General features: G+C 39.3%; 2 protein-coding genes, 3 non-coding genes and 1 pseudogene across 7 annotated transcripts; 3 read left to right on the forward strand and 3 right to left on the reverse strand.

The window, feature by feature from the left end:
- The first annotated feature begins 2,443 nt into the window (after positions 1-2,443).
- Positions 2,444-2,550, forward strand: LOC138379228 (U6 spliceosomal RNA). Its single transcript, XR_011232011.1, has one exon. It is a non-coding gene; the product is annotated as a U6 spliceosomal RNA (small nuclear RNA).
- A 22,432-nt stretch (positions 2,551-24,982) lies between these two features.
- Positions 24,983-103,395, forward strand: ACSL4 (acyl-CoA synthetase long chain family member 4). 3 transcript variants are annotated; one of them, XM_069463970.1, is made up of 16 exons: positions 24,983-25,158; positions 58,090-58,142; positions 68,611-68,850; positions 69,093-69,270; positions 70,620-70,729; positions 70,852-70,990; positions 73,988-74,138; positions 74,293-74,416; positions 78,665-78,736; positions 80,105-80,244; positions 81,417-81,589; positions 87,054-87,128; positions 89,272-89,463; positions 91,120-91,234; positions 93,222-93,379; positions 101,162-103,395. In XM_069463970.1, the coding sequence occupies exons 3-16, from the start codon at positions 68,623-68,625 to the stop codon at positions 101,317-101,319; spliced, it is 2,013 nt and encodes a 670-aa protein (XP_069320071.1). In that variant the 5' UTR covers positions 24,983-25,158; positions 58,090-58,142; positions 68,611-68,622; the 3' UTR covers positions 101,320-103,395. The 3 variants fall into 3 exon arrangements, with proteins under 3 accessions (XP_069320071.1, XP_069320072.1, XP_069320070.1); XM_069463971.1 differs by having other exon boundaries at positions 68,614-68,850; XM_069463969.1 differs by lacking the exons at positions 24,983-25,158; positions 58,090-58,142 and having other exon boundaries at positions 68,343-68,850.
- Positions 44,599-44,660, reverse strand: LOC138379324 (U7 small nuclear RNA). The gene has a single exon (XR_011232093.1). It is a non-coding gene; the product is annotated as a U7 small nuclear RNA (small nuclear RNA).
- Positions 82,377-82,501, reverse strand: LOC138379360 (U4atac minor spliceosomal RNA). The gene has a single exon (XR_011232124.1). It is a non-coding gene; the product is annotated as a U4atac minor spliceosomal RNA (small nuclear RNA).
- Positions 83,475-87,040, reverse strand: LOC138378620 (heterogeneous nuclear ribonucleoprotein F-like; annotated as a pseudogene).
- A 17,115-nt stretch (positions 103,396-120,510) lies between the features above and the next one.
- On the forward strand, positions 120,511-121,969 carry KCNE5 (potassium voltage-gated channel subfamily E regulatory subunit 5). Its single transcript, XM_069464072.1, has one exon. The coding sequence runs from the start codon at positions 120,659-120,661 to the stop codon at positions 121,085-121,087; it is 429 nt and encodes a 142-aa protein (XP_069320173.1). The 5' UTR covers positions 120,511-120,658; the 3' UTR covers positions 121,088-121,969.
- Positions 121,970-144,179: the final 22,210 nt, after the last annotated feature.

The following is a 144,179-nucleotide window of genomic DNA, read 5'->3' on the forward strand; positions in this document are numbered from 1 at the left end:
CAATTTTCTCACTCCCTTTATTCTTCTCCCCAGTTGATTTGCTTTCTGTAGTTACTCAACTGAAGTAGCCATTACAACCCAAATAGGCTAGGATAATTATTTGGAGCAGGGGTAGGCAAATTATGACCCATGGGCCAGCCCACAGCCTGGTTTTGTAAATAAAGTTTTAGTGGAACATAGCTATGTTCATTCATTTACACATTACTGATGACTGCTTTCTCCCTGCAGCAGCAGAGTTGAGTAGTTGCAACAAAAAGTGGCCTGTAAGGCCTAAAATATCTCTCACTTGGGCCTTTACAGAAAAAGCTTGCCAACCCCTGATTTACAGAAATGTATGGTTTTCTCAAAATCCCTGTATCTGTGTTTAATTTCCAATATATTGCTGGATTTCCTAGTTGCACACTTATAACTTACAATGGTCACTGTGTATGAGGGCTTGACACAAAATGATACTGAATAACTGACAGTCTTTTCAGCATCTACACAAAAGATGTTCTTTGATCTGTAGCCAGAATTGCCCCTTATAAAACCTGAAAATTTTGAGTCCCTTGTGCAATATACCTAACATTTATTGAGCATTTTCAACGTACCAGGTTCAGGTCTAAGTATTTCATGTGGATTCTTTGATTTACACTTCACAACAACTCTGTGGTGTACAGATTATTATCATTCCTCCTTTACAGATGAAAATAGTAAGGCACAGAGAGGCTACACAGCATGCCAATGTCACACAGCTTGTGGAAGTAGTTGTACAGGAATTTGATTTGGGCACTCTGACTCTATATAGGATACGTGCTCTAACAGTCTGTTATCCTGTTTGAGGCCTTTACTTCAAAAGAGCCACCCTATTTCTGATTTCTAAATACAAAGACAGTTTATGTGCTATTGTTTCCAAGTGGGACCACTTAGAGTTTTGAGGTTTGGAGGTAAGATGTAGAAAAGTTTTTAAAAATCCTAATGCTTGGCAGAGTGTCAGACACAAAAATTCAATCAATAAATGTCTTTATTGTTGAAAGTGAGATGACATAGAGGGGGAAGAGGATGAAGAAAAAGAATACTAGGAGTTTTACCTCATCCCAGGTCATTGCCAATAAGTGAGGAAATAGTTCCAGGTATTGGCTTCACTTCTTAGGGATCTGGCTACCCTTGAGCATGTACAGGGAAGTAGAAATATCTCAATACTCTGGTCTGGGCATAGTGGCTCACACCTGTAATCCTAGCACTTTGGGAGGCCAAGGCAGGAGGATTGCTTGAGGTCAGGAGTTCAAGACCAGCCTGAATACGAGCAAGACCCTGTCTCTACCAAAAGTAGAAAAATTAGCTGGGCCTGGTGGTACACACCTGTAATCCCACCTCCTGGGGAGGCTGAGGCAGGAGTGAGCTATTATGACGCCACTGATCTCTATTTGGGGCACCAGAGTTAGACTTTCTCTCTCTCTCTCTTACAAAAAAAAAAAAAAAAAAAAAAACTTTAATTACTTCTTTCTTATAAACAAAGTGGAAGATAGAAGCAAGCAGTAATTAATTAACTGTAGAACTAAATCAATAAGCCATGCCCTATAAAATTTAAAAATAATAAGAAAACATTTCATTTAATGAAATGTAACTGAAAGTCTAACCTATTTCATTCAGTTTTCTGATATGATTTAACAGACTTCATCAGAACAGTTCTATCATGACTACATCTACAACCAACAGTTAGCTCTGTTTTTTTCTTTCTATATTTTATTCGTTGTTCTTATGGCCTCTGGTTAGTTCAGTGGTATACTCTGACAGACTAATTCCTCCTCCCATAAAGTAGTCATATGATCTCAGACATAGGATCATTAAAAGAAACAAATGCCCAAATTTCAACAAAATTAAGAATCCCCCCACCAACAGATAAGCCATGTTGTGTTTCAGTTTGTACACAACATTTTGCTTCTGCCTTCTGTGATGATAACTGCGCCATTTGTGGTCACAATTGGTAGCAAGCAGTAAGTTTCAGTGACCTCTATTCTCTGGTTTGTGTTGCAATGAATTAATTGTTTCAATGCCAGTAGTCTGATTATATTCCAGGATTTAGTTATTAGTGAATCTATCCTGACAATTAATGCTAATTATAGCTTGTAGCTGACCCTAACACGCTTAATTTGGTGACACCAAGATGAGATATGCAATTCCCGCCAACAGCCCCATATTGTTTTAATGATATGGGAACTTGTGAACCTGCAGGAATTTTCAAGGTAGCCAGATTTATTTAAAAGTGCCATAGCCCAGTTCTGTTGATGGCATTAAGGGCTTTTGTTAGGTCAAAATACCATGTACAATCTTGATGTTACTGCCCGCATTTTTTTCAAAATCTGCCAAATGATCATATACACAGAAGCATCTTGCTGTTTAGTGTCCCACCTTAATTCCTTAGGTTCATGATTGCGAAGTGCTGTGTTAGAAAGGATTTTCTGTGCTCGCTTCAGCAGCACATATGCTAAAATTGGAACAATACAGAGAAGATTAGCATGGCCCCTGCGCAAGGATGACACGCAAATTTGTGAAGCATTCCATATTTTAAAAGATAAAAAATTAAAAAAAAAAGAAAAAAGAAAGGATTTTGCTAGCTAGAGGAGCGGTAAGAATACGTTCCTTCATTCTTTCATTCAACACCTATTTATCATGTGCCTACCATTGTTACAGCACGTGTTACAGCGAGTGGTCCCGAGGACAAACCCAGCGGCACACGGAGAGTCGGAGAATCAAGGTTTATTCACCGGCGGGCTCAGAGGGGTCTCACCACCAAATTCTGAGCCCCGTCTACCCAATTTTTCCCATTTTTATTAAGCTGGGGTGATCCAAGGGGAGGGGTCTCAGGTGACTAATGCCCGCCAGGTAACAGGTTACGTTAGTTTCTGCACCAGGTAATAGGTTTAGTGTTATGCTGATGCGCCAGGTAATAGGTTAGTTGATGTGCCAGGTGTTAGTTAGTATTATGCTGATGCGGGTCTTCCATGAGGGGTGGGGGTCTCAGGTGGCTGCTGTGCTAAGTAATAGATGGGAGTTTTCATTATCACCATATGCCAGGTTATATTCTAAGCGCTAAATATACAGCAGTGGAACAAACCAGACAAAAGTATCCTGCTTTCATAGAGCTTACATTCCTGTTGAAAGGAAAACAGAAAACCAAATATAGGATGTCAAGTGGTCGTAAGTTCTATGCAGAATTATAAAGCAAGCCTAAGAGGAGGAAGACAGACACAAGGGTGGCAAGTGTGAGGGGTATGTGCTACTTTAGGTAGGGTGTTCAGATTAGTTATATAGGGCAGTTAGGAAAGGCCTGTGCATCACATCTGCTGAGACCTGAATGAAGTGAAGGATATCAGGAGGAATGAATTGCATTCCAAGTGAATAGCAGCAACACAAAGGTCTTTGGCTAAGACAGTGCTTGGGTTATTCAAGGAACAGCAGGGAGGCTAAAAGGGCTAAAGCAGAGTGAGGGAAGCAGGGTGGGGGTAGGGACGGTATAAGATGAGGTCAAAGCGCTAGTTGGGAACAAGATACTATAGGGCCCCGTGGGCTAAGTAAGGCCCTTTTATTCATATTATGGTAAAAACTAATCTTGGTTTTACTTTTTTGTTGTTTTAGAAATTCCATTTGTAAACTGGACTGTTGATTAATATAACAATGTTTTATTTAGATATTTTGATATTTAGTTGTGGTTGTAGAAACAGCTAGTGTATATCTCAACAGCGCAGAAGCATTTATTTTCAGAGGAGACATGATTTGGAAATAAGAAAATTAGAACAGGAATTGATACATGTATGATGTAACGAAATTATAATCAAGACAGACTAGCTCTCAGTGGATGGCTTACTTCTTGGCATGATAATGTCTGATGTTTAAAAAATGCTTCCAGATCTGTGATCTCATCAGACTCATGTAACAACCCCAAGAGATACAGGGTACATGTGGTATTATGGATGTTGAAATGGAGAAAGTTTGCATGATTTAACCCAAGGTCACTCAGCACATGAGTCATTATCAGAGGCACAGACCCTGACTCTGAATATGCTAGCCTCCTCATCGCCAGCTAAAAGGATCGTTGAGTAACTTTTTGACTCAGAGGTCAGAATATTTAATCAACCGAATTATTAGCTCATTCCCCCCTTCCACCTCCCAAGGCCATAAAAATATGCACTACATAGAATTGAGCAAAAAAGGCGGGGGAGAAGCCCTTGCTTGTTATCTTTTTTGTTTCTCTCTCTTTCTCCCAGAGCCAGGGTCATTGACCATGAAGAACAGGAATTGATAGTAGGAAAATGTGTGCTCTCTTTGATTCTAACTGATGCTATTCGCTTCTGTGACTGTGCTTGCTTTTAGTTGTTTGATAAATATAGTTAATCAGAATGAAAAACAGGGATAAGAGCAAAGGTAACTCCATGATAGGCTAGGCTTCCTGGATGTGAGATGCTAACAGCCTAGTTCTGCTTCTGTATATATGGCTTGCTGGCTTGGTGCTTAGCGTAAGTGGAGCCATGGCAGGCTTCACTAAAGTAAAGGAAAACAAAGCCCTGGGGAGGTAACCGCAAGTTACTTCCTGATAAAGGGCTGGAGAGTCCAGGGGCCCTCCAGCCAACTAGGTAGATAAGAAGAGCAAGACATGATCAGCGCATGAACGGCTTGTGCAGGGCATGTGTTCCCAGTATCGCTTGTAACCAAAAACCAGAAGGTATGCAACAACAGCCCCCCTCCCCCGTCGGAGACCCTCCTCTTCCCCTAAATGACGTTAACTACAACTGGCGCCAGCACAAAAAGCCCGAAGCTTAGAGTCAACCAATCAGGAGCCAACGCCATCAGCCACTTCTAAAAGAACAAATAAACTAAAGGGGGATGGAGTGCAGACCAGTATGTCGTGTGCAGACTAGTGTGTCGTGTGCAGACTAGTGTGTCGTGTGCAGACTAACGTGTCTTGTGCAGACTAACATGTCGTGTGAAAACTAGCATACAGAAAAGTATAAAAGCTTAACCTTTACCCCAGGGCGGGGTCCTGGTTCATGGAGAGGCCACTGCGTTGGCGCTCTGGGACTTGGACCCTAGCTCAAGCTAGCCAATAAACTCCTTTGCCTTTTGCAGCCTCGGTGACTCTGTCTCTCTGTTCCTGGGGCCGAGGGGAACCGGCTCTAACAACCAGAAGCCTGTATACTTGAAAGCATAGCTCTGTTCTCAGAGAATGGAGAGGCATGTAAGACCTTGACCACCTTGAAGATCACAATAGTCAAGGGGCCATTTTTTCCTACTATGGCAGAAACCACTCCAGAAGAGTACAGTAGCTCTCTCTTAGTTCAACATTTTTTGCTCAATATTCTACAAATTAAACTTCTCCTGCCATATTCTCAATTTAGTGTATATTTGCTACCATTTTCCTAACAATATTTTGTAAAAAGTAAAAGTACCCCCCCCAAAAAATGACACAGCCCCCTTCAACAAATGAACTGTTGATTTAAACAGGGGAGAGTTGGTTTTCTAATGGTACCAAGTAATTGGGTAGCAAAACAAAAGACAGAATTCAGGAATTCCGAATTCCAGAAGTGGAGAAATAATCTATGTATTGTCACAATTTCTTTTCCAATATAAATGCTGGCTTTTCCTGAGGCCCAGACCTCAGTTCTCTCCCATCTCGCTGTGTACTCTCCCCCTAGGCAAGCCGGCTCATATCCATAGCTATGTCACCACTTGCACACAGATAAACTCCCCAATCTATATTTTCATCTCAGAACTGTCATCTGACCTTCAGAACAGTGTACCCAACTGCCTGCTTGACCTTGTTTATAGGATGTCTCAAAGGCCCCTCAGATTCAACTTGCTCCCCAAACCCGGTCCTCTTCCAGCCTTCCCTATCTTAATGGCTTGCCTTACCATTCTCTCCAGTTGTACTCAGGGGTCTTTTGATACCTCCCTGTTCCCCCTCCCCCACCAAAACCTGCGTTTTGTCAAATGCTGCTTATTTTACTTCCTAAAAATATTCACAATCTATCCACTTCTTTCCATCTCCTTTATCACCGTTGTACCATCACCTCTCTCCTAGAACCGTGTAGTACTCCTAATCTACCCAAATCTACTCTGGCTACCCTCCAATCTATTCTGACTGTAGGCAGAATGGTATTTTCATAAGGAACGCCATATCATCCTCATGCTTAAAACCTTTATGGCTTCCCATTACTCTTAAATTAAATCAACACCAAGCTCCTTAATGTGCCTACAAGGCCTTGCATGATCTGACATTTGTTTATGTTCAAGGCTCAGCTTGAACCTCCTCACTCTTCTCGACACTTATAGCCACATTTGTCTTTAAGTCCTTCATGTCACCACGCTCCCTCCTGATACAGGGCCTTTGCATATTTTGACTTCTCGGTTTGGAGGGAACACTTTTTCCTTCCTTTCTCACCGAACTCATTCCTCCTTCAGATCACATTCTGAGTAATCCCTTCAGAATAGCCTTCCTTGATCCCCCTGACTAGGTCAATGCAGCTGTTATAAGGTGTCATAGCACTCGTCACAATTCCTTTTTACATTTTTTAGTGTGATTACTTGATTACTTTTTTCATTCAAAAATATTTATTTATCAACACCAGGGAGTGGCAGCAGCATGGGAAGAGCCCTAGCCCTCTTCCTCCTTGTCAAGGGCTGCAACACTGACTCCTTAGCAAAGCCCTTCTTTCTACGTGGCCTTGCATCTCCTCTTTGGCAACAGCTAGCCTAGCTTCCTGCCCTGTCAAGGAGCAGGGCAATGGGGTTCCTCTGTTTTGAGGACTCTCTGCAGGCCCTCCAGCCTGCCTACCACCCAGGGCTCCTTGACTATGAACTGCCAGCCTTCTTCCAGGAAGGCTGCCCTGCCAAGGGTATACCAAGGGGCAGCTGATCTCAGAGACTGGCATCTCAGGTCCTGATTACTTTATTATTGTGTGCTTCTCCTCACTAGATTGGGAGTTTTTGAGAGCAAGAACTTACCATGGTATTCCTAGTGTTTACCATAGAGCCCAGCACATAGTACACTCTTAATATATATTAATACTTGTTGAATAAATGACTGAATATATTTAAGTACATTGGGTCAGTACATTTTTTCTCTGGGGACAAAGTACTGGGCCTTTTCAATTTTTTTTACCTTCATTAAATCACTGACTGGATTCTATGCCCAAGTTTCGTAACAGTATGTTCTATGATGGCAAAAAAGAAAGAAATAGACCTAGTCATGGCTTCAATAAATTTAAATACCAGTGTAATAAGGGGAAAAAATAGGGTTTTGCAACCAGAATTTTTGATATTAATCATTGAAAAGAATGTCACTTTATAGTGCCATTAGAATAAGTTAATTTTTAACATTTTTTCCATTGTAGTTGTTGCCCTAGAGCTTGTGATACACTTTTACAATTAGTTCAAGTCATTTTCAAATAACACTCTACTGCTTCACATGCAGTCCAAGTACCTTATAATAACAAAATGTTCCTTATTTTTCCCTCCTGTCCCTTGTATCATTACTGTCATTTATCTCACTTATGCATAAGCATACATATATGTGCATATGTCATCTAACACTTTTTGCTATTATTATTTTGAACAGTTATCTGTTAGCTCAATTAAGAATAAGTCAATAAAAGTTTTTGTTTACTTTTATTTATTCCTTCTCTAATGCTTTCCTTGATGTAGTTTATGATCTATGTCATTTACTCTCCCTCTGAAGAACCTCTTTTAACATTTTTCATAAAGCAGGTCACTGTCAACAAATTTTCTCAATGTTTTCTTCTCTAAGAAAGTCACTATTTCTCCTTCACCTTTGAAGGAAAATTTTGCAGGATACAAAATTCTAGGTTGGTGGTTGTTTTCTCTCAACACTTTCAATATCCTCTTGAATATTTCACTCCACTTTCTTTTTGCTGACATGATTTTTTTGGAAATTAAATGTCATTGTTATCTTTGCTCTTCTATAAGTAAGCTGTTTTTCCCTCTTTTTTCAAGACTTTTCCTTATCTTTGATTTTCTGATAACATATGCGTAGGTGTAGTTTTTTCTTTATTTATTTATCCTGCCTGGTGTTCTCTGAGCTTTTTGGGTCTGTGGTTGGGTGTCTGACATCAATGTGGAGAAATTCTTGGTCATTATTGCTTCAGATAATTTCTGTTCTTTTCTCTTTTTCTTCTCCTGGTATTCCTATTATGCATCTTTTGTAGTTGTCCCACAGTTCTTGGATATTCTGTTTCATTTTTTTTCAGTCTTTTTTCTCTTTTCCAGTTCTGGAAGTTTCTATTAAGATAGTCTCAAACTGAGAGATTCTTTTCTTAGCTGTGTCCAGTCTACTAATGAGTGCCTCAAAAATACTTTTCATTTGTGTTACACTGTTTTGGTGTCTAGCATTTCTTTTTGATTCTTTCTCAGAATTTCCATTGCTCTGCTTGCATTAGTCATCTGTTCTTGTGTATTGTCTACTTTTTTCATCATAGCCCATCGCATATTAATCATCGTTGTTTTAAAGTCACCATCTGATAATTCCAACATTCCTGTCATATATGAGTCTAGTTCTGATGCTTGCTCTTTCAAACTGTGTTTTTTTGTGTGTGTGTCTTTTACTATGTACTTGTACTTATAATTACTATGTACTTGTACTTACTATGTACTCTTACTTGTGATTTTTTGTTGAAACCCAGCCATGATGTACAGGTACTGGGTCAAAGGAACACTATTAAAAAGGCCTTTAGCAATCTGGTGGTAAGGTATGGGGGAGAGTAAGTATTCTATAGTCTTATGATTAGGTCTCGGTCTTTTAGTGATGCTGTTTCCCTGGGCTGTAAACTTCATAAGTGACTCTCAGTGTCCTACCTTCCCCCATCTTAGGTGGCACAGATGACTGGAGGGGACTGGAGTTAGAGTTGGGTATTATCCTGCCCCTTCCCCAGGTCAGTTAGGCTCTGATAAAACCCCAATAGTTTAGGCTCTGGTAAAATAGATTCTCTTGAAGGCAGGTCTTATTAAGAAGAACAGAATGTTCTGGCATATTTCAAAATGATTACTTTCCCCCTCCCCCTACTAGAAGCCCACGGGGTTTTTCTTTGATCTTCCCTGTGAGAACCTAGTGGAACTCTAAGAAGTAAAACTCACAAAGGACTTTTAGGTCACAGCTTTTTCCACACCGAGCCTCCAGAAATTCACCAATTGCAGCTTAGGTTTTCCTACCCTGTACTGGTTTCTGTGGAGGTTTCTGCTCAGGTCATTTGTAATTCTCTGGATCTACCTGTCTGTCCCTCCAATTTTGGGGGCTGCCGTTTGCCCTGTGACCCTACTTCTTTAACAGATCTAAGAAGAGTTGTTGATTTTTCAGTTTGCTCAGTTTTTACTTGTTGTTAGGATGGAGTGGCAATTTCCAAGTTCCTTACGTACTGGACAGGAAACCAGAAATATCTATTGTGGTTTAATGCTACCTTTCAATGTAGATGTTATCTTTGTAACTCTTAGATACAAATAAAAAAAAAGAACATAATCTGATCTGTGTTGAAGAGGAAATTGCTTATTTAAGTATTGGCAGGCTAGAAAGGTAGGCACTCCATTGTGTATTAACTGTACAAATGATCAAATAGCTATTATTCTACCCAGGCAAAGGTTAAGTTTTCTGTAAGAAAAGAACTTCAGCTTCAATGGGTGGGGCAATGGTGGTTTGCTTTCAGAATACAGAGACTATGCCCCCAATCTATTCTTTTTTATATTTACTTTGCTCAGTTTCTGCATCATCTCCTCTCCTTGTGATATTAAAAGATGACACTGTTGGCAGAATCATCCACATGTGAAAGAGTGACTAAAGAGCCTCATTTAGTGATGCAGTCCTCTCCACACTGGTGTATATAAAGAAATCTAATGACCATTTCTGTGGCTTTTCACAGCTTACAGCTCTAAAGTTCTATTCTAAGTTTCAGACTGTTTCTCCCAAAAGTCCTTCTCACTTTTCGCCAACAAGAGTCTTTCTGCTGCAGTTTCTGGACTCTTCCCGACATGCCCTGTTCATTCCTAGTGTCTACCCTTGCTCATATTGTCTCTTGTTCCAAGGAAGCGCTGTCATAGTCTCTGCCATCCACCTCAAATCCATACTTCTCCGTGAAACCCTTCACTATTCTGGCCTTTTTGGACTTGTTCTGACACTTCTAGCCTGCCCACAGGATTTAGCCTGTTTGTTTTGTTGTATAGCTTCCTCTGCTTTTTGTCATCAAGTCTTATTTCCTCAGTAAGAGATTATATCTTATGTCTCTTTCATATGCCCTGCAGCACTTAGTTCAGTGGAAGGCACGTGACAGCTTCTACTTGTTTATGACTTGCTTATTGTTGTCTGACACATTGGAGTGTTTACTGCTATGGGTGTGTGAAATTCTATAGTTATAGGAAAATCCTCAAAGTTTTGCTTTTCTTTGACTTTATGGCATTTTCTTGGGAAAGGGGGCTACTTAATTATATTAATAGTTACCCAACTTGTGCTTGCTATGTGGAAACTGGTGGAATGTGCATCAAATATAGTATAATTCAACTTACCTTCATTCAAAGACTTCTTTTTTAGTGATCCTGGTTTGTCATTCCATTTTAAGGATTTCTTAAAGGCAATGGTGATGTTTCTTATTGTTACCAAAAATTCAGCACTTGTCCCCAAGGAAGCATCAGAACAAGGACAAGTGGTTTGAGGAGAAGGAAAGAGAAGTTTATTAATTTGCTAGCAAATGAGGAGGTTGGCAGACTCCTGTCTCAAAGTACCAATGTCCCTGCTTCTGAGCAGAAGTACGGAGTTTTAAAGGTTCTGATTCATCTCATCTTCAGCTAAGACAATCTCATGCACTCCACCTGGGCAATTCCCCCAAGCCATCTCCTGTGGCACAAAGAACAAAGGACACTCTCTGGTTCCTCCCAACTGCTGGCCTGAAGCAGGTATGTAGGTTTTAGTTTTCAAAAAGGGTAAGGGGGGTTTTGAAGAGACAGAAAACATTTTTACCCTTTTTCAGGGCATTTTTTCTGTTACATTATTAAAGAAACTTGAGCCCCAACTTGGATGACCTTTAGATTGATGTTGCTTTAACACTATTTCTGCTAACTTGAATCTCCTGAGGCATTAATTTTATAACTTTGGTTTTCTGTTTTGTCTATATAGTTAAGATTTGGCAATAGTGTTGAGTTGCCTATCTCCATGAATATCTTAGGATGTTATGTTAAAGTTCCATGTTATAAACATATAGACTGATATATGAGCTCAGTTGTAGTCATACTTATTTTCTTGATTTTTTGTACATCATCTTGGGAATATTTTCCATAACACACACTCAATCTACAAGAGTGCTTGGATCTTGTATGAATTACATGTTGATTAAGAAGCAGATTGGAAGTTTAGTCTAAAGACCAATTTTCAAGTTTCTTTTTTTCTTTCTTTCTTTTAGAGATGGGTTCTTGCACTTTTACCCAGCCTGGAGTGCAGTGGCATTATCATAGCTCACTGTGGCCTTGAACTCCTGGGCTCAAAGGATCCTCCTGCCTCAGTCTTCCAAGTAACTGGGATTACCACCAGCAGCTTAATTTCTAAGTTTCTTGTTGGGTTATTAGCCCTGGCTGACAAAAATAAAAATCAATCTACCATACAAACTTCTTTCATCTCTTTGGCAATAGAAGGGAATGGTCAAGATACCAGTATCCTACATAATAACTGATCATATTATTATGGATTAGTAAATGGATCTCATATGAATCTTTAAATTCTCAAGCAACAAGGCATGTGGCTAGAGTCCAAGGAATTTGTGTTTGTAAATCTTTTGTCAGTTGAATGTAGACTAAAAAGTCTTGGTGTTCACTGAATTTTTTTCTGTATTTTGCCACATGCAAACAGCATGAGTGCTTATTTTTCCATATTGACTAAACAATTCAAAGAAAATGAGACAAGGAGCAAGATAATGATTGTAGTTACCCAAGAGTTACAAAAGTCTGGATTTTCAATAAAGCAATGGTCTGAAAAGACCTACTTTCATTAAAAGAAACACTAGTCAATGGGCACACTTATAAGTTTGACTCAAATGGTACAAAAGCAATTTATGTAACCAGCACATTTGTACCCCCATAATATTCTGAAATTTAAAAAAAAAGTTGTAGGAGTGATGGTTACCACAATACCCCATTCATCATAACAGTATGGCTGATGAAAAAGATAGATGTATCATGGTGATGATAATAATTTATTATTTAAAAAAAGAAACACTGGTCATTGAAAGAAGTAAGTGGCTCCCTGTGGGAAGTATTTATAAAAGTATATTTAGAGGTTACCAAGGGGGAAAAAGTAAAAATAGGCTAGACAACTCTTCTGAAGGAGAAATGTTCTTGCTGATGTAGGAGACTGTCTGAGGAAGACTAATTCTAGGGAACTTGCAGAGAATGAGAGCTATAGCCAGTTACTATGATGTTAGACCAGATAGCTCAAAGGACTATCAATGAAAACTGTAATAGTGTTTCTTCAGACCTGGGAAGTGAATGATGGCTCATGTATGAAGAAATATTCTTCTAAGGTGAACGCATGTTTAAGAAATCTCAGTCCTTATTAGAATTGAATCATAGAAAATAAGAATTATATAACCCAAACATCCCGGATTTTTCCAGCTGGTGAAATGAAATCACATGAATACTAGTCTCCAAATTTCATCAGCTGCAAGCCCTCATCTGCTCACAGAGGAATTTAACCCCCTTCCAAAGACTCTCTAGTTATTTCTGGCTGTCCTCAGCAGGGTGGTTTACCACATGTGCTTGTAAAAGTTCACTCACATTCTTATACTACACCCTACTAGTCAAGGCACGTTATCACTGCATCTGCTGCAGATGCCCTTTACACAAACATCATTGTCCATATCAAGGCAACTGGCTCCCAAATATCCCAAAGTTTCCAGTTCTTGAGGTACTGGGATCTAGGCCCCTCACCAAAGTCTATGAAAATTTTGTCACCTTGGCCCTGAACAGCATTATTTGATCAGAATTATAGAAAGTCCTTCATGAATACAGTTCCCTCAGCTTTTGACTATATACTCTCCTCTCCACCAGGTCTCAAATCCAAAGGGCCAGCCAGAGCATCAACATTCTACTGTACCTTCTATTCTTTCCAGCTTTCTCTCTCATCTTCTGTGTGCTCCAGTGAAAAACAACAAACTTATCACTCCTCCCTCAGCCCAAACCCCAAAGTCTCCATGTATGTAGACTTATGCAAATGGGTAAAGGAAGAGATGGGAGAAGTGTCACCTAATTTCTCTCAGACAAGGTTCTAGCACTAACTTCAGCCCAGCCAAGACACTCTGTTACACATGTAATAAAACATAGGTTATGTTTCCATTAGAGCTGGATGGGAATAGGAATAGCAAATCAAAGGAAGGAAACAGGAAACAGTGGTATAAAAGGAATCATCAGGCTGGGCATGGTGGTTTGCACCTGTAATTCTAGCACTCTGGGAGGCCAAGGCAGGAGGATCACTTGACCTCAGGAGTTTGAAACCAGCCTGAGCAGGAGCAAGATCCTGTCTCTACTAAAAATAGAAAACATCAGCCAGGAGTGGTGGCACATGCTTGTAGTCCCAGCTAATCGAGGCAGGAGAATCACTTGAACCCAGGAGTTTGAGGTTGCTGTGAACTATGATGATTCCACTGCACTCTACCCAGGGCATTCTAAAAAAAAAAAAAAAAAAAAAAAAAAAAAGGAACCATCACTTTGGAAAGAGGATCAAACCTTGAAAGAGTCAGTGATCCCACTTGTCTTTCTTCCTTACTGCTATTTTTCATTTTTTCAGGTTTAATTTCAATATTGGCTCAAACTCTTTTGTTCCTTCATATTTAGATGCAGAAGAAGACAGAAATTAGTATTCATGGCTGAACAACTACTAGTTAAGATTTTCATAAATCACAAAATGCTATAAAAAGTGATTAATAATGTTGGGTTTGGCAGATCTCTTTGCCTTAAAATAATTCCATTTCACATCTGTAGTTGAAGCCTTCTGTTACATAAATCAGTGGAATATCTGTTCAGGGCAAAGCAGCCTTAATATTAAGACAGTATCACTCTCAAACTATGGTTATTGCAACAGTGATGAAGGGCAAAGAGCGCTTTTTATTGCCATCTCAGTATGAAGATTTTCAAACTGAAAAAAAAAAAAAACCAAGTTGTTGAACTATTACCCCATGCCTTGAAGTAGAAGAATTTACAGACTTGATTTGTTGGACAGGGTTACCTATGAGGGAAATGACATTGAACCTCACTTCAACTGGTATGTTGTGAATAGACAGACAAAAGTGGAGAGGAGGAAAGCTCTAGAAGTTGTGGGTCAGGAAAAAGGAGAACTTAAAGTTGTAAGAAGAATTCTTGAACATTAAGAGTTGCTCACTCTGGGAGGCCGAGGTGGGTGGATCGCTCGAGGTCAGGAGTTCAAGACCAGCCTGAGCAAGAGTGAGACCCCCATCTCTACTAAAAATAGAAAGAAATTATCTGGCCAACTAAAAATATATATATAAGAAAAAAAATCAGCCAGGCATGGTGGCACATGCCTGTAGTCCCAGCTACTCGGGAGGCTGAGGCGGAAGGATCGCTTAAGCCCAGGAGTTTGAGGTTGCTGTGAGCTAGGCTGATGCCACGGCAGTCACTCTAGCCCAGGCAACAGAGCAAGACTCTGTCTCAAAAAAAAAAAAAAAAAAAAGAGTTGCTGACAACATGGAGGAGAACCTGGAGTTGGCAAAAATATTGTAAAGGGTAGAAAGTGCTATAATGAGAAAGCAAATGGCTAGAATGACTTAGAACAATGATTCTGAACTGAGAGAAATTTTGCCCTCTAGGGGACATTTGGCAATATCTGAAGACATTTTTCTAAAATAAACTTTTAAAAATTTTAGAGTTATAAAAAAGTTGCAACATAGTACAAAGATTTCCCTATACTTCCACTCAGTTTCCTCTATTGTTAACATCTTAACAATTAGTAAGATATATTGTTACAAAGAACAAATATTGACACATCATTATTAATTAAAGTTTATACTTTATTCAGATTTCCTTAGTGGATACCTAGTGCCCTTTTTCTGTTTCAGGAACCTATCCAGAAAACTGTATTACATTTAGTTGTCGTGTCTCCTTAGACTTCTCTTGGCCATGATGGTTTCTCAGACTTTCTTTGCTTTTGATGACCTTGACAGTTTTGAGGAGTACTGATTAGGTATTCCATAGAATGTCCCTCAGTTAGGATTTGCCTGATGTTATTCTCATGATTAGATGGGGGTTATGGGATTTGGGGGGAAACACCATAGAGGAGAAGTGCCATTCTCATCATGTCGTACCTAGGGCTATCAACATGACATTGCTGATAATATTAACCTTTTGTCCAAGATAGTGTTTGTGGGGCTTCTCCATTGTAAAGTTATCTTGCTGCCTTTCCATACTCTACTCTTTGGAAGCAAGTCACTATGTGCTGCCATCACTTGAAGGATCAGAACTTATACTCTGCCTCCTTTAGGGGGGTTATCTACAAATCACTTAGAATTCTTCTGTGTGGGAGACTTGTCTCCTCTCCTGTATGTATAATATTTATTTACCCATCATTTCTTTACATCAGTATGGACTCCTAGATATTTATTATAGACTTTTTTTTTATTTTTGCAAGAGTGTGTTTACAGAAAAACTTCTCAAAACATGTTTCCTCTGCTCTCAAACCACAACAATCAACAGAGAAGACTTACTTCTGTGACCAAACATGGGGATTTTTTTCCCCACACACCAAACAGCAGACACCAGTTGGGTGTCCTTTAATTTAATTCCGACACTACCTACCTGGAGATAGTGTCGGATCTCACAGGGTAAGAGTTCAGCCCCCAAAACTGCCACCCATGCACCCACCTTTAGACATGAGTCACAAGTCTGGGAGTCTGGAACTTCTAACCAACATGTTTCAAGTTGGTATTCCTATGACCTCCTTTTTAAGTTCGATTAATGGGCTGGAGCAGATCACTGAACTCAGGGAAACACATGCTTATCAGTTTATTGTAAAGGATATTACAAAGGATACACAAGAAGAGATGCTTAGGGCGAGGTATGGGTAAGGGGTGTGGCACCCTACAGGAACATTCACGTGCTCAGCTATCCAGAAGTTCCCCAAACCCAGTTCTCTTGTTTTTTTATTTTTCTCTTTTTTTCCCAGTTCCCTTGAGTCTTTTATGGACAACAATGTGGAAATGTGCGGCCGGGCGCGGTGGCTCACGCCTGTAATCCTCGCACTCTGGGAGGCCGAGGCGGGTGGATTGCTCAAGGTGAGGCGTTCGAGACCAGCCTGAGCGAGACCCCGTCTCTACTAAAAATGGAAAGACATTATATGGACAACTAAAAATCTATATAGAAAAAATTAGCCGGGCATAGTGGCGCATGCCTGTAGTCCCAGCTACTCGGGAGGCTGAGGCAGTAGGATCGCTTAAGCCGAGGAGTCTGAGGTTGCTGTGAGCTAAGCTGACGCCACGGCACTCACTCTAGCCTGGGCAACAAAGTGAGACTCTGTCTCAACAAAAAAAAAAAAAAAAAGAAATGTGATTAGCCTTCAGGGTATAGCGTGGGACCCTCTCTGGAATGAGTGTCTTATGACCCACAATCAGAAAAGTTAGGGTGGGATTAGAGTTCTGCCTTGGGGCCAGTGAAAAAAGGGAAGGAGAAGGTCAGAGAGATTTTTTTTCCTGAGGCCTGTTCCTGAGGGCTAACACACCCAACATTATAACAAAAGACTAACAAGCGCTATTCAGAGATGTGAGCCAGGAACAGTGGTTGCAAATATATATATATATATATATATATATGCATACACACACACATATATATATACATACACACACATACATATATATCTCATAACACCTCAGCTGGGGAGGGCACTTCTGGCATCCAGTGGGCAGAAACCAGGGACGCTGTTCAATATCCTATAGCTGGAATTCTGGTAAATTGATGCCTCCTGATTTGTTCTTTTTGCATAAGGTTGCTTTGGCTATACGGGGAAAATGTGAAATATTTTTAAATAATCATTTATGGTTTTAATGCTACATCATTTAGGAATACACTATATAGTATACAAATGTTGTTAGATCATAAAATGATTATTTGTGTTATACCACATGTAAATGAATAATTTATTCAAGTAATTATGAATTTAGTGTTTATTTTTTTAAAAAATAATTAAAATTTTATTCCTAGTCTTTGCCTATTTAAGAGAAACAGAAAAACCCTTGAGGAAAGATAAAACCATTGATGCTATAGTAAAACAAATGAAGCTGTTAGGTTTTAGGACTTAGGGGCTCAAGCAGATATAGAAGACATTTATTCTTAGAAAATAAGCCAAGATAGATGAGCAAGAAAAACACCTCATAACTCATCAAACACAAAGTTCACCCTAAAGGCACTTGGTCTACTCAGTTTTATTTTCTAAGATTAATGTTATTATTTGTAGTATCTTTTCTGATGCTCCATTACATGAATTTTTGGAAAAATTGAAAGTTTACAATCTTCTCCTTCATTCTTTCAATGCAGATTATTTTTTATAATGATTTATTGAAGTGGAATTCAAATAAGTAAAATTATTCATTTATAAGCAAACAATTTAGTGATATTTAGTAGAGTCACAATGTTGTGCAACCATCACCTCTATCTAGTTGTAAAACATTTCCATCTCTCCAATGTGAAACTCCTTACCCATTAAGTAATATCTTCCCTCTCCTTATCTCCTGGCATCTATCGTTGTGCATTCTGTCTGTATGAATTTATTGTAGAGATTTCATATAAATGGAATAATACAGTAAGTGATCTTTTGTGTCTGGCTTCTTTCACTTGGAATACTATTTTCAAGGTTGATCCATGTTGTAGCATGCATCAATACTTCAGTCCTTTTTATGGATGAAAAACATTCCATTGTATGGATATACTAAATTTGTTTGTCCAGTTATCTGCTAATGGACTCTTTCCACCTTTTGGCTCTTGTGAATAGTGCTGCTATGGAACGTGTGTACACATGTATTTATCTGAGTACCTGTTTTTAATTGTTTGGGGCATATATTTAGGAGTGGAATTGTTGGGTTATATGGTAACACTATGTTTAACTTTTTGAGGAACTACTGAACTATTTTCCATAGCAGTTGCACCATTTTGCATTCCTGCCAGCAATGTAGGAGGATTACAATTTTTCCATATCCTTGCCAACACTTGTTATTTTCCGGTGGGTTATTATTATTATAGCCATTGTAGTGGGTGTGAAGTGGTACCTCATTGTGGATTTGATTTGCATTTTCCTAATGACTAGTGATGCTTAGCATCTTTTCACATGTTTTTTGGTCATTTTCCATGTAGATTATTTCTTACTTTGAGAGTATATCTGAACTTTCACAGTTTCTTTCATATGATGCAGAAGATGGAAATATCAGGAGCAAACAAGAATGAGAATGCTAGTGTTACAAAATTATATTTGGCAGATGCCCTAAATGTCTTCCTGGCCCCAGCCCCTGAGAGTATCACATTTTCCACAACACTGAGAAGTTCCTTTCTGATAACAAGTCTACAGGCCTGGAATATTTGCTGATATAGTTAAATGAAATAGCAAGAATGTCATAAAAATGGCAGACAAGAAATTAAAAAAACAATGGTAGGCCGGGCGCGGTGGCTCACGCCTGTAATCCTAGCACTCTGGGAGGCCGAGGTGGGCGGATCGTTTGAGCTCAGGAGTTCGAGACCAGCCTGAGCAAGAGCGAGACCCCATCTCTACTAAAAATAGAAAGAAATTATATGGACAGCTAAAAAATATATATAGAAAAAATTAGCTGGGCATGGTGGTGCATGCCTGTAGTCCCAGCTACTCGGGAGGCTGAGACAGGAGGATCGCTTAAGCCGAGGAGTCTGAGGTTGCTGTGAGCTAAGCTGACGCCACGGCACTCACTCTAGCCTGGGCAACAGAGTGAGACTCTGTCTCAAAAAAAAAAAAAAAAAAAAAAAAAAAAAAAAAACAATGGTAGATGGGGCAAGCTGACTATCAATTCCATGAACTCATTGGGTACAGAGGAGCTTGCAACCCGGAGTGGACCTCTGTAGAGAGGCAGACCGATCACATGCAGATAATGGCAAATGTGTTGGAGAAGTGTGAGTTTTCCTTAAATTATGTTAAAAAGAAGAAACTATCTTTCCCTTTAAAAATTCCACTTGCTTCCTCAGGCATGTTCCACAAAAATTGAACAGATCATATTTTCCTGTTCTCCTTAGATATTCCTGATGGTTTTGTATCCAAGCACCTCAAGGCACTTTAATAAACATGGCTATGATAATTTTGTTATGGTTAGATTATAAAAAAAGCTCTATGAAATTGGTATCAGGTAGGCAACGTGGCAAAGTGGAATGAGCATTGAACAGAGAGTCAGGAGATCTGTGTTTCTGTACTCAGTTTGGAAATAACTAGTTTTGTAACCTTGGATAAATTACTTAACCTCTTGTAACCCCAGTTCCCTCATTTGTAAATAAATAATTGACTGGACTCTAGATGATCTTTAAAGTCCTTTAGAGCTCTAAAATTCTATTTGAGAAGTTCATGTGTTAGGTACTTTAAATTTCATAGGTAAATGCATATTCTTTCTATGTTTACATGTACAGAAAGTAAAACTTTTGTCTCAGTCAAACTTCTATCAACTAAGAAGAAGGCCCAAGGACATAGCCTTCGAAGTACCGAAGCCATTCTCCCTTTTATGTACTAGCCAAGTGCCTGGGTACACTTGTATGTGAGATGATCTGCCCTCTGCCCAAAGGTTTCTTAATCTATGTTTTGTAATGTGTGTCATAGATGTTTGTTTATCAAACATTATGCAACTGGCTCAGACAGGACATAACACTGCTTCCTACTCAGTGGCTAAAACATTTCTCATCTTTAGAATTTTTCCAGTCTTTCATTCTGTAACTTCCGTGATCTCAAATAAGGACATCTTGACTTTTACTTAATTTGATGATGCATTTTATTTTCTATGGGAAGGTACTGGGTTTTGAAACTTCCCTTTTTTTTACACTTGTAGGAAAACTCATAATAAATGGTGAGGTGATTTTACTCTGCCACCATTGGGGTCTTCTTCCAGATCTTCTATCACATGTAAATGAATAATTTATTCAAGTAATTATGAATTTAGTGTTTATTTTTCAAAAATAATTAAAATTTTATTCGTAGACAGCTCTGGGTCATCTGATTGACAGGAGAGTACATCTGGCAACTTTAGTCTCTTATGAAGAGTCAGGAGCATAAGATCTACTTGGGAAGGGTTATGTTACATTTAAGTACAGCACAACATGAGCTTTTTCATAATCTTGGGATTAAAATAAAAAGCCAATGCACAGGGAAAAGCTGGTCATCTCAGATAAGTGTAGCTGAAATGGTCTTTTTGTTGTTGTTGTTGTTGTTTTTGGGACAAAGTCTCGCTTTGTTGCTTGGACTAGGGTGAGTGCCATGGCGTCAGCCTAGCTCACAGCAACCTGAAACTCCTGGGCTCAAGGGATCCTCCTGCCTTAGCCTCCTGAGTAAGTTGGGACTACAGGTCTGCACCACCACACCCAGCTAATTTTTGTATTTTTTTTTTTTTTTGAGACAGCGTCTCACTCTGTTGCCCGGGCTAGAGTGCCATGGCGTCAGCCTCGCTCACAGCAACCTCCAACTCCTGGGCTCAAGCGATCCTCCTGCCTCAGCCTCCCGAGTAGCTGGGACTACAGGCATGCACCACCATGCCCGGCTAATTTTTTCTGTATATATTTTTAGTTGTCCATATAATTTCTTTCTATTTTTAGTAGAGACGGGGTTTTGCTCTTGCTCAGGCTGGTCTTGAACTCCTGAGCTCAAACGATCCACCCGCCTCGGCCTCCCAGAGTGCTAGGATTACAGGCGTGAGCCACCGCGCCCGGCCAATTTTTGTATTTTTTATAGAGACAGGGTCTTGCTCTTGCTCAGGCTGGTCTTGAAGTCTAACTTCTCTCCACATTTGCCATAAATCAGGCATTTTATGAGCATGATTTCATTTAATCTTCCCTCAGAAGAGCCTTATGAGTGAGGTACCATTATTATCCCCAATTTACAGATACAGAGGCTGAGGCTCAGAAAGAGGTTATGTAAGATGGTCTAGGGTGATTGACCTAAATCCAAAGTCTATATGGCTTCCATCCTGCTACCCTGCCTTTAAGTGGCCTCTGCAGTTGTAATAGTCAATTCTGAGTAAGGGGCATTTTAAAATTTTATTATTTTACTGATCTTTTAAGAATAGGACATATTGGAATCTTTTTGTATGTAAAAGGGAAAGGGTAACAAAGAAAGATTTAAGGCGAGTTATGATGTTGACAACCTATCCTTTTTCCTAACATTACTGGCCAGAATCACTACAGAGAATGGGCAAAAATATACCATAGGTAACTTTCTTACACATTTGATGACAATCACAGTGTATTTTACTTGCTCCTGGCCTTATGGATAATAGGAATATTTTGGTCTTTTTTTTTTTCCTTTTTGGGACGATTGCTAAGGCAATTTTCAAGGATAACTGATGAGTTTCATGGGAGAAACTGAAATTAAGTTTCATTAAAACCCTGTTGGGATTTTGATTTGGACTACACTGACCTGATAGATTAATTTGGGAAGACCTGACTCTTTACAATGCTGTGTTTTCCTATCTGGGTGCAGTAGACTTCTTCCCATTTGTTTTGGTTTTTCAATTAATTAAAAAACCTGCATAATGTACCAGAATGAAAAGAAAAGGTTATTTTGAAAAGATGAATCACTTCTCAAAAACAGTATTTAGATCTAGTTACTGTGCCTTTGACCATTTTTGAAAGGAGTAGCTTAGGTTATTTTTTATGTTCACAGTGAGATCATCTTCTAAGGTTTCTGATTTCACCAGTTGTTTCACACAAGCCACTAAAGACAATATTTGGCCTGGTTATTGGGTCTGCAAAAAATAAGGTTTGTTAATGACGAAGCCTAACACAACTTGTCTATGCAAATATTATTATGGAGTCCTGCTGCTTGTATTGTAGTTGGACTGCAGGAAAAAAGTATTATTCTACAAACCTGTGAAGTTTAACATGCAAAGGCTTGTGACGAAGTCAATGAAGAACAGTTGTTTTCTGCCCTTCCATAAATAACTAATGCCAAGAGCGGCCTGGCTATCCGTTTCAGCTTCTTGTTACAGAAGAGTAAAAGGGGTACAGTCTAAATATCAGTGCCTGTTAACAGAGCCGTCCTGCTAAATTCTATTTTGCTTCTAATGGTTTAATTTTCATGCTTTCAGTGCATTTTATGTTGTATTTTGAGTCTGTCAATTGCACTGTACATTTCCCTAACTCTTCCATTTTCGTATGTTTATTCCATTTCTCATTAGATTGGTAGTTCTGGGTAGCATTCGTTCCCGAGGGAGCCTGATGTAGTGGCAAGCACTCTGGTCTAAGAATTATGACAAGTGTGGTAGGAAATCCAGGCTCTGTTACTATAAATAGTTGTGTGACTGGACAAGTCATTTAACCTGTATCTGTTTATCTGTAAAAGAGGGATAATAATACCCCGTCTTCCTAACTAGTAAACGACGGTGCAAATGTTCTCTCTAAAATGTCAGATAGCTGCTTGGGACATGTTTTGCTCAGGGCAATAGTTCTTGGAAGGTTTTTGATGACAAGAAATTAAACAAGGTTTGTTTTGACCCTGAAAAAGTGAAAAAGGAAAAGCTGGAAATAGTGTGGATACACTTGGTTTCCTTTTTGGAGATGTAGTTCTTCTTTCCTCTTCATCCTGGGTGTGGTTAAATGTGGAGGAAAAGGTGAGCTATGGTAGGTAATAAAGATAGCCCTAACTGTGTGCACTAAGGAATAGCTTAAGTGATAAAGATCTTGAAAAATTCAAGTGGTTTCTTGGTCTGATAAATATATCGTGCACACATGTACATATGTATGTGTGTATATAGATACATACATACAAACAAAAACTGGTAGTTTCAGGCTCTAGTGAGTTCTTTCCTTTATATACTACAGAGTTGGAGGAACTTCAGTAAGCTGAGAACTCAATGTTCAGAAGAAATTACTTAATTGAAAATGTCTGAGCCAAGAGACTGATAATAAAGGAGACTGGCAAAAGTACTCTTTAATTACAAGTTCTTTTTCATCTTGGTCCAACAGATTGATTTATGTGCTACACTGGATCTGTATTGTGTCTGTATTTTAATTCCACAACTAGACACTAAGTAGGTTGAGGGCAGGGATGATCATTTCTTCAATTTCTTTTGTGTTAAGCCTACTTTAGATGACAGTGCTCAGTATACCATGGGTACGCAGTGAATTACATAGCTGACAAATGATTGCTTATTTGTGGTATTACAACAATATTTCGTAAAAGGAAGATGACAATTTAATTCCTTGTTTGAAGTCCTGAGCTTTCTAGGACAATCTTGAAAAAGGAAGCTACATGACTGCCTTAGCAATATTTATAGGTATGTTATAATATATGTAAGTGGGTGGGTATGTTAGAGTAGTAACACACAAAAAGCTGTAGCTTTGTGCTCTCAGCCAGCCACCTATAGTGTCATCTGGGATGCTTATTAAAAATTCAAATTTCTCAGGCCCACCCAGATCTTATTATTATTTTTTTTTTTTTGAGACAGAGTCTCACTCTGTTGCCCAGGCTAGATGCCGTGGCATCAGCCTAGCTCACAGCAACCTCAAAGTCCTGGGCTCAAGGGATCCTCCTGCCTCAGCCTCCCCAGTAGCTGGGACTACAGGCACACACCACAACGCCTGGCTAATTTTCTATTTTTAGTAGAGACGGGTCTCTCTTGCTCAGGCTGGCCCAACCAGATCTGAATCAAAATATCTGGAGGTTGTAGCTCCAGGTACCCACATTTAAACAAGCACCCCAGATTACTCTGATGAACACTGAAGTTTTAAGAATTACTTTAGCCTGTAATCTGAGGTGGTGAGGTATATATGTGTGTATATACACACATACACAGACAACTGGTAATTCTATGGGAAAATGGAAAATAGCAAGTGAAGTGAAATGTCCATTACTGACAGGAAGAGGAAGCTAGTCCACCATTATGTATCAGGGAACTGGAAGATTACTTGAGATTTATTTCTTCTGGTGATATATTCTTGGCAGTTTGTCGTGGCTCATTTTCAATTATGGCACGAACCTTTTGACGTTCTGAGACAGTTCACTGGAATTTTATTTTTAACAGAGATTTCTTGAATCTCTTGGGAACAGTATTTGTAGGACTGGCTTATAAGCAACGATGAGGGCAAGATGTTGAAGTGCTGCGGTGACTTTTATCAGTCGGGGGCTCCTTTGCCTTTACACTGTGGTGGAAATGGAAGTCATAGCGTGAAAACCCTGCATTCTTGTGATATTTTATGAGTGGGAGGGAACGGGTATCTTAACGCAGTGAGAAGCAAGATAAACGGATGAGAGGCATAAGCTCGGGCTTACAAGAGCCGGATGCCTTTAGTCAGAGTGTTAAGATATCTCTCCCTCTCTAAAGGAAGAGCAGATAAGTCCAAAGATGAGTATCTTTAAAGGGCAGCTGGAAGATGACCCTAGGGAAAGTTTTATCCTCAGGTGGAGTCCTTGGGAGCGACTGCAGGTGCGGGCGTGATCCCGTTCAGCACCTCTCTGCAATTAGGAACAAGGACCTTCAGAAACACATTCGCCAGCAAGCCCTGCAGCAGCAAATCGCAAGCGGGAGCAACAACCTGCCGTTAGCCGCCTCAGCGTCCCCGCAGCACCCCTCCCTAGCTTCTGGAAGCCCGCTCGGCCCCGCCTTTTCGGCTGACGTCCCCGGCGAGCGGGGGCGGGCGCGTGGGTGGGCTGAGTAGTCTGCCGCCCGCGATTCGGCTGCCTCAGCCACACCACCGCGCGCCCCCGCTCCGCCCGCCCCTCCGGGCGCGTCTTTTCCGGGCTCGCGCCGCGCCCCGCCTCCGCTGGCCATCCGGGTGCGCGCGCGCCGCTGCGGCTTTTTCTCCGGCCTCGGCGGCGCGCCCTTCCTCGCCTCAGCGCTAGCGGGCACGCGGCTCCTTTCTGTGAGCTTCCCGAGTGTCAGGCGCTGGCCGGCTGCGAAGACGCCAGGGGCAGCGCCACCGGTGAGTAACCCTGGCCCGGTAGGCTGAGGCCCCGGCACCCCTTCCCTGTCAGTATCGGGGCCCCATCTCCAGCGGGGCTAGCGTACCTCACCTGAGCCCTGAGGAGACTGGGTGGGCATTCCGGTTCCCGGAGTCGGCTCGCTTTCTTCTTGAGCCTGGGCAGTCTATCCGCCTGCCTTCCCTGGGATCGAGGAGATTCCCGAGGTCACTGTATCTGTTCCTTTCCTGGAGTCTGGGGTCCTCGGGACCCTGGGCTGCTTCTTCCTGCCGCTCACCGTACCCCGGGGGCCAGAAGTCATCTTCCCGATCGGGGTGCTGGGCTTTGCCGCGACCCTTTCGAGAGGAGCCCATCAAGTGCTTGCTAGACCTCCAAACGACCTTTAGGGCTCCCCTAGACCTCAGCTCCATTTTGTCCCCTCCCAGTTGTTCTATCACTGAGGGCCGGGGAATCTCTGGCCCTAGAAGCATCCGCCTTCTCGAATTTGAGGGATGCCCTTGTTTCCGACATCTTCCTACCTTCTGTACCTTTGGGTATGTTAGAAAACAGCTGGATTCTGGCGAAGCATGCTCTCCTTAACCCCCGGTCTTTCTCTCTACATCCCTGCTTTCAGGGGAGGGGGGGTGGTATTTAGTATTAGCTTTATTCGCTTCCTCTTCTGATTCGAGTACCCAAAAGAACTGTGGCTGATATCTATAGACAGAAAAATCTAGGAGAATATGATTCATTGCCTAACCCCATCAAGGGGTTACATATTTTAAATAAGACGTCATTTCTCTTCACTCTAGCATCTCCTCCTTCAAAGGCAGTTTTTTCACCCTCTTGTAATTAATTTGCTTTTTTCACCTTAAAAAAAAGGTCAATTGTTGCCCTGAGATACGACAGGGAGATGCAAAATAAGGGTAAATAGCATTGACATGAATCCCATTGAAAAAGTAAGCGGTTTGCTTTATTGGTTAGTGGTTTAATCAATGCCTCAGTTTTTTCTTTTGCAAAAATAAGGATGTTGGACTAGACCATAACTAAGGTTCCTTCTGGTGTTTTGATTCTAGGACCTCTAAATTCATGCTTAGTAACATGTTGGCTGCATAATGCAGATTTAACGTAATTAAAGCCTTATTTCCCATAGTTGTTGTCACTTTGGTTTTTCTTTTATTTTGTCTCTAACAAGAGTTTTAAATGTTCTTGATACATAAAGCAGCAAGTGGAGATTCAATTACAGTACTGCCGATGAACATATCAATCAAGATTTTAACCGTAAGGGCCTTCCTTAAATTGTAAAATAGCTCATCTTTTCCATTGAAGCTGCTAAAGTTTAAGACATGTAAGACTCCTGTTAGAATTAACACTCTCTCTGCCTTTAGTTGGGGGATGAAACTTGAAACTGTCAGGATACTTGTACCTTAGAATAAAGTACCTTATTGTCTTGTTATAAGAACTAATTTGACACCTAAAAATCCATGGAAAGTGTAATACAACAATTAAAAGCTTGAGTAAATTTAGTTTTGTGGGGTTTTTTTTTTTTTAAAAAAAACAAGCAATTCAGATTAAGATTTTTTTTCTTTTTTTTTTTTTCATTTCTTTCTTCCCTCCTTCCCTCTGAGATTAAGATTTTTGTCTTGAGTATTTTGGGTAGTAATGAATGGATGGCGAAATAAGAGTCTTACCCAATTCAGTGAGAAGAGAATTGCATTGGGACTCTTGAAAGGCTCAGGTTCCATTCCTAGCTCTACGTAGATGTATGATCTTGAATAAGTCACTTTACCTATCTTAGTTTTGCATCTGTAAAGTAAGTGTCTTCATGGTTGGCAGAATGATCCATAGGTCCCCCAATTTGAATTCTGTATTTTGACATTGAATATATATGATGAATATATGTATATGAAATGCGATTTGCATTAAGGCTGTGTCATTAAATCCTTTTATACAAGTTGTTTAGGACTTTTTTCTCAAATTAAGAACTAAGTATCTCTAGCACCAATCTAGATAATACTTAGTTCTTAATTCATCCTGATTAAATGAGTTACTATATGTAAAAATCTGTAAATTAGGGAGCATTTTACAAAAGTCAGGTATTATTGTTAATTTCTGTTTACAAGTGAAATGTGTGTTATACCACACTTTTAAAAACACTTATGGTTTTTAAAAATTTGTAAGTGAATGTGTATGTACTGCCTTTTAACTGTATTCAGCTAGGAACTTTAAAAGAATAGGCAGCCATCTCATTCATTTATTCATTAATTCATTCAACTATCTTGTTCCTTCATCTGTCACTTATTTTGTGCCAGGCTCTCAGGATATGATGGTTAAGAAGACAACCCCTACTGTACAGGTTTATAGTCTGGGATGGTGATGGTGGTGGTGAGGGTTGTGAAAAGACAGATGCACACACGGTTTATTTTTATTAAAAACAACAGTCAAATCAGTGACATAAAATCCTGGGGAAGTTAAGGCTCCATAGGGGAGGAGGAGATGATTGTATTAATTGCAGCCTGTGGCCTCTTTTCAACGTTGCTTTCCACCCCCCTTCCTTGATGTTCAATTACTGAACCTTTAGCAAAAATAAAAACTGAATTTTTCCATTGCTGCCATTGGGTGGTCTTATACTGCTTCCCCCCCCCTTTTTTTTTAAATTTTGAGGTAATTGTATATTCTCATACAGTTGTAGAGTTGTATCTAATTTCCTCCAATGGTGACATTGTGCATAACTATAATATAACATCACAAACAGGAAATTGAAATAAATACAATTCATCTACTTTATTCAGATTTCACCAGTTTCACACGCACTCATTTGCATGTGTGCATTTAGTTCTATGTAATGTTATCATATGTAGATTCATGTGATCATCACTATAGTCAAGGTACAGAATAGGTGCATCACCACAAACGTCACTCATGTTGTCCTTTTATAGCTACAGCCAGCTTCCTCTGTCCCTGACCCCTGGCAACCACTGATCTGTTTTCCATGTGTCATTTCAAAAGATGCTTTATATAAATGGAATCAGACAGTATGTACCCTTTTGAGATTGGCTTTATTTCACTCAGCATAATTCCCTGGCAATTCATGCAGGGAGTGTATCCTTTATCAGCAGTTTGTTCCTTTTCATTGCTGAGTTGTATTCCATGGTGTGTATGTACTACAGTTTGTTTAAGCATTCACCTGTTGAAGGACATCTGGTGTTCCCAGGGATTTTTGTTTGTTTTACTTTGCTCTTTGGCCCATTATGAATAAAGCTCCTATGAACAATTATGTACAGGTTTTTGTGTGAACATAAATTTTCATTTATCTGGGATAAATGCCCAAGAGCATACTTGATGGCTTGCATAGTAGTTGCATGTTCACTTTTCTGAGAAACTGCCAAACTGTTTTCCAGAGTGGCTGTACCATTTTACATTCCCACCAGCAATGTATGAATGCTCCTCATCCTTGCTAGCATTTGGTGTTGTCACTATTTTTTATTTTAGCCATTCTGATAGATGTGTAGTGATAGTTACTTGTAGTTTTAATTTGCATTTTCTGATGGCTAATGATGAACATCTTTCCATGTGCTTATTTGCCATACCTGTATCTCCTTCAGTGAAATGGCTTGTTCATGTCTTTTGTCCATTTTCTAGTTGGATTTTTTTAACTGTTGAGTTTTGAGAATTCTTTATATATTCTAATACTAATTCTTTGTCACATAGTGGTTTGAAAATATATCCTCCCAGTTTGTAGCTTGTCTTTTCAATTCAGCCTCTTCACAGGGAGTTTTGCAGAGCAAAAGGCTTTAATTTGGATGAGGTCCAGGTTGTTAATTTTTCCTTTTATGGACTGTGTTTTAGTGTCAAGGGTCTTATGTACTTTTGTTTTTTAGTCTTATTCCTTTCTGTTCTGTATAACATCCATTATTTCTGTAAGCAACATGAGCATTTTCTCTTTCAACAATCCTGAGTCTCAGTATATTCTGTGAACAAATGGCCTTGATGGCTTCGAGTGTGAAAATATACTCACACATGCTCTCAGTATCTTAAAATGGCTGCCATCCTTTGTACCTTAAAAATATAATGTCTACCTCACCAGGCTGTCAAATGCAATGTTAAAATTTGTATTTTAAAATTAAACAGCCACGCGATGTGCCAAGGAGGATTTTGGTTTCACTTTCTAAATTAAAAATATTTTGGCAAAACTGTATCATTTTTCATCAAGGATTTTGGTAAGTAATTGAAAGAATAAATCTGTGTTCTTGTTTAAATGCACTTTGAAAGTCTACTTCTGCATTTTGAGTAGTGAAGTTACGATTCATGACCATGTATTTAGCAGGCTTTTTTCTATCACTGTCAATTATTGGAATAATACATAAAAGATTGTTGAATTTGTCTAGACTGCATGTTTTCTTTTTATAGTAGCTATTTAGCATTAATTTTAATTGTGTTTTAAAACAAATGTTAGCTTTAAGGTGATGCTTACAATTTTATATTTTGAAAAATGTGTGTGCTCATATGAGACGAACTTATAGGAAAGGTTCCTGATTAATTCTGAGAATATCTATTTCTGTAAGGTGGTACTGAAATTATTACTTGTCCCTTCAGTATTACCATATTTGCTCAAGTAAGTGTACAGCAAGGGTAGTGGATTCCTATTTGATAAAGATCAAACATTGGCATAAGGCAGAGTCTGGTAAAAATACTGCCTGTGGCCAAATCCTGCCCACCACCTGTTTTTATAAATAAACTTCTATTGAAACATAGCTCCCTCCATTCATTTATGTATTGTCTGTCTGCATTCATAATAGTGTCAGAGTTGAAACAGAACTTAAGGCCTGCAAAGCCTATTTACTCTCTGGACCTTTACAGAAAACGTTTGCTGGCCCCAGAGTTAAGGCAGCTTTATAAATTAATGACTTTCTATGTTATAAGGGAAATTTAACAAACTTTACCTTGACTTTTTTTTTTTCTTCTTTTTCTTTTTTTTTTTTTTGCTAGTTGATTCGGCAGGTGAGTTGTTACACGTACCTTGACTTTTTATACCTTTTGGTTACATTTCCATGGGATATTGTGGTTCAGAAGACTACATTCATTTTCTTCACTAAGTCTCCAAGGCACTGTAGTCTAGGAGCTGCATTAAGGAATGGATAGAGTTGGGAAGATTGATTTTTGTTGTTGTTGTTGTTGTTGTTGTTGTTGTTAAATGTTGGTCATTTCAATGTGAATGTAAATTTATAGGTGTGGCAACTAGTAAGATTCACAAAGAGGTCTATACAGTCTTCCATGTCCTTTGGAGATGGAGATCCCATTGTGAGCCAGAGTGGTAATGAGAAAGCCAGGCATGGCAGTGCTTTTGCTCCTGAAACTGCTATGTGCTCTTTAAGTACATAGTAGTATGAGCCTATCAAAATGAACTTAGACTATTGGTTTATTATTTTGTTTGCACAGCTTCCTTCTTTTGTAAGTTAGAAGTTAACACTTTAGTTCTTTTAAATGCCCTAAGTGTGATGTTGAAAATTGAAATTGAGTAAGGACAGTTGGCTATATATGGAAAAAATGGATCCCCACCTCCTATCCTACACAAAAATAATTATGGATATATTTTAAAAATCCAAGTATATATTTAAAACTTCCAGAAAGCATAAGATACTGTAACAAAGTTTAAAAGACAAGTGACAGACTGAGGGGAAACAGCTTCTACATATGCAGTAGAAGCTTTAATTGACCTCAACTTTACTGACCACATTAAATGATCTTTATTTCCTTTGTCAAATACACTGTACACTGAACACTTGCTATTAGTTGATTGATCTCCAGTATTCCAGTGTACTTGTGTACCTACCAGTAGAGCAGATGTTTTTGTTGTTAAACCTGCATGTGTTGGTTGTACTTTTTTTAAATATGTAATTTGTTTAAAATTTTATAATCAGAAAAAATATGAGTGGGTAAAGTTGGAGTTCCTCTTACTGAAAATTTACAGATGAAATGATATGATGTCTGGGATTTGCTTCACATTATGTGGGGGTTGGGTGGGAAGTGGGGTTGTAGGTAGTATCAAAGAAACACAATTTAGCACATATAGTTGTTGAAGCTGGGTGATGGTTACATTAGATTCATTATAATGAAAACAATTGAGCGTTTTGAGAAGAGTTGATGGAAGCAAGTTGCTAAAAGAAAAAATATTGTCCAATTAGGTGTGGGTAAGATAACTATAAAGGATTTATGTAAAATAAATATAAAAACCTAAAAGGGTTCTGTACACACTTTGCTTTGCAAGTGTCTTTAAAGTTCTTTGAAGTTTTACCCTAAGAATTCAGTTTAAATTTCACTCAGTGGGCCTGGCGTTATAGAAAAAGGTCTTGGCCTCTTGGCCCTATATAAAAAGTTTGGTGAATGAGTGTACATTTACCAGTGATAAAATGAAGATATAATGAAATGTTTTTCATGCACATATTTCTTATGATTGTTCACCTGAATTGACCTTTTCAATTAAATAACCAACTATTCCAAATCATAAGAGTTTCTACTGTATAATATCCATACTCCTACACCCATTAGAAAAAATTTCAGAGGGTTATAAATTGGCATTTCCCAGAAAAAGAAAGAATAATGATGAATGAAAAAGAGATTCAAATCCACTTTAGTAATTATGGAAATACAAACCATTTTACACCAAATACATTGGCAAATTCTAAATCTTATATCAACTTCTAATAAATCAGCATTCTCTTACACTGTTAATAAGCATGCACATTGTATAACTTTGATAAAGAATACTAAAATTTTCACATTTTCAAATGTGCACATATTTTGACCCAGCAATTCTATTAGAAAATAATTCTATTATCCGGGCATGGTGGTGCATGCCTGTAGTCTTAGCTACTCGGGAGGCTGAGGCAGTAGGATTGCTTGAGCCCAGGAGTTTGAGGTTGCTGTGAGCTAGGCTGACGCCTCGGCACTCTAGTCCGGGCAACAGAGTGAGACTCTGTCTCAAAAAAAAAAAAAAAAAAAAAAAAAAAAAGAAAGAAAAGAAAACAATTCTAGGGAAATACCATGTGTATAAGACTATAAGGTTTCACTGTGGTGAAACTACTCATAACAGTGAAAATTTGACAGCAACCTAAATATCCATCAGTAGGGGAATGATTTATTATTTATTTATTTATTTTTTAATGTATGTATAGAGATGGGGGTCTCCCTATGTTGCCCAGGCTGGTTTCAAACTCCTGGCCTCAAGTGATTCTCCTGCCTCAGCCTCCCAAAGTGCTGGGATTCCAGGTGTGAGGCCAGGAATGATTTAAATAATAATAGGCTATACTATGGTATACCATGGACCTATTAAATAAAAAAAAAACCCTCCAAAGATAGCCCTATATAAACTAACATAGGAGTTCAAAAGTAGGTTGTTAAGTAGGGAAGGAGAAGGGGAGGGAGTAACAGAACTGTTGTATACCATGATTGCAGTTATCTAGAAACAAACAAACTCTTATCTTTTTGTGGATAATGTAAAGGGCTCTGATTGATACACATCAAGAGTAGTTATCCCTAGAGGAAAGGGGAGTGGTGTTAGAGGAAGGCAGTATAGGGAAGCTTTTACTTTTTACCCTATACAGTTCTATAATGTATGTGACAATTTATAATTACTGTTTTCATAGTGATCGTGTGGATTAATAATATAAGACATTTGCATAGTAAAGGATACTTATAATAGGATTCTTTCATTATACAACATTGTGCTAGAAATGTAATGTCTTGTATTGATTGAGTACTCAGGTTTTTTAATAACCTTTTCTCCCATTGTTTAAGTACTATTTGTATTTTCTAAATTTTCTATACCAAAAATATAAGCATAAAGATGAATAAATGCACTGTAATCCTCTACCCAGAGAGATCTATTATCAATTTTTTGGTATATATGATTGTGCATATGTGTTTGCATGTATCTGTATGGACACTTGCATGCACACATACACATTTGCATGCATATGTATCATCTTTTTACAAAAATGGGTTTTTACTGTACATACTGATTTGTAACTTGCTTCTTTAATTTGATATAGTATTGTGAGCCTCTTTCAGGATCAGTAACTTTGAATAAGTGAAAAATACATCTGGTGGGAAACGACCAACATTGTGCCATGTGAAGATGGTGTTTTAGTTAGAATAACTGTTTTCTAGGATAAACTATAATCTTAAAGTCATGGTTACCAAAAGTAAGTAACTGAGGAATTTTTAAGTTCTCAATGTTGAACCAGTTCAATTCTGTTTTGACTTTTACTATGAACATACATGTTCTTTTTTTTTTTTTTTTTTTTGAGACAGAGTCTCACTTTGTTGCCCAGGCTAGAGTGAGTGCCGTGGCGTCAGCCTAGCTCACAGCAACCTCAAACTCCTGGGCTCAAGCGATCCTCCTGCCTCAGCCTCCCGAGTAGCTGGGACTACAGGCATGCGCCACTATGCCCGGCTAATTTTTCTATATATATATTTTTAGTTGTCCATATAATTTTTTTCTATTTTTAGTAGAGACGGGGTCTCGCTCATTGCTCAGGCTGGTCTCGAACTCCTGACCTTGAGCGATCCTGAACATACATGTTCTTGACATTGTAGTTACTGGTGATAATGTATAAGTGCAATATATTAAAATGTCATTAGGAAGCTTTTTTGGGTGGAGTTTGGTTGTAATGAAGATTTTAAAACTGAATGTGAATGGTTATTTTTCTTCAAAGAAAAAACAACTGCTGTGACTAGTTTTTCGTAAGAGTGTGCCTATGTGTAGTTGTATTCTTTTACAACTTACAAAAGTAAACTAGGTATCTATAGCAACATGAATCTTTGTCTATGATATCTGAGTCTACAGTATATAAAATTGAATGTTAGTAGAACGGTGTTGGAGGACCAAGTTTGATTTAGGCAAGTAGATATGTATGCTGCTTTCTCAAGTCATCTAATAGCATTTGTTAAACAAATACACTGCAGACCCATTGTGACTTCCTCTGGGTTTATGCTGTAGGACATAGAGGCGAAAATGTCTTACTTGGCCATGAAGACTTTTGCTACTTTAATCATTTTCCATGAATTCAATAGAGCATTGTACAAAAGAAGATTCTACTGGTGTTAATGTGAAGGCCCAGGATAGTTACTCATGTTTTTGTTATGGCAATTGAAACAGTGTCTCTATTTTCCAAGGCTATGTATTTAGGCTTTTTTGGAATTGATTTTTTACAGCAGGGAGGGTTTTTCTCTCATAGATACTTTTAAGTTACAAATTTTACAGGGAGTCAGGATAGAAGCTCCCTATTTCTCAATTAATGAGGGAGGAATGTGTGAGATTAGACTATTAGAAAGGTGTTGAAATGTTAATGGTGGATTCTAGTGGTTGTTATGAGGTTAGTGCAGTGGGGAGGCATGGTGAAATACCTGTTCTCACTTAGATATTCTGTTTATTACCTTTAATGTATGCTTAAGGTATTTTTAATACTATAAAAATGTAATGATAGGAGTTTGAAGGACCCTGGGGGTACCTGAGTGGATGCTTTATCAAAGAAAACCTGGATAATAGGCAGAGCTGCTAGTGCTGAGATAGTTGTCATTCATTGTGCTCAGTATATATTAGTTGTTCCTGCTTCTCAAAAGAACTGAAAGCTGAAAACTTGTCTCAGATAGGAAACAGGAACTTGGTGAATGAGCTTAAAATTCAGTCATGGCTTTGAGAAGAGAAAAGAGAACTAGCACTAATATTGCATGAACTGAATCCAAGTAAAAGACTGCATGTTTCACATGACCACTGAAGATACTAAGTTGAGAAGTAGCTTAAGAGAATAGTTGAAAAATCATAATTTTACTGATGAGTGGAACTGAGCAGACGTAGCCATAACAATTGTTGAATTAATATGTTTCAGACAGAGCAGAAAAAAGAAAAGCAGGCCAGGGATAATGGTATTCCTTCACCTGGAATGACAGAAACTTTCCACATTTTGTCAAAGGTCAATTGCAAGGTTAGTCCAGGGTGGTTTAAAGTCTTTGGTGGAATATATGGGGTTTAGAAGTGTCAGGAACCAATGCAGGACCCAAAGGGTTTTGAAAGCCATTGGTGTCCTCTCTGTGCCCAGACAATTCCTTACAGGACTAGGTTGGAATTTCTGGAAAGCCAGTTGCTTCCATAACCTGGAAACTAGAAAAGGCAGGGCTCAGGGGCACTGTTTGTGAATTAGAACAACCTGCAGATGGGAAGCTATGTAGTGTTTATTTCCCCAAATAGAAGAAATGTCAGTGTTAGCATATCCACTCAAATACAGTTACACGGTTTTTAAGCAAAATTACTGACCTCCTAAGGATGTTATATAATGCAAATTTTCCCCCAGAAATTTTTGGACTGCTTTACTTAGACTTTGTTTTTAGTGTCAAGTATAAAGACCAGGATTATTATGTGGGAGCGTTTTTTTTAAAATTTATATAAATATTGACGTTAATTTTAACATTCTCTCTCTTTTTTTTTTTTTTTTTTTGAGACAGAGTCTCACTCTGTTGCCCCAGCTAGAGTGCCGTGGCGTCAGCCTAGCTCACAGCAACCTCAAACTCCTGGGCTCAAGCAATCCTCCTGCCTCAGCCTCTTGAGTAGCTGGGACTACAGGCATGTGCCACCACGCCGGCTAATTTTTTCTATATATATTTTTAGTTGTCCATATAATTTCTTCTATTTTTAGTAGAGACGGGGTCTCGCTCTTGCTCAGGCTAGTCTCGAACTCTTGAGCTCAAAGGATCCACCCACCTCGGCCTCCCAGAGTGCTAGGATTACAGGCGTGAGCCACCGCCCCTGGCCAATTTTAACATTCTCTTGATCACCAACAGATTAAATATTAAAATGTTTGTAGGAAAGTAACTTTTTTTTTTTTTAAATATCCCCCAAAGAATTCATTACAGGTGGGATCTCTTGAAGTACAGACTATTTTTAGAAGACACAGCTGCAAAATTAAAACCTTCATGGTGAATCCACCGCCTTCTTTTTTATTCCTGTTTTGAAATGGAGTTCCCCAACATAACTTTTACAGCTCAGCCATATCTTTGCATTTCTTTTGGGACTAGGTTGGTTAGAATGGAATAATTGATAATTGTCAACCCCAGGAGTACAAAATTGCTAGGGTGGTTAAAAAGATACTTGCATCAGCCCTGTCAGCTGTCTTGAGTACTCACTAGGTAGAAGTCACTCTTGAGCTGGTGTAGGCACAAGTGTTCTGCAAAGGTGGCACCTCTAGCACTTGGAAGAACATTCCAGTGGCGGGATAGCTCCCCAACCCCTGTCTTATCTCTGTGGCATCCTGCATTTATGCCATTGTTTTTTGGTTACATAAAATGTTTCTGTGGAGTGATTGGCCTATGATTGCAGTGACAACCTTTAGTAAAATGGGGGATTTGTTCCTACGAAAAGTTTCAGATAATGGATCTTCTTCTGAAAAAAAAAAAAAGAAAAAAAAAAACCTGGCCCTAAAGACCATAGTTTTGTTTTGTTTTTGGCCTCATAGGGATAAAGTGCTTGCTTATAATCTTGTTTTTCATTGTCCTCAATTGAGGAATTCTGTTGACCATCTCTCTGCCCCCTCTTTGATTGAAGGATCACCTTACTTAGGACACTTTCAGCAGGAAAGAGGAGGTGGATGCTATACTAAGACATCACTAAGATGAGGAGAAAGTGGCAGTGAATTTATGGTCTATGTCCAGAGTTTTGAAAACCAGGAATCTCAAATCCAGTCCGTACTTATGAGACATATTTAAAAAACAAGTGGTAGCCTATGGAGTTTCTTAAGCTAAATAGTGTATTGAGAAGCCCTGCAGTGTTTCATTTGATGATCACAATCTCCAGTGAAAATCTGAAAAATTGAATAAAAAACTCTGCTGTCTTTTTCAAAGGTAGGGTTATTGTTATATAATCTCTTTAAAATTTTTTTTCTTAAATTTTTCTTCAAACATTTTTCTTTTTTTTTTTTTGAGACAGTCTCACTGTGTTGCCTGGGCTAGAGTACTGTGTCTTCAGCCTAGCTCACAGCAACCTGAAATTCCTGGGCTTAAGCGATCCTCCTGCCTCAGCCTTCCAACTAGCTGGGACTACAGGCATGCACCACCATGCCCAGCTAATTTTTTCTATTTTTAGTAGAGATGGTGTCTCACTCTTGCTCAGGTTTGTTTCGAACTCCTGACCTGAAGCAATCCTCCCACCTCGGCCTCCGAGAAGTGCTAGGATTACAGGCATGAGCCACCAAGCCTGGCCTATAATACTTACGTGTAACTTTAGTGAGATGCAACCAACTCATTTTGAAGCAGCTGATTTTGGTTGAAGGAATTATCTTTCAGCCTAGAATTGATTTCTCTAGGCTTGCATCATTTCTAGCTAATGTAATACTTTAAGTCATGTTATTTTTCCAGTCTTTCTCTCCAGCTGTTGTAACATTTTGTCATGAAATCATGGGGAAATGTTTCTTTTGCATTGGGAGGAGTGACTAGGACTTTGTTCAGGACAGAAAATCAGTTCTTAGACTCATGGGCTCTGCCGATGACCTCTACCTTTTGAGTTAAAGAAAAATCAATGATATTTCAAAGTTGCACAGTTAATTTGGGTTGCATAAACTGTTCTGTGGAGTGATCCTCTAAATTTTGGGATTTGTATTGAATATGGTTCTCGGCCAGGTCTGGGGTCATGTCTTGCTGTTGCTAGACCACTTTTTCCTGCCAGCACTGCCCCATTGCTGCTGGAAGATCAGGATGTTGCCTGGGCTTGGCATAGCAGCCCTGGACACCATAAGATTCGGGTACATCTTTTCTTATTCTTTACAGAAATCTGGCCTATAAAGCACCATCGCATAGCCATCGGAGCTCAAGATGTATGGCATCAGAGCTCAAGGTGTATTTAAAGGAAACAAAACCATCCTCTGTGTTGACCTTAGTTTTGCTTTTTTTTTTTTTTTTTTTGGAGACAGAGTCTCACTTTGTTGCCCGGGCTAGAGTGAGTGCCGTGGCGTCAGCCTAGCTCACAGCAACCTCAAACTCCTGGGCTTAAGCGATCCTACCGCCTCAGCCTCCCGGGTAGCTGGGACTACAGGCATGCGCCACCATGCCCGGCTAATTTTTTCTATACATATTTTAGTTGTCCATATAATTTCTTTCTATTTTTTTTAGTAGAGACGGGGTCTCGCTCTTGCTCAGGCTGGTCTCGAACTCCTGACCTCGAGCGATCCACCCGCCTCGGCCTCCCAGAGTGCTAGGATTACAGGCATGAGCCACCGCGCCCGGCCTTAGTTTTGCTTTTGAAGAAAAGTAAGTAGCAGACTGCCCCATATATGTGAACATGCAAACTATCTTCTTATCTTTTACTGCTATTCACATTGGTTGCAGATGCCTTTAGGAGGATTGAATTATTGCCTAGTTTAAAGATCATATATTTTAGATTAATCACAGAAATAACTGCAAAAGGATGCCTTAAAGGCACATTACATTGCAGATGCGGCAGAAGCTAAATGCATTAGGGATACATGAGCAATATCTACTAGTAGGAAATATCAACGCTGTTGGAATTGCAGCAGGTTTCTTGGCTGACCTTTATATGGGGATATGTAGCTCCCCTTCCTTAAATAGTATTTCATTGAGATGGGAAAAAGACTCCTGCTCTGCTTGGGCTTTTTTAGTACTCTGGCATTTCTCTTTAAATCTTTTCTTAGAATTCTTGTTTTGGTACTCTGCAAAAGTGCCTTATATTGAGGCATTTTAAGTACGTGAAGCATGAAACTTCCATTGGGCGCGTTCTACAGTGGAACTAGCCTATTCTAAATTTTACACTTGCTAGATAGAGTAGTATTATAACTAGACAGCATTGTTTGTAACAGCTGGCTAGTCTGTAGATGAAATTGATCAAGATGTTTTAGTTGTTGGTTTGTGCTTTTTGACTGCATTTTTCTTTCTTCCTTTTCTTCTTATCTTTCATTCTTCTCCTTCAGAACCTTATTTTCATCCTTTGGCTGTGCATACTTTTCCTTGCCCCAGTATTTGAAGGAAATTTTTTTTTTTCTTTTTGAGGCAGAGTCTCGCTCTGTCGCCCTGGGTCGAGTGTAGTGGCATTATCATAGTTCACTGCAACCTCAAAGTCCTGAACTCAGGTGATCCTCCTGCCTCAGCCTCTCCAGTATCTGGGAATAGAGGCGCATGCCACTACCGCCAGCTAATTTTTCTATTTTTAGTAGAGACAGGGTCTCACTCTTGCTAAGGCTGGTCTTGAACTCCTGAGCTCAAGGGATCCTCCCACCTCGGCCTCCCAGAGTGTGGGAGCCATTGCACCCGGCCTGAAGGAAGTTTTTAATAAAATCCATTTTTAAGTAAGCTAGCTGATACATAAGCAGTAACAGGTATAACTGGATAATCCCAGAGGGTAGCTATTATTATCAACTTTTAAAAGTGTATGAGTATAATCATCAGTTTGGGATATTATTACAGGGTTAAGGATTGCCTCATGAGTGACCCTTCTTTCCTTTTCTACCTATATGTCTAGCTGTCTGTGTTAAATATTAACACTGCTATCCACTTAAAAGATTATCTATTGAACAGTAGGCTCCACAAGGGCAGGGCATAGAACATACTCAGGGAATATTTCTTGAACAAATGCATGCGCATATATCTGTAACTATCCAGGATTTGGGAAACTAGATTTTTAAAAATATTTTGAAGGAAGAGGGTTGTTACTGGCTATGCTTAACTTTTAATTCCTTGCCTCCTCAAATCAACATGTTATTGTGGTATGTTAGTTTTCAGCAATGATGTTTACAAGACCAAGTAAAGTAGAGACTTAACCATTTCTTTCCTGCTTCAGTGAGTCTGCCTAGTAGGGTGATAGCACTTTTATATTTAGGAAAGGCCAGATGATGGAATTGTCTTTACAACTTTTTGTTGTAATGTTAGAAGGCATAGCAACTTACTACCAAAGAAGCTTTATTCTATCATATTCTTATTTATGTTAATATATAAGGATCCCTTAACCAAATGGATTCTTTCTTCTAGATTTTTTTTAAAAAATTTTAGTTTTAATGTCTTCTAGATTTTTAAAATGTGATCTTAATACATAGGATTTTTTAAAATAAATGTTTTATATTAGAATAATTTTAGATTACAGAAAATTTGTTAAAGGTAATTTAGAAATTCTATATAATCTATATCCAGCTTCCCCAAATGTTAACATTTTACATAATGCTGTTGTAATACTATTAACTAATCTATAGAATTTATTTGGACTTCCCTGGTTTTTCTACCAAAGTTTTTTTTTCTGTTCCAGGACCCAAAATTATTATACTTTTTTATTTTAGAAAATGTATGTAGATGAAAATAAAACACAGTACAGGTAATCCTCCTACCCACAGGTAAGTACTGATATTTTTATTATATATCCTACCATAATTTTTTTCTAGGGAGAATACAAATCCATTCCCCTCCCAAAATTTTGGGATTTCCCTAAAAGACAGATTTCAAAATGTATTTTATATGCTGTTTTGTAATTTTTTTATTGTAATTTTTTTTTGAGACAACGTCTCCTCCTGTTGCCCAGGCTGGAGTGCAGTAGTGTGATCATAGCTCACTGCAGCCTTGAACTCCTAGGCTCAAGCGATTCTCTTGCCGCACCCTCCTGAGTAGCTGGGACCGTAGGCGTGCACCACCATGCTTGACTAATTAAAAAAAAATTTTTTTTGTTGAGACGGGGTCTCGCTGTGTTGCCCAGGCTAGTCTTGAACTCCTGGCCTCAAGAGATCCTCCCACCTTAGCCTCCCAAAGAGCTAGGATTAGAGGTGTGAGCCACTATGCCTGGCCCAATTTTTTTGTTTTTAGAATTTTTAGGTTTCAAGCAATTTGATTTTTTATACTTAATATAGCATTTATTTTTTTTTTGTTTGAAACTTCCCACATCTGCTATTTTTAATATAGTTATATAGTTACACATTGCTTAACCACAGGGATAGGTTCTGAGAAATGCATCATTAGGTGATTTCATCGGTGTGTGAACATCACAGAGTGTACTTATGTGAACCTAGATGATATAGCCTACTACACACCTAGTCTATATGGTACAAGCCTGTGGCTCCTAAACTGTAAACTTGTACAGCATGTTACTGTACTGAATGCTATAGGCAACTATAACACAATGGTAAGTATTTGTGTATCTAAACATATGTAAACCTAGAAAAGGTACAATAAAAATATGGTATAAAAGATAAAAAATGGTACATTTGTATGAGGGACTTACCGTAAATGGAGCTTGCAGAACTGGAAGTTGGTCTGGGTGAGTCAGTGAGTTAGTGGTGAGTGAAAGTGAAGGCCTAGGACATTACCATAGATTATATAGATACTGTACACTTAGGTTACACTAAATTTATAAAAACTATTTTTTCTTTCTTTGGTAATAAATTAACTTTAGCTTATAATTCTTTTACTTTATAAACTTTTTAATTTTTTAAAACTTTTTGTCTCTTGTAATAACACAGCTTAAAGCATACATTGTACAGCTGTACAAAAATATTTTTTGTTTTTGTCCTTATTCTATAAGCTTTTTTTTCTGTTTCTAAAATTTGTTTTTTAAACTTTTAAAACTTTTTTGTTAAAAACTAAGACACAGCACACCCATTAGCCTATGCCTATACGCAGTCAGGATCATCAATATCACTGTCTTCCACCTCCACATCTTATCCCACTGGAAGTTTTTCAGGGGCAATAATGCATATGGAGCTGTCATCTCCTGTGATAATAGTACCTTCTTCTGGAATGTCTCCTGAAGGACATCCCTGAAGCTCTTTCTAAGGAGGTGTCACTCTTTTCAGAAATTTGTCCATGGTGGTTTGCATGGTTTATTTTTTTCATCATAAATTTGCATAATGCTTTACATTAGGACATTACTATAGCTATGACATCACTAGGCAACAGAAATTTTTCAGCTCCATTATAATCTTATGGGACCACTGCATATGCAGTACATTGTTGACTGAAACAACATTATGCAGTGCGTGACAGTGATCTATTTCCTATCCTTAGGTATTTTGTTGTTTCCATTTCTTTGCTCAGTTAATTCTTCATGACTTTAAGAAAAAGGCCAACTGTTTGTGTGTTCTCAATCTTTTCCCCCCTAATAAACCAGAGAAATGTGACATACTCTCATCAATAACAATGGCTCAATAAGCCAGTGATTCTAAATATGTGTATATTAGGTTGGACCATTTGAAATTGCTGACGTTTTTTGCATGTAACAGATTTTTGACCATTGGCAGTGTTATATGGTTCAGCCTAATAGTTTGAAAAAGCTTTCCAGGCCAGGCGCAGTGGCTCATGCCTGTAATCCTAGCACTCTGGGAGGCCGAGGTGGGAGGATCACTTGAGGTCAGGAGTTTGAGACCAGCCTGAGCAAGAGTGAGATCCTGTCTCTACTAAAAATAGAAAAATTAGCTTGGTGTGGTGGCATGCTCCTGTAGTCCCAGCTAGTTGGGAGGCTGAGGCAGGAGGATCGCTTGAGCTGAGGAGTTTGAGGTTGCTGTGAGCTAGGCTGATATCACGGCACTCTAGCCCGGCGACAGAGTGAGACTCCGTCTCAAAAAAATAAAATAGAAAAAGCTTTCCAGGTTATTGTGACCCCTTCCTCCTTTCTCATACTTCTCTGAGAATCTCTGCGTTTAAAATGGTAAACTGACTCTGAAACCTTTTGACTAGGCAAAAAATGTTGACAAACTCACCTTCCTGGAGTCTCTAATAAACACATCCTTAAGTCCTATCCCTGTGTTGATGACACATGCAGAGAACTTGAACTTCAGTGTAATGGAGATAGATTTCTGAGCTTTCACATAAATTCTTCAAGATGCCCTAATAGTTCTTTTTCCTGGTTCCATATCTGTGATGAGTAGCCAGGAGCAGTGGTGCCACCCAGTGGCACCTTGTTGACAAGCTGCTGATGTTGCCCTAGCACTCTCCACCATATCAAATTGACTTTTTTTCTTTCTTATATGCTCCTCCATGTTCATGGTCTCACCGTCCTTCTCTTCTCACCACCTATGTCACTGGCACTTATGAGTTTCATTTAGTCCAGCTGATAATATTCAAGGAGCTATACTAGCCACATCATTTTTCTGTGATATCCTTATTTTAATAAAGGCTTTGGAATATGGGATGTAAAATAATAAGTGTAAACACACTGAATGGACTGTTATTTGCTCGGTTATGAAGTCATGATTCTTACCCAAAATGGGCATTAAGTTTGTACTTGGTTAGAACGTGGCACTTCCCATGTTTAATGGCAAGCCTCTCAGTATAGCATTCCTATATATCTCAAATGTGAAGAGGCATAAACTTCTGCTTAGAGTGAAAGATTTAACTTGGAAATCCTTCTTTGGTTTCCTTTCTACCTAGTATGACTTGTTTCATTCTATGTTCATTCAAGAAATATTTATTAAGCACCTACTGTGAACCTGTACTGTCTAAGGATTTACAGAGGTGATCAAGACAGACATGACCTCTGCCTTTAAGGAGCTTACAGCCTAGCAGGGGAACAGAAACTTAAACAAGTTTATGTGCTGTGCTATAGGGTGCTTTGAGGGCAAGCAGCAGAGGCACCCAACCTAACATAAGAGGTCAAGAAAGGCTTTCTACTAGCTTCATTTAAACTAAGACCTAAAGGAAGCCAGGAAAAGGGAGAAGAGAATATTCTTGGCAGAGGGGAAAGCATGTGCTAGAAGCAGAGGTAAGAGATTAACTTTGGTGCTTTTGAGAAGCTGAAAAAAGTGCATAATGGCTAGAATTGTAAGATCAACTCTTTAAAGCTGCATGACAGTCCCTGTAGGTAATAGTATCATGCCCTCCATTTTATGGTTGTGGCAAATGAGGCAAAGACGTTGAATATTTTGCCCTAGGTTACCCACCTTTAGTAAGTGGCATAGCCAGGAATTGAACCCAGGCTGTCTGGCTGTAGCATATTGGCTGCTAATTACCACACTAGACTGCCCCTCAGCTGGAGCGTAGTGTTTCGTGGAGCTTTAATGTTCCCTTCCTTAGCCTTCAATGAAGCGTGGCACCTCGTCCTGTTAATCTGTATTTTTTTTTCCCTGACAGGCCATTTTCAGCAAAATCTTTCTTAGTAAACAGAATAGTCTGTCTAGTATAGCCTAACATTCACAGAGCTGGAGCCTACAGGATCCAGATTAGTTCTTAGAAACTCTCAGGTTTGCTTTAGTCTTTTATCATTGATTGAGAATCAAATACTTCATTTGATATGCAACTATAAGGCTGCTAACCCATATTTTCCAGAAAATCATAGATGAGAAATTATTACTGGTTATATATTTTTTACAAAAAATAAAATTTAGTGTAAAATATGTATTCTCTGCAATAGAATTTTTGCTTGATTCCTAAGGTTAACTTGGCAATATCCTTTTATCTGATTTTTATTTATTTATTTATTTATTTATTTTTTATGGGGTCTTCGGTGAGGCCTGGAAAACCTGCTAGACAAATTCTAAAAGAGCGGTAACTACTGATTTTTAAAGTTAGTTAAAGGGTGAACATAATTTCTTAAATATAACTATGGTCTTTAAAAGTCAACCAAATTAAAAACCTATAAATGGAGATATTTTCTTACAGTGTACCTGATTTATTCTGTATGTACTTGAAATACAAGTGTGTTTTTTGTAAGATGAGAAATTGACTTCAGTTTAAGTCACCAGTTAAGGCATTAATCTAGATTTTAGAAGTTGGATTATAAATGTTCAGTTGTACATAAACTATTTAAGATTGTAGTAATTTGATATTGTTGAAACACTTGGAATAAAGAGTTGTGTGTGTGATTAATGGCATGTAGCTGTTGCTTGCATTTACTTGCCCATCGTAGATGACTGTAGACTCAAACAGTCTACAGTAAAAACAGGAGTTTGTACTTGGAAATGTTTTTCCAGTAGTGAAGGTTAGCTTCTGCTAATATAGCTATACATTCTTGCCTTGTTCTCTGTAGGACCAGAGTTAGGGTATAACTGGGATCATCACTAGGATATTTTTGCAAAAGAAAGGGGGCTCTGATAACAATTATGCTGGGATAATAGGCATAAACCATGGGACAGTCCTTGGCAAGCTGGGAAATGTGATCGATTACCCCTGTTTTAACCAATTCATCCAGGGATCAAGTTTGTGAGTTTAGCTTCAGAAGCACTGGCTCAACCTAGGTGAGTTAACCATCAGCCACAGAAAGATTTCCTTTTATTTTGTAGTAAAAACACTAATTTTTGAGTAAATATATTATTGTATATTGTAGTGGAGTTATATGTGTAGCAGCTGTGTTCTTTTTATAATTTTTAGTATTGTGAACTCTATGCTGCTAGGCCCTGTCGAGGTTATTGCAGGACACATTTGTAGATGTGTGGGCCTTACAGGAAGTGAAATTACTTAATGACGCTTAACCATTGCCTGAAACATTTTGAAATGAAAACTTTGAGTGAGGGAAAGAATGATTCAGCCTTTTCTGCCTCCTACTTCTTCTGGAAGTCAGCTAGTACACATTTGTAATGTGATAGCACAGTTGTTTGGAATGTCTGAGGCCAGACGGTCTCAGGTAAGATGATATCCTTTGAAGTTTGAGTATTTGGTCCCAGAGACCAGGTTATAAACAAGAGGGTACTGATGGAAAGCTCACTTCTGAAATCCCCTCCCTTCACAGGCCTTCTGATCACCTGTGTGGAAAGCAGCAGTCTGGGTCTACTAATCCTAGACATTAAAGGAATGATACCCACTTGGCGCCTTTTGCTTGCCTTACATTCTGCTAGGGCAGGTCTCATTCCCCCGTAGGGGACTGATTCTTGTCTACTGAAAAACATTTTCATTATGGGGAAGAAGAGTACAAGTATGATGTGGTACCTATTAAATCTTATGTAGATACCATCTGTCATTTGAGTTCTTGTTTGTTTTACTAGGATAAGGAAGTGGAACTCTTGGTTTTAAAGAAATTATTTCTACCTTCATCTGTACAGAACCCCTCATGATTGTCTGACTTTTTGATAATGTCTATTTGCTTCCTAGTATATAGGTTGAGTATCCCTTATCCAAAATGCTTAGGACCAGGAGTGGTTCGGATTTCGGATTTTTTCAGATTTTGGAGTATTTGCATTAATACTTAGTGATTGAGCATTCCTAATCTGAAAATCTGAAATGCTCCACTGAGAATTTCCTTTGCACATCATGTTGGTGCTCAAAAAGTTCCAGATTTTGGAGCAGTTCAGATTTTGGATTTTCAGATTAGGAATACTCAGTCTGTAGTAGTCAATTTTTGTTAGTCACATTTTGACATAGGAGACTGCAAGGATGCTTAGCTTTAGAAAACAGTTAACGTTGTACTTATAGTAAGAAAAAAGAAACCTCGTTTTATTTAGCATCATAGATTATGTTATATGAGCAAAAGAAGAGTTTGTTTTACTCTGAGTCTAGTTTAAAAACAGAAGTGTCCAATCTCCTTTCCTTAATACAGTTAAAGCCATCTTTTGGCTCCTTTTAGAATATTACTTTGCCACTTGGATAGGACCAAACACCTTTTGGACCATATTCATTGTCATTTAATACCTACACAGACACACACTAGAATTAATTGAAAGGCTGGTGCTATATTTTCTACTTTTTTATTAAATGACAAAGTAATATATTCACTGTAGAAGTTTTAGAAAATGTAGGAAAAATAATAAGGATAAAACTGAACATCACCTATAATTCTACAACCCAGAGATTAACATTTTGGTTTGTAGCCTAGATAAATTTGAAGAAGTTGATGTTGTGTTTTAACTTTCATCTTATACCAGTTTCACTTGATACATCTTGAACATTTTCTCATATCCTTAAATATTCTTTGGAAATGCTGCATTTGATAGCTGCATAGTATTTGATCATATGGATACATCACTAATTTACCAATCTCTTATTGGGCATTTGAAGTTGTTCCTAATTTTTCTGTTATCTATACCACAATGATGACTGTCTTCTGTATTTTGTATACATCTGATTGTTTCCTTTAGGCTATTCCTAGAAGTAGAAAGTGAAATTACCAGCACGAGGTATGACTTATGGCCTCTTGACACGTATTGCCAAGTTATTTTTATTAAGCATGTATTAATTTCTACTTATGTCAACAGTATATAAAGTGCCTTTGCTTGTTTGTTTGTTTTTAGACAGGGTAGCCCAGGCTGGAGTGCAGTGGTATGATCATAGCTCTCTGTAACCTCCAACTCCTGGGCTCAGGCCATCCTCCTTCCTCAGCCTCCTGAGTAGCTTGGACTACAGGCATGTGCCACCACACCTTGCTGACTTTTAAAAAAGAAATTTTTTGTGGAGACAGGGTCTTGCTGTGTTACCTAGGCTGATTTCCAACTCCTGGCCTCAAGCGATCCTCCTGCCTTGGCCTCCCAAAGTGCTTGGATTACAGGTGTGAGCCACTGTGCCTAGCCTAAAGTGCGTTTTTGTATACCTTTGGCAGCACTGAGTAATTTCTTTATTCTTAGTTGCCACTAATTTTGATAGAACCGTAGTGCATTGCTGTCTGTTTTAGTAAATAAAAATTATTCATGACAGAAATGAAAGTAGGGATACAATATTATAAATAGCTTCCTCTGCAAGGAACTGGTAATTCCAGATGATACTTTCAGAATCATCAAAATGGGCCATATTTTAGCTCTAAGAGTCTATGTTTCTAAAAATATATTTTGCCTTTCTCAAATAGTCTATCAGTCTCAAATTTAATATAGGAGAAAGTGCTAATTTTTTCTCCTAAAATTATTACTCCACGTGTGCTTATGGCTTATTATGTTAGGCATTTCTGTACATGTAAAGACTCATGTTTTTGTGGTTTTTAGAAACAAAACATAACTTCTGGTAAAAATTGCACAGATTTTTATGGAAAGTCTTGATTATTACACAGGAGTACTTTCTGGTCAAATTCACTTATGGTAACAAACACTTACTTCAAGTATTGTTCAGGTCTCCAGTATTTTATCTTATTTATTTTTTGCACTCTGGCTAATGCAGAAAAGGTCTCTAGTATTTTCATGAAAACCTTGGAAATTCAGATTCATCCATGTATCAACACATTTCATGAATAGACTTGGAAGGGAGAGATTTGGTGAATTCAGTGCTTGCTATTATGTAATGTGTTTGTACAAAATACTTAAAAATCAGTATCATTAGATTCCTGATCCTGGCTCAAGAATTACCAGTGTGCGAGTAATTTTCCTCTATTGAAAGTTTTTTCCCTGGTGGTTGTTTCACAATCATCAAGCCGTATGATCTCAAAAGTATGATCTATTGATGTTTATGACTTTAAAAAATTCTTATGTAAATGTAGTTGGTATATTGAGAGCTTATAAAGAGAAAATATTTTCCCTGTTGGTACTGTTGTTAATTTAATCCTAGGTAACTGAAAGGATAGCAATAGTGTACTTCTTTTTGTTGTTTTCTTATATTCTCACATTCATCTTTTATCTGGTCTCTTAAAACTATAATCCAAACTGATTATAAAGAAATTCTTAATTTTACTTTACAGGGAAGCACATAGGATGCTTTCCTAATGTTTTAGAAAGCAGACCCCATTTTAGCTTATTAGTCATAGGGGAATCTGTTTCTTTCTTTTTAAAATTATTTACAGTTTTTATTATGTTCAACTTTTTTTTCATTTAATTCTTATAACAATCTTGTGAGGTAGGTAAAGAGTACTTGAGTAAATTTTAGTTTCAACTAAGTATTTCACTCCACAATTTATTAGTTTTATAGTAAGTTATTTTAAGCTAGAGTATACCCCTATTCAAAATTCAAGATTTTAAAATTTTTATTAAAAAGTAAATGGAATGTTCTATCCCTCCCCTCACTTTCCTTTTTAAAATCTTTTGTTGGACCAGATATTGCAAATACCTCCAGTGTTAATAGCTTCTATTTGTCATTTTTTTTTTTTTTTTGAGACAGAGTCTTCACTTTGTTGCCCGGGCTAGAGTGAGTGCCATGGCATCAGCCTAGCTCACAGCAACCTCAAACTCCTGGGCTCAAGCGATCCTACTGCCTCAGCCTCCCAAGTAGCTGGGACTACAGGCACGCGCCACCATGCCCGGCTAATTTTTTCTATATATATTTTAGTTGTCCATATAATTTCTTTCTATTTTTAGTAGAGACGGGGGTCTCGCTCTTGCTCAGGCTGGTCTTGAACTGCTGACCTTGAGCGATCCACCCGCCTCGGCCTCCCAGAGTGCTAGGATTACAGGCGTGAGCCACCGCGCCCGGCCTTCTATTTGTCATTAAATGTGAGGGAGGGGTAGATTAGTGATTTAAAAAATTAAATAGCAGCAATTTCCCAAAAGGTAGGTATTTAAACTGAATTTGAAAGCTGAGAAGAAGTGTGGCTCAGAAACTGGAGATTGTAACAAAGCATCAGGGAAAGGAAGCAAATGGGCAGAATAAATCACCCAGACAAAATGCCAAACCAGGCAAAATTTGTCTTCGAGCATCTTCCATTTCTCATTTTCGTAGGCATCCCACTGCTTAGTTCCCTGTCTCCTTTACCCTGCTTTCTGTCACTGTTAGCAGAACAAGAAAAGCACCCTGAAGCAAAACTGTCCTAAGAAATATACACTGCAGAGACTTCCCAAAGAGAAATGGATGGATTCATTTGACAGTCTCTTTGCTGCACACCTGAATTTATATTCATTTTTCCCTAGAGAACAATTACAGCTATATAATTAAAAAGTTGACTTTGAAAACCATTCTCGCCAAAAATAGATAATAATATCCTGTCCTTTATTTTTTAAAACCACTTTATTGAGGGACAATTGGCACACAAAAAGCTGTACGGGTTTAATGTTTACAACTTGAAGAGTTTAAAGGTAAGTACACTCCCATGAAACCATCACCACAATCTATGCCATAACCCATCCATCACCTCCAAAAGTTTCCTCCCACCCTCTTACTTATATTATTTGTGTGATGAGAACACAGCATAAGATTTATCCCCCTAGCTAATTTTTAAATATGTAATACAGTATTATTAATATAGGCACTGTGCTATACAGTAGATCTTTAGGACTTATTAATCTTGCATAACTGAAACTTCGTACCCTTTGACTAACACTGTCGTGTTTCTCCTTCTCCCCAGCCCCTGGTAACCACCATTCTACTCTCTGCTTCTATGAGTTTGACTATTTTAGATTCCCCCTATAAATGGTATCATGTCATATTTGCCCTTCTGTGTCTGGCTTCTGTCACTTAGCGTAATGTCCTCCAGGTTCATCCATAAGAGGAGTTTCTTTTTTAGAGACTAGTTCACTGTCCTCATTTTAAAACTCACTTTGGCTCTGAAAGTCCATGACTTTGTAAGTAAGGAGTGGAGTTTGTGTGCATGCAGTTTATCTTCCTGTCCCTGGTGAAGTCTGGTATTCCACATCGTGGGTTAGGCACTTGATCTATATGTATAGCTCCATACTAATTATAGTGGAGAAGTTATGTTACAAAATGGGTGATAACAATTATTAGCTAGGGTTTAAGTATTACTCTTGGCATTCAAACTAGACTCTGATCTTAGATGAAGACAATGGGTCTAGTATAAATAAGCATTGTTTCGAAACTGATAAAGTGAAAATTTATCAGAAGACTGTAGATTTAACTGTGCAAAGAAATAGTGTTGTCATGGACATGCAATTTGTATGTTCTTCTGAGACAGAAAATAATAATTTGTGGGTTATGAGTAGAACCAAGGATTTTGTTTGGCCACAATAGAGTATCATCATGCTAAAATATAATCGTAGCTTTTTGTCATAAATGCTTTCCCAAAAATATCTGTTGAAGGTTATAACCTAAAAAAAAAAATTCTAGCTTAAACATAGTTAAAAGCAAATGAAGACAAGGCTGATATTAATTGCTTGGGAAAAAATAACAGCTTAAACCAGCTGTAATCGTTGATGATTATTAGTTTCTCTTATCAAATATTTGTTGGAATGAATGTTATTTACAAGCCACAGTGGAATACAGAGATAAGACACAGCCCTTACCCTGAAGTGAGCTTACAGTTTAGGTAATTAAGAGAAATTCCTAAATAATACAAGGTAATATACTAAAAGTTAAGAGCTATTGGAAAAGAGGTACAGGAGTTCAAAGAAGGCCAGGAATGGTAGTTTGAGATATTAGTGAAGGTATACCCAGAAAAGGTGGCTTTTGAGCAAAATTCTGAGGTGAAAGAAGGGTATTAATAAAATCTCTGAAGCAAGAAAATGTCAGAGAATGTGAATATCACATGGTTTTTAAACCTGTTTTTTTTGGGGGGGTAGAGTACAGGTAAGGTAGATATTTTTGTCTATTAATAAAATTATTTTGTAGCAAATTATTCAGTGCTGATGGAAGTATAAATAGGTACAGCCTTTCCATTTCTGGAATTTTGTAGTATATCAAGAGCCTCCCCTTCCATCCCCACCTTTCTATACACACCCCAAGAAGATCTATCTTTGACCTGGTCATCACACTTTTAGGAAACTTGAGGAGATAGTTTTATAATTTTGAAGTGGGAAAATGACGCAGAAGCCACAGAGGAGATACATTTTACTACTTAAAATTTAAAAAACAATATTTGTCCAAAAGAAGCACCCAGAATGAAGAGAAAACTATACCGGGAAAAAATATTAGCAATATATCAGACAAGGGGCTTATTTCCTTAGTCTACAAAGGGCTCTTATGAATATAAGAAAAAAATGAATATGATGAAAAATGGGCAAAGGACTCAAACAAGTTATTTATATAAGAAATGCAGATATAGGCTGTGGGTTACATCTGTAATCCTAGTACTTTGGGAGGCCAAGGCGAGAGAATCACTTGAGGGTAGGAGTGCGAGACCCTGTCTCTACAAAAAAAAAAAAACAAAAAACCAATGCTGGGGATGGTGGTGTGTGCACCTGTAGTCGCAGTACTTGGGAAGCTGAGGCAGGAGGATCGGTTGAGCCCGGGAGTTCAAGGCTGCAGTGAGTTATGATGATGCTACTGCACTCTAGCCCCGGCAGAGTGAGATCCTGTCTCCAGGAAAAAAAAAATTCAGATATAGTGAAATAGTTTCATATGTTCACTGGCTAATAATGAAAAATATCAAGTTAAAATTGTGTTTTTGGCATCTATCAAACAGTTGAATCCAATGTTGGAGGGGATGGGGGGAAAGGGCGTATTAATATACTGCTAGTCGGGATGTGAAATGAAATATTCTTTTTTAGAGGGCATTTTTACTTTTTTTCCTGAAATAAATTTTAAAAAGAGTTGCAAAAATAGTATGCCATTTCCATGGTCCTTTTACCCAACTTCCTCTAATGTTAATGTCTTATATCATCATATTATAATTATCAAAAAGAAGAGATTAATGTTGGCACAATATTCTATTAACTAAACTACGACTTTGTTTGAATTTCACCAGTGTTTCGACAAACGTCCTTTTTCTTTTCCAGTATCCAATCCAGGATCCCATATTGCATTGAGTTCTGTCTTCTTAGTCTCCTCTAATCCATGACAGTTCCTCAGTCTTTCTTTCCTGACCTTGACAATTTTGAAGAGTACTGGTCAGTTACTTTGTAGAATGTCGCTAATTTGGGTTTATCTGACTTTTTTTCTGAATCAATTGAGATTATGCAATTTGGTCAAGAATACCACAAGAAGTGATGTTGTGTTCTTCTCAGTCCATCATTGCTAGGGCTTACACGATGTCCATATGTATTAATACCTTATTACCAGAAATGGTAACTTTGATCACCTGGCTAAGGTGGTGTCAACTGTGTTTCTCCACAGTAATGTTACTATTTTTCCCTTTGTGATGAAGAAATATTAATACAGTATATTTTATTAATACATATTTAGGGGAGAGACTTTGAGACCATGCAATATCCAGCTTTAACTTTTGCTCACCAGTATTTGCATTCACTGATGGATTTTGCCTGTAGTAATTCTTTCTGTCATGTTCTAATGACATTTTTCTATTTCCTTTATTCCTTCTATATTTACCAATATTATAAAAATTTTTCTAAAAGGAAGATTTGTCTCTTCTCCCTCATTTATTTATTCAATCATTTATTTGTATTAGTATGGACTCGTGGATATTATTTTATTCTTTGGGATATAATCTAGTACTGTCATTATTTGTTGCCCAGATTGTACCAGCTTTGACCATTGGGAGCTCTTTTGGGTTGGCACTTGTTTCCTTTGGACATGTCCCTATTTTTTTTTTTTTATTAAGCACTTTATTTTCTGGCACTAGAAGATACTAGCTTAAATTGCATTTTTCCTTCCCTGGCCCTGGAATCAACTACTCCAAAGAGCTCTGGTTCCTTTTATTGGAGAATGGTATTTGGAAAACCCAATATCTGGGTACTGGATATGCTCACTGTTATTGGGGTATCACTGCTTCTAGGCCTGGAGGGCAATTTTTAATAGATAAAAAATATAAAATGATCATAACCTTTTTTGTCTTAGCAGTTCTGTTAGATATATATCCTCTAGAAGCACCAGCGTAACTATTTGATAAGGATGTTCCTTGCTGTATTTCTAATGATAAGAAGTTAGAACAATCCAAAATGTCTACCAGCAGAGAATATTGGTTAGACTTAATTGTGATATGGAGAACTATTAAGAAGTAGGTATCATGTAACCAAAAACCAGTTGTACCCCTAAATCTATCAAAATATAAATTAAAAAATAAGTAGATCTATGTGTTCTGGCATGGAAAGAAATGTAAGAGTTTTTTTTTTAAAGCAAGTTACAAACCTGGATAGATATGATTCAATTTTTGTTTAAAAATTCTGTGTATATGTATGTATTAGAATATGCTTAGAAAAAAGACTTCAATGTTACCCACCAAACTTAAAAGCTGTTATTAATATTTCTAGGTGATTGAAGAAAAAGACACTTTCACTTTATTTAATATGTTTTGTAATATTTGAATATTTTAAAAACACCTTTTAAAAATGTTGTCTAACTTTTTCATGAAGCAACATTTTAATCTGTGACAGTCTTGAATTATTTCCATATTTTTTATATAAAATAGATTTGGGGTAGTTGTATGTAAGTTATAATAGTTCTTTAATATGTTTTAATATTTACAAATCAAGTGACCCACAATCCTATGAGCATTTAAGCCTCCTGGACCATTTACTTTTACATACATACTTAAGGGAAAAAGAAAAGATTCTGCCACAGCTTAAAGTCTGAATAGCACCTTCCAGTAGTTTGACACGCTTATGACAATTTTGTAGTCCTGTTTTTTTATTTTTTTATTATTATTTTTTTTATTTTCCAGGTCTCCAGCTAGAATGTAGTCCTGTTTTAAATGAGTCGTTTTCTTATTCCTTTATGATTTTTAAAATCAATTTTATGAGACTGACGTGCTGCCGACTGCGCTAAGAGGGCGACTAAAATCAATTTTAAATATACATTTTTATGACATTTTGGAAGATACTAAATCAGCACAAAGAAAACAAAAATATATAAAAATATTAAAACATATAAAATTTGCCTGCAATCCTACCACCCAGCAATAACTAGTGTTAATATTTGGTACACATCTTGCTAGTTTTTCTATGAATATGTAACACTGAAATATATGTACATATGTATAATGGAATCATGCACACTGTTTTGGACAGTATATATGATTATTTCTTTTTCTTTTTCTTTTCTTTTCTTTTCTTTTTTTTTTTGAGACAAGAGTCTTGCTCTCTTGCCCTGGGTATAGTGCACTGGCATGATCATAGCTCATTGCAACCTCAAACTCCTGGGCTTAGGCGATATTCCTGCCTCAGCCTCCCGAGTGGCTGGGACTACAGGCATGTGCCACCACACCTGGCTAATTTTTTTCTGTGTTTGGTAGAGAGGGTGTCTCACTCTTGTTCAGGTTGGTCTCGAACTCCTGACCTCAAGCGATCCTCCCACCTCTGCCTGCCAGAGTGCTAGGATTACAGGTGTGAGCCACCATGCCCAGCCCTGTATTATTTCTTGTTATCAATTTTTCTAAGCTTTGAACTATATTCTTACATGACAGTTTTCATCTATTACTACTTGCCAATATATGATTTATGTATATTTATCTAAAATAAAACCTGTAAAAGACCATTGCTTAGGGAATTGTTTTGAAAAGGACTTACCAGAATTTACTTTTAGATTTGAACAATAAGTACTTAATATTTTCCACTATTTTCTGAAACATTCTATTTTAAACTTATTAAGATTGCTTTTTGAGACATTAAGTACAGGAGAACGATTCATCATGCTTGAAACATTTCCAACAGATGTTATCACAAGTTTAGTATTGACTTTACTTGTGGAAAAATGTTTTCAAAATATTGGTTAACAGACTAACTTATTTGTAGAGAGGGCCAAAGCCAAACACGTTAATGGTTTATGGTTAAGTCTGTCTCAAAATGTGAGGGTTATCTGAAGTTGAACAAGATTGCCTTGTATTTGTATCACTTTTTACTTTTTTTGGTATCTCTTTTTCCTCTCCTATTGGCTGCATGCACATTGTCTTGCTCCTTGGCATTTGGTGAGTCAGGCTTTCTCAGTGCTGCCTTCCTCTCTGTTTGTAAGATGATAAATCCTTGATGCTGTATTATCTCTTTTGTTTATGCCACCAGGTTATTGTTAGGCAGAAACAAACCATATTATATGCTTTAATCTGTTAAAAATTTACTAAGCTAGGACTTTCTAACTTCGTTATATTACAAAATGCTTATCTGTGAAAGTAAAAAGTTTGACTACAGTTTTCATTATAATTTTAGCTAGATCATCCCTATTCCTGATCATTTGTGGCAATCTGCTTAGTTTTTATATTAAATTATTTCTTCAATTTATATTAATAGAATGACTTTAAAAGGAGGGTGCAATTTTGTAGTGGGGATGTTAGGAGAGAGGAGGGTGCAGGATCAGTTTTTTTTTGTTGTTGTTGTGTAGTAAAACTCGATTAGGCTAGATTAGAAAATGTAATTTGATTTTCTTTTCTCTGCTGGGTAGCTATTATCATTTTTTATGATGAAAGAAATGGCCTTCAAGGTTATAGGCATTGAGGTAAATTCTATCTTTCTTTTACATTAAAGAACCACTGAGAATTGCTTCTCCTGCCCAGCTGATTTGGGGCTATAAGACTGGAAATGAATAGAAGGTTGAAGCTGGGACTATCATCCAGCTGGGAGAATTCTCTGATACTCAGTTATCCTCTCTAGTCCAAGTGTCAAGTGTTGACTATCCTTTGCAAATATTTATTTATGGAGCTATTTTCCAAATTAAGCAAATTAGTGGGTAGTTTTATATTTTCCCCATTCCTCTCTCCTGCATCTTCCCCCTATCTATAGACGATTTTATAGAAGGGTGGTTTTTGTCATTTTTTAGTTATCAGAAGTATCTGTGGGGGAAATATATACATTTGTATATGGAACTATGAAGTTTCTCTTCCCCAAAATTCTCCTTGTGAGCTCTCTGGATCTTATTTTAATATGTATATGCAGTCCCCCCTTCATGTTAATAGTGAATGTTAGCCTTCTGGGAGAGAATTAAGAAAATATTAAATAGCATGACTTCTGTTTAGATGTAGTTTAAACCATTTGTGTTTGGACATATAGATACTATATCCAGTAACCGTCCCCCCCCCCAAAGTAGATTGTGGATATTAACTTGAAGTTGAAAGTATTAATAATTCTATCAAACAAAGCAAAATACTATTAGTAACTAACCTCAGTTAGTGATAGATATGAGTATTCATTTTTTCCTTCATCCTTCTAATGGTACCAATGGAGAAAATTAACTGTCTGAGTTAACACCAGCTACTTAGTGTGGTGATTACAGTTATGTGGATGTTTGTTTTTATGACTTCCGTTGGGGTGTCTAGATTAAAAAAAAAAAACTTGAAGGGTTTTTTTTGTAACATGATCATATGCAAATAGTAGTGAATACTGCTGGATGGAATAAAACCTCAGTTCTTCAGAATCATATGCCCCCGCTGAGTTGAAATGTAAGTAAGCAATATCAAATTACCGAAGGGTTTTATTTTGCTTTTCTGAGTATTCAGGTAGTAACTAGTTTTCTCCTGCATTTTCCAAAATATGTCAACCTTCAACCGTTAACTGACCCTTAAACCTTTTTGGTGTACATATCTTGTAAAACATCACAAAAATGATCTGTTTATAAATTGAGGGAAGATGAAAATATCTTTAGGTATCTACTTTAGACCAGTGTTGTATTTGTATTTGGAAAGAACCTTGCATTGTATAAAGGAAATTATTCATTTTTGGTTTTGATGGGAAAATAGATGCCTCCAGGCATTGGGGGGTGGGGATGCCTGTCTTGGTAGATAGACTAGTTTGCTGTGGTCAGACATTGTCTCTGTCTCTGAGCTTGGCTCTGGTCCTAACAGTGGGGGGAAGTCACAGATACAAATAAAACCAGTAAGAACATAGAGTTCTTAATGGTTCCCATAGAGTTTCGACTACTGTCTCTTAGAGCCTGGCTCAGTTACTTTTCTCTCTCTCTCTCCCTCTCTTTTTTATTTCAGCATATTATGAAGTAGAACTACCATTTGATCCAGCAATCCCATTACTGGACATCTACCCAAAGGAAAAAAAAAGACATCAGTTACTTTTCTGAGATCCTAATATCACTACTTATAGTTAGACACTCATCTGCTCATCTGCAACCATTTCTTATTTTTCCTTTGGTACCTGGCTTATCATGAACTAAGGTGCACAGATAATGTGAACTAGCACTTTTCTTTTCTTTTCTTTTTTTTCTTTTCACGGTCTTGCTATTTTTTCCCAGGCTGGTCTTGAACTCCTGGCCTCAGGTGATCCTCCTGCTTCAGCCTCCCTAGTCACTGGGATTATGACTTTTCTTTTAAAGGGGTACTTTTCTCACGTCATGGTACTCATAAATGTTGTCTCTTATTGCAGATTGAAATCATAGAAGATACATGTGTTGTTCTTAAGAGAAAAAGAAGAAATTTGTAAGTATTTGTCCTTTAGAAATTCTAAATGTGTAATTTTATCAATGTTTTTGAGAAAATTAAATGATCATGGTAACAAGCATCATGACTCTTTTTATAGTGGAAAAACTCTACCAATATTTATGATTGTGTTAAAAAGGCAATACTTGGAAAAGTAAAATAGGAAACCATTTTACCCTGTGCAACTTTTAAAATTTAAACCATTTGCCATTCATTTATAAAAGAGCAAATGCTAATTAAAATCCGAATAAAATCTTTTTCTTTGAGTCTACCCAAAAATGGAGTCACAGATTGGAGTTCCATTTCTGACTACTGAGGCTTACAGATTGTTTTTTTGGCAAGTTGCTTAGCCTCTCATTGCCTCAGTTTCCTCATCTGTAAAATGGACTTAATAGTAAGTATACAATCAATGGTTCATTGTTGTTGATGAAGTTAAATCTGTAGCAGTTTATACTTGCTCCAATAAATTGAAGCTTATTCTAACACAATGGCTATTTCTCAAACTGATTTATTTCTAATACTCATAAAGTTTTAGCACTGTGCTTCATTGAGGTTTCTACCCTAGACCATAATATGAAGTAAAAGAAATACAACAGAACACCTAAAATTAAAATCATAGTGTTTGAGCCTTGGACCTTGAAATATACCTAGTCCAGTGGTTCCCAAATGTTGACTTTTAGACCCATGTTGGTTAGTGAAGAAGTTTTTACTGGCCCATGGTGAAGTTAGGAAAATAAGGACAGCAGGTCATGAGTTTTTTTTAAGGCTAAAACATTTTTAATTTAAAGGATTGCTTATTCTATGGGATATATCCTTTTAATCTGGGAGAGTTAAACATGTTCTTTATTTTATGAAATGGTGGTGGTAATGAATGGTAGGGCTTTTTTTTTTGATGTCCATACCTGGCAAAAAGTTGGCAGCTCTGTGTCATTTTTCCCCCATCATCCTTCTTTCTTTTAATTTTTTTTTTACTGGTTTGTGATAGCTGTGATATCTTAAAAGCAGAACCCAACTTTCTCATTTTACAGATGAGAAAACAGGCATTGAGAGGTTACTTAATTTGTTCCAGGTCTTACAGCTCAGCAGCTCCTGAAACAAGGACAAAAACCCTATATCTGATGCTGCCTCTCTAGAATTTCTGGTCTTCAGAAAATTGCTTTCATTATAATAGGTTATGAACTTGAAACAGAAGATCTAGTAGTTCTTATGTGCTAATAACTATTTTTGATTTCCAAGTATAAAGAAATTCAAAAGACTTACTATTCTTGTATAGCTAGGTGCTGAAGTCCACTGATTAGCCTGTATTTGAAAAATCTTAAACATGGCCAAAGATTTTTATCAGCAGGCCAGTATTAGCTGTTTCTGAATTCAGCTACTTAGGTTACATGCTATCCCATGCTTGACAAAAGAGGTAAGATAGCAATAAGGTTAGCAGACTGGTGCCATTGTGAAGGTTCCCACAGAGAGTACTGTTTCTCACAGACACACACCTACACACACACATACACATTTATAGCAAGAACCTGCAGCCCATCTAGATTTCAAAGGGAAAAGACTATGAAGGTGAAGAGTCAGAGTTGCTAGAATTATTGGCAGGAGCATCTGGCCAGTTTTCAGGAGTTTACAGGCAGTAGTACCCTGTGGTAATTCAGAGGCTCCCCATCAATTGCCTTAACTTTCCCTCAGCTATCCCAGAATATGTTTCAAAACTGAGATAATTAATTCCCTCATCACCTTTGCTTCACTCACCTTAGTAAACCATGAACCAGGTAAACAAATGAACGTGAAGAGAAAGAGTAGAACAGAATGTAATCCCATCCCTAACGTGGAGATGTTAACTCTAGGAGTACTTTTCCATGGCTTCTTGTATTTGGCTTTGTGTGGCTTCCTTCTTTCGTGAAGAGTTCTTTAATTTCTGAAATGTCAGACACACCCATAATGAAACGCTAGCAAGGGTAAAAATGCATTTTTGAATTATCTGCTGTCTCTAGAGTATGTGCCTTTCTGTTCTTTAATAGGGCTAATATGTGAGTGTTGACTGAATGGCCATAAGATTTTGACCTTTAACAGATCTATCAGTCTTTAAGTTATTTTATTAGTCTCAATTATAAGGTATATTTAACGTTGAAGAGCAAAGTGAGCTTTTTTTTTTTTTTAAACCATGATACAGTTTCACATTATGATGGTCAGGCAGCTGAATTATAGTCACTTACTTGGCCATTTTACATGAACTGTTTTAAGATTACATTGTTGCATAATTTTTAACAGAATGAAGTACTGGAAAACAACATTGGCAAAGAACTAACCTATTAAACTGGCTCCTCTAGCAAACGGGGAGGGCAAGTCATGTGATAAAAAAGGCATAATTGCAAAATTCCCTGTAACACAAAGCTACTCCTGTGGGAAATACTACTGCTGGTTACAGTTTATTTTGGAGCCTACGCCCATGGTTGACAGCCCTCAGTTGTATTATGTTATGACATTAAATATGTAAGATGACAGGAAATAGATATATATCCTATAGATAGTCTGTATATTCCTCAATTGAATAAAACACGTTTATTATAACTATAAGTTAAAGTTCAATTCTATAACCTGAGTCTTTTTGGTTAACTCATGTTAAAATCATAAATGTGTTCTGATAGAGAAAAAGCACCCAGTAATTTGAAGACTTTACAGATGAAATGAAAGTCTATGCCATGGTGTGATGAGCAGTTTAATTTTAGCAGCAAGATTTTGTGTACAGGGACCTGTAGCAGTTAGTTTTTAGCAGCAGTTATACAACATTGACATTGTTGTGCTGTCTGCTCCCCTTTGAACCATCCAAACACATATCACCCAGAACTTAGTTTTTCTTTCCTTTTCATGAGGTTTAATAAAGTTGGATTATAACGTCATGCTTTGCCAGTAGGTGCCACTTCTGGCATGATTTATGCTCAGAATTCCTTAAATGTAAGCTTTGGATTAAGTTATATACAACCAACTTTCTATTTTAGAAATCTACATATTTAAAAATCAAGTGTGTCTTGATCACTTACAATGATGAATATATATATATATAATTATATGCAGTGTATGTGAAGTGTGTAGGCAGCAACAGTTGGCTCCTAGATCTCTTCATTTTAACATACCTAGATAGGATTCCAATTATAACATCCTATATGACCTAGAAACAACATTATCTGATGCATGCTGGGGATGTTCTTAAGGCATTATGGGAGGGAACTTATGGCAGAGCATGAAGGAACATCTTGAACATGGCAGCTGAGGTGCTTTCTTTGCTGGGAAAAGCTGGGAAGAGACTGGCAGGATGGCGACTTCAGGAGTTAATACCTCTCCAGGTGATAAAATAAGCAGGTTTGATTAATCTTGTGAGAGACACGCCCAAAGATCATCCACAGTTGTGAGAGGCTTTCAGTCAAACTAGCTAGGCACAGGTGTAATGCGTTGTAGGATATCTGTTCATCTTAAGTTTTTTTGTTTTAAAATGTATTTATTACAATTACTATATGCTTGTTTAAAGTTTGATTGTACAAATTATTTCATATTGATTAGACCGGTCATTATTTTGCAGTATAACAGTTTGGATCAGATGTGACAAGGGGCAGACTGACACGTATGTTTTATATGATTAGTCTTGTAGACTGATAGCAAAAGATCCTGTTAGCTGCTCTTAATGCCTTTATTTTCTTAAAATATTGACATTTTGTAAGTTTTAATATTAAAGGATAAAGTTAATTATATTGTAGTATCTCCTGTGAAGTTTGATTTCATTTACCAAATGCAACCATTCTGTTTTTAACATAGTAGTTGAGCTTTCTCTTATGTTTTAAAATTACTCTGAAGTTTTTAATAGTGTGTGAAAGAAAATAAGATTTTAAAAAAGCACTCCACCCCTTTGCAAAAGTCTTTGTGATGCAACATCTATTTAGAAATATGATCTTGTAAAGTACAGCAGGTATTCTTATCTGTTTAATCTCTTGGCACTTTTATAATTGGTTTTTGATTTAATGTTTAGTATATTATAGATAGCTAATCCTTTTCAGAAGGCAAATTGTCTCTTTATTTCGTACTTAAATTACTCCTAAATAATGTGACTTGAAAATGAGATTTCTTAAAGTAGCAGTTATATAGTTAATTGTCAATTTTCAAATTGGTATTTTTTTTTTACATTTTTGTAAGATACTATGTCAAGGACAAAGTTAATTTGTCACGATTGTGTGTTTCAACTTGGCAGATGCATGGATCCTTGTTTGGTTTAGTCCATTTTCTAAAACTTTTGAAAAATATCTTGGTGTTAACCAACTTCAGTTTGTTGGTTTTTCTCTTTCATTCTTAAATTGTTGTTCTGTCACATGCTTCTAGGGAAGATGATTTCTTCTTTTAAATTCAGACTTTAATCACTATGTAGTGTTTATTTACTTTGTGTACTAGAGCTTAATGTATCACTAATGCTTTTTGTGTTTAACCTATCTCAGAGTGTTTGAAGTAACTGGAATGAAATACTTACCATTAAACTTGACCTCAGAACAAAAAACAAAATAAAAGTGCATCTGATTTTTCACTAAAACTTCTAGGATTCACTGGACCTCTAAAGAGCTCTCCCCAACCACATAAAATGTCTTAGGATGTAGAACAGATGAGTGCTCAAAATTGTTGCCAGTATTTCTTCATACACAAAGTTTGTCACTCTCAACTATTTAGATTATACCAGCATGACCAGATTCATAGGCAGTAGAGCTAAAAGCATGGATGTTAAAATCAAATAGACTTGGGTCCAAATCCCTATTCAGCTGTGCTACCTTGGGCAAATTACTTAATCTCTTTGATTCTGTTATATCTGTAAAATGAGGGTACTACCTCAAAGGGGTTTTCTGAAGGCTTAAATGAAGGTATCTAAAGGACTTAGCACAGTGCTGAGGCCGTAGTAAGTGCTTAGTCAGTGGTTATTAACATGATTCCCATTTAAAATGGTAAACTTCCACAGGAGCAATTAAGTATCCCATGACTGAAGATGATGCCTTGCCTTTTTCTCTCTGACATGCAAATACGTCACTTGATCTCAAGGAAGCACAACTCAGAGTTCATGTCCTACTAATGGTGGGACAGCAGTATCACTCTTCATAGATGGTAGGATGACAGGAAAATACACATAGTGCAACCATCCTGTTTTATAACACCAATGTTTTCCCTCTGTGCAACAGGCAGTTTTTCCAGTTTCATGTTTTCTATTAAGCAACTCACAACATGTTCAAATTTATTTTACTTACCAGGGATTTTAAGAGTATAGTATTTCCTAGGACATTGGCATGGACACGTGATTGTTTTTTAAGATGACTAAAGTTAGCTGCCTTCAGGTTATTGTACTTGCATATATTTTTACTTTATAGTTGCAGAACAATTCCGAGAATGTTCTTATTTCATTCGGCAAATTTCATTCACCTAACACATGGAGGTACTGTTCTAGTTGCTAAGGATTCAGGAGCAAACAACTAAAGACAGACTCTCATGGAGCTTATATATTAATGCAGACATAGACAATAAACATTAAAAATAAACATGGTATAAATAGCAAAAAATGCTGAGGAGAAAAATAATGCAAGAAAGGAAAAGAAAGTGTTGGGCCTGGAATTTAAAAAGAGGGTGGCTGGAGAAGGCCTTGCTGAGAAGGTATTATTTGAGTAAAGACTTGTTCAAAGTCAAATTTCACAGCAGACACTGAGGTTAGAACCCAGATCACCTAATGCAGTTTAGCACATTTACTACCCAGGATATCAGACTTTCTCTTCTTTAGACAATTCATTTTCCCTCAATACGATAGCAGGGTGTTTAATCTTGAATTGCCAAATCATCATATGTACTTCTTTTATGGTCTAATTGCATTCTTGTAAAGTTGACTATGATATCATTCATTTTTCCCCATTGACTTAGATCATAAAAGTTGAGTAGTGATTGACATAGTATTAAAGCATTTACTACACTGCTCACTGTTTTTGAAATACATTCTGCCCCCATCCATTTGCTCATCCATTTGTTCTCCCTTGGTAGGACTGTCCTCATTTCCCAGTTTGTCCCCTTCTTTTGAAAATATACCCATCCTTCATGCCTGTCTCAAATACTGTTTTTTGTGAAACCTTTCTTGATGGTTATACTTCCTTCCTCATCTTTTTTTTCCCATCCAAACTGGATGCAATTCCACCCCCCTCCCCCCCCCGCCCCTTTTAAATACCCTTAGCATTTTGTCTTGCTTCTCTTGTGGGGCTTATATTCTTTCTGCCTTATGTTTATTTGTGAGCTGGTCTCTCTGCTCCCTACCATGCATATGAATACATATGTCCATGCATACAAAGGACCAAGGGCATATTTTACTCAGCTTTGTATTAAGTGCTCAGCACCATATCCTTACACACCAACTCTTTTGAAGTGAAGTGACATGTTCAAATCTTTTTTGAAGTGAATTTATCAATAGACTGAGTGTAACCCCAGAAAACCTCTGACAAGGAAGGAGTTTAAAATGGTAGGAAAAACTGGGCAGAGGCTGGCTGGCATGCTTGAAAGAGTACGGGGTGGTCAATTTGTGCTCTGTAACTCGTTTTCTTCTCTGCTAAGATGAGAGAGCAGATAATATCTGTAGTTTGAATATTCTGCTGAATTGGAGGTTCCAAGGAGTCCCTTCAGGGGCTGTCACAGTAGCCCTATCAGAGTAGCTCTACTTTTTTCTTTCATCTATACTTGTGTTTTTATATCCATATAAGATTTTATTTAAATGGATTACTCATGACCCCCTCACCACTGCGAGAAAGAATTTGAAAACTTCTGGACTAAATGGCCTCTCTGGTTTCTCCTCACCTGAATGTTCTTTGATGTGCATGTTTGTGTGAGTGTGAGTGTGTGTTTATGTGTATATCTCCATATTAAGCACTATGAGGCTCACATAGAGGATATTCTCCTTCCCCCAAGACTTAAGGCAAACATATATAAAAGATTAAATGTGTATGGTATCGTGAATAACTAAAAGACATGTAGTGCTGTTTAAATCCAACTAAACTATAAGCCCTACAAAAGCTGTTTTCTATTGCTTTGTATTTAATATATCTTCAGCTCTAAGTCTGACAATTTCTCAATTTAGTGTGCGACAGCACTCACCCCTTAGGGGCATTTTATACATTTAAAGATGTGCCTTTTTGCTTTCTAATATTGTCCTTAAGAATTTATATATTGAAATAAGTATTTTTATTTCAAATTAATTTTCTCTTGGTACTCCTTCATATTACCAGTAAGAAATTATTTTAAAAAATTGTATGTAGGTAGATTATCATTCTATGACTATCCTTTAATGTTTATGAAGGGGAATTACAAAATATTTATTATAAGAAGGAGGTATTGGGTTTGATAGGGTTGAGAACTACTGGTCTGTAATGTATACTAAGGTGCCCAGATGTTTGAAAATGATAGTAACATAATCAAATATCAGATTGAGTGGTAGATACTGCTAATGATTTAGGAAATTAGAAAAAGGAAAGATTTTTGTGGACATAGGTAGTCATGAAATCTTAAATGGTAGGAAAGGGTTGTTAGAGGGATCTTGCATATTGAGGACTAGGTACTGTGACAGACCTTTGACACACCTTATCTTGAAGAAATAAATTGATCGGGCTTGCCAAAGAGACTGAGAAAGCAATTTCTAGCTAGGGTAAATCATAGAATTTAAAAGTTGGGAGGGCCCTATGCAATCATATATGCCAGACATTCTTAGTTCAAGGTTGTTGTCACCCTTTGAAGTTCGTGGACGGATTTCAAGGAATTCGTGAATCCCTTGAAATTGTGTATACCATTTAGCATATCTTTCAGAGGGGAATTAGGTTTATAGTTCTGATTGGATTCTGAAAGGGGCCCATCATCTCTAAGAGGTTAAGGCCTACTGATCTAGTCTGATCTCAGACTCAGGAAAATGGTTTGCTCAAGGCTATACAGCCAGTTAGTGGCAGAAATGAGGACTTAAACCCAGTGACTTCTAGTTTCTTGCTCATTTCACCGCACTTTGCTGAAGGACATGAACAAAGGCACGGCCAGGATTAAGCCACCATTTTGTAGTAATTGGTGTAAAAACAAAGAACTGGCCTTGGGTCAATTGAATTAAGTCTGTCAATCTGTTTCCACAACAGTTGCAGAAGGATGGGCTTCAGTTTGTCTCTTCAAAATGAACGAATATTTTAATTTTTACAGTTGGAATATGCTGGCACTCACCAAAATAGCTTTCTCAGCTGAAAGCAAACGCTGTGAGAGATATTATCATCCTTGAGGCTGTTTCTCCAGTTCCTTCCCAATGGCACTGTCTTTCTGACCTGCAGTAGCCTCCAGTTTTCTGCCTAATCAAATCAATATTACTTTGCCTGATTTAGCGGATCCTGTAACTGCCATAGCCTATTTAGCCAACATGTACCCTGTGCCCCAGTCAGGCCTTGCTGTTGGTACTCCCTTCTCTCCCAAAGTCCTTTCATTCCCACCTTTGTTTCTTTCTTCCTGTGCTTCCCCAGTCTGGAATGTACTCCATTCTTCCTTTCCAGATGCCCACATAAGGCACAGCACAATTCTAATCTCCACAAAGCCTCCCCTAGTTACTCTAGGCCATTTTGCACTTCCTCTGAACTCCTCTTGCGTTTCTTGCTTATACTGCACATGCTAGAACTTTGTTATGTATCACCACAGGGCTTTTCGGTGGACATTCTTTTTTTTTTTTTTTTTTTTTGAGACAGAGTCTCACTCTGTTGCCCAGGCTAGAGTGAGTGCCGTGGCTCAGCCTAGCTCACATCAAACTCCTGGGCTCAAGTGATCCTCCTGTCTCAGCCTCCCGAGTAGCTGGGACTACAGGCATGCGCCACCATGCCCGGCTAATTTTTTCTATATATTTTTAGCTGTCCATATAATTTCTTTCTATTTTTAGTAGAGATGGGGTCTCGCTCTTGCTCAGGCTGGTCTCGAACTCCTGAGCTCAAACAATCCGCCTGGTGGACATTCTTAGTGGTCACCTTGGGAGTTGGGGTTCCAGGAATTCCGGGGTGGGACTCTGGGCATCTGTAATCCCTGCTTCAGCCAGGGCAGTTCCACTTTGGTGATTTATATGGGCAGACTGGCGTGAGTTTTTATTTGAAGAAATGGTTTAGCTGCTCTCCCTGCCCCCATCCCCCCAAAATTTGAAAAACACTAGCTCGATCTTATGTGCTAATTGCCTCATAAACATTAACTCATAATGGGCAAGGACCAGGACTTCGTACTACTTCAGACTTATATTACTCTTCCCAAGCAACTGGTGCAATTTTGAGTACAACTTAAAGTTGACACTTAGGGAATGATTTTACAATTGTATTGCTCTCATTTTGGGAATAGAAGATAGTAAGTATTATTACCTCAGAAATTTACCTTTTTAAAAAATTTTTTGAGATAGGATCTTCCTCTGTTGCCCAGGCTGGAGTGTAGTTGGCATGATCATAGCTCACTGCAGCCTTAAACTTCTGGGCTCAAGCAATCCTCCTGCCTCAGCCTCCCAAGTAGCTGGGACTACAGGCATGCACCACCATGCCTGACTAATTAAAAAAAAAATTTAAGAGGGGATGGGGTCTTGCTATGTTGCCCAGGCTGGTCTTGAACTCCTGGCCTCAAGCAATCCTCCTGTCTCAGCCTCTCAAAGTACTAGGATGACAGGCACGAGCCATGGTGCCCATCCTAGAAACTTATCTTAATGAAAAACTCAGAATAATATTTCTGGGTTTATCTGAGAGAAATAAACCTAAGTTGGTAGTTTTCCCCCACTTTGGGGTATAAAACCTAACCCTGTTTAAAGATGTCTAGTTTACATACACATATTTAAGACAAACCTCATTATTGTCATACCCTCCTGTCTCAAAATTTGGCCAAACCTAAATATCATATTCATGCATTAATGTAAGCATTAATGTGCTGTTACTTAACTGGCAAAATGATGTGCGCATTATCAGTACACCTAGAGACCTAGAAAAAAATTCCAGTCTTTCAGACCAGTTATTTCAGCTTTCTGTATCAAATCAATTATATAAACTAATAAAGACCTGATTATTTAAATCAATTGTGCTATCAACCTGTTAATAATCTTTTGTTTTTTTTCCTGCTCTCTGCCTGGTCCATTGTCTTCACCCTACAGGTGTACTTTATTGTCGGCTTCCAAAGATTACTAACTCTTGTCTGTATCACTAAGATTGAACTGCCTTGGCTATACTGCTACTCTTACTGCTGCTTCCATTATTGCCTTCTTCAGCAAAATAAGGCTTTCAGAAGCCAAAGAATAACAAGAAATAAGCACCATTGTAGAAGCCTTTCCACTATGAAACTTAAGCTAAATGTGCTCACCATTATTTTGCTGCCTGTCCACTTGTTAATAACAATATACAGTGCCCTTATATTTATTCCGTGGTATTTTCTTACCAATGCCAAGAAGAAAAACGCTATGGCAAAGAGAATAAAAGCTAAGCCCACTTCAGACAAACCTGGAAGTCCATATCGCTCTGTCACACACTTCAACTCGCTAGCTGTCATAGACATCCCTGGAGCAGACACTCTGGATAAATTATTTGACCATGCTGTATCCAAATTTGGGAAGAAGGACAGCCTTGGGACCAGGGAAATCCTAAGTGAAGAAAATGAAATGCAGCCAAATGGAAAAGTTTTTAAGAAGGTAAAGCATTTTTGTGCTTTTCATTTTTTTTAAACAGGAAGGCACATTTTGTTTTATCATAAATTGAATGTATTTTAAATATGCAGGCATTCGATTATAATATTATGTAACTAATTCTGAGAAGGTGCTCATAGCTTCTGTATACACACTTAAGGGCATTTTTAGAGTTTACACTTTGGGGAGTATTTTAATTGCTTGTTTGAATAAATATACTAATATTAGAGAATGTCTCACTTTAACAGTTAATTCTTGGAAATTATAAATGGATCAACTATCTCGAAGTGAACTGCAGAGTGAATAACTTTGGTAGTGGACTCACTGCATTGGGACTAAAACCAAAGAACACCATTGCCATTTTCTGTGAGACCAGGGCCGAATGGATGATTGCTGCACAGACTTGCTTTAAGTATAACTTTCCTCGTAAGTGCCTTGTATTTTTGGAGGGGGGAAAGGGAGCTTTATGAAAATTGTTCTGAGATGCTCCTGTTTTTTTAAGTAGGGTTTTTTAAGCTATTCTCTGTATAAATTATATCTATAAAACACAATAATGTAGGTAATGTGGTTAAAAGATATCCAGTAATTGGTATTAAATGTGGTAACTTCTAAGAGCTAGCATGGGAATTGGCAGCTTAATGAGTTTAGAATTTTACTTTTCAAGGGGAAATGAATTGTACCTGAAAGATTGGGGCTTGGGGATATTTTTCGGAGGTGATAGACAAAATGATTAAAACAACAAAAAAAATTGCTTTGGAAAATTCTAGTTCATTGTTTCACTTTGAGACCACTTATTTGATTTATTCCACTTTACACGTGAAATAAGCTTGTGATAGCTTGAATTAGCATTGTATGTTAGACAGAAAGTAAAATTGAGTATATTCTTAAGCATTTGTTTTTGTCATTGTCTGAGAAATAAAAATTGAGTCCAGAACAATGCCTTGACACACACTAAGCACTCAGTTGTTTATTGAATGAAATGGAACCCTGTAGGTTTAGTTTAGGAATCAAGAGTTTGCATTTCAAACAAATAATAATAGATAACATGAAAATGATCCCTTATGTACCCATCACCCACTTTCAACAATCAACAGCTCATGTAAGGTGGCTATTCTTAACCATGTTGCTGTTTCTGGTTACTAGCCTAGAGCTGAATTTCCAAGTCTGTTCTAGCAGAAGTTCTTTGACTCTGAGTTTCAGTTTATGTTATCTTTGTCTGGTGGCTCCTACAGGAGTAGATCTCCTTGACTCCTCCAGTTAAGGTGTGAAGGTCACCAATCAAATTAGACATTGCACCCACTAAAAAAGCTTCTTGAAAGGAGTAAGGACTTTATTTATAGCTGATCTTCTGACTTGAGATCCTTAAAATTTTCAAGGACGGATCCATTCTCTGAGGCTATGACCAGTAAAAAGGTGTGCTACTAGGGAGCTCTAGCTGGGCCAGCTCTGACCTTAATGAACAGTTCAGCCAGGAATTGTTGGCCTTAAGCATCTTGATTGATTTTTGACTAGTTGTGGTGATATCAGTATTTCTGGGTTTTTTTCAAGTTTAGAAAGTTAGAGTCTTGGAAGGTTTTAAGGAAAACTTTGGGTTGCCAGGGAGTTTGAAGCAAGGTTGAAGGATAATAGCAGAGACTATGAAATCAAATTAGATTATAAAATGTCTGTGTGTCTGTAAGTGTGCCTATCATTAAAGACCGACTTAAATAATATGTCTTTCTAATAAATGTTTATCACTTAATATTTAAATGATATTTTTATTTTTTATTATATAGTTGTGACTTTATATGCCACACTTGGCAAAGATGCAGTAGTTCATGGGCTAAATGAATCTGAGGCTGCCTATCTTATTACTAGTGTTGAACTTCTAGAAAGTAAACTAAAGGTAAATATGAAATTTTCTTTTAATTCATGATAATGTTATCTGCTGGGACAAGAAAATGTTCAGTAAGTGAATTTTTGGTGCAGGCCCAAATTTAATAGCTGAGTTTTCTTTGTGCTCAACAGACTGCATTGTCAGATATCAGTTGTGTCAAACACATCATTTATGTGGACAATAAGACCATCAATAGAGGAGAGTACCCTGAAGGATTTGAGATTCACAGCATGCAATCAGTAGAGGAGTTGGGATCCAAGCCAGAAAACTGTAAGTAAAACACTTAAAACAAATTTATTTACCTACTCAAGGTTTGTTATTTTAGTAGATTAGGAAAAGAAGTGACGTGAGTGAGTACATTAAAATTCTTTACATGGAAAAAAAAGTTTTAAAACTTTAAAAACTGTCAAAACCATATATGATTAAGATTTTCTTTCCCTTGCTCCTCAAAAAGATAACTATTTAAAATTTACCAAATAATTAAGAGTAATCACTGGTTCCGTTGCTGCCAAACTTTATTTTTAAAATAGCCCACTATAACTTTCCACTTTGGACTTCATACAGAGAATATATCTCAGGCCTTCCATTTAGTACACTCTTTTTTTTGTGTGTGTGAGAAAGCGTCTTGCTCTATCTCCTGGGCTAGAGTGCAGTGGCATCATCATAGCTCACTGCAACCTCAAACTCCTGGGCTTGAGCGATCCTCCTGCCTCAGCCTCCTCCTGCCTCAGCCTCCCAAGTAGCTGAGCCTACAGGCGCGTGCACCACCATGCCTGGCTAATTTTTCTATTTTATGTTGAGATGGGGCCTCACTCTTTCTCAGGCTGGTCTTGAACTCCTGGCCTCAAGCAGTCCTCCCACCTCGGCCTCCCAAAGTGCTAGGGTTACAGGTATAAGCCACGATGCCTGGCTGGTAAACTTTTTTCTTTTTTTAATGCTTAATGCCAGTGATTTTTTTTTTTTTTTGAAACAGAGTCTCACTCTGTTGCCCGGGCTAGAGTGCCGTGGCATCAGCCTACCTCACAGCAATCTCAGACTCCTGGGCTCAAGCAACCCTCCTGCCTCAGCCTCCCGAGTAGCTGGGACTACAGGCATGTGCCACCATGCCTGGCTAATTTTTTCCTATATATTTTTAGCTGTCCAGATCATTTCTTTCTATTTTTAGTAGAGACGGGGGTCTCACTCTTGCTCAGGCTGGTCTCGAACTCCTGACCTTGAGCGATCCACCCACCTCGGCCTCCCAGAATGCTAGGATTACAGGCGTGAGCTACCACGCCCGACTCAATGCCACTGATCTTAATGATGTCTCAGAGAATGCAAACATGTTTACCAAGAATAATGCTTGAATTTATTCTACCACTAAGGTGGTGGTTGGTATTTCATTTGAAACAAGTAAATGCTCCTTGAAGCAAAATGTCAGTTGGCCATCAGGACAGAGAATTGAGGAAATTAATAGCCCATTTGGATAGTTTTCTTCTCATGCTTAATGTGAAGGTCATAATAGGTCATAATATCATACTAGATGAGGAAAGGATTGATTTTGGCAGGAGAAAATATTGGTTGAGCCTCTACTCAGCTTCTGAATATTTTACCATTGGAGAATGACCATGTGTTTACAAAAACAAGTATAGATTATAGCTTTCCAGCACGTGTCAAGAATGGCAGTGAGTCTGAGATTTTATCCTACTTGCAAGTGAACCAAGTGAGTCTGCGAAATTTTAGGGAGACCTACAACTCCTGGCTTAGAGATGAAGGATGTTTTTTTACTCACAACAATAGCAGTAGCCAGAGTATCATATCAGCATTTGTGTCATAGGAGAGGAGGAACTCTGAGCTTAGGGAACTTTATTATCTTTATTGTCCTGGACAGTAAGCAAGCTTACTGTTTGCCCTGGAGAGAGACACTATTTTTGTGCAAGTGGCCTTGAAAAGATAGTCCAGAACAAAGTCAATGCCTCTGTTTATAAGATGTGCAGAAACACTGTAAACCCAAGGAAATTGCCTCTCAATACCAGGTTGACCCTGCAGGCTTGGGGTAAACTTGACTAAGAGGTCCGGATTGGTTGGGATCTGTTGCCAATTCTGCTGATTCACCAAAGGGTGTTGGTACAAAACTAAGGGTGTAGCAGTCCTCATAATTTTGTGTTAGCATTGATGTGGTAGGCGGTGTACCCCACTTAGTTCCACTCATCTCTAAAGTAGATAGGATAGATATATATTTTTGGTGCTTTACCTGAGCAGACAGTTATTATGATGATGATGCTTTTTGCATGTTTATTCAAAAATGGGCAGAAGCAAAATGTCACATTGTGTGCATAGATTGAGAAGAACTTAGCATAGCTATTATGCTGCTTGGGTTAATCCTCAGAGGAAATATGCAGTCCCGATTTGCTTGATTTATGAACTGGTAACAATGGATATCTTTAAGTAACATTAGAATTAGCCAACTTTAGTATAACTTTATCTTTGGTTGTTTCAGTGGTATATCTTGCTGTTTGAAATTTTTATTTTGACTGATATATAAAAATATAAATCATTTTTGTAAACAATTTGTTAAAAATCTAACAATTTTGTTAAACTTTAATTCTGATGACATCTATGGATTCTTGGCCATTTTGGTATATTCTGAGAAGGAAAGGAAATTACTAGGTTAGCATGATACACTGTCTTGAAAGTGGATGCCCCAGCGTGCTGTTTAAAACTTATTAGCACCTTAGAATTTTAGTGTTGAAGTTGCCTTAAAGATCAAGTCCAATGGTTTTCTATCATGGATATGTATGAGAGTCACCTGTGGAGCTTTTGTTCTATCCCAGACATGCTGAATCCAAATTTTCAGAAATGAGGTTCAGAAATAGTATTTTGTTTAAACTTTTCAGGTGATTCTGATGCCCACCCATGGTTAAGAACTACAATCTAGCCTGACCATCTCATTTTAGAGATGAGAAAACCGAGGCCTATAGATAAGCTTACACACAATACTCTATCCTCTTGATTCTTCAAAGTCCCAGAAATCTTTCCACAACATTGCTCTATATACAGCACTGTGGAGAGGCATGAGCAGATGGCTATTAGCCTAAACGTCCAGAAAATGGACCAAATCGAGTTTGAAATTCTCATTGCAGCAAACCAAAATTTGATAACTGTCTTTGTTTTATTTAAAGCGAGTATTCTCTATTATTGATAGTTTATCACTACGCAAAATTGAAATATCATTGTTTAGTAACTTAAACTTTGAACTGAAGAAAATGTACTTTTTCATTCATTTAGTGAGTGTTCCTCCAAGTAGACCAGTGCCTTCAGACATGGCCATTGTCATGTATACCAGTGGTTCTACTGGCCGGCCTAAGGGAGTGATGATGCATCATAGCAATTTGATAGCTGGAATGACAGGTCAATGTGAAAGAATTCCTGGACTGGGGTAAGAGAGAATTATTCTGCTTTCTGCCTAGGTCAGAGCTCATATTCAGCATTCTGTAAACTCAATCTATATTTAAAATGATAAAGTTATTGATGTTTCTGATTTCAAATGCTTTTTCAAGAATGATTAAAATGTTTCTCTTATTTTGTTTTAGACCAAAGGACATATATATTGGCTACTTGCCTTTGGCTCATGTGCTAGAATTGACAGCAGAGATTTCTTGTTTTACCTATGGCTGTAAGATTGGATATTCTTCTCCACTTACACTATCTGACCAGGTGAAAAACTTTTCAGCACATTGGCATGATCATATTAAGTTACACTGTTTGGCTGAGAGCATATTACTAAAACCTGAGATTTTAATTCAGTTAAAGCTTTCTCCTTGACTTCAAAAATAGCTTCCATGAGCAGTATGTCTCAGTAGTAAATAACCCTGTGGATTAGTTAGCATTGCTTTATGTACATATTTAAAATTATTTTGAAATGAATAATTACTTTCATCTTATCTTTATTTACTAGATTTTTACTCTTGAGAGCTAAGATAGAGACTATAAATACACTGAACCTTTTTGACAAACTAGGCATGAGCATTGATGGGTTTTTTGGGGAGGAGATATGGTAAGGTTTGGGCCCAGTTTTCCTCTGAGTTTTCTCTAGAGCTGTACTGTCCAATACAGTAGCCACTAGCCACATATTTAAATAGAAATGAATTAAAATTAAATTGAAAAAAAATTTGGTTTCTCATTTGCTCTAGCCACATTTTAAGTTCTCAGTAGCTACGTGTGACCAATGGCTACTATATTGAACAACACAGATACAGAATTATTTCCACCGTCATGGAAAGGTCTATTGGACACAAAGCAGCATCTCCAAAGACAGCCCTTAGCTTGCCACACTGAGTCAGGGTTCTTCCTTCTCTGTGGTTCATAACAGAAAGCCCAACAATGGGCGGGGCTAATTCATGTATTTTAAGCCCATTTGAAATCACACATCTAATACCTATTGTCCACAGTTCTGTTTCACTTCTTTGGAATAGTTGCTATAGAAAAGCCTCGACCTGGCATAGGGAACAAACAAACAAAGCTACTAAGGAAGCTGTGGGCTTCAGGATGCTGAAAGATAAAGTGAGTACAGGTAGGAATGACTTGACTCTATGTGTGCCTCTGCTCCTCCCATTACTTCAGGCCTGGCAGTTATTTTTCAGACCCCCAGGCAATGCTGTCTTTTGTTTGGGAGTCTTCATGGAGCGTGTTGGTAAGAAGATGTGTCCTTGGTTCTCACAGTTAGAAATTGTAATATATATTTTTTTTGGTAGAAACATTATTTTAGGGAGAGGTTAGGTAGATTATGTAGTATTAGGACAAAAAAGTTAAATAGATTTTTTGGGGGACTTATCTGAGATTCCAACCACCTGTTTTGTTTTGTTTTGATGTATGACTTAAAGTGTACAAATATTAAGTGTACTGTTTGATTAATTTTAATATACCCATGCACATATAGACCTCTGTGATCATCACCATCTAGACGAAGAAAAAAAGAATGTTTTCAGCACTCCAGAATGTTTCTTGTGTCCCCTCCTAGTCATTACCAACCCACAAGGATAATCTATTCTCCTTTTTTTTTTTGTTGTTTTTTTGTTTTTTTGAGACAGAATCTCACTCTGTCACACTGGGTAGAGGGCAGATAGAGTGCAGTGGCATCATGATAGCTCACTGCAACCTAACCTCAAACTCCTGGGCTCAAGCAATCCTCATGCCTCAGCCTCCCGAGTAGCTGGGACTACAGGTGCACACCACGATGCCCGGCTAGTTTTTCTATTCTTAGTAGAGACGGCATCTTGCTCTTGCTGAGGCTGGTCTCAAACTGCTGAGCTCAAGTGATTCTCCCACCTCAGACTTCCAGAGTGCTAGGATTACAGGCGTGAGCCACCGCACATGGCTCCAATTTCCTTTTAAAGTGGTTTTCCTACGAGAAAGTGTCTGTTCCAGACAGTTCCCAGCTTTGTACCTTAAGGAACACAACATCTTTGTAAGATGGGGCTGACACAATCTCCTCTATTTAATTGAATGTACCACTCAACTAAAAGTTCATACTTAAAATCTGCTGGAATATTGATGGAGAGAATAAACAAATTATCAAATAAACTAATAAACAGAACTTGATCTAGTAAAGTCAAAATAGACCTATGAATAAGACTGAAGCTTATACTATTAAAAAATATTTTTAGAAAAATTTGTGGTAGTTATGTTTTGAGGCATTATAGTGGGGTCTTTTATATTCAGAGGCATCATCAAAATGTGAAGAACATTTCAGTAAGCTTTTGGGTATGATTTTTTTTTCTCTTTGGGGAAATTCAGAAGCTGGAGACTAGCAACCTGTTTTTTCCATTGCATTTCTGAGAACAATAGCCTCAGTGTGGAGAAGGAGGGACAGTTGGAGTCTGTTGCTGGTCTGACTTAATTCTTGCTGTCTCTTAAGCCAAGCTAGTATATTAGAAGCCTATTAAATAAAATTCACACCTACTTTTTAAATGAACTTTACTATGAAGACTCTCAATTTTACTGGGAATCTAAAAGTCAGGAATCTTTCTTACATAGGACCATCAGAAAAACACAGGAGACCAGAAGCACCACATTTGAAGCCAGCTGATGATAGCTATGTTGTCATAACTGGGGTTACTGGGATCATAGAAAGACAAAAGACTGATAATATTATTAGGAATAATAAAACAAGGAGAAGGGCTCCTTACCCGGAAACTTCTCTCCATAGCAAAAATTGGTTAGTAGCATGCGGAGGGAAGCCTAACCTGAAGGATATGAGAGCCACATTCTCTCTACAGAGCAGCCCTCCTGTGCATGGTGTGTATGTAGGTTTCCACCTGCAAATGTGTATGCACTTGCACATATGTAAAAAAAGGAGTTACTTTATCTCCTTTATCTGTATTAAAGAAAAGTAGGACAAAAGCAATTCAGTTCTACCAGCAGAACCTTCACTATGCCCAAGCTGGTAGTTCTTGTGGATCACACTGCTGCTTTTTTTTTTTTTTTTGAGACAGTCTCACTCTATTGCCCGGGCTAGAGTGCTGTGATGTCAGCCCAGCTCACAGCAGCCTCAAACTCCTGGGCTCAAGTGATCCTCCTGCCTCAGCCTCCCGAGTAGCTGGGACTACAGGCATGCACCACCACGCCCGACTAATTTTTTCTATATATATATACATATACATATATATGTATATATATATATATTTAGCTTTCCAAATCATTTCTTTCTATTTTTAGTAGAGACGGGGTTTTGCTCTTGCTCAGGCTGGTCTCAAACTCCTAAGCTCAAACAATCCGCCTGCCTCGGCCTCCCAGAGTGCTAGGATTATAGGCGTGAGCCACAGCGCTCGGCCCACACTGCTTCTTTTTTTTTTTTTTTTTTTTTTTTTTGAGACAGAGTCTCACTCTGTTGCCCAGGCTACAGTGAGTGCCGTGGCGTCAGCCTAGCTCACAGCAACCTCAAACTCCTGGGCTCAAGCGATCCTCTTGCCTCAGCCTCCCGAGTAGCTGGGACTACAGGCATGCGCCACCATGCCCGGCTAATTTTTTCTATATATATTTTTAGCTGTCCATATAATTTCTTTCTATTTTTAGTAGAGATGGGGTCTCGCTCTTGCTCAGGCTGGTCTCGAACTCCTGAGCTCAAACGATCCGCCCACCTCGGCCTCCCAGAGTGCTAGGATTACAGGCGTGAGCCACCGCGCCCGGCCCACACTGCTTCTTAAGAGCTGGTTTTCTTCTTCCCTGTATTAACCATGGCTAATACATGATACACCTAAACTTACAGACTAATGAACTATATTACAGCAGATTTTTATTTTTAATCTACCTTTTTCAGTGGGTGACTTTATTAATTTTCTACTTATTGATCTGATATTTGAAATCACAAATAGTATTTATGTGTGTAAGAAAGAAAGAAAAAAGGAGTATGTACACAGTTGTGTATGTAGGTGCATATCCTCACTCGATCCTTGGCAGTGTCCTCTGTATCCTACCAAGCAGAATATTATCAAATTATGATTTCTGTATGATGTCAGTTGATGTTCATGGTAGTAACTTGAGATGTGGCTTTGCCTACTGATTAATTAAAGAAAAGTTAAAATTACCTTTAATTTTGTTTTAGTGTTAAGTTTGTCTTAATCAAGGCTTTGTTTTTAAAGAAGTAGTAGCAGTTTGTGCTATATTTGATGTGTTATTGATAAGAATGTTTGATTCATTGAAATATCCCATTCTCTTGTCACCCTGGATCAGAGCTTCTCCTCTAAGGGAGGCTGCAATGTGCTAGAAGCAATAATCTACAGGATAAAACACTAAAGCACTTACACTTCAGACTTACAGGTTATAATAGTTGTTAACAGGTAACTCAGAGAGCAATGGAAGATCAGATTCCATGTGTAATGTCTGTCTTTGTTATTAATACTTGAATTATAACAATTTTTGCTAAGGTAGGTTTTTCTGATTGTATTTCCTTTTTCTTTAATATAGTCCAGCAAAATTAAAAAGGGAAGCAAAGGAGACTGTACTGTACTGAAGCCTACGCTTATGGCTGCTGTTCCGGTGAGTACAGAATATGGATGTGAACAGAAGAGGATTGTTTATGCCATTTATTTCTTGCACTTGGACTTTTAATATGTGTGTATATCTTAAAATAATTTTACCTTGTTGAAGTCATGGCAAATGTGTTCCTTAAAATCTTAGATACTGGCCAGGTGTGGTGGCTCACGCCTGTGATCCTAGCACTCTGGGAGGCTGAGGGGGGAGGATTACCCGAGGTCAGGAGTTCAAGACCAGCCTGAGTAAGAGTGAGACCCCGTCTCTACTAAAAATAGAAATAAATTAGCTGGACAACTAAAAATACATAGAAAAAAATTAGCTGGGCATGGTGGCTCATGCATGTAGTCCCAGCTACTCGGGAGGCTGAGGCAAGAGGGTCGCTTGAGCCCAGGAGTTTGAGGTTGCTGTGAGCTAGGCTGATGCTGCCCAGGCAACAGAGTGAGACTCTGTCTCAAAAATAAAATAAAATCTTAGATACTGTACTGGGAAAGATGAAATGACAAGCTTCTGAAATGTCTACCTGTTTTTGTTTGCTGACACTCGAAAATTAGGTGATAAAAATGACCTAGTTCAGATTACCTAGTGTGAGAATTGGTCATAATATTTTAAGGTAGAATATACTCTAAAGATCATCTTGTTTAATCTCTTAATTTAAAAAATGAGGAAACCCTAGGCCATCCTACAGAGCTGAGGCAGCATGTCCAAGGCTACAAAGCTGGTTAGTGACAGAGCTGAGTCTAGGATCCAAGCCTCCCAACCCTCTTATAGTGACAAAGAAAAACTGAAAATTTGAGAGAGCTCCCAAAAGAAAAAGGTTTAATTTTAGATATTCAAAATCTTTATGTGAAATACTGACTGCCTCGTAAAAAACAACCAAGATATTATATTTTATAGCCTTGTAATGATGAATATTAAAACATTTAACACAATGATTTCACACTTGTATAATCAAAGATGTTTTAGCACTTTTATGCTTCAGAAACCCCAGGAAAACTAGGTCACTATTGCCTGTATCATGATCAGATTTAAAATCTTATCACAATATCTTCCACAGAATTATTTTGCCTATGGAGAGTCTGAGCTTAGGTGATAAAGTGTTCAGTCCAGAGTTTTTTTTAAGAATGACAAATGGAAGATACTTTATGATCTTTTTAGCTTCTAATTACGCAATTACCAAGTAACCAAAGTAGTAGACCAGGTCAGAGCAGCCTTTGCCTTACAATTTAGAGGTGTAGAATTCAGCAAGTTTTCAAACTAAAAGGAGAGGCTTCTGACTAAAGCCAAATAAAATGATCTTTGTAAATAAGGTATATTCAACTAAAGACTCTATCCTTTCCTTTCCGATTATTGAATATTTTATTTACCTTTTAGGAAATCATGGATAGAATTTATAAGAATGTTATGAGCAAAGTCCAAGAGATGAATTCTATTCAGAAAACTCTGTTCAAGATAGGGTATGATTACAAATTGGAACAGATCAAAAAGGGATATGATGCACCTCTTTGCAATCTGTAAGTACATTTCATAGGCTCTGTGGTTTGAACCTTTAAATTTTTGTGTGTTTTTAAATCTGGAGGATGAATAAATAAGTAAATGGTTACTTAATTTAGTTTGAATATCACCACCATGATCATAAAGTTGAATTTCTCTTTTATTCTAAGTTTTATTGCTTATACAGTAAGAAGAGGACTCTGAACTATGAGCTTGGTGATTTAACAAATTTCAATAATCAAGTAAATATTTAAGATTAAATTTGGCCGGGCGCGGTGGCTCACGCCTGTAATCCTAGCACTCTGGGAGGCCGAGGTGGGTGGATCGCTCGAGGTCAGGAGTTCGAGACCAGCCTGAGCAAGAGCGCGATCCCGTCTCTACTAAAAATAGAAAGACATTATATGGACAACTAAAAATCTATATAGAAAAAATTAGCCGGGCATAGTGGCGCATGCCTGTAGTCCCAGCTACTCGGGAGGCTGAGGCAGTAGGATCGCTTAAGCCGAGGAGTCTGAGGTTGCTGTGAGCTAAGCTGACACCACGGCACTCACTCTAGCCTGGGCAACAAAGTGAGACTCTGTCTCAACAAAAAAAAAAAAAAAAAAGATTAAATTATAAAATTTAGTCTCATGAAGAAAAACTAGAATAGGCTTTTATTATAAAATTTGGTCTCATGAAAGAAAACTAGAATAGACCTTTGAATTAAGACACTTGAGTTTAAAAAGTATCATTTTTAACTAAAAAAAGTGATCTTCAAGATTTATTCTGCATGAAGTTTTCTGATTTATTGTATTCATAAAATAGTGTAGTAAGTATACGAAAATTATAGCACTTTTAAATGTGGTGGTGAGGGATGTGGAAGGGAGAGGAAGCATGTTTCACTGGAAGGGAGGTAAGATAGATGATGAAATGTTCCAAAGATAATTTAAATTTTCTTCCTCTGACATCATTTTCTTTCATTTATTGTGTGAGAGAGAAGTTTCCTGATACTGCACTTTTTTTTGCATTTTTATTCTTCTGGCATTTTTTTCAAGGTGGTATTGTTGCTTTGTTAACCTCTCATTATCACCATGATTCTGATGTTTAGATATTTAACCCAAGTTGAGAAATCTTTCCTAGAGCTTATAGATTAGTGTGTCACTGAGAATAACATATGCATGCATTAAAATCATTTATCTCCTGTTTTATCAAGGTTACTGTTTAGAAAGGTGAAGGCTCTGCTGGGAGGGAATGTCCGCATGATGCTGTCTGGTGGGGCCCCACTGTCTCCTCAGACACAACGATTCATGAATGTCTGCTTCTGCTGCCCAGTCGGCCAGGGTTATGGACTGACAGAATCGTGTGGTGCTGGGACCGTTACTGCAGGTGAGCATTGGCAATGTGTTAAATATTCTATATTAGCGACTACTAATAAAATCCATTTGCATTACCTTTGGATATTACTTAAAACCTCTTAAGTAATATCAGATTCATTGCAAACCTACGTAGTTTTAGTTTTATGAACTCTTAGTTAAGAGTACCATGTATACCCTTTATTTTTAAGCCTTGTAAAATATTTACACCACATTATCAGTCCTCAAAATTCTGTTACCCTGGTGTTTTAATCTTCTTTCTCTAAAGATCACTTCTTTGGAGAACTGTACTATTAACAATTAAGTATTACTTTTATGCTCCCTCTTGCATCTATATTCCTGTCCTGACTTCTTTGTCTTCTTTTCTGTGATTTTCAGCAGCCTAAAACAGGATTTTTCAACCTTGGCACTATTCTGATTTTGAACCAGAGAAATCTTTGTTGTTGAGGGCTCTCCTATGCATTGTAGGATGTTTAGCAGCCAGATACTTATAGTAACCCGCTTGTTACAGTAATCCAGCTGTGACCATATTGCTAAATATCCCCTGGGGGACAAAATCACTCTTGAGTTGAGAAACATTGGGGTATAGGAATTGTTTTTTGTTTTTTTTTTGGATGATCTTGTTTTCATTTTAAACTCATTGTGTCCAGTTTCAATGCTTTTATTCTAAACTGTCTCTCCATTGCCAAATCATTTTTGTAACAATGGTATCACCGTCCTTAAAGTCATTCAGGGTATCAGTTTTGGAGTCATCTGATTTTTTTCTTTTTTTTTTTTATTGTGGAAAGGAGGTTTTTCTTTTTTCCAAAAATTGCACCAAAGTAAACAAAGCTCTAGTTGATGTGCACCTGTTGTGTAGGCATTAGCAGTACTGCCCTCACTACTCATTCACTGGACAGTAGCGCTACCCCAAGAAAAGGATGGTTTATTTTCTAATATCTTTAACTGCCATCAGATCATCCCATTCCTTCATTAGGTTGCTCCTTCCCTTCCATGCTACCTTTGTCCTCCAACCTTCTTAAAATTTTTTAAAATTTATTTTTAATTATTATGGGTACACAATAGTTATTTACCTTTATAAGGTACATGTATGGGTTTTGATATAGGCATACAATGTGAATTAATCAAGTCAGGGTAATTGGGGTATCTATCACCGTAGGCATTTATCATTTCTTTGTGTTAGGAACATTCCAATTCCACTCTGTTAGTTATTTTAAAGTATATCCTCCAACCTTTTATTACTCCACACTGCTGTGAGCTGACAGCCTTTCTTTCAATGGCTCTGTCTGCCCATATTATATCACTTCTAATTCATCCTGTATCCTCCTTTTAGACACATCTTTCTCACCCGCTGCTTGATAGCTGGTGTAGAAAATCAAAGCATGCCTTTACCTACCTTTCAAGACATCTTTAATCTGGCACCATCATACATATTTATCATTATTTTTCATTATTCCCCACTTACACACACACTTGGCTCTTATCTCCAGACAAGCCAATCTTCTCACTCTCATACAGGCATTTTTGGTCTAACCTCTCTGTATTGTCTGTTTCCTTCTCTTGGAATGCCCTTTTTGCTAATTGGTCACAGCCATTTTTTTAATGCCTAACTTTTCAATGAAGTCTTTCCCAATGACTTCATTTTACATTGATCTTTCCAGTCTCTAAGGTACTATTGTGCTCACCATCAGTATTATATAATTTATTTTTTCATTATGAAAAAGATCTCTATTTTAAGAAAAAAATTTAACAAGTTTCACTTAGCAAAATACACCCAAAAGGAAATCACAGTACAGAGAAAGTTTTAAGTCAAGGCTTCACCAATTCCTACAGTATTAGTATTGTGTCTCAATTCTCAAAACTAACTCTTAAAAACCTTAAACTTAACCTAAAAGATTTTAAATGAAAGTATGAACTAGAATGAACAAACATGAGAAATACTTCTTTTTGAATCGGGGAGCTAGCACCTTTGAGTTTTCCAAAAAAGCATGTCTCCCCAGTGTATTCACTGCGATCTGGTGGCAAAAGGTCCATATTTAACATACTTAAACTACTTGAACTCAGATAACATCACTCTGACGTATACTACCAAAATGTTGATTGAGAAAAGCTGAAAATAGTTTTAGTTTACTCAGTATCACATGCTAGAAGAAAAGTTTACAAGAGAAAACACTGAAGAGGTAATTTTTTTTAATCGAGATTTTACAAACTCGTGGTGCAAAATGGGTACCACAGCTTCCTCTAGAGTTATAACTGCTCTTCGTTGCTTGCTGGCTGCCTGTGAAAGTTTGGTTGAAAAAACTTCAACATTCCTACAGAACTTGTGGTATCTGCCCATGCTGTTCAGACTGCTGTAGCCAGCCCTGTAGCAGCCGCTCAGTGACTGGCTCTCCAGACCCCTGTGAGTGGCCGGGGCTGATGATACCCCCATGCCTGGCGTCAGCAGGCTGCTATACGATCTATTGCTGGCTCTGGTTGTCGAATTCAAGAAGAGTTCTATGTATCTATGCTGCATGTTGGCCCTGTCTTTGGACATAGCCACCACAGCCTCTTTGTGAGTGGCAAACTCCACGTCTGCCTCGCCAGTCATTCTTCCATTTGGGCCAATTTCAATGTACACTCTCAGAAGGTCGAGTAGATAGAAAAAGTTGTAAATGTCATTCTTGGTTGCTCTGTATGGCAGCCCTCTCATGTGGATGCAGTGCCTGGTGGTGCTCTGCACTGTGAACTCGCGGTCGTATATGCCTGAGAGGCAGTAGCTGAGGCCTCTCCCAAACAGGCCGGTGGAAAAGCCGTAGCTGTCGCTGAGGCCGCTGTACTCCTCGTAGCCGTGATAGCCCGCACTGTGGGCACCAGGCCGCATCCTCTCCAGGCCCACTTGCTTCGTGATGGTAGTGTATCTCCTAGCGAGGGTCAGGGCGGTTTATAGGGCCTCAGCCTCTTCATAAACAGAAACTTCAGAGGGGGATCTGAGTAATACCTGATTTCCTCCTGACTGCTGTTGAACACTTCGATATACCTGTGCCCTATTTCTCTTTGTGCTTCGCCAGTGCCTTCAAAGCCAACTTCTGTGAGGCAAACTGCACAAAAGCTTCCCCCGTGATCTTGCCCTTGGCGTCCACAGGTAATGTGATCCCATTTGGCACGATTTCCAATCCTGAGAAGAACTGGGCAATTTCTTCCTTTGTGCATCCAAATGGGAGTCCTCGCAGATGGATGACTCCATCATTAAAGCCATCAGGACCGCTGTGCTTCAACACCCAATCCATCTCTGTTCTGTAGGACTTGAACACCTCGATGCTTTCCCTGTCTTTCTTCAGGGCCATTTTTACATCATCTTATGATTCAAATTCAACAAAGGCCTCACCACTCTGCCTGCCCTCTCTAGTGTAGATGAAATGAACGCCTGCGGCCCCATCACGGATCATGCAGTTGGAGAGGAAGTTCTGGACTTCCTTGATGGAGCAGGACCAAGGCAGACCACGAAGCTTGACCACAAAACCTTGACTTCTTTTGGGGCCTAGCATCATGGACACTCGGCAGGGCAGATGTCAGTCAACCTTGGACACAGCTGCTTTTGAGGCTTGGGCTCGGAGTCTACACGTTCCCGTTCTCCTCACATCTGGCTCCTTGTCCCTCGCAGCACCTAGAGGAGGGTGTAATGGGGGACTTAGCCATTGTAGCTGAGGCAGTTGAGGCTTGCTTGCCATCACCATGGAAACCCGCGGCAGCACGCTCTGGGCGGGGCTTCTCAGTGACGGCATAAGACGTATGACACGGGGCAAGAGGCTGCCAGAGACAGCTTCCGCTTGTCAAGTGCACGCTCAGTATTATGCAGTTTAGTATTTATTTTTTTTAGAGACAATGTCTTGCTCTGTTGCCCAAGCTGGAGTACAGTGGTGTGATCACAGCTGACTGCAGCCTCAAACTCCTAGGCTCAAGCGATCCTCCCGCCTCAGCCTCCTGTGTAGCAAGGACTATCTGTGTTCACCACCATGCTTGGCTAATTTTCTTTTTTTCTTTTAATGTAGAGACACGATATCTCTGAGTTGCCCAGGCTGGTCTTAAACTCCTGGACTCAAGCAATCCTCCCACCTCAGCCTCCAAAAGTGCTGGGATTATGGGTGTGAGCCACTGAGTCCAATCTAGTTTAGTATTTAAATGTTCTCTAAATTGTTTCACATGCTTTTCTTCCCAGGTAGTTTGTTTGTAAGGTATTTGGGGGAAGGGTCTCCTTATCCTTTATGTGTTTTCCTCACAATATTTAATATAATGCTAGGTACATAATGGGCTGCCCATAAATATTGGAGTATTGCTAGTAAATTGCAAAGGAATACTATCACCATCATCATGTTTGATAATAGCAGCTAACATTTTTTGAACACTTACTTTGTGCTAAGAAGTGTTAAGCATTGTTGACATATCATCTCATTTAACCCTCACAGCATATTTTCATATGAAGTAGGTTCTGCTACCATGTCCATTTCATAGATGAGGAATGGAGGCTTAGAGAGATTAAGTAACTTGTCCAAGTAACACAGCCAATGAGTGTTAGAGCAGGAATTCTAATCAGAGTTTGCCTTGTCAGAATCTTAGGTAGATAATGGTGAAGCAATCTCTCCCCCCACCCCTTTTTTGAGATAGAGTCTCACTCTCTTGCCTGAACTAGAGTGCCGTGGCATCAGCCTAGCTCACAGCAACCTCAAACTCCTGGGCTCAAGCGATCCTCCTGCCTCAGCATCCTGGGTAGCTGGGACTATAGGCACACACCACCATGCCCCACTAATTTTTTCTATTTTTAGTTGTTTGGCTAATTTCTTTCTATTTTTAGTAGAGATGGGGTCTTGCTCTTGCTCAGGCTGATCTCGAACTCCTGAGCTCAAGCAGTCCTCCCGCCTTAGCCTCCCAAAGTGCTAGGATTACAGGCGTGAGCCACTGTGCCCGGCCTCTCCCCCCCCTTTTTTGAGACAGGGTTTCACTCTGTCGCCCCAGCTAGAGTGCAGTGGCATCATGCTAGCTTACTGCAACCTCAGACTCATGGGCTCAAGTGATCCTCCTGCCTCAGCCTGCTGAGTAGCTGGGACTACAGACTACCACACCCAGCTAATTTTTTCTATTTTTCTCTTGCTCTTGCTCAGGATAGTCTTGAACTCCTGACCCCAAGGCAGTTCTCCCACATCAGCCTCCCAAAGTACTAGGATTATAGGCATGAGCCACTGTGCCCAGCCCCCTTTTAACAAAGATTTTTATACTTAATTATCTTAAATATAACCACGAAAAGCAAAAATGATGCAACAACATTGGAATCAATTGTACTGTTGAAATGGAGTTAAAATACTGAAAAATGATCATACTTTGCATTCCCTCTTTTTTTGTCGTCTTTCAGACTCTGGCTCTAACTCTAGTATTCCCAGTACGTTGGTATGAATCTGAAATGTAATATGCTAATATCTTTTTGTTACTTTTTTCCCTCATAGTTACGGACTATACTACTGGCAGAGTTGGAGCCCCTCTTATTTGCTGTGAAATTAAGCTAAAAGACTGGCAGGAAGGTAAGAATTTTATGACAAACTCTAGTGATTAGAGATATACTGGAAACCACCACAAGCCTCAAGACTTCCATTTCTTTAAAGTGTTAGGTTGTCTGGTAGCAAATGATTCTTTGCTGTTGCCTGTTCCTTGTGCTTGCTTTTTCCTCAGTAATATCTTTAGGTTCCCAAGAGGAGGTGAAAATCTGTAGAATCTAGGGCCAATGATTCTGAACTTGAGATTACTTGATGGTAAAGAGAAAAAAAATTTACTGGGGGCTTTGCCAGGGTTTGGAGAAGGTGAGGATCCTTTGAAGCTTGACTTTACTAGTGAAGATGTTTTGGCTGAGAAAGAAACCCTAGATTTTTCAGGGGATAGAGTAACCGATTGTTCACATACACACATTAATTTCTTAGATCTTCACTCCAGCAAAGATTTTCATAGTTGAGACTCAATTGTCCAGCTCTCTGTATAGTTGAATTTTTATATGTATATGCAGAGGCAAGCCACTTAGAAGAAACCTGCACTTTATAGGCATTGGTGATAATCCATTTTACATATCAGCTGAAGGCAAATGTAAACCAGTCTTCCTATGATGAACTTAATGAAAGATCCTAAGCACATATGTTAATTGCAATAAAGTAGATTGTTAAATAAAGTAATAATTGACTGCGTAGCCATGTCAGACAAAGGAAGAATAATTTAAAAACTTAAGATTCTATAAGAGAATATTTTCCTTAGGACGGAGTCACAGACTGAAAATTTAAAGGCAAGTTACCTTGTAGGACACATTCCTTACGTTGCCCAAACCTCAGAAAAATAAATGAGCTTTATCTAACATAAACTAAAACTAGTTTCTAAACATAATGTAAACTAAACCAGTTTCTAAACATGTTTCTTCTTTGTTACTGTCTTATTATGTATGTTATTGTCAGTTCTGTGTGAGCAAATGACTATTTCTTTTTAAAAAACACGTTTAAAAGCCATATAGAATCTCTTTTGTTCTCTTGGAGAGAGCTGGAACCCATTCTACTAAGTGAAGTATCCCAAGAATGGAAAAATAAGCCCCACATGTACTCATCAGCAAATTGGTTTCCCTGATCATCACCTAAGTGCACATTTGGGAGTAACACCAATTGGGTGTCGGACAGAGGTGGGGGGTGGGGGGAGAGGGTGTGTATATACCTATATAATGAGTGCGATGTGCACTGTCAGGGGAATGAACACACTTGAAGCTCTGACTCGGGGATGGGCGGTACATGGGCAATACACATAACCTAAACTTTTGTACCCCCATAATAAGCTGAAATAAAAAAAAAACAAGCCAGCTGCATTCCCAAGAGTTTTACACCTTGGGTCTAAGTCCTTGTTTCTTCCATGGTAATGACATTCTGATTTTACAATGAAACTCTGAAGGAAATATAGGTAGTGTATATACATATATTGGACATCAGCTTCAGAATTGTTTTATTAGATGGGTTATTTGTTAGGCAGTGGAATCAGAGAAATGTTTATAGTTAAACTTGCTATGGAGAATTTTTCCTTTAATTGTCATTTTCTGATTTCCTGGTACTGTGTCTCAATGCCAGTTTTAGGGAATGGTTCCATTTATGGACATGTATTTGGAGTTTTCCTTGCTATGAAGGATCCTTGGCTTTATGCAGTAGGAATGATCTTAATGTTTTGCACACGATGGGTTTTGTCATATTGAAATATTGAATAGTTTTAAACTTATCAGAGTAGTTAACAGACAAAAGGAACTCTGCTTTTAATCCTTTTATGACACGAACTCTAATCTATATCTCAGTTTACAAATTCAAATTTTTGTATATTTTTCTTAAAGTAAGGCTTTATTCAGTAATAAAGAGGTAGTGAGTAGTGGTAAAGTATTTTCATAGTTATTGTCAATTATTTCAGTGTTTTAACTTTTAAAGTTCATGATTGGACACAGGCTAAACTAGTAAATTTTCCCTCCTGTTTCCCACAGCATCCCTTTCCTTCTCACTAAATGATGGTGCCTTTCTTGGGTGCTTAATACCTGTTTTCTTTGACTAAAACCACCTTAGAAAAAATCCAAAATGCATTGATATCAACATATTAGTAATTTACTTATAACAACTTCAAGTGTTGCACAGAATAATAACTAATTTACATTTATGATTCCAGGCGGTTATACAATTCATGACAAGCCAAACCCCAGAGGTGAAATCGTAATTGGCGGACAGAATATCTCAATGGGATATTTTAAAAATGAAGAGAAAACGGCAGAGGATTATTCTGTGGATGAAAATGGGCAAAGGTGGTTTTGCACTGGTGATATTGGAGAATTCCATCCTGATGGATGTTTACAGATTATAGGTCAGTGTATTCTTTGTATGGTTTTTTTAGTTTTTATATTATAACTTCAACTTAAATGAAAGGTAATCTTGGTCAGGTCATTAATAGGATCCATGATGGTTTCATTAGTTCAAAGTTTGAGCGAGTTATTTAACTTATGTATGAGCTTCTCCATCTGTAAAATTGGGATAACAATACTGACCTCATTGGGTTGTTGTTAGGATTAAATGAGTTGATATAGATAAAATGTTCAAAGCAGCCTAAACCTTCTTAGTTTAAGTAGTAGCAAGAGCAAGCGGCATTGGGGGTAGGGATAATGGCAGGGAAATAGCAGATTGGTAATGGGAAAACAAAAAGAGCTCAGAGGTCTTTTATGGTCAACCACATGTGGTTCTGTATAACTATTTACTGTAACATACCCTATTCTAGGCCTTCCTCTCCCTTTACCTCTCTACCCAAGGGGCAGTATGGGCACATTTTTTCCCCGGTGGCTATTTATATGGCTCTAACTGGGCCTGAACCTTAGAAGATTGATAATATCAATCCTAAGCACCAGTGTGTTCTGAGAATGTCAGTTGCTTAGGGGCAGTGTAGGCACATTTTTTTTCCTGGTGGCTATTTATATGGCTCTAACTAGGCCTGAACCTTAGAAAATTGACAATATCAATCCTCGGCACCAGTGTGTTCCGAGAATGTCAGTTGCTTTGGCATTGCCCTTACCAAGCCTCTGGATGTAGATCTTTAAATTCAAAAAGGAACTCCAAAATGGGCTCCTATGCTATTCACTTTGAACAGGCCAAAGTTAAAACAGAAATTCACTTGCTGATGAGGACCACTCTGTAGGATCCTGGTCAGGTCCTTTTCAAGCCATAGACTTATCTCAGTTGAATCTCTAGTGACACATTTCAATATGTTGCTGGACATCACAATATTGGACCCAAATATAATCAGACATTTCCTGGGAAAATTGGTTCTTCATCTAGAAATTTGATCTGCTAAACCAGGAAACATGGTTCAGTTGAGAACCAATAAGCCTTTTGTTTTTCTTCATCCTTAATTGCACTGGGATGGAAGGTGATTTCTGTAGAGTGGGTTCCCAGGCTATGGGTAGGCAAAGCAGCACTCACATGAAGACTGTAAGGCAATCTGATGATTATTCAAGCTGTGCCATCCTGTGCCAGCACTTTCTTAGAGCATTATCATTTTAACAAGATAATGTCCACTGTGGAAAAGGGGAGTTAACATTTGTTGAATGTGTTCTGCATGCTGGACATTGCGCATCATGCCTGTAGGAGGTAGGTGTTAATATCCCTGATAAAACTTAGGGTTAGGGAGGTTAACTGACATGCCCAGCAACACACAGCTAGCTAGTATTGGGCAGAGATACCATTCAAATCTAATGCTCCAAAGTTCTTGTTCTTTCTATTAACTTTATTATAATATTTAAGATCATAATAAGATGTTAAAGCTTTGGGTATAGGGTATAACTTTTAGCCAGTACTTCTCAACTAGGCATTTTCTTTTTAAGTGATGTGTGGGCGAGCGTTATATACAACAAAATTTTAGAAGTAGTATCTTTGTAAATAAAGATTAAAGCATTGAGATTCAAAGAAAGTCAAAATTGTAAATACCTTAATAAAACAAACTATGAATAACAACATTCTTCATGACTTACAGATCGTAAGAAAGATTTGGTGAAGTTACAGGCGGGAGAATATGTGTCTCTTGGGAAAGTAGAAGCTGCACTGAAGAATTGTCCACTGATTGACAACATCTGTGCTTTTGCCAAAAGGTAACTTTCAAAAGTTACATTTTGTGTTTCATGTACTTACAGTACATGAAAGGATAATTAGAAAAGTACACAAAGGATAATTAGAAAAGAATTTGATTACATATTACCATAGGGTAACATCAGACTCTTAGAACTTTCATCACAGTTGGAGAATTCTACATTTATGAAAGTTGTTGAATACAACAACTTGAAGATCATTCATGATAACTCAGACATTTTAACTATTTTTTGGACTGCATCTTGCTAAATACTTAGCTATGCTACGAAAGTTATGTTATTTAACATCAATAACAACTGAGAGTTAGCATAAGTAATTTTCCCAAAAAGACAACACAGCTAGTATATGCTGAGATGAGATGAGTTTTGAACCCAGGGTTTTCTAAATCAAAAGCTTAAGAGATTGAACAATTTTCTTTATATGTTAATATGTTTTATTTTTATGGGCTTTATTCTTTATTTTTCCATTGTAATTGTGGTAAAAGCCACATAACGTAAAATTTACTACCTTAACCATTTCTAAGTATGCAATTCAGTAGTGTTAAGTATATTTACATTGTTGTGCAAACAATCTCTAGAATTTTTTATTCTTGCAGAACTGAAACTCTATATCCATTAAACAGCAACTCCCCATTGCCTCCTCCCCACAGCTCCTGGCAACCACCATTCTACTTTCTGTTTCTACGAATTTAACTACTCTCGATACCTCATATAAGTAGAATCATACATTGTCTTTTTTGTGATTAGTTCATTTCACTTAGCATAATGTCCTCAAGGTTTATCCATATTGTAGCATGTGTCACAATTTCCTTCCTTTTAAAGGCTGAACAATATTCCATTATATGTATATAATATATTTTGTTTATATATTCATCATCAATGGACACTTGTGTGGCTTCCCCCCTTGGCTATTGACACTAGTGATCCTGTGAATATAAGTATGCAAATATCTCTCTGAGATCCTGCTTTTAATTCTTTGGGATAGATACCCAGATGTAGAATTGCTGGATCATATGGTAGTTCTATATTTAATTTTTTAAGGAACTGCCATACTTCTTTCCATAGCAGCAGCACCATTTTTACATTCCTGCAACAGTCCACAAGTGTTCCAATTTCTCCACTTCCTTGCCTAACATTTGTTTCTGTTGTCGTGATAGTAGTCATGGGTGTGAGGGGAATGTCTCATTTCGGTTTTGATTTGCATTTCCCTAATGATTAGTGCTGTTGAGCATCTTTTCATATGATGGTTGTACATTTGTATAGCATCTCTGGAGAAATGTCTATTCAAATTCTTTGTCCATTTTTTTAATTGGGCTAGTTGTTTTTTTGTTGTTGAGTTGTGGGAGTTCTTTATATAGTCCATATATTAGCCCCTTATCAGGTATATGATTTGCAAATATTTTTTCTCATTCCATAGATTGCCTTTTCACTCTGTTGATTGCGTCTTCTGATGAACAGAAGTTTTAAATTTTGATGTGGTGCCATTTATCTGTTTTTTTGCTCTTGTTGCCCGTGCTTTTGGTGTCAATATCCAAAAAATATTGCCAAACTTATTGTCATAAGGCTTTTCCCCTGTTTTCTTCTAGGAGTTTTACAGTTTTAGATCTTAAATATTTAGGTCTTTAATCCATTTTGAGTTAAGTTTTGCATATGTTGTAAGGTAAATGTCCAACTTCATCCTTTGCATATGGATATCCAGTTTTCCCAGCACAATTTGTTGAAGAGATGGTCCTTTCCACATTGAGTGTTCTTAGCACCCTTGTTGAAGATCATTTGACCATAGATGCAAGAGTTTGCTTCTGGTTTCTCTTTCTATTCCATTGGTCTATGTGTCCTTCTTTATGCTGCTACTATGATATTATGCTGGTACTATTTCTTAAGGTAACTTTAACAAATAAGATAAATATATATTTGTAATTATCTGTACAATACTGTTTCATTGAATAATTTATGAATAATTTTTCTCAATGTTTTATTTTCTGATTTTTAGTGACCAGTCCTATGTGATCAGTTTTGTGGTTCCTAATCAGAAAAGGTTGACACTTTTGGCACAACAGAAAGGGGTTGAAGGATCTTGGGTTGATATATGCAACAATCCTGCCATGGAAGCTGAAATACTGAAAGAAATTCGAGAAGCTGCAAATGCCAGTAAGTAAGAAATTGCTAGTCTCTTGTAGTCCCTAAAAGTCATCTAATGATGTCTTTTGCATTAGGCTCTTCAAAATGTTTGTTTTAATAATAAAACACAGAATTTAAAAAAGCTACCTTTTAAATATATATAATGGATTTCTCTGGTGGAAGGATCCTTAAATGTCTTATAGTAGAATAACTTATCTATATAGTTCTTTTTTTTTTTTTTTTTTTTTGAGACAGAGTCTCACTTTGTTGCCCAGGCTAGAGTGAGTGCCGTGGCGTCAGCTTAGCTCACAGCAACCTCAGACTCCTCGGCTTAAGCGATCCTACTGCCTCAGCCTCCCGAGTAGCTGGGACTACAGGCATGCGCCACTATGCCCGGCTAATTTTTTCTATATAGATTTTTAGTTGTCCATATAATGTCTTTCTATTTTTAGTAGAGACGGGGTCTCGCTCAGGCTGGTCTCGAACTCCTGACCTTGAGCAATCCACCCGCCTCGGCCTCCCAGAGTGCTAGGATTACAGGCGTGAGCCACCGCGCCCGGCCTCTATATAGTTCTTTATTGCATGTTACAACATTCCTCCCAAGTGGTCGTCTAGCCTGTGTTTGAAACAGTCCACCTTTGGATAGATCTGTTATGTAGGTCTACCTTGTATCTGCAAAGTAGAAACTGATAACTCTTTAGTAAATAATGTTATAACCATGACTATGCTTTGTGTATATAATTTGGCTCTGTAAATGAACTGTCTCAGATGGTGCATTAATAATCAATTGGAGAACATCTGATTATGTACTGTGTGCCAGGAATTGTGACAGGCACTAGGAATACCGAAGGTAGTAAGATACATTTCTTGCTCTCAAATAGTTCATCATCCAGCGAGAGGGATATAATCTTAACAGCAATAGAGAGATGAACAGGGAATCATGGTACCACAAACAAGGGTACATAACCCTACCTGAGAGGTCATGGAAGGCTTCCTGGTAGAGATGTCACTTAATCTCGTTCTTAAGGGTTGATTAACTAGGGAGGGCATTCTAGGCCAAGGAGCAACGTGAGTAAAGGCACAGAGATGTGACAAAGATGGTGTGTGCAGGGAGCTACAAGGAATTTGGTATTACTGGTAAAGAGCAAAGTCTAAGATGAGGCTGTAGAGGTAAGCAGAGAGCAAGCCATATAGTGCTTTGTATGCCTTGTTCAGAAATTTTACTCAATCCTGTAGGCAATTGGGAGGTTTTACCAGGTTAGTGATGTGGTCAGGTTTGCATTTTATTTTTTTTATTTTTTTATTATTTTTTTCTTTTTTATGGGAGGGGGCCCAGGGCCCATGCCTGCCACCCATGGACAGGTTTGCACTTTAGGTAGATGTAATCACTGTTAGAGGCTGTGCTGAAGATGCATTTGAGGGGGACTGCTCTGAGGCAGGAGGCCAGTTTAGGAGGGCTGTCATAGATGCCTAGATAGGGGCTGGGAATAAGAAGGGCCTGAACCAGGGAATCAGGAAACATTTAGCAAGCAAAAGTGGTAATCTTTGGTAATTAATTGGATAATGTAGGCAAGGGAAAAGAGGCATCCAGGATGGCCCTCAGATTTGTAGCTCAAATGACAAGGTGGATATTACTACTGATTGAGCTAGAAAATACAGGAGGAAGAGCTGACATATATAAGAAGATGATGAGGTCGGTTTGGGATATATGTAGCTTGAAATGCCTGTTGGATAGCCAAAGTTCAAATGTCTAGCAGGCAGTTGCCACGGGATGAGGAACCTGCAGTCTTGGGGCCACATATGGCCTTCTGGATCCTTGAGTGCGGCCTTTTGACTGAATCCAAATTTTACAGAACAAATCCTTTTAATAAATGATGGGAGAGGCCTGGACTGTACTATAGATAGACTTAGAGATAATTGATACTGTGAAGGTTGATGGGCTGACCTTGGGAGAGAATTTAAAGTGAGAACAGGAGACTGAGGACTGGTCCCCGGATACCACCAGCATGTAAGGAATGGATAGGGGAAGAGGCGTGCATGGCAACTGTGATTGGCAAGGTCCTAGGAGAGCAGAGCCGGTGCAGGGCACTGCTGAGTGTTCCAGGGAAGGGAGTAGTCCTCAGTTTCAAATTAGCAGAAAGATATGACAGAGTTTACTGGAACACTGCTTGGGCAATTAAAGAGATTAAAAATTAACTCCCAAGCCAAATACTACGCCAGTTTTATAACCTTTTAAAGTTTTAATTGTCAGTTTTTATCAGTGTAATAAGCATACATTGTTTTAAAAATATCAGATAGTATTATGAGACTCGCGTCAAATAGCAGCCCATATTGTCCCTCTCATCATCCCCAAGTCTCATCCTCCTTCAACTTTAGCTGTTTTTTAAAAAAAAAATTTGGCATTTCTATTTTTTTAAAGAAAATGGCTGTATTGCTTTCTTGACTTTTTCATTTGAGATGTTATCTGTGGACTTATAGCCATAGAAGATGATTTAGCTTTCTTATATACATTCCTCTGAACAAACACTTCCTTTTCCAATATATAGCAGTACAGTTTTACATTGTAGACCTATGTTTACATTATGACCGTGAAAATATTCACAGCTGAACTAGATAGTGTTTTATATTTCCTTTCTTGGACAACCTTCTGTTTTTTTTTCTAAATTTTAAAATTGCATCTCTTTATTAGTTTTCTGTGGACCTATTCTTAATTCTTCCCCAAACTGTGATAAAGTTGTAAAAATCGTCTCAAATACAGGAACATATAGTATATTTATATATTTTTTTTTCTTGGTGACGTCCTTCTTAATGTCATTCATCCTCATGCTGAAGTTGAGACTGTTTGCTCCCCAGGGCTTCCCTTTACTATCCTGGGGATTTCCTTTGTCTCTCCTGTGTTGGATCTTGTTTCCTGGATCTCATGTCTCTCTTTGTCCTGGTTTACTCCCTGGTTTGGGTAGAGCACATCCTCTAGCAGCTTCCTGAGAAAAGTGCATAGGAGGTAAATTTTTGAGACTGTGCTTGTATGCCTGAATATGTCTTTTTTCTATCCTCACCCTTAAGACATAGCCTGGCATATTTTAGCATTCTAGATTGTACATCATTTTTTCTTAACGCTTTGCAGTCTTGGCTCCATCGTCTTCTGCAGTGTTGCTGGCTGAGAAGTCCAATGCTATCCTGATTCCTGTTCCTTTTTTGTATGAACTATTTTATCTCTGCAAGCTTTCAGAGTTATGATGTTAATTTCTGGTGTTCTGATAGATCATGATGATATGTCCTGGTGTGGGTCTTTGATCATTTGTCATTGTGCATACTTGGCATGGACCTTTTCAATCTGGGGATTTCTGGCCTTCAGTTCTGGGAAATATTCATTTATCTTCTTTTGTTTGTTTGCTTTTTTTCTCCATACTTCCCTCCCCGCCAAGTTCTGTGTTTGGTGTGTTTTCCTGAGACTTTTTTTTTTTTTTTTTTAAATGAGACAGAGTCTCGCTCTGTTGCCCGGGCTAGAGTGCCGTGGCGTCAAGCTCATAGCAACCTCAAACTCCTGGGCTCAAGCAATCCTTCTGCCTCAGCCTCCCGAGGAGCTGGGACTACAGGCATGCGCTGCCATGCCCGGCTAATTTTATATATATATATATATATATATATATATATATATATATATATATATTTTAGCTGTCCAGATCATTTCTTTCTATTTTTAGTAGAGACGGGGGTCTCGCTCTTGCTCAGGCTGGTCTCAAACTCCTGACCTTGAGCGATCCTCCCGCCTCGGCCTCCCAGAGTGCTAGGACTTTTTTTTTTTTTTTTGACAGAGTGTTACTCTGTCACCCTGGGTAGAGTGCAGTGGCATCATCATAGTTCGCTGCTACTTCAAACTCCTGATCCTCCTGCCTCAGTCTCCGGAATAGCTGGGACTACAGCCATGACGCCCGGCTAATTTTTCTATTTTTAGTAGAGATGGGGTCTCGCTCTTGCTCAGGCTGGTCTCAAAGTCCTGACCTCGAGTGATCCACCCGCCTTGGCCTCCCAGAGTGCTAGGATTACAGGTGTGAGCCACCGCACCTGGCCACCATTTTCATTTTAAAAATTATTTTAAATTATTTAAATTTCCAGGGGAAACAGAGAAAAACTGTGTACTCTTCATGTTTAATTAGAAGCTGTTAACCCAATTTTAGCCCATTGTTTTTCTCTTAAAGATGGAAATATCATTTTTCTGATTATAGGTTATCTATACTCATAAAATATTGGACAATATAGAATATTATAAAGAAGGAAGTAAAAATCACTTTGTAATAGTTAGCTTTGGGTGGCAAGATTACATTTTGGTATATATACTTAACCTATCAACATCATTGATATTTTTCTGGATCGATAGATACAGAACTACATTATCATTTTTAATAGCTAAATAGTATTTCAGTACGTGTATATCCATTTAAGTCCCTGTTATTGGATTTCTAGGTGAGTTCTATTTTTCCCCCCTCATCATAAACAAATGTGACACATATCTTGCATACTTATTTTCTTCTTTTCTTTTCCTTTTTTTTCTACTCAATTATTTTCTTTTCTTTGGAGACAGTGTCTCGCTCTGTTGCCTGAGCTAGAGTGCAGTGGCATCATTGTAGCTCACTGCAACCTCAAATTCCTGGGCTCAAGTGATCCTCCTGCCTCAGCCCCCCGAGTAGCTGGGACTACTGGCATGTGCCACGACACCCAGCTAATTTTTCTATTTTTCAGTAGAGATGGGGTCTTGCTCTTGCTCTGGCTGGTCTCCAACTCCTGAGCTCAAGTGATCCTCCTGCCTTAGCCTCTCAGGGTGCTAGGATTACAGGCGTGAGCCACTGCACCTGGCTTATTTGTTTTTATTTGTTTTTAAACTTTTTTTAAAAAGCCAATCAAATTTAGCAGTGGGGGGGGTACTTTTTAAATTAACTACTTAGGTTTCATTTTTGTTGAAAGATATAGTTTATAGTAACACCTTTTCAACTTCAACTTGATAACAAATTTTTCTTCAAGAAGAATTTTCTGAATTCTGGACACTTCATAGTTTTAAATAAGAATTGCCTATTAACATAATCAGATTGAAAACTTATTTTATAACTGTAAAGACAGTGTGATTTATTATTCTTGAGATGATTTTGTAGGTCACAGCATTATTATAACACATGTTTATATATTAATGACATCAGTCTGCCAGAACTTTTTTTGACACAAACTCTGATTTTTCTTTAAATGTAATATTTAAAAAAAGTATTTCATTAGCTGGATGTGGCAGCACATGCCTGTAGTCCCAGCTACTCAGGAGGCTGAGGCAGGAGGATTGCATGAGCCCAGGAGTTTGAGGTTGCTGTGTGCTATGATGATGCCTCTGCACTCTAGACTGGGCAACAGAGTGAGACCCTGTCTCAAACCAAAAAAAAAAAGTATTTCAACCATCATAGGTGCACTGCAGTTATTCTTAGTCATCCTCTGAATGTACTAATGGTGTAGAATGTGACTTGAATAATTTGTCATTGCATATTTAACTGTATAAAAGCCACAATGGAGAAAGTCAAGCTGGATCACTGTTGGGTAGAAGGTGGAGTAAAATTCCAAGACCTACTAGGCCCCTGTAACTTTTCTATGGTTGGAGTGAGGCATGTAATTCATGATTTGGATAATGAATGCTAGTCATGAGCAAAATGTATAAATCGTAAACTTTTCTGTGCCACAAAAGATTTATTTTGTCAATATTTTGCTTCACATTATAATTTCAGAGACTTACACAAAAAAAGTGTAAAATAGTCGTGATTGTCTTCAGTGAATCTGTCAGAAATTATACTTCTTTCATAGCAGGCCTCTTCGTGTTTTAAATATAAGTGTGAGGTGTAAGTAGTATCATAAGAATGCAAAATAATCGTTTTTTGGTGATTTGAGCAACTACCAATGGCTGTAAAAAAAAAAAAAAATCCGCATTTGCTGCCACCTGCAGGTCACACTTCATAATATTCTAGTTAATTCAGATTAAAATGCTGCATGTAAAGTCATTTTTGTTTTTCCTTTCTGTAATTTTTCTCACTTGCTGGCAATTACTTTGTTTATAGGAAATCATTATTGTCCATTGCCTGCTATAGCTTGTGCTATTAGATAATGTTTAGGAGTTTCCTAAGATGAAACCTCTAAAGCAGCCTTGTTTTTTATGAGGAGTGGGAGCTTAAAATCAGGAATCTAACTAATAAAGATTAAATATAGGAGGTTTTCTAACTATGCTCTAATTTGCTTGTGTGCAACTGAAATGTGCTGCTTCCCTTGTGTCAATTTTGTTAGTGTTTCTGGAATAGGACCTATGTATGTCAGAAAAGTAAAATGAAATAAAAGATTTTGGAACCAAATCTATATTTGAGAATTTAACTGTTTCCTTGAGATCCAAATGAGACCTTGGGAGCAGATAGGCTTATTTCAGGAACCTCTGTGTAACTGAGTTGTACTATGTTAACAGAGTAGACATGGTTAATTCAAGCAAGTTTTATATTATTTTACTACCTGCTCAAAGCGTTATTTTTTGGAAGTTGGCTTTAAGTTTTATTTGAAAGATTATTTTTCATAATCAGCTTAATATTTTTTTCCCTCATTTTAATGAGAAACTCACTAATTCAACCAAGCTTTCATAAACCTTAGACTAGTACTAAAACAAGAGCTTCCATGAGTTTGAATTCTTTGGGCCTACCACTGAAACCAAATTGTTGCTAACATCATCTAGGCTCTTTAGTAGTCGTTTTTGTGTTTTTTTTTTTTTTTTTTTTAACATGCAAATGTTCACTTCTTGGCAATTGCACTTTTAAATAATTGAATAAAAATAAAGCTCATCTGTAGATTAACATTACTTGTTAATGGGCCTTCAGAATTTTGAGGGTGACCTTGTATTCATAATAAATAATTTGATGGCATATAATCAACGGAGTTTAAAAGTATTGAATACTATATTGATTACCTCCATGTTCTTATTTTCTTACTTTTCTTCCAACATAGTATTGAGTTGTCTAACTCAAATACAGTATGTGCTTCATCAATTCTTACACCATTTAAAGGTGTGAAATTCACAATCCCCTTTTTGATCTGTATTTTAATATATAATAAAGCTTATGCAGAACATTTATCTAGAGGCTTTGTTTTTTACAGAATGAATTAATAAACTTGTGTGTATTTATTGAGGGCTCTCAACATAGCCTCATGGGTGGCTTTGAACAAAACAAAGACCCTGCTTTCATGGAGCTTACATTCTAGTGGGTGAGACAAGTGTACACTATGTTGGGTGGCAATGCGTACTTTGAATAAAGCATAGTGCAAGAAGACACAGAGAGAAGGGAGTTCTCTTTTGTTATGAGTGGTCATGGAAGTCGTCTCTGAGGAGATGGCATTTGAGCAGACACCTGGGTGAAGTAAGGAAGTGAGCCCTGCGACTATAATGTGGAAGACCATCCCAGACAGAGGGAACAACAAATATATAGTCTCTGAAGAGGAAGGGGTGTGCGTGTATGTGTGTATAATATATATGTATATATATATCTTAGAATGAAAACCACATACACTAAAACCATCCAACTAAAACAACTTATGTGTATTGTGAGAAATATATAATGAAATTGTAAGGTAGAGGTATCATTAATAAACTAACATGCCATTAAATAAGTTTGCCTCACCCTACATCATCTAGGTAAATCCTGCAAAATCCACATTTTATTAATTGCTTCTCTTTCCCCTTCTTCCCCTCTCTCCTCCTCTCTTTCCCCCCTCTCTCCCTCTATCCCATCCCTCCCCCTCTTATTTCAGTGAAATTGGAGCGATTTGAAATACCAATCAAGGTTCGCCTGAGCCCAGAGCCGTGGACCCCTGAAACTGGTTTGGTAACTGATGCTTTCAAACTGAAAAGGAAGGAGCTGAAGAACCATTACCTCAAAGACATTGAACGAATGTATGGGGGCAAATAAAATGTTGCTCTCATTTATGCACAGGAGGTAGCCTGGTGGTTTTTTAGCTCTAAGATTTTAAGCCTTTGTTGAACTCTCTGTTAGAATGTAAGGTGTATCATTCTAAAGACATGGTTAAAAGAAAAACAAAACTGATTAAAATAGTTGTCCAGTCTACTTTAACTTAGTTTTGCATAGTCCTAGTGAAGCTGAAATTGAAAAGTTATTTCCCTTTAGCAGTGTCATTTATCATAGAGCAGAAATTCTTTTTAAAAATTAGCCTAAGATATACTTGTTTTGTTAAGAAAAATATTTAATGTTGAACAAAATAAATTGGAGTAGAATGTAGTTTGAGGAAATTTGCAGCTTCCAATGTCTATTGTCTTCCTAGTTCAGAAGAAGCCTAAATATTAAGCACGAAAGAAAATATGTATTAACACTACTCAAAGTAGAAGTGCTGCAGGGCTTTAAAATTCTCTTCCAACCATTTATCTTGAAGGGAAAATTCAATTGTAACATAATATACTGAATCAAATAGTACCTTAGAAGGTATTAGTTGAAGATTATAATTGTTGCATAGGTTAGACACAGAATATTGTAATATTGTGAATAATTACAGTGCCTAAAGTGAGAATAAACCAACATATACACACCAAAAACAAATCTAGTAATATATTTGAAGGGAAATTGAACTGCTTTTTTGAAACTTTGAGATCTAAAGTCAGTAACTATAATTATTTGATTTAAGAGGGAAGTACGTTTTTAAAAATGCTAAAAATTGCCGTTCTGTGTTTTTTGAAAAAAATGAAAGACTAAGAGTAAAATGATAGAAAGGTAATCAAAATGTAATAGGAAGCATTTTCTCTGTTAGAAAAAGTGATAGCATTGTAAGTGTTTGGAATTAGGACCCTTGCACAGCACTGAACCTGGGAAAGAGATTTAGACTCGGAATTTATCTTCAGTGTCAGATGGATTTTTAAAATGTACTCATATGAAACTACATTTGTAATTTAAGGTCTGTTTACTGTTGCTGATTTGATCCTTGATCAGTTGGCATTTCAGAAAGCCTTTCATTTTGCTTTAATTTTAGCAAAGCGGGTTATAATGAATGACTTCCCCAATATCTTCTTCCAACCTACAGGTAATTAATTGACTTGGATGAATTTTGGGAAGTTAATTGACTTGGATGAATTTTGGGAAGTTAAAGGGAAGAAAACACTGTTACAACCTTTTTCCTGTCTGTGAAGAGTTTAGAAACTGGAAATGTTAGATTTGGGAGAAGGGAAGATTTACTTGATAAGGGACTGTTGCTTGTTCAGTAACTTTGAGTGTGGGTTTCTCTTTGAATCTTTAATTAAAATCTAGGGTTATATATCCCTGATAGATATTCACACTTGAACCACAGTTACTGTAAAAGCAGAAATTCTTAATACTGTTATTCTTTGCACTTTTTCTTAATCATTTTTTATATATATATACATATATATATGTTGCTTACATTGCTTTGTACAGATGTGGGCCACCATTGAAGCAAAATAAATTCTTTTTGCTCTAAAATATTTATAAAGAAAATACTTAAATGTTATGTATATGGTGGTAATAAGGAAAAAATCATCTGGTATTATAAACAAGAATGAAGGTTTTTGTAAAGATTTTCAGTGTTCTGCAAAGTAAAATTCTAGGCAAGTTTTCATTGAAGTTATGTGTATGTGAGTATTCTCATTCTTCCCAACTTGCCTTTGGAGAATGAAAAACTGTTATTATCAAGTAGAGTACTACTCTGCTTCTATTCCTGCCCTACTGTTTATCCTTTATGGATGATTTTTTTTAGACTTTTCCAACATGTGATTCCCTCCCCCATATGAAATGGTGATTTTAAATGTGTGAGTGCATGCATACTATCTTATCTCAGATATTTGCACCCCGACCTGCTCCCATCTCCCCAAAGCTAGAACACTGCCAACTAATCTGTTGAATAGGTCCTTTAGAAACACATAATTAACACTTAAGGTTGGGTGCTGCTAATTCTTTGTGAAAATCCAAATACTGTTAAGGGATCCGGGAGATGCCACTACCCCCTGTTTTTTCATCTAAAAATATACATGGTTATGTAAACAAATCTTTCCATATTCATAGTGACTTTTCAAGTATTTGAGCCTAAAGATTTTAATCTCACATTTTATACCTGTTTAAATTGTTCACAGATGTTACTACATGTCAGCCATCAAATGAAGTTATACTTAAAAAATTTACTATGGTATGTACATTTCTAAGTCAGGCACTTGTGACTTTTGCTTTAATTACATGAAAGTATCTTGTCTCTTTGATATTTATATTCATTCTTTTTTTCTCTAGAATGGAGGTATAATTGTATGGCTTTTCAGAACTGAAATACAGATGATGATTCAAAAAGTCAGAAGTTAAGGAAAGTAATTTCTTTGGTCATAGAGATTGATTAGTAATTGTTGCCTATATTTTCCTGATAACATATGACAAATATTTCTAAGGTAACAAGATGAGAACAGGTTAAAAATTGTGTGGGTTTTGGATTTGGAGAGAAATATTTTAATTTTCAAATACAATTACAAATTATAATGTATTCATATTTGTACTTTCTGTTAAAATGCATGATTGCAGGGTTGTCATTTAGATTTTGTGTTTATTCTTAATGAAAGGCTTTGTTCTTGTTTTTAAGTTTGCACTTGAATCTTGAGAAATAAATTCACCTGTGTTATCAAGCCAATTTGTACTTAATTATGCGTCGAGGTAAAAGCTGTAAGTTTGAAGATTATTAACCAAACTTTTTTTAAAAAATAGCTTTATGAGCATGTATAACCAAACTTTTAAAAACATACTTTTAAAGTACTCACCTCTAGGTTTACGGAGATGCACTAAGCAGTTAACCCAGCTTGTATAAGTCCCATCCATTACCTCAGAGTATTGGAACCCAAAACTCTTACTTTGATACAGTTAACAGAGTACGACCCCTTTGTAACACTCATATTGTGGGCCAAAACATACTCATGTTGTGTGCATTATTAGTAGGTGCTAATAAGTGATAACTATGACTTTTAGGCTAATATTTAGGGAGAAATTAATTCATCTGAGATACACAAGGGTGTGTATAAAGTGGTATTAAGAGCCCTGGAACTAGACTGCCTCAGTCTATTTCCTGACTTTTCTACTCACTAGTTGTGTGACTTCGGGCTAATTAATTAACATCTCAGGGCTGCATTTCTCCATCTGGAAAAACGGGGTTGAGTGATGATAGGATCTGCTTCATAGGGTAGTTGTGAAGGTTAAAATGAGTTAATTCATGTAAAGTGTTTAGAACAATAGCTTGTGTTAGACATTATGTTAGCTATTACCATAATCATTGTATCTAGACAGTATTCATCAGTTAGGTTTAAAGTATAGACTAGCACCCTCGGGGCCCTAAAGGACTGTCTGCCCCTGAAGATTTTGGGGAAAAAGTTTTGGATTTAGAGGTCAGGAGACTTGGGCTCATTGGATCACTAGCTTTGTAATCATGGGCAAATTTCGTAACACCCTCTAAGCCTTAGTTTCTTCTTCCTGTTTAAAAAAAAAAAAAAAAAGACTGGACTCCAAAAAAGATGTCCTTTGCAAAAAGGGAAAGACAAATGACAAGACATAGGGAATGTGATAGTCCCTAAGGTTCATCATGTCTACCTTTAGTATTGTGATATTGCTGTCTCAAGTTGTGTTGTGTTGTGTTGTTTTGTTTTGTTTTGTTTTGAGAGAGGGTCTCACTTTGTCATCCAGGCTGGAATGCATTGGCATGATTGTAGCTCACAACAGCCTCAAACTCCTAGGCTCAAGCAATCCTCTTGCCTCATCCTCCGAAAGTGCTGGGATTACAGGCATGAGACACTGTGCCCAGCCTCAAGCAGTCTTTTTTTAATGACACTGTAGGTTCCAAGTTTCCCATAGGGATATGAGGCTGTGGATGATGCCGTCACAAGAAGTGAGGATTCTACTAGGTATAAGGAGTGTGTCACTCTAATGTTTTTTTTTTTTTAATTTTAAATCAGGGTTGTACACACATAATTTAAAGCAGTGCTTCCAAACTGTGTATTTCTTTACTGTGATCCACAACGCTGTGCATATACAATATTTTATGAAAACATTTTTATGAAAAAACAATACTAATAAGATGCACACTGGTTTTCTGTTTCATTTTTTTTTAATGCTGGCTGTGACTAATTTGATGACCCTGTAAAATAATGCCATCCAGCAGAACTTTCTGTGAAGTTGAAAATGTTCTATATCTGTGTTATCCACTGCAGTAGCTGCCAGCTGTATGTGGCTATTGAACATTTGAAATGTTAGTGTGACTGAGGAACTGAATTTGTTTATCTTATTTCCACATTGGACAGTATAGAGATTGCAAGCCACAATTTGAAAAGTACCAGTCCAAAGTCAGCTATTCTGCAAAGTCTATGACAAATGGCTATCTCTTGCCCTCATCCTCCTCATTTCCTCTGCCTCAGAGGCAACCACTTTCAACTCTTAGTTGATTGTTTTGGTGTTTGCTGTTTGTATCTATTAGTAACATGCTTGTGTTGCTGCTTCTTGATTTTGTCATTCTTTATTGACCTCTCACTATACACAGGCACACTTCTTATGCTCCCAATATAAATGGATAGTTAGATCAGTAAGTTTTTACATCATAATAACTATGCTATCCAGAGCTGAAACATGTAGTAGGAAAACTATGATTAATTTTCCTCTCCTGTACTTTTGATCGCCTGGAGCTAATAATAGTCTTGTTGTCATTTGCTTGGTTTTCTCTGTACTTCCCAGTAATTCAGCCCCAGGCTCTCCATCAATTGCCTAAATCTCTCAAGACTTCCAGATAACAAGAATGTTAATTTCATCTGGAAGCAATCTCTCCTAGAACCAGATAATTTGCTCTCCTTTCCCTGGTGCAGGGCAATTATCCTGGGATCTATCTTTATCTTTATCATGTGTTGGATCTCCTGTTCCCTGTATCCTGTGTCTTTTTCTTACTTGGATTATTATCTCTTTTTGATGGAACAAATCCTATAGCAGCTTACTGAGAAGGGATAGATGGGAGGTAAATTTGAGACCTTAATTGATAATTTGGTTGGGTATAGAATTGAAAATTTTCTCTCCAGGTTGAGAACATTATTTCATTGTCATTAAGCTTCCTATCTTATCTCTCCAGCAAAAATCTTCCATTCTATCACTTTTTTTTTAGCTCTTTAGACCAATTTATTTTATATCCATTTAAAATACCCAACAAAGGACAATGCAGTTTACATCTTGGACAGGTATTCATAACTGGAAGCATTTGCTATCCATCGCGCCCACTGAATAAAAACTTGGCTGCTGAAATTTCTTAAAACTTAACTAAAGCAAAAGGCTGAATGATACAAAAGGAAGAGTATCTTGGTGTAATCTGTCAATTTTTTTGGAAAAAAAACTCCTATTTCTCCAGATCAGTAAATAAACAAGAGCTACATGCAGCAGTGTGAGTATTAAGAGGTTTCTCAAGTCTTCTCAGTTGAGTCCAAGATAGGGATGGGATGGGATAGGATGGGGAGAAAATTGATAGAAAAACATTGCTATAGACACCATAACAAACAATAAATTTAGATAATTTAAAATTGACAAAGGCAAGAGGCAGCATTTCAGCAGCAAGATATTCAATAAAAAGTATAATATATTGTAGAGGTTAATACAAGAAAGTTGGGGTAAGACGAGGGCAGAAAAATGGGTCAGCAGAATGACAAAGGAAATATGGCATCGTCATTCTGGGAGGAATAACATGTTCTGAATCTGGAACTACCCAGAATAATTTTGATTCTCTTGTATTTACACCTTTGAAGACTGTGATTATGAAGCAATATTTCCACCACAACAGCAGTAATTAGGAGCAGACTACACTGTTACTAGCTTCTCATGAAACATAATTTTATAGACTTCGTGCACTAGTTGATGTGCTCTGTGGATGAACGTCAAGTTGTTTACATGAACAAACTCATTTGTGACCTTCAGTCCAGTATGTTCTCCAGTATGTCAAGCTCATCTCTTCCAGTGGCTCTTCACCACAGCTGCACTTAGGAATCATATGGGAAGGTTAATAACACGAACAAAGAACCAAAGAACCATTCCCATGTCTAATCCTCTCTCACTGGCCAATAGTAGCCTTCCTGCTAGATCTTTAAATTTTTTATTAGCACCTCTCTTTAGGATTAAATCACAACATAATTCACAGAAGAGAGGATGGTCTTCACTGGTTACCAAGGAAGGAGGCTCCTGGTTAACTGCTTCTCTGACCCTTCCCTTTTTGTATAGGATCCATTTTTCTTTCACTTTGTCAGGTTAGTTGGCTATTTCCTTTGACACTAAAAAGAATGAGAGATTTTGAGAGGACGAAATATAGAACCAGGATGTTTCTTGGAAGATACTCCTAAGGGTATCAAGAATCAGAAATGGGCTCTAGTAGGGGACACTTGGGAGTGTGAAATACCAACTTTTCCCAATTCATATTTTTGCCTTGGGGTTCTAAGAAATAAAAAAGCATCAAGAGATTCCTACAGACTAAAAAAAAAAAAAGGAAATGAAGAAAGAGTGTGTTGAAATGCTCTTACCCATATGTCTCTCAAGAATGACTTTTGCAGCAGAAATCTGTAAATGATTCTTCTTCTTCCTTTTTTTTTTTTTTTTTTTTTTGGAGACAGAGTCTCACTCTGTCGCCCAGGCCTAGAGTGCTGTGGCGTCAGCCTAACTCAGCAACCTCAAACTCCTGGGCCCAGGTGATCCTACTGCCTCAATCTCCCGAGTAGCTGGGACTACAGGCATGTGCCACCATGTCTGGCTAATTTTTTCTATATATATTTTTAGTTGTCCAGCTAATTTCTTTCTGTTTTTTTAGTAGAGACGGGGTCTCGCTCAGGCTGGTCTCGAACTCCTGAGCTTAAATGATCCACCCGCCTCGGCCTCCCAGAGTGCTAGGATTACAGGCGTGAGCCACCGCGCCCGGCCTAAATGATTCTTTTGGTGTCAGGTATTTATTTTTGTGCCAAGCTCTTTGCTAGCCCATGGAGTTATAAGAAGCTCAGAATCAGGTATACATATACATACATATGTATTACAGACTTGTCCACATACATTTTCTTCTTTATGGCCAACAGCTCTTCTTTTAAATGCCTTTCTCACCTTAGCTGTATTGCTATCTTTGACATTCCTTACGATCGGGCATTCCAAGCTCTACAGTCAGTTTGGTATGGTGACTAGCATGCATCCACATAGGAAAGTAGTAATATGACTCCCCAAGAGTGAGTGAAGGACAGGGTCAGAGAGAGAAATCGGGAAGCTTTCTTGCCTAGACAGTGGCTGTTTGAGGGAGCAATACAGAGAGATGAGCTGAAATCAGCCAAGTGTATCCCCAGACTTCCTCTAGGTGGCATCATTTCTCACCCGATCTGTATTTTATTAGCATCGGTATTCACGATGGTGACAGAATTAACCTTTCTCAGGGATCCAAATGAAGGAAAGTATATGGAGTCTTATGTTTTGTTTCAGCAGGAGTCTTGTTTTCTCTGCAAGAGGTTCCCTGGGCTCTCTTTGCTTGTGAACTCTTCCCTTTTGCTTATAAACAATAGCTCTCGACCCCATCTCCTGACATGGTGGGCTATCTTGGTTGGCCTATGGTTTTGCTCAGAGACGGAAAACTCCAAAACCGGCCTGGAGCTGCAGGGATTCAGCATCCTGTCTCCAGGAGTAAGGTTGTACAAATATGTTAGCTTGAGCTGTTGACTTCATTCTCTCTCTCTCAAAACTTTAGGACTTTCTTAAAAGTTTTAAGTGTCCATCAATACATGAGTGGATTAATAAAATACGGTATGTGTATACCATGGAGTACTACTCAGCCACAAAAAACAATGGTGATATAGCACTTCTTGTATTATCCTGGAGAGAGTTGGAGCCCATTCTACTAAGTGAAGTATCCCAAAAATGGAAAAACAAGCACCACATGTACTCACCATCAAATTGGTATTAACTGATCTACACTTAAGTGCACATATAGGAATAACATTTATCGGGTGTCAGGCAGGTGGGAGGGGGAAAGAGGAGATGGGTATATACACACCTAATGAGTGCGATGTGCACCCCCTGGGGGATGGACACGCTTGAAGTTCTGACTCGGGTGGGGCAAGGGCAATATACGTAACCTAAACATTTGTACCCCTGTAATATGCTGAAATAAAAAAGGGGGGAAAAAGAATTAAAAAAAAAAAAACAGATCGAGCACTGGACTTTGCTTAGATAGCAAAGCCAGTTCTGTTTTAAAGTCCTGTGAAGTTCCAATGCTGTTAGATTTCCTTTGTCTTAAAACATGACACTTAAGAAGTGCGTTTGGCCCCTCTCTTTTTAGTATTGCTAGATGCTATGAGGAGTCAAAAGAAGGTCTTGTGCTATCAGCACATGATATCAGACCACGAGGGTGAATGGAATGCAAAGCTCAACTGTGAGCTGAAGACTCTACATATGCAGAAATTTGGAAATGACAGCACACCTTTTAGGGTTCAGTTGCCCAAGAAGGCTTCCTGGAAGGGCCTCCAGGCTGAGGCTACCGCTGAAGAGGCAAAGGTCACTCTCACTAAATTCTAGTTAATAACAAGGAGTGTGCATTCATCTGCAGCAGTGTCCCTTCTGGGCCCCAACAGCCTTTGGGGACTAAGTGGGGTGAGAGCAACAGGAATCTCATGGGCCATAGCTTGAGGTTCTAGACCAGAGATCTCCAAGAGATTCCACACATGCCTGAGATATTGATGCTTTCTCTCTTTGGGGTGGCCAGGGCTCCCTAGAAGGTTGCTTTTTTTATCCATTTATCCCAGGTTCAATATATGTTATCTATGTGTGCTATGTGGTGAAAACTGTTGGAAAGCACTATTCTACATGTATCCCTCTTCTTGGAGAGCATTGATAACACATGGTCGCAATGATTTTTTTTCCTCTCTGTAGTCCCAGCTAGGCTGTAGGCTCTGTAAAAGTAGACACTGTGACCGTCTTATTCACTGTTACACTTCTAGTGCTTGCCACTGTGCCTGGCACATAGTATATGCTCAGAAAATATTTCATGAATGAATAAATAATGAAGGAATGAATGAGGAATTTAGGTAAAATTTGGAAAACCTGGAAGGGTTAAGGGTTTGTGGGGGAGATGAGTAATACGAATAGAGTCAGATATGGTAATGGCGTGTGCCAAGCACAACTTGGAGACCAGTTGAAGGACCCAGAACTGTTCATGTTTGGAGGCAGTGAGAAATTATCAGGCCCCATCATGCCTATTTAAAATAATGTTGGATGAATAAAGAGCCACTAAAGCATTACTGCCCAAGAACAAAGTCAAAATTAAAACAAACAAATGGTGGTTGACACAACTGGTCTTGATTTTTCTCTTAGTATCTAATTTCAAGTCAAGCTCTGTCTACCCACCATGGGAACAATTTCTCACATTGGCCTGATTCCAAAAATTCCTAAATGTTCCCATATCATCTTCCAGCTCAGAAGTCCTCACTGCAACCTCTGGCATCCCAGAGGCAAAAGGCCACTGTGCCATCATCCCTCATGATGTAAGGGTGAGGGGAGGGAAACCCTGTTGGGTTTTTTGCCCTAAAGTTACAGGCATTACTTTCCACATGGAGAAAGGATCCGAGTGGCTATTTCCTACTCAAAAATTCATCTCAGGTGTCACATCCTCAGTGAAGTCTGCCCTGAGCTCTCTGAGGTTGAATGAAATGCCTCTCTGGTTCTCACAGCACCATATGTTTATAGTTAATAATGAATAACAACCACAGCCAACATTATTGAGCATTTCATATGGTGCAGGCACTATGCTAAGTACTTTACAAGTATTATCTTATTCAACCCTTGTCTCAAAATCCTATGACAAGCACTGTGATTATTATATCCAATTTACAGATCAGGAGACTGCAGCACAGAGATGAGTGACTTTGCTCAAGACAACGTAGCTGGTAGGTGGCCAAGCTAGCTACCTGCAAAAGGCAGGTTTGTCTGAGGCTGGAGCTGCTGTTCTTAATCGTTTGGGTCTGTTTACCTCTAACAGCATCTTTACCACCCCTTGTTGTGTTGAGCCTAAGAATACTGAGTTATAGAAATGCTCCCTGTATTTCTGGAGACAAGATTTGATTTCAGAAGTCAAATAAGGCTTTGCCTTAAGGAAAAATAAATGTGTTAGTTCAAAAGCTGCCTCGTCTCAGGAGGGCATCTTGCTGGTCAGTAGAAGCTGTACTTCAAAGAGACAGCTGTAAACTGGGCCTTTGGTTCTCACCTGTTTTGAAAGACAAGGTGGGCCTCCCTTAGAACCAAAGGTTGCCGGAGCTGACAGGTGGACCCCCAGAGATGAGAGCTAATCAGATTGATATGCTAATGCCCAAGCCGGGCCCAGATGGAACCATGCGGTTAAAGTAATTAACACAAAGCACAGCCCAGGTTGACTTCTGTGATCATCTCTGTCTCCAAGAACACAATCACCGGAGCCAAGATGTCTCTGTTTGTTGCTAAAGTAATAGCCTTATCATAAAACTTAGAAGTTTGCCCCAAGACGATTTTATAACCCATTGTTCCCCTAGTTAGAATTAGTTAAAGGATCTGTAGTAGCCTTTTAGGAGACTTTGACCCTAAAGCAAACTGCCTGTTAGTATGCAAATCCCGTTGCCCTTGGCAACGGGGAGCCTGTATGTACCCTATATAATACCTGTGTGGAGTTTCAGTATGGGAGATATTTTATGCGGGTAAAATATTTCCATCCGGATACCCTCCTTTATCTATTTTCATAAACTTTTACTTTATAAACTATATCTTTGGCTCTGTGTATTATTATGGCCATTATTTTATCTTTTATTTCTGTTTCCTACTATATTTTTCATCCTTTGCAATGACCCCTGCCTGAGAGACCTGATCGGAAGAAAAAGCTTCTTTGCAGGGAGCATAGCTAACTCCCTGCAAACTGGTGTAGTCAACTTAGAGACCATGATCGGAACAAAGAGAAAAGGACCTCTTTGCGGGGAGCGTAGCTAACTCCCCGAATTGTTGTAATGATCTGGGACTGGGTAGTGTCTGCCTTTCTCCTACCCCCTAGAATGTTAGCTCCAGCACAGAAAGAACCAAGTCACCAAGGCTCATCTGGATCCTCAGTGCCTAATGCATGGCCTGGCACAGTAGAAAACGGGAATCGAGCAGGTGGGAAGGGAGAGGAGGGGATGGATAAATTCACACCTAACGGGTACGGTGCACACTATCCGGGTGATGGGCACATTTATATCTTTGACTCAAACTGTACAAAAGCAATTCATGTAACCAAAACCGTTGTACCCCTGTAATATCTAAAATAATAATAACAATAATGATAATAAAAAGAAATGGGCAATGAACATTTGTATTGAAAAACATTTTGAATGAAGAGAAACAAAACCCCAGGCGTCCACCAGATGGTGCTGTGGGAGTCCAAGAGAAAAGTGCCCTAGGGGACTCTTCCTTTCCCACAGAATACGCCAAGTAGCCACTTTTTTTCCCCCTTTCCAGAGAAGACTGAGTGGGTGGGAGAAACATTTTCAAAATAATATTTAGGCAGGAATTGACACGAGTTTGACAATTTTATTTATGACCTTATGTCTTGGCCGAAAAGGCAAGGTTGACCTTACTCTACCCTTTTAGATTCATGTACTTCTTTCAAAGATCTCAAAGTGGTTTTCAGACCCTTGTAGCCATTAAAAAGCTAGAAATAAAATTTGAATTGCCCAGAGCATTGAAGGATGCCTTGCAGTGGAATGGAAAGGTTTCCCGACTGGGAAGCAGACAGGAGACTCAGATTCTGATGGTTCTGCCATTAACTAATGAGAAACTTCAAGCAAGTAAGTCCCTTCTCCTCTCTTGACCTCAGTATCCTTACCTTGAAAATAAGGGAGTTAGACAAGGCTTCCAGCTCAGAAACTTTATTTCCTGCTATCCTTAATACAAAGGACATTAGACAGCAGCATTGTAGTGAGGCAGTAAAAAAGATCGCTGACTCTGGTTCAAGTCTCAGCCTTGCCACCTATGAGCTATGTGACTTTGGGCAAGTTACTTAACTTCTCTGAGCCTCAGTTTCCTCATCTGTGTAATGGGAATGCTATGGTACCTATGTCACATAGCTGTTGTTCAGGATTAAGTAAGATAATGCACGTAAAATTCTTAACACTGGTTGGCACACAAACTTTCAGTAAAAGCGATTATCAAATAGACCTGACTCTCACATTTTAGCAACTTTCTAGAATTTGGCTGTACATATAGTAGTCATCAAAATAAAAGGAGGTTTTAAATAATAAACCACAAATAGTCAGGCTTAGCCCTTTGATAAGTATAAGGACAAATGCATTTCATGGGACAAGGCTAAGTGTGCGATTGAAGCAGAGAACTGCACAAGTAACCACTAACAACTTTAATCCCCATACATTGTTAGTGGGAGTGTAAAAAAATACAGACCACTGTGGGAAAAGGTCTGGCAGTTTCTTATAAAACTAAACTACATCTTTCCTATGACCCAGTATTGCTACACTTAGGTATTTACCCAAGAAAAAGGAAAACATATGTTCACAAAAGGATTTGTATGAGAAGATTTGTGGTTTTGTTTTCAATAGCCAGAACCTGGAAACAGCTCAAGTGCCCATCAGTAGAATAGATAAACAAATTGGTATAGTCACACAACAGAGTACTACCCAGCAATAAAAAGGAACAAATTACTGATACTTGTAACAACATGGATGGTCCTCAAAAACAGGCTAAGTAAAAGATGTCTTACTCAAAAGTGTTCATACTATATGATTCCATTTATATGAAGTTCCCTAACAGGCAAAACTAATCAATGATGGGAAAAAAATCAAAACAGTGGTTGCATCAGGGGGTGAAGGAAAGGGATTACCTAGGAAAGGACGAGAAGAAATGTTCTTGAGTGGTGGTAATAGTCTATATGTCAGTAGGAATTATATTTGTCAAAACTCAGAAAACATACAATTAATGTTTATGTATTTCATTGTATGTATATTTTACCTCAAAAGGAGAAAAGAACAATAAGTGGGCCGGGCGCGGTGGCTCACGCCTGTAATCCTAGCACTCTGGGAGGCCGAGGCGGGAGGATCACTTGAGCTCAGGAGTTCGAGACCAGCCTGAGCAAGAGTGAGACCCCGTCTCTACTAAAACAGAAAGAAATTAGCTGGACAACTAAAAATTTATAGAAAAAATTAGCCGGGCATGGTGGCACATGCCTGTAGTCCCAGATACTCGGGAGGCTGAGGCAGAAGGATTGCTTGAGCCCAGGAGTTTGAGGTTGCTGTGAGCTAGGCTGACGCCATGAGTGACAGAGTGAGACTCTGTCTCAAAAAACAAACAAACAAAAGAACAATAAGTGAATATCGAACTCTAGTTAATGATAGGTATGGGGAAAGCACTTAGGAGTGAAGTATATACTGATGTGTACAACTTCAAAAAAGACAATAGACACATAGATGGATGGAGGGATGGACAGGTGAGGGATGGATAAAGCCAATATAGGAAAATATTAGTGATACAATCTAGGTGGTAACAAGATATCCACTGTAAAATTCTTTCAACTTTGCTGTATGTTTGAAATTTTACATAATATTTTTTTGGGGGGAATATGTAACTGCACAATTCCACCTTCTCCACAGAGTGAATCTTTTTCAGACACGGAAAGCTTCATTGGAGGAAGGAAGGCAGACCTCAGACCTAGATAGCTATTTCCTGAGCACCTACTATGTGCAAGGCAAGGTGAGGGATACAAAGAGGAAGAATACGGCATCTGCCCACAAATGAACTAACTGTAGGGGCCATCAGATGAACATGTACATCACTATGATCTTATGCTATACGAGTGCTAAGGAGAATGAGAATTCACTGAGTTGAGAAAGTGTCTGGCATTGAAGACATTTTGGGTAGTTATTGCTGCAAGTATGGTTGGAAGGCATCTTCAAGCCAGAGCACAGAGAGTCTTAAAGGTGATCATTTGGCAGTCCAGTGGACCCATTCAAGAATTTTGAGCCAAGGAGTAACATCCTTAGAAAAGTCACTGGAAGAAAAGGGTGGCTGAATAGATACTATTGCTTTAGGGGGACTAGCAGGCAAGGGAGCTTTTCATGTACCTGCAATGAGCACTCGGAGAAGGTGGAAGCATCCATAGGGAGAAGGGAGGTTCAGAACGACGCAGGACAGCCCTGAAGCCCAAGGAGATGAAATATAGGTTTGAGCCTCCGGGAAATGGGAAACTATTTGGTTTGTATCTCTGTCCTACTTCTTTGCCCCATGATATTGTAGCTCTGTCAGGCCATACTGGTTGTTTATTTTATTTAGTTTTTAAATTTTTTAAATAATGGAGACAGGGTCTCACTCTTGCTCAGGCTGGTCTCAAACTCCTGACCTCAAGCAATCCTCCTGCCTGGGCCTCCCAGAGTGCTAGGATTACAGGCGTGAGCCACCGTGCCCAGCCCATAATGGTTTATAGCCAACATCTATTCTGATGTTTGTTAGTCCATTCTCATTGATCAGTGCTCAGGATATACTGTTGTCAAATATTTTTAATATCATTCTTGCCTACCTCATACAGTTGTTGCAAGGTTGGTTAATTAATATAATGTATGCAATATGCCTGGCACATGCTAGGCACTTGATAAATGAGATCAAGGATCATATGTGATGCTCTAGCATGTGGCCTGAATATAGGGCAATCTCAGCACAAGCCCATGAAGATCCCTGAGAAGTCACTAAGGAAAGCCCCTGAAGCCCTTGAGGCGCATTCCAACCCACAGACATCATGATCCTTATCAAACCTCACTTACTCCCCACGGAAAAACTGAGAGGCCGCAGTTGGACCCAGGAACTGTCCCCTTTATTCTCATTAGTCTTTTGAGAACAGACCTACTGTGGTGGCTTATGGCAGGCCACAGCCTGAGGATGGTGCTAATAGGAGCAGGTAGAATGGGTTGCAACATAGGAGAGGACAGTGAGCTCAGACCGCCTGGGGTCTTCCTTTTTTTTTTTTTTAAACAAGGCTTTGGACCCTAGTCCTTAGAGCTTGGGTCCAGACTCACAGTTTTCTCCAAACTAGAGTTATGGCTGGCCTTAATGCCCACCGTTTGCCCAGCTCCACATCCTGGCACTCCCTGTTTGTCCTCAGTTCACAAGAAAGTGGCTATGAGAGCTACAAAAGCACACACTGTTTACCAATGTGACTTGCTCACCGATATGTCTCTAGCACCCAGCACATTGCCATGCACAAAGTAACATGCAATAAATATTTGTTGAATGAATGAATGAATGAATGATTCTTTCTCAGTTGGAGCCTCATGAAGGCTTCTTTCCTCTCTTCCTTCAGAGCCCATTGTGGCTTTGCCAGGCTCCTGGACTCCAACAGTGCTTACCATTTATGTCCGTCCTTTGGCAACTAGCCAAACTCAGTTCAATTCAACTAACTTCCATGGAGCTGCACTATTGGCAGGAAGCACTCACAGTCTCAAGGAATGGCAAAAGCATTTCCTAGTCCATGGCGCCTCAACTGTACTTTTAAAACAACCTTGGCGTGGAACAGAACCTTTCCCAAGAATTTTTGAAAGTCTAAAGACATGATTATAAATTACTTGCTATTTGTCAACCCACTTCATTACCATGTTGGAAATAAGTGAGTTCCAGATGGTAAACAGATGATTATTTGACAGGTATGGGGCAGGTGTGGAATAGGGGTAGAAGGGGAAGGAGGAATGAGAACCAGTGCCTGTCTGGCGGATTTGCAGTTTTATTGATTGTAGTGGGGAAAGGGGTTGGCATCTCAGCCATTCACGGCTGGCCTGGGACAGGGATTTAAAGGGATGCCCAGCAGCCCCTGGTGTGAACAGAAATCCAGACTCCCCACACACACCTGTTATTTTTTTTTTTTTTTTGGAGGGTTGGGCCTTTCTAAATTTTATGACTATTCTCCATTTTTGTTTCTACCCGCTTTTACACATCTACCACTCCCCATGCCAGTCTTCTGTAAATTAGTAATTTGCTTTTTCTCTGGCAATGATTTCTTTTAATGGAATTAGAAGTAGCCTTGTATGTGTTCATTAAAACATTTTTACTAGCAAAACCCTGGAAATAACAGAAATCTTACAGTAAAGGGCAAATTCAAATAAATTATGGTAGATCTATAGTCTGGAATGCTATGTAGACAATAAAAGAACGCTATAGAAACATAATAAATGACATGGGAAAAGTTGGCAACATGTTGTTAAGTGAAAATGACAAGCCACGAAACAATGAATGTATTTGTGTGTGTATGTGTGGCACACGTGTGCATTATTGGTAATTTCTTTTGTGGTCCTTTTCTGCATTTTTCAAGATTTTGCATTGAATGCTGTGATGTGAGTTACAGTACAGCCAGGAAGGGTGCACTGTGAAGAATCTCAGAGCAGAAACGGGGAAATCAGGCAAGACTTCCTTTAGTCAGTGAATTTTGAAGATGGCAAAAGGCACAGAGTATTGGAGAGAAACTCCAGGAATATGCTGTTTTTCAAATTCAGAGGGGAGGAGATGGTATCCATTTGTGGTGAGGACTTGAGGCCCACCAGAGAAGACTGAATTCCATTAAAGAAACAACGAGGAACATCTCTGGGTTTCTGAATATAGGGGTGAATTGATGGAAATGGTGTTGGAGGAGAATTATGCCAGCCATAGCGTGGTGGATTGGGCTGTAGGCAGGGAGATCTGCCAGGAGACTCTCAGTTTGCATATTTGACCTGAGGTAATGAGAGCTTGGATTAAGCTCGTGGCAGTAAAACCAGAAAGGAAGGAGCGGATGGATCTGAGAGACGCTACCAAGAATCTGAGCTAGAGATTCAAATTTGGCTAAATATATACCAGGTGGCAGGTGAATCCATGTAAGGAGAGACTTTCCAAGGAAATGGGTTTTAAGAGAGAATAGCCGAGGATTGAGACTTCAGGGATTCTAACAGTTAATGGCAGGAGGAAAGAAGAGGAGCCAGCAAAGGAGACAGAGAATGATGGGTCAGAGAGATAAGAAGAGACACTTGAGAATGCAATGCCATGAGAGCCAAGGGTAGGAGAGTTACAGGAAGGAGTGGGTGGTTAATGGTATCAAATTCATCCTCAAGGTCAAAGATGAACACTGAGCAGAGACCCTTGAATTTGGCCAGGAGGTCACTGGGGCACTTACAGAGAGCAATTTTGGCAGAAAGCACTAGACTCTAGAAGGTTCAAGAGGAGGGAGAAGGGGGAAAATGGAGGTAGCTCATGGATACCACCCATGTGACAAGAATAATGTGTTAGGACTGAGAAGAACAAGCAAATTTTATAATTCCAGTCCTGCCACTTAACCACTCTGAACCTCAGTTTCCTCTTCTGAAAACAGGAATAATCCTACTATCTCATAAGGCTGTTGAAAAGTAAAGACAAGTTTAAATGACTATTTTTATGCTATACTGAAGGGGCTGCTTCTTCCTGCCTCCTCCAAAAGAAAAACCTCTGGATATTTCCGGGCATGTTTCAACAGATACAAAAAGTCTCCTAGCTCGACAGTTATATCCCTAGGTTGATACTGCTTTGAAAATTCTCTAGCTGTGTCCTCTGACACTCATCATGCCAAGTCACTTCCCAGAGCCCCTCTGAGGTGAGAACATGCAGGCAAGGTGATTAGGAGGGAGCCAGTGTCAGGGTCATATGGAATGTCTCTGAGGCCTGTTTACAGGCTGTGAAGCAAGGCTCTGTTTGAGACCCTGGATGCAGTTTGGTGCCAACTTCACCTCAACACACAGAAGGCTGCAGCGCCCGAGGGGATGGTGGGCTGAGGAAGACGTACCAGAAAACCTTCCTTTTTTTTTTTTTTTTTTAACCCATGGCACCTGCAGATTGAATGGCCCCTGGACTGAATGATTTTGAAGAGGCAGCTTGGTTTTCAAGGTGTACGTAAAGACATAATGCTTTCCTTTCTTTCCTTCTATTCTTATTTGGCAACTATATACAAGCAGACCTGGCCAGCACTACCTCATTTTTTCCCCTACCTCGCTATCTACTAAGCAACCCTTTTTCTTTGTGGAGCCCAGCCTGTTGCCAGTTTAACATATTCTGGACTGGTCTTTGTCTTAGTGCCTTGTTTTCCCCTAAAAGAAGATACTCTGAGAAAAAAATGGCTTCCCCACAAGCCATCATGGCCTAGATCTCTTACCAAGCCCTGGAGGGGCACATACCTGTGCACTGGCCTAACTGGGAGTGGAGTGAGCATATTCTCTAGAACTGGTACTTTTCAGATCCTAAGACATCTAGACAGTGTAGTCAATGGGCCTTTTAATGTGCATGCTCCTCTTAGTGGAAGAACTTGGTTTCACTTCTGGTAAGATGGTTTACCCAAGGGAAACAGGGCCACATCATGGATGGTACGCTCACAGGCTAAGATGTGTGCCCCCCTGGAAAAGCGTTATAGGAGATTAGAGCACAGGTACTTCCAAGGAGGCCGGTATATCCTCAGAAACCATTTTGGACAAGCTGGGAGTCCTACTTTGCCTTGGCCTTATAGCAAGTACCTGACCACTCAGTCACTGAATTCGGCTTGAACATCTGAATAAGATGCTTTCCTGGGACGGGGTGGGGGTGGGGTAAGGGAATGAGAACTAGAAAGGCCGGGGTCCTTGTCTAGGGGAGTAACTCCCTTAAGATGTGGACAAGGGGTCTCGGTTGCCATGTTACGGGACAGCTGCCGGAAGGCGTCTGTGGTCTGCTTGAGCGCCCCGGGGCAGGGCCCGTCTTGGGGGACCAGATGCTGTATCAGGGCCAAAGCTGGGCCTGCAGGGCAGGTGGCCAGAACTTGGAAGGAATTCTCTTCCGCAGCCCATGGTCCAGGCTTGGCCCCAGCAAACTGCCCCGCCAGCCTCTGCTGCCTGTGGCCTCGCGCATTCCTCGCCCCCGCCCCCTCTGCCCCTCCCCTGGCCTCGCCCCCTCCCTTGTCCCCTTCTCCTCCCCCCACCAGCTGTCCCCTTTCCCCGGAGCGGCGAGACAGCCAGAGCCTGGGAAGAGGCGGCCGCGGGCCCGAGGGGGCGTGGTGGGGAAGGGGAGGAGGACGCGGGTGAGGGGATAAGGAGGCCCGCGGCCGGCGCCCCCAGCCACTGCGCGCCCGCCCGAGAGCCGGGTGCCGCCACCGTCGCCGTCGCCGCGCTCTGCCCGCCTGCCGGCCTGCTCGCTCGCTTCCCCTCGCTGCGGGGGAAAGGTCAGCAGCGTCCTGGAACCACCGTGTCACTCCCCGACAGCCATGAACTGCAGCGAGAGCCAGCGGCTGCGAACCCTTCTGAGCCGCCTGCTGCTCGAGCTGCACCATCGGGGCAACGCCAGCAGCCTGGGCGCCGGCGCCGGCCCGAGCATGGGCATGGGGGTCGTGCCTGACCCCTTCATGGGCCGCGAGGTGACCAACGCCAAGGGCGACGACGCCTATCTCTATATCCTGCTCATCATGATCTTCTATGCCTGCCTGGCCGGAGGCCTCATCCTGGCCTACACCCGCTCCCGCAAGCTGGTCGAGGCCAAGGACGAGCCGCCCCAGGCCCGCACCGAGCACGAATGGGCCCCGGGAGGCGTCCCGGCCGCTGACGCTGAGACTGCCGCGGGCTCCCCGGCTGAAGGCCGCCGCCAGCTCGCCCCCGGGGGGCTGCCTGTCCTCGCCCAGGGCGCCGAGCGGGTCTAGAACCACAGCCCCTGCTTGCTCTCGCGTCCTCCTCTTCTCGCTTAGCCCTGGGTGTGGCTCCTGCCCTTTCCTCCCCTTCCAGGGTTCGCCTCACCTAAGGCTCAGACAATGAAGAGAGGCCAGGAGATCTTGTCTGGAAGCCCCTGGAAGGAGAAGCACCACCCTCCCCTCTCCTGGCCACTTTCTCCCTCCTCACCCCCACCCCGCACATCCAACTGCACTAAACTGCCTCTGCTCTCTTGTCTTCAGACAGCCCTGACACTATGCTCCAGGCCTCTGGGAACTGAATCCAACACGTCCAACACTTGGCATTGAACTGAAGCAATGAAGTCTATCAGAACTCTGGGCCGTCTAACTGGCAGCTGCTCCAGGGGCTGCCAGGGACCTCTCACTCTGCAGAGCCAACGGGCTTTGCCATCACTGCCAGGCCGGCTGCAGCAGCTCCAGCTTCCCGTTGCCTTAGGGACAGAGACAAAGAAAATGAAGAGACCTTAGACATCTTTTCTCTCCCTCTCTCTTTCAGCAGAGAGCTAGCAGGACACTAGGACCAGTCTGTGGGATAGAATGGATTTAATGGGGACTGAAGGGGGGCGGGGAAGCTCAGCAGGGGGAAGATCTATGAACCCAACTGTATGGTTTCCTTGTCTCCTCAGTTGTCATCCCAAAGGTAACTTGCCTGATTTTTCTAGTAGCTTTGCCATCTTCTGCTGTGGGTAAACATTACTGGGTGTATCACCCCAATACTTCCAAATTCCTCTTCTAAACTGATTCAGTTGTTATCACAGTGTCTGCTCCATCCATGGAACACGAGGCTCCGATGTCCCCTGCTCTGTAACCCTGGGGAATGTCAGAGGCAGGTAATAAAGATTGTTTAAACAGTAACCTAAGACTCTTTTGTCAAAGACCCCAGCCTTGAGACCCAATAACATATACAGAAGAAATTATTTTCACTTTTGGAAATGATGTTTCGATTTGGAGATTGGGTTGTTATGATATCTGTATCGATTTATCCAGTTCCAATTCAATAGGTGTGATTGTGGGGGAAGAAAACGTTTATATGGCAAAGTGGGTTGTTTTGTGAAGTGTTTCAAAAGTTATACATGCTTTTTTACTTCCTCCTCCTTTATTTCTTAATTCTGAAGCACTTTCAAATATCACAGGGCTAAATAATGATTTCCCACTTTCCTTTTGTAGTTTTTCAGGATGTACCTTGGGGGGGGGTGGGAAAACAACCTCTCAGGCCTATCACTTTTAGCTATTATCAAAGCTAGTTTTTAGAAGCCACCTTAATGACTCAAAAAAGTGGTTTATTAAAAGACAAGGAAGCCACTGGGTAGTGTAAATCTTAAGTCAGAAGGAAGATGCTTGAACTGAGCAATCTTAACAATCCTGGGTAAAGTTAGAGGTGTGTGTTTATTCATTTATTTTCCTTGTCTTAAGAAGATTGTCAGAAAGTTGCTTCCTTAGGGCTGAAATGCTTATACCTGATGATGGCTGTTTGGGTTTCATCAAACACACATAAAGTTACCTCTTAGAAGTAAGCAAATTTGCTTAAATGCAGCTGGTTTCTCAGTAATAGCAGGACAAAGATATTACCAGTCACTTAAATGCATTGATAATATATAAACCTCATTCAAGGGATCGGGTTTGACCTTCCAGCCCATCTGGCATTTTACTGGAGCTATTAATAAGTTAAATGAACTTACTTTCATTCCCAGGATTCACTTCTTGAAGCTATACTGGCCTTGCCCCGTTGGCACCTCTCCAGTTCTAGTTCCAGCCCTCTCCTTGAAGTTGGGGGGCCAGGGATGGGGGAGTAGTTCAAGACAATGGCAGAAAGAGAAGGGATGCTGTGAGAGCCATCTCAGCCAGGCAGGGAGGCTGAGAGGGGTGTGGAGGGGGGCACAATATACAGAGATTTGGGGGACATGGGGGGGCAGTCCCCAGCCCTGTGTTTTTAATGCAACATGGCTCATTTATCAGGCATGATGGGATTCACAAGGTTATTTTGATAATGAAGCTTAATCAGGGCTTTAAGTGTTGAAACTTCGTAAACACATTTGTACCATGTTTTCGATAGATATTTAAAAGAGTACATTGCCAAAAATAAAATAAAGGAAGCTGGGAGCAGTTGGGATAATTCCCATGATAAGTATTAATGTGCCAGGTGTGGGAAACAAATCCCATGGCAAAATATTCCTGCTTTTAAAAACATGTTAACCTTTTTTTTTTTAGTGATGACTGAGAGTACCCATGAAGAACATGTAGCAAGAATAGCTATACAACTCTCCCTGTGAGAAAAGTGCACTGGTCTGGGGAGAGCCATTTGTTTTACTGCCCAGCTGCTTTTTTCAAACACTTTCAGGGTTGCGACTGTGTCCCAGATAATGAAGTTTCCCAGAAGTCTGGACACTCAACTTTCTACTAGCCAGCGGGGGTGTCAACATTGAAGTGATCGTATTGCCGGTCAGCAAAAGATAGAAGAAAGAAAAACTAGATGCTTGGCCAACCCCTAGTTTTGATAATGTAGCCCCGAATAGCATGAGCTGACTGTACAAATTGGGCAAAATGTTAGCCTTGTCCTTAAGATGATTTCAAAGACCTTAAACATTCTAATAATTTAGAGCGATTCTTTTTTCACCCCACCCAGCCGTCTATTTCTCCCCTTTGCATAAGCAGATCCTGTTCCAATTCAGGTTCATATCTTTGCTCCATGACAACAATGAAGCACAAGACCCTGGCTTCCCTACTTGTAACCTGAGGCTTTCAACAAAGAGACACTAGGAGATGTTTTGAGTTCCAATGTCTGGAAGTGCTCATCGGCATTACAAAAATAAACGGAAACTTTTCTTCCATTACAGACATATTTCTATGTTGTCGATTATACTTTTCTAGCGGGACATAAATGGAGTCTTTCATTTGTTTGTAGGTACCATCTTCTCCTTTTCAGTTTGCCATGGCTTTTATAAACCCAAGATCTGCATATAACTTGTAACAACAGAGAAACGGGACTGGGCTGCTTTCCAAACAATCTTGCCTGGCAGCTAAAGCAAATGCACCACGATGTTGTGGAGTGAGCACAGGACAAGAAATCAGGAGGACTGGGGTCCAGCCCTGGCTTTGCCAATTAACGAGCTTTGTTTCTCACGGTGAGCTGCTTCACCTCTTTGGGCCCTAGTCTCCACAGCTGTGGGGATTTGAGGCTCAAGTGAGATAATGTATGGGAAAGGGCCAGGAGAAGTATAGCTGCTATAGAAGTATAAGGTGTTAAGTTTGTATTTTCCTTTTCCTTCCTTGGGGGAATGCCCTTGGCAGCTGCATAGAGGAGGCAGGAGAAAGAGAAAATTCTCTATTATGTAGATGCTACTCTTATTGCTCAAAGAAGAGGATTGCTGATACTTTGCCACGAGCTCTAAGATTTCTGAGCCTGTCTCCCCCATGTGCAGAATCTTGGCTGACTAGGAAACTGTGCATAACTTCCTCACCATCCTACTCTTCTCCCCTTTACCTTAAGGCCCACAGTGACCTTTAGAAAAGTATGCCAGCAATACTTTATTCACTGGTCTCCCCCAGGACTGGAGTCTAGACTTTCGAAGACCCAGATTCTCAGGGATTGGTACAGGGCATAAGAGAAGGACAAGCATCAGGAGCTGTAAGGGAGCATGACTGGGGACCACCAGAGGTCAGTAGACTAGATTGGTCAACAGCCAAACTAGGTGAACTTGAGCCACTCATCAAGAATGGCCTTGGGAGAACAAGTTGGATGGGAAGTTACTTTTCAGCCCTTTTGTCATTTAACACAACCTGCAGGCTATCCAGGAAGACAAGTAATGTGATCAAGGTAAATCCTCCTTCTGCGCTAGATCTCGGAGCATGGGACCAGGTGGCCCCAACCCGTCCCCCACTGACTGTGTTTTGAAGGAGGAGAGAGTCAAAGTCAAAGCTGTGGCCTGTGCCCCTTCCTCTGAAGAGAGTGCAGCAGAGCAGATGGGGGATACGTCAGATACACTTTTTTAAAAGTGTGGTAAAATACACTTAATGTAAAACTGACCATCTTAGCCGCTTTTTTTTTTTAAAGTGTACAGCTCCGTAGTGTTCAGTATACTCGCCTTATGCCACAGGGCCCTTTTAACTCAGAGAGAAAGGCAAAATAGCTACGTTGCTTTATATAGAAGTGGCAGAGCTTGATCACTGCTTCAGATGACACCCCCAGGGGTATCCACATTTTATAACAGGTCACTTTGGCCAACATAAAGGTGAAACCCAAGGAAAGAAACTCTAGTTGTGGGGTTCAGTGGAATCTGGAAGGAGAGATACCTAGAAATGTCTACATACGTTGGGGAGGGTACTGAGAGATGTGCTGTGCTTCCCACAACTTCTCAATTCACATTCTACTTTTACTGCCAGATGCTCCGGGAACCCTGGGGAGGACTCGGGGGGCCGTGAATGATTGGATTGCAGTACAAATTTACTGAATTCCCACACATCTGACCCACAAGATGTCTATTCATGAAAACACCTCAGGTGCCTGGAAGGACAGGGGGCCTTCTCTTAACTCTGTTTAGGATCTAGTTGTGCTCTAGTAGGGGCTGCAGTTCCAAGCGGGCCTGGTAAGGGAAACAATGGAGACAAGGGACCTATTAATTTCCATGCTCCTCTCCTAGGGCACTTCCCGAGGCACCCTGTGGTCAGGCCAAGCCCTGGTGAAGCTATGGGATTGGTATTTATCTCAGTTTTCCCCTTCCTGTTCCAAGCTTCCCTCACCCCTCGGTCCCAGTATCCCAAAACTGTTCCTTCCTGACTTCCAAAATCTAACAATCTTATTCATTTGCATCTAATCTGTTATTCGTCCCAGCAAGGATACAAGAAATGCATCTTTAATGATGGCTTTCAGACACTGGGTGAGGGAGAGAGGTACAAAGAGGGGCTTGTCCTAAGGCACTCAAATTTGATACAAGTAAGCCTGGCCTTGGCAGTCACAGCATTGTGATAAGCTCCTCAAGGACAGAACCTTGTTTTTTTCTTTATTCCCACTGTTTCTGGTGGAGTTTGGAAGACTGTAAACTTCAGCCATCTAGGAGGGCACCTGCATTTTCATGCGAGTTTCCTAGGGTGGGGGATGAGATGGGGAGTGAAGATGGGAGTAACTGGGGCAGCTGGAAGGGGAGAGAAGCCCTCGGCCTGCTCCCCAGTTAGTGGTCTGTCCACTGGAAGGCAACCTTAGCAAACAGGACCCAGAGAGGAATGGCTGAGAGGACTGAGGGGTGAAATACTAGATGGGTCCCCTGAGGATTGCAAGGATGAAATTGTCATCATTTTCCTGACATCTATCTACAAGTCAGTACCTAACCGGGGCCATAGCCAAATGATAAGCCCTGCTTGGAGGTGGCTGCTCTGGAATCAGCTGGGTTAGTCTCCATCCTGTGTCCTGAGTAACTGGCACCATTTCTTGGAAGTTTGGGCCTTCCCTCTAGCAAGTCCAGGGGCCTGGTTAGTTCAAAAGCCCCCACTTTTGCCTTTCTCAATCACCTACTAAAGTAGAAGAGTGTAGGGCACAGGGTGTAGGCTTTAGCACCAGACTGCCTGGGTCCAAATCTACGGTCTGTCTTTCACTAGCTGAGGGACATCAGTAGTTACCTAATCTTCTCCAAGCCTCCTTTCCTCCTCTGTAAAATGGATTTAATAAATAGTGCCTGCCTCCCCAGGGTCGCTGTGAAGATCGAGGAGTTACCATAGTGCCTGGCCCAGGGGAAGGAGTCGGTAATGGTAGCTACCATTCTGTACTTCCCTCTTATCTTGACTTCCAATCACTCCACCACTACCCCCTGTTCTTCAGGGCTGTCTGCCGCCTTCTGGCTCCATTTGTCTCATTCCTGTTAGCATACAAAACACATCAGACTTGCTCACCTTAAAAATAACTCTCTTGCCCTTCTTCCCCCTCCAGATATGGTCTCATTCCTCTTCTCTGCCCCTGCCCCCCAGCCTCACTTTTTTTTTTGATAGAGTCTCACTCTGTCGCCTGGGCTAGAGTGCAGTGGCATCATCATACCTCACTGCAGCCTCAAACTCCTGGGCTAAAGTGATCCTCCTGCCTCAGCCTCCCAAAGAGCTGGGATACGGGTGCACGCCACCACGCCCAGCTTTTTTTTTTCCCGTGGAGATGGGGTCTGACTATGTTGTCCAGGCTGGTCTTGAACTCCTAGCCTCAAATAATCCTCCCATCTCAGCCTCCCAAAGTATTGGGATTACATGCATGAGCCACCATGCTTGGCCCTTCTTCTCTCTTTTTGAGTAAAACTCCTTAAATCAATGGTCTACACTCTGGCTCTGCTTCCTCACTTTCCAATCTTACTTCAGTCCATTGCAATAAGGTGTTCACCTCCACCAAACCAAGGAAACTGCTTTGCCATGGTCACCCATGACCTGCATGTTGCCAAACCTAACATTCGATTTTCTGTCTTCATTCTTCGTGATTGCTTAGCAGCATTTAGTGCAGTTGATGACTCCTTCTTTGAAACTTTTCTCTTGAATTCCTTAATGCCTCAGTCTTCTGGATTGCCTTCTTCTTCATCAGTCTTCTTACTTCTCAGTGTCTGTTCCTGGTTCCTCCTCATCTCCTCAATGTCTCAATGTTGAACTGCCCATGGCTCCATCCTGGGACCTACTTTCCTTTCCTTCTTACTCTCTCTCCATTGGTGATGTCGACTAGCCCCGGCATGCTAAATATCATCCTCACATATAAATACCATCTTTACAACGATGACTTCCAAAGTAATATTTTTATCCCTTGAAACCCCTACTCTGAGCTCCAGACTTGCATATCTGACTTAATATCTCTACTAGGATATCTAAACCTGTCTCAAAGTTAACACGTCCAAATCAGAGTTTTTGAGTTCCTTTCCCCCAGATTTTCTCTTCCATAAGGGAAAGAAAAAGCAACTCCTGGCATCTGAGAACAGATCTAACATTTACATCTAGGCCTCACTCTTGTTAGAAGTTGGCCTGGTGTTCACTGCTAGGCCATGTTATTCACTAGTCGGACATAAACAATTTCACAGAACACCAATATCAGACAAATCCAATGGCAAGACTATATATATATCCTTGTGGCCATGATAAAGTGAGACAAACAAAACCATTTCACAATGTTATATAAGTACAGACTAAAACAAGGTTATGGTGAAACCTGCAAAATGCCAAACATCATCCTTCCCCAGCTAATTTGAGCAACTAATACATCTATACAAATGACAGCTTTAGTCTCCTGTAGCCTTTCCTCCTTCTAGATGAGATTTATTAAAATACCCAATCATAAAATTACCCTCACTTCCTGATAGCATCCGTTTCTGTAAAAGCACCAACTGCCCAAGTTGCTTATGCTATAAAGGGAGTCATAGGGATTTTGCTCTTTCCCTCACCCTGTCACATCCAATCTAGGAGCCAAATCCTTTCTGTTCTGTCTCCAAAAGGAATTCTACATATGACCACTTCTCACAATCTCCACTTCCACCCCCCACCCCCAATCTATATCCCCATCATTTCTTACTGGCCTAGAACAACACTTCCTATTGGTCTTCCTGCCTTTACCAGTGCGCCCCCACAGTCAGTTCTTTACACAACATCCAGAGCAATGTTAAAGCATAAAGCAGATCATGTCCCTCCCTTCTCCATTTAAGGCCCTCCATTGGATTACCCATCCAATTATTATAGAATACATTCCCAACTCCTTACCAGGGTCTGTATGGCCCCTTGTGATCTGACCTTTGCCAACTTCTCTAAATCTCGTCTCCTGACACTCTTTCTCCCTTGCTAACTAAACTCAAGTTACACTCATCTTTTTACTATTCCTTGAACACTTCAAGCTCTTTTCTGCCTTAAAGCCTTTGTATGTACTATTTCCTCTGCCTGGAATGTTCTTCCATATCTTATGGCTATTTCCTTCTCATCATCCAGGTCTCCGCTCAAATGCCACTTCCTCAGAGGCCTGCCTTGACCATCCTAGCTATAGGTGCTCCTTTCTCCCACTCCCACACTATTCTCTATTGCATTGCCATATATATTTACTTCACAATAGGAAGCACTGTCTAAAATTATCAGGTTTGTTTACTTATTAATACTAGTTTATTGTCAGTCTTTCCCATGTAGGCTGTAAGTTCCATGAAGATAGGGATTTTTTAAGGTTAATTAAAAAAAAATTTGTATTTATTTTTACAACTTTTTTTTATTTTAAAAAGGATCATGTTACATATGCTCATTTGCCTGAAACATTCATCATTGTTTTATGTTGGGAGCATTTGAAAACTTCTAGCTATTCTGAAATACAGTAAATTATCGTCAACTATAGTTGCCCCTTTGTACCACTGAACATCAGAGCTTCTTTCTTCTATTTAACAGAATTACCCCTTCACCAACATCTCTTCATTACCCCATCCCACCACCCTGGCCAATCTCTAGTAGCCACCATTCTATTCGCCACTTCCTTGAGATCAATTTTTTTTAGGTCCCGTATTTGAGTGTGAAAATGAAATATTTGTCTTTCTGTGCTTGGTTTATTTCACTTAAAATAATGTCCTCCAGATCTATCCATGTTTCTGCAAATGACAAAATTTCCTTCTTTTTCATGACTAAATAATATTCCTTTGTGTACATACACCACATCATTTTTATCCATTCGTCCCTTGATAAACCCTTAAGTTGATTCCATAATTTAGCCATTGTGAATAATGCTGCAATAAACACTGAAATGCAAATATCTTCTGGTTACATTTTATGACTTTGCCTCACCCAAGCAAGTTTTAGAGGCCTGCCCTTATAACTTTTTAAAAGGTATTAATATAATTGATATACAAAAAGCATATACATTTAAAGTGTATGATATGATGGGTTTTGGCACATGTATATACCTGTCTGATCATCACCAAAATCAAGATAATGAACCTATCCATCACCCCCAAAAGTTTTCTTGTGATCTTTTGTGCCTCCCTCCTGCTGGCCCAACAATCAATGATCTGCTTTTTGTTGTGATCGATTAATTTGCATATTCTACAATTTTATACAAATGCAATCATGCAGTAGGTACTTCTTTCACTCAGCACACTGATTTTGAGATTCATCTATATTGTTGCACGTATCAATAGTTCATTTCTTCTTATTGCTTAGTCATTGCGGGAATGTATCACAGTTTGTTTATCCATTCACCTGTTGAAGAATATCTGGGTTGTTTCCAGTTTTTCACAGTTATGAATAAAGCTTCAATAAGCATTTGCATGCAAGTCTTTGTGCAAACTTAAGTCAAATGCAGGGATTTTGTGTGTATGGTTCTTTGCAGCATCCGTCATGCCCAGGCACTTGTATAATATCTATAAAATATGTGATGGTTAAATATCTGTTGAAGGAATAAATGAATTTTCCTATTTAGTCCAGGTCTATGGACAGTTCTACTATTCCTATGCCCATCCTCGAATCCTTCACTTCCTTACCCTTTGTCCCATTCCTGCCTTTCCAATCTGCAGCCCTGAGTGACCCCTTCTGTTTCCACTCTTGGCTTGTTGTAGAAACCCTGCTCATCGGGTTCCCTGCCAATGCGTGCTCTCTCCCCTAAGCTGGCCCCTCTGGCTGTTCAACAATCCGTTCATTCCTCGCTTGCTGACTCCCTATCACATTCCCTACAGCAGCTGCTCCAAACTTCCTGCCCTCTCCTCAAGCCCCCAGCCCCAGCCCTCCCCCTCATTCTCAGGAGATGACTTCACCTCCTTCATTACCGAGAAGATTGAGGCCAACTGACAGGAGCTTCTCTGGCTTGCATCTGAGCCATCCCCACACAGCCATCTCAAATGCTTCCGGCTCTCAGGAAGATGTGCTGCTTCACCTTGCCAAGGTTAAGCTCGCTGCGGTGTGCTTGATCCTAGCCCCAATTTTAATGATATTAACAAGAGTGAAGAATAAAATGTACTTAGCCCTCGATATGGGCCACACACTGGGCTAAGCACTGAGAGGAACTCTGACTTTTATTGAAAAACTATGTCATTAACATGTATCATTTCTTTTTTCCCCCCAAGCTTAAAAACTCATTAATTTTTTTAAATAAAAATATTGCAAATACATAAATACTAAGCACTTTGCATTGTTATCTAATTTAATCTTCACAGCAAGATTGGAGGGTAGTACTATTTTATTTAAATGACCAAAGAGACTAAAGATCAGAGAGGTTTAAGTAATTTACTTTGAGTGATATAGCTAGTAAGTGGTGGAGCTAGGATTTGAGCTGAAGTCTAAATCCAGAGCTCTCATTTTCCCTCTCTCTCTCATTCTCTCTCCCCACCTCCTCTTCCCTGAAGTTCAGATGGTTATCTTAATCCTACTCCTCAGTTCATGGAAAATTGTTATCCTTGGCAAAAATATAAAGCAATTATAAAGAAAAAGTAAAGAGGAAGAGAGACACAGTAAGGGGAAGACATGAAGGATCTTGCCAGACTAGGGAGTTTGAACTTCATCCTGTAGGCAGTGGTTCCCAAACTTTAGCAAGCACTCCCTGGGGTGCCTGTTAATAGGGAAGATTCTCAGGCTCTATCCTCAGAGCTCCTGGATCAGTATCTCTGTGGGTAAGCAAAGGCAGAAACATAAAAGATCAGTTAGGAGGCTAAGACGGTATTCCAGAGGAGAGATGACAGTGGCCTAGTGGTGGCAAAAGACTTGGAGAGACATAGATTCCTTTTATTGTGATCAAATACACATAAAAATTACCATTAGAACCATTTTAAAGTATACAATTCAATGGCATTTAGTGTATTTGCATGGTGTGCAACAATCGCAAGTATCAATTCCAAAACATTTTTGTCATCCAGATTGAAGAATGTTAAAAGGTAGAACTAGCAGAGCTATACAACCAATAAAATATAGATGGTGAGCAAGAGGAAAGGGTTAAGCTCATTAGGTTTTGACAGCATGCTGTTGGGAACAGTGGTGATATCTAACAGAGATGAGTAAATATTAATAAAAAGTGGGATCTTTCAAGGGTAGAAATGGAGGCGACATAAAGGCAGTTATGAACATGGTGAGTTTCTAGAGACCTTCAGGGGGGCATATGAAGCAACCAGTTGGAGTGGATCTGGGGTATGGGTGAAAGTTAGGGCCTGCGGGCCCAGCTTATATATTAATAAGAGCAAACATTTGCATGAGGCACACTATTTGTCAGACACTGGTCCAAGTGCTTTATATACATGATCTCAATGAATCCTCATGTTACAGATGAGCAAACAGAAGCATAGAGAAGCTTGCCAAAGTTACTAGCATATGATGAGGGGGATTGAAATTCAGTCAGACTGACTTTAGAGCCAGTGCTCAGAGCCATTATGCTAAGCTGCCTCTCACTGAGGCATTTCATCTAGGAAAATGGAGGTAAGGTGCAGGGTAGAGCCTTGAGGAAAATTCACATCTACAGAGGAAGGCATCAGAGAAATCTACTGAAGAAGACAGAGAAGGACAGATAAGGAAGGTAGCAGGAAAGTGGAAAAATTGCAGAGGTCAAAGGAGAAGAGAGTTTCAAGGAGGGAGTGTTGGATCCTGCAGATGTGCCGCAACTGAAGGTTGAGAAGTAGACATTTGATTTGCTGGTGATTGTTACTGGTTGCCTTCCAGATGGCTGGTTAGTGGGGAACAGTGCAAACCAGAGGGAAAGGCTTAAGGAATAAGTTGGTGGTAGGAACAGAAAGCAGGTAATGTGGACTATTCTTTGGAGAATGCTGCAAATGAAATAAAGGAGAAAGATTATTCACTGCCAAATCTTTGGAAGGAATCAGCGTAGCATCTTAGATCAGACAGACAGATCAGACGTTCTGTTCTAACACCTACTTGCTCAGTGACCTTGGGTAAGAGATTTAACTTCTTAGAGCCTCAGTTTCCCCATAATTATAACAGGACCTACCTACCTCAGAGGGATGGGAAATGAGATGATGTATGTAAAATACACAGTGTTAGCTATTGTTTAATTTAGTTGCTCAATAAATGCCAATGAATGTACTTCAGTGATCTTGAGTATCCAGGAAACTCTGGAACCCAGACCCCTCAGGGTCTTTGAGATCAGTGCTTACTGGACTAAAGTTGCCAACTGCTGTCAATAGGAGCAGTCCCCCTGGGATCACCTCAGACTAGAGCCAAATCATGGAGGTTAAACTCAAACCAGAGCAGCTTAATATAGATGGCTCTTCAACTTATTACCTCCCTGTACAGTGAAATGAGTAGAGCTCATGTAAACTCTGTATGTGGGTGACTAGGTAGAGAACCAGAGCTTCCCTTTGAAGGAGAAATGACTAATCACAGCCACTCCCTGGCCTGGTTTCTCTAAGCACCCAAGGAAGCAAATAAAAGCCTAAAGCTTCTTGGTGTTAGATGTTTAAGGAGATTGTCCACTTGTAAGATGAGAAAATCCCTTCCTCCTTCTCCTCCTTCTCCTCCTCCTCCTCCTCTTCCTTCTCCTCCTCCTCCTTCTCTCTCTCTCATTTGAAAGCCTACAAAAATACCATGTAAATATTACATCTTAAAAAAAAAACAAGAATATGATGCAATACATGCAATGCCAAAACTCTCCTAAGCATTACTGATTTTTTCCTTCAGGATTTGCAATGCATTTAAGGATTTTACAAGACCACAGAGGTCAGAAGCATCTATTGTTCAGGTGTGTATCTCTACAATCTGTAAAAAAAAGTCTAGAATCTGCACTGATACTGAGTCATTCCTTGAAAGTTGCTTTAATTTTTTGAAAAAATATCTTCCCTGGCCGGGCGCGGTGGCTAACGCCTGTAATCCTACCACTCTGGGAGGCCGAGGTGGGTGGATCGTTTGAGCTCAGGAGTTCGAGACCAGCCTGAGCAAGAGTGAGACCCCGTCTCTACTAAAAATAGAAATAAATTAGCTGGACAACTAAAATATATATAGAAAAAATAAGCAGGGCATGGTGGCGCATGCCTGTAGTCCCAGCTACTCGGGAGGCTGAGGCAGGAGGATCACTTGAGCCCAGGAGTTTGAGGTTGCTGTGAGCTAGGCTGACGCCACAGCACTCTAGTCCAGGCAACAGAGTGAGACTCTGTCTCAAAAAAAAAAAAAAGTTTTCCCTGCCACCTGCTTCTCCTCAAACTTTAGTGTGTGATGACCTAAAGACAGACTTGTGGTTATTTGAGATTTCTACGTTGAAGATCAACAGGAGTTTATCAGAGACACAATTTTCCCAGGGAAAAGTCCATCAGTGCTCAAGTCATACAGTGGCCGTCATGATGCCCATCTGCTGGGGCTGCCAACTAACTTCAGTGCTCACCCTACAGAGCTACAGAGAACTAACAGTGCTCTCTGGACAACATGTAGGCCCTGGCTCCTAAAAGCTTCCATCCAAAAGCAATGTATATAGAAAGAAATATTTCCTTTCTCCTCTGTACTTTTCCTCTCTATACCATCCCCATTTCTTTATCTCCCTGCCTTTGTTCTTCTGCTCCTTCCCTTTGAGTCTTTGGAGTAATTGCCCACAACCACAGCCTTTACTGCTCCCCCACACAGGTCAGCCTCAGAACTGTTTGCCAATGGGAAAGAACGCTTTCCCATGGCTACGTTGCTGCCTGTGTGTGTCTGGTAACGATCACCAGAGTTTTTCTAAGTGGGAGTCTGTTTCAGCAGAGAACTGGAATTCCAGCAAAATGTCTGGAAGAAGAGAAGTGGGGACAAGTGGTTTCTGTCACAGATTCAGGAAAGCCCACCATTGAGCCCTGTCAGCTGATCAGAGTGGAGTCCCAGGCTTCAGTGCAACAAGCCTGCTCTCACCCATCTATAGAAAAGCAGCATTTCTCCTCTAAGCCCAGGCCCCAATCCAATACAGTGTGGCAGACTCTACTTTTCATCTTGTCCACTCTTATGGGGAACAGGCTGCTGGGGCCGTGTCCAGTATGCAATGACCACCCTTTGGGAAGGAAGAAAGGATGTCTCTAAGAGTGAGTTCTACCTTTGGAGACACTCTGAGTGATTGTGCATGGTTCTGTAAGAGCCAAAGGCCTTCTGGCCCCTCCAGCCTGTGACTCTAGGTCACTTTTATAGCTATGCTCAAGTTTCTATACTTCCCAATCTCTCAGGTGCTCCGGGTGGGGAGTCGGCCCCTTCAGAGAGTCCCCTGCTTAATTCTGAGAATCCCCCAAAGTGATGCCCCCCATGTTCCTATAAACCAATCTATCAGCTGTACTCACTACTCTGACTTTTTTCTTCTACTCCAGAATCCATTGTCCACATTGGCTACTGTTACTGAGGGTGGCCATCATGAGCATGGTGTCCATGCCCTACGGATCTTCCTGACACCAGATGCTCCTCTGGGAGCCACTGGAGAGCTGAGTCATGGTCAGGACAAACCTTCATTTCTCTAATTCTCTTCCACACTGGGTCAGCAGGGCCCAAAGCCAGACCTGCTTATGCCTAGAGTGTCATCAAGTTGCAAGTGAATGGTTCCATCAGCCTCTGACTTCAATGCTCACCCAGAAGCTTACAAAATTTCTGTAGGTTTCTGGCCACTCTCCACACATGCGGGACTTAAACCTAGCTCAGTGGGCCAGAGGGGGAAGAGGAGCCAGCCAGTCTTCTGAGTCAGTCTCCTCTCTCTTCAGGTAAAAGCTCATTTGCCCCCAAACAGCCCTGCCTCCCCTATAGCAAGCAATATTTTTTCTCTTTCCTCTAAGACAGGTTTGTAGCCACTTGGCACCACATACACAGCATGTTAGACCTTTCCACTCCAAAGCAGGGTCTTTGTTTTTACAGTTGCATAATTAGAAGGAGCTACTTGAAGGAAGACCACGGTTTAAAGAAGCATGTTTGTATTTCCTTTTGTTTCTCAGGAAGGGAAAGGCTTGAGCACGTTTAAGTGCTGATAGGAGAGTGAGTAGAGAGGGAAAAGGTGAAGGTATGGGAAGCAGAAGGTGATCACAGCTGGAGCCTGTCCTCCAGTGGAAGGCAAAGGGTGGGACTCCTTCCCCTCCCCTTTGTGACAGGAGGAGAGAGGGAGCATTAGATGGGGACCTACCTATTTAGACAATTTAAGAGTGGTGGGGTAGGAAGTTGAGCATTCCCACCTGAAAAGTTCTATTTTCTCTGTGAAATGAGAAAGGGAGGGAGGTGAGAGATGATGATCAGAGGCTTGAAAAAAGTGAAGGATGTTTGAAAGTGTCATTGTGGAGGAGGTTTGAACAAGCTAATTAGGAAACCAAAAAGATCGTGAGGCAGCAGGAAGGGCCCAGTTGTCATTGGTCTTCACCGGTCTTCATGACTCTATAGTGTATCATTATAGTGTGTTGTGTAGTCTGCAGCAAGGCTTAGCAGCAGGCGTGGAAAAAGAAAGTTTCTTTCTCTTAAACGGAAATAACTCTTTCTTCTCTTTTCTGGTAATGTAAAAGGTACTGGACTAGGAGTGGAGAGACCTGGGTTCAAATCCCAGTTTCATCGTCTACGTGACTGTGAGGCAACTAATGTGACCACTTCACATCCCTTACTCCATCTGAAAGGGCTGTTATGTGAAAGGCAGGAGGTAGAGAATGACAAAAGCCATCTGCAAGGCATAGAAGTGGCAAAAACATAGAAAATGGAAAGCATCTCTACCATAAGCACTTTTAAAGATAAACTATAGGAAAATTTTAAAAAAGAAAACATTTATAACACATACTACAAAGGCCTTACTATACAAAGTAAACAGTTCTTACAAATCAAAAAGAAAGCAGAAAAAAATGGGCAAAAGGGGCTAGGCATGATGGCTCATGCCTGTAATCCTAGCACTCTGGGAGACTGAGGCAGGAGGATCACTTAAGATCAGGAGTTCTCGACCAGCCTGAGCAAGAGTGAGACCCCGTCTCTACTAAAAATAGAAAAATTAGCTGGGCGTGCTGGCACTCAGCTACTCAGGAGGCTGAGGCAGGAGGATCGCTTGAGCCCAGGAGTTTGAGGTTGCTGTGACCTATGATGACACCATGGCACCATAGCTGGGGCCACAGAGGGAGACTCTTGTCAAAAAAAGGCAAAAAGAATGAATTAACAATTAACAGAAGAAGAAATACAAAGAGCCAATAAATAGAAAACAATGTTTAACCTCACTAATATGGAAATTATAATTAAAACAATCAACAATTACTCATCTTAGTTCACTTAACAGACTTAACAAAAACTAAAACAAATCAGTAATAATTAGTGTTGGTAAAGGTGTGGAGACCCAAGCATTCTCATCCTCTATTGGTGGAAGTGCAACCTGGCACAATATTTTTAACCCAGGAATTCCATTTCTAGCAATTTATCCCACAGATGTATTCACATAAATACACAAAGATATGTGTAAAGATATCCACTGCTTCCAAGTTTGTAACTGTAAAAAATCAACCAACAAAACCCCTCTCATATGCAGCTAAAATTTCTTCTACTAGAAATTCATTAAATAAATTATTGTATGAACCCATGATGGAATATTATATAGGACATTAAAAAGAATGCTATGGGAAAATGCCCAAGATCAATGATTAAATGAAAATAAGTGAGTGTAGAGCTGTATGTGTGTAGAGTCTCACTCTGTTGCCCAGGCTAGAGTGCCGTGGCATCAGCCTAGCTCACAGCAACCTCAAACTCCTCGGCTCAAGTGATCCTCCTGCCTCAGCCTCTTGAGTAGCTGGGACTACAGGCATGTGTTACCACGCCGGGCTAATTTTTCTATTTTTAGTAGAGATGGGATCTTGCTCTTGCTCAGGCTGATCTTGAACTCCTGAGCTCAAACAATCCGCCCGCCTCGGCCTCCTAGAGTGCTAGGATTACAGGCGTGAGCCACCACGCCCCGCCGCACCTTGTGTTTTAAAGTATCTTATATTTACTTTAGCTTCAAAGTAAGTTGCTGATATCAGTACACTTTTTTCCCCCCAAAATACTTCAGCATGTGTATCATTTACTGGAGTTCAATATCTATTTACAGTATTTTTTGTTTTGTGATAAAATTTACATGCAATGAATTGGCACAATCATAAGTGAATGAGTCTACAGATTTTGATAAATGAATATGCCTGTGTAATGCAAAGCCCTATGAAGATATAGAATATTATCATCACCCCAGAAAGTTCCCTCACGTCCAGTCTAGTCCATCTTTACCCCACTCCCCTTCTGGAACTTTGGAAATATTTAAATAAACTTCTAATTTTAGAACAGTTTTAACTTTACCCAAAAAAATTGCAAAGATAGTACAGAGAGTTCCCATATACTCTGCACCCAGTTTCCCCTACTGCTACTGTCTTACATCAATATGGTAGATTTGTCACAACCAATCAACAAGTGTGGGTACATTATTATAACTGCAGTCCACGATTTTTCAGATTTCACTGTTTTTTTCTGTTCCCTTTTCCTGTTCCAGGATGCCAGCCAGGATACTCCATTACGTTTAGTTGTCATGTTTCCTTAGGCTCCTCTGGACTATGACAGTTTCTTAGATTTTCCTTGTTTTTTGATGACCTTGACAGTTTTGAGTAGTACCAGTCAAGGTATTTGATTGGAATGTCCCTCAGTTTAGACTCATCTAATGTTATTCTCATGGTTAGACTGTGGTTCTTTAACTTGTCAATATTTGTAACAGTCATGTTTGACATTTGTAATCAGACTGAACAAAAATACAAATTTGTAAAGGGATGATGGTGGGTGGCGATGAGGAGGAGTGAGGCAGTTGACAATAAGTAGCTAAAATGAAGTATGTCTACTTTGAGCAACTTGGAGAAAAACATGAGAATGTGGAAAGTCACAGTGGCTCAGAGTGGTCCAGGCTGACCACGTGCAGGCACATCCTGCAATGGCTGTAACCTGCCAGAGAAGGCGCCCGAGGGAGGGGGCACATCGGGGGTATTGGGAGGGAGGAGACAGAGATTCCCCAAGGGAGACTGAGATCTTTCCATAACAAATGTCTCCTAAATCAAGAAGCTTTTCTAATCTTGAAGGATTGGCTATTCAGCACTGCATCAAGTGAGAATTCCTCACCACCTTCTGCACAGATAGCCACTTGAAGCTGGATAGTGAAACCAGTTCTGGGAATGCCCAGGCATGAGCACGGCCTCAGCACTGGGTCTATTTTGGGAACATTTGGACATATTCTGCAGCATCATATTTATACTTTGGCAAAACAAGTAAAAAAAAACAATCCTTGGTTTCCCTCTTACACCTCACATTTTTGTCTATAGAATGCCATATTCTGGGCAGAGATGGGGAGCCAGGGATGGCTGGTTAACCATCATGACACTTGGCCATCTGCAAGGATCGACCTGGATTTGAAAGAGCAAGTGCCCCTTATGCGGGGTTAATGGGGGCAGAGAGGGATCAAGTCAGTGAAATGTGAGAGAATCAATATGCGGAATGCTTGACGATAGCACATTCACACATTTCACAGAGGAAGGAGGCTAGGATTACACCCAGCAACTGCAGATGCTTGATTAAAAAAACCAACCTTAAGCATTTGCTATTTGCTGGCTGCCTTGAGCACCCCGAAAGGCCCCACAAGCTAGGCTCAGTATCCTTTCTCGGTTCTCCCTGGGAGTCTGTTTGCAGCTTAAGACTGCTCCCCCAAACCTCTCCAGCTCCCCACCTTGGTTCCACATGAACTTAGAGAAGGCTTGAGGTTGGGGGGGCTTCACTCTCCAAGTGAAGGTGCGCCCCAAGGGAATGTGTGCTTTGGGGGAGGGGCCCAGTGGGCGGTGGAAAATGAGCAAACAGCTGGAGACACTCCAAGGCAAGATAGAATTTTATATCTGGCACTGGTGGGGGCAGGAAGAAGAGACGGGGAGGGCTTGGAGATGGTGGAAAGAGATGGAATCCAGGAGCCTCCTCGGCCATTAAAGCTCAGCACCTGGTCTAGGGCTCTGTACACAAATGACACATTAATTAATGTTCTAATAATATCTAAGATTTATTGAGCACTTAAATTTTCCCAGGCACTATACTTCATACGCATTATCATCTTTCATCTCTCAGTACCCTGTGGGAAAGGTAATGATATTATTGTCTCCCCATTTTACAAATAAGATACCGAATCCCAGAGAGGTCAAGTTACTTGTCCAAGGTCTCAATTAGCAAGAGTCGGGATCTGAATCCAGAGCCCGTGCGCTCAACTTCTTCCCTCGTGTGAGAGGCCTCAACGTGGTAGGTCAGGGTTGGTAGGATGAGGGGCTTATTTCCTAGCTCTTCCTTCTGAGTCAGATCTTCCCCTCTTGCCAATTAATATCCTTCCCCATCTCTGCCCTCGGGACCTGCGCATCCCCAGGGTGCACACAGAGGAGCCTTCCACTGATTCTCCTTTAAAGGGCAGGGCGCTGTGGGAGGCCGAATGGGAATAGCTGGTTTGTCTATCCACCCTGCTCTAGTCCTCTGTGATCAGCTGCGCTTCCTCACCCCCTCCTCCAGATTCTCACCCTCTTGTGACAAGAGGTACTTGCTGCATCTGAGCTTAATGGCTCAAGAGGTGGGTGGCTTAGCCGCAGCTTCCACGGGGGGCGTCTCTAGCGGGCCGAACCTGTGGGCGGGCGTTCTTTCCACCATCTGGCTTGCCCGTCCCGCCCGCTTTGCTTTTCCGCTCTGCTTTCTGCAACAGCCGCACCCTTTGACTTGTATTCAGAGGCCTGCTCTTTTTCCCTTAGGTACGGGTTCAGAAAATGACCCCGTGAGGTTTTGCTTCTTCCCGCATTGCTGGAGTGCCCGTCAGTCCAGGCGGCTGGTCGCAGACGCAGGGGGATTAGCAGCTCCCAGGCTGCCGCTGACATCCTGGGCCGGCTCACGGACCGCTCCTTTGCCTGCTGCTTTTCTTTTCTCTTTTCTTTTCTTTTTTCTCTCCTCTCCTCTCCTATCCCCACTCCCCCTTTCCTCCCCACTCCCCTTCCCCTCCTCTTTTCTCTTCTCTTTGCTTCTCTTCTTTTTGTTTTTCTTTTCTTTTTCTTTCCTGTCCTGTTCTCTTTTCTTTTTTTTCCTCTCATCTGGCTGTTTCGTTGCTTGCTGTCTTTCTCGCTTTCTCTCTCTGTGCCAATTTTCTTTTTGCTAAGTGCATCTCGTTTTCGATCAAATACAGAGATGCGTTTGGAAAAAAGTTTTCCCTTCCTATACAACATCTAGGGTATAACAAGTGCTACCAGTTTGATGTGTGTCCTGTCACACTTTTCTCATGAGTACTGTTAAAATGTATAGGAGGCCACTGGTTTGGACTGAGCTCCTGCGCTAGGCCCAACAGACCAAGCCAAAATGAAGTCACTCATGCTGAAGTTCCACACCACCGAGCTGAAACTAGGTTGTTTATCTTACCTTCTGAGAAATTAGGAGAGACAAAGGTAATAATAGCCAAATCCCCAAACAGGCCAGTTTTAGCCAGTGTAATAAGAAAGTTCCTAGTCCTTTATAAGGAAAGTGACTTTGAAACATCCAATCTGTATTTTGCTCTCTGTTTCTGCTTTGTTGAACTCTTTTTTGCTTATAAAGCCAAATTCCTCTGCTCAGCTCATGGGAACACTCACTCTATTTTATAGAATGAGGTGTTGCCCAATTCCAGAATCACAAAAGCCAATTAGATTTTTAAACTAAATTTGTTGTAATTTTGTCTTTTGACAGTACACACACACGCCTTAGTTTACTTTTTTGATATAGGCTTTCTTCAGACTTGAAGACCTTACCAAAATTGTACATGCTTTCTGTCACTTGAATGCTTACTAGTGTGGCTTATTCTGCAATCCTTTAATAAAGGTACCAGGATAGCTACAATATCATAATCTTTTAACAGAAGTGAAGTATTTTGGTTGGATAGACAACTGAATGTTTACCAAATAAATGTTCTAGGGAAGCTTGTTGTTCAGAACCATTTCCTGTACTACAGTAGTAAAAATTCAGAGGAGGATCTGAGATTATATGTGAATGTGGGCAGATCCTCTTCTGAATTCTACCCACTGCAGTTACATGTGCACACAGATATATATGACTCCTTTCCCCACCTATTTAAAAATAAAAATAGCATCATACTGTGCAAAACACTCTGTAACAATAATAATACATCATGGACAACTCTCCTGGCCAAGAGATAGAAAGCCATCAGCTCATGTTCTATTTTACTATTTCAGTGTATGGCTGCCCACTCATTTATTCAACCATTATCCTTTTGATGGACTTTCAGATTAATCTGTTTTCCTATGTGTGCCAATACCAACAACAGTGAACGTCCTCAGGCATAAATCAGTGCTGATTTGTGAGAATACCCTGTTAGGATACATTTCTAGAAGGGGTATTCTCAAATCAAAATTCTCTACCAAAATTTAAAAATTTTGATAGTAACTACCAGATTACCTTCCAAAATAGATGCAGCAACTTACTCTCTACTAGAGGTAGGTATAAAAGAGTTGCTGTTCCCCTATATTCTTGCCAGCACTAAATATTATCAATATTTTAAAATGGTACCAGTCTGAAGCATAAAAAAATGCTAGCCCATTACTTATAATATTACTTATAATATTTTATATACTTGACTTATAATATTTTATATCCTGTATCCTATAAAGCCGAAACTTCTCTTATGCTTATTGATAATCTGAATTTCCACTTCTGTGATTTGCCTGTTCACACCTTTGCCCTAATTTTTAGGTCATTGGCTTTTTCATAAAACATTTTAGGAGCTCTTTATATTATAGGGCTGCATAGGGTTTTTAAACTGTTTTCTTTCATTTGAATTGCAGATATTTTCTCTCAGTGGAATTTTTAGAGGCTTATACCCCACAGAAAGTTTTAAAATTTTGTGTTCTCAAATTGGTCAACCTTCTTTATGGCTTCTAGTTTTCCTATTTTGCTGAAGAAGGCCTCTCCCATTCTGAGGTTATATTATTATTCTTTATTTTTGTTTAAGATTTTCATGTGAAAATTAAAATTTTTAATCTGTCTGGAATTTATTTTATGTGTGGCACAAGGTAAGGATCTAAAAATTTGATCCTGGTTATCTAGCCAAAGTACATCCTTTCTCAGTGTAAAACAGTATCTGTTTGATCATATAGGTAGCCCAACCTGGCAGCAGTTCCATTCAACCACCAAGACAGACACAACATTCTCCATTTATCTTCTTAAAATTATATACTTAAATTTATTTTTTAAAGTTTTTAATTGACAAATAATAATTGTACATATTTATGGGGTATGTGATATTTTGATATATGTATACATTATAGAAAGATTTATTCAAGCTAATTAACATGTCCGTCACCTCACCTATTTATTTTTGCGTATGTGATGAGAACATTTAAAATCTACTCTTCAGCAATTTTGAAATGTATGTTATTATTAACTGTGGTCACCATGCTGTGCAATAGATCGCTAAAACTGATTCCTCCTGTCAAACAGAAACTTTATACCCTCTAACCAACATCTCTCCTTTCTCAGCTGGTTGTCTCCCTGCCACTAGCCTCTGATAACCACCATTCTATTTTCTGCTTTCATGAGTTTGAGTTTTTAGATTCCATGTACATAAGTAAGGTCATGCAGTATTTATCTTTCTATGCCTGGCTTATTTCATTTAGTATAATGTCCTTCAGGTTCATTTATCTTAACTCTTTTGTTTCAGTGCTGTGGTAGGGGCTGAGGTCATTCTCAGACAGGCCTGCAGGCCCCCAGGCTTGGTGTTACCTTTTGTACTCACAGTATTCCATAGCATTCATTGGATTTTGGTAAACAATCTATCAGATTAAAGTGGTTTCCTCCTGTGGTTTTTTTTTAAAAGATTTTATTATTAGCCATGCCTGTTGAGTTATATCAAATACTTCTTCAATACCATCTGATATAATTGTATAACATTTGTCTCATTTAATATGTATATGTAATCAATTATATTGGTAGATTGCCTAATTTAACCATATTTGCATTCCTCAAATAAACCCTGCTTAATCAAAGTGCATTACTTTTTTTACTTCTATCTACTATGCTGGAAGATATTTGCTAATATTATATTAAAACATTTTGCATCTATATTCATAAGTAAAAATGGTCTACAGTTTTTTGTTTGTTGTATTCTTTCATCATATTTTTTAAAGGTTATGTATAGAATAAATCA

Source organism: Eulemur rufifrons, chromosome 30 (genome assembly GCF_041146395.1).
Source record: "Eulemur rufifrons isolate Redbay chromosome 30, OSU_ERuf_1, whole genome shotgun sequence".
In the NCBI taxonomy this organism is placed as follows: domain Eukaryota; kingdom Metazoa; phylum Chordata; class Mammalia; order Primates; family Lemuridae; genus Eulemur; species Eulemur rufifrons.

Excerpts from the sequence above, each read along its gene's own strand:
- ACSL4 (XM_069463969.1), top strand. The coding sequence starts at position 68,500 with ATGAAACTTAAGCTAAATGTGCTCACCATTATTTTGCTGCCTGTCCAC. Across the intron at positions 89,464-91,119 it reads TGGATGTTTACAGATTATAG|ATCGTAAGAAAGATTTGGTG; the intron begins GTCAGTGTATTC and ends CATGACTTACAG. Across the intron at positions 91,235-93,221 it reads ATCTGTGCTTTTGCCAAAAG|TGACCAGTCCTATGTGATCA; the intron begins GTAACTTTCAAA and ends TCTGATTTTTAG.
- KCNE5 (XM_069464072.1), top strand. The coding sequence starts at position 120,659 with ATGAACTGCAGCGAGAGCCAGCGGCTGCGAACCCTTCTGAGCCGCCTG.